Source organism: Antechinus flavipes, chromosome 1 (genome assembly GCF_016432865.1).
Source record: "Antechinus flavipes isolate AdamAnt ecotype Samford, QLD, Australia chromosome 1, AdamAnt_v2, whole genome shotgun sequence".
Taxonomy (NCBI): Eukaryota; Metazoa; Chordata; class Mammalia; order Dasyuromorphia; family Dasyuridae; genus Antechinus; species Antechinus flavipes.
Window position 1 is genome coordinate 128314140 of NC_067398.1, and position 144179 is coordinate 128458318.

Sequence of the window (144179 nt, forward strand, 5' to 3'; positions counted from 1 at the left end):
TAGTTCAGAGTCTGGAGTTTATTTTGGCCTTTTAAAGCTATTGGCCTTATGAGATCTTTGAAAAGAAAGACTTCAGGAAAGGACAGTCTTACTGGATGAAAGAGGAGTGCAGCCTAATGCAGGGATGGTGGGGACAATCTAGCAATAGTCTTGTGGCCACAGCACAGACCATTACCTGGTATACTTGCATACTACCTAATTAGGACTGTAGCACAGCAGATCAGTGGTGGAGCATCCAATACCAAAACCGAAGATAAATTGTTCACTGTGGAAACCAGGCAATAATAGACAAGACTAGATTGGGTTACTCTTCAATGCTGTAACAAGTTACCAAACATCAGAGGCTATTGCATTCATAGCTAAAGATCAAAATACTTCCAAACTTAAAGAAACCCAAAAAGCTTGGGACAATATCCCTTGTGCCCTAAGAGCAGAATTCAACTTTAAATAAAGCTATGGAATAGGCCAAAAAAAGACAGAAAGAAGAGAAAGAAAAAAAGAAAGAAAATGAACAAGAAACAAAAAAGAAATTTGACCATAGAAAGCTATTATGGTGACAGAGAAGAGCAAAATACCAACTCAAAAGAAAACAAAATGCCTGCATAAGAAACCTCAAAGTGGGATATTAATTGGTCTCAAGTCCAAAGAGTCTTCTTGAATGAGCTCATAAAAGATTTAAAAAGTCAAATATGAGATAGAAGAAAAAATGGAAAAAGAAATGTGAGAGTCAACAGCTTGAAAAAGAAATGACAATGACTGAAAATACAAAAGGTTACTGAAGAAAATCACACATTAAAAACTAGAATTGGGCAAATAGAAGCTAATGACTTTATGAGACATCAAGAATTAGTCAAACTTTTAAAAAATGAAAAAAAAATAGGAGAAAATGTTAAATATCTCATTGGAAAAACAACTGACCTGGAAATAGATCCAGGAGAGATAATTTAAGAATTATTGGACTACCTAAAAGCCACAACTAAAATAAAGAGCCTGGAGGCCTCTTTCAAGAAATCATCAGAGAAGACTACCTAATATCCTAGAACCAGAAGAGAAAATTGTCTTTGAAAGAATCCATTAATTACCTCATGAGACAGAACCCAAAAAGAGAACTTTAAAAAATACTGTTACTAAATTCCAGAATTATAAGGTCAAAGAGAAAATTCTAAGCTTCCAGAAATAAACAATTCAATATTGAAGAACGACAATCAGGACTACCCAGGATTTAATAGTTTCTACACTAACGGATCAAAGGTCCTGGAATATAATATTCTGGTGGGTAAAGGAGATTGGATACAAGCAAGAATCAACTACCCAGTAAGACTGAACATAATCCTTCCAGGAGAATAGATGAATCTTCAATGATGTAGGAGACTTTCAATCATTTCTAATGAAAAGACAAGAATTAAACAGAAAATTTGATTTTCAAATATAAGACTTAAGAGAAGCATAAAAAGGTAAAAAGGAAAGAAAAAAAATAGTTAAAGATTAAACTGTTTGCATCCTTACATGGGAAGATGACACTTGTAACTCTTGAGAAGTGTATCTTTATTAAGACAGTTATAAGGGGTACACATAGACAGAGGGTATGGGTATAAATTGATGCTGATGGGATGATGTTAAAAAATACATTAAGGGATAGAAAAAGAATTGTACTGGGAGAAGAGGCAAGGGGAGGTAAAATGGGGTAAATTAAATCACATGAAGAGGTACAAAAGACCTATCATGGTAGAAGGAAAGAAGAGAGGGAAATGAGCATTAACTTAACCTCAATGGATTTGGCTCAAAGAGGGAATGACATTCACACTCAGTTGGTTGTAAAAATTTATCAAACCCAGTAGGGAAGTTGGAGGAGAAAGGGGGAAAAATGGATAAGCTGGATATAAAATAGGGCAGAAATAGTAGGAGAAAGGGATAAGAGAAGGGAGGAGAAATGATAGAAAGGAGGGTAGATTGAGGGACACAGTGGTCAGAAACAAAACACTGCTGAGGAGGGACAAGGTGAAAAAAGAGAACAAAGGTATAACTAGGGAAGAAATTAGGATAGAGGAAAATACATAACTGGTAATCATAACTGTGAATATGAATGGGATGAACTTTTCCATAAAATGGAAGCAGATAGCAAAGTGGATCAAAAATTAGAATCCTATATTTTACAAGAAACACATTTGAAACAGATACACACAGAGTAAGGGTAAAAGGTTGGAGCAGAATATATGCTTCAGGTGAAATAAAAAAAAAAATCAGGAGTAGCAATCCTGATCTCAGACAAATCAAAAGCAAAAATAGATCTAGTTAAAAGAGATAAAGAAATAAACTACATCTTGCTACAAAGTAAAGACAACATAGTATTAATAGTAAAAATATACGCACCAAGTTTTATAATATTCAAATTCTTAGAGGAGAAAAAAAGTCAGTTAAAGGAAGAAATAGAAAGCAAAACTATATTAGTGGGGGACATCAATCTTCCCATTTTAGAATTAGATAAATCTAACCCAAAATAAACAAGAGAGAAATTGAGGAGGTGAATATAATTTTAGAAAATTTAGATATGATTGAGAAAATTGAATGGGGATAGAAAGGAATATATCTTTTCTTAGTAGTACATGGCCCCTACACAAAAATTGGCCATGTATTAGGCATAAAACTTCACAGTCAAAAGCAGACAGAAATATTGAATGCCTTTTCAAATCATGATTCAGACATAGCAATGATTTTGCATGTATAACCTATTTCAGATTTCTTGCCGTCTTAAGGAGGAAGGGAGATAAGAAAGAAAAGCAGAAAAAAATTTTGGAATTCAAAAATCTTATAAAAATAAATGTTGAAAACTATTTTTGTATGTAATTGGAAAAATATAATACTATTAAAATTAAAAAAATAATATTTACTCTGTGAATTGACAGATTGAGATTTAGGGATTGGAATGCTTCTATACATGGGATGTTTCTCCCACCTGAGATAAAACTTCCCCAAGCAAAATAGTTAATGATCCTGATGGTGAAAAATCCAGGTTAGTACAGATACATTTGGCATGGGGTTGAATTTGAGCAAGAAGAGAATTATTTTTAACCCTCTCATAAAATCTAGCAGCAGTGAAAAGGAGGAGAAGAAAAAGGAGCCAATCCCCATCTCATAGGCTCTTCAGATTTATGGTTTAGCTGATAGATTCAGCTCTAGATTTAAATAAGGAGAGATTACCAGTTTCCCCTGAAAATTTAAAATTATTTAAGAGTATTTTGAATAAGCCTGCTGACTTTCATTCTACTGCTGATCAAATTGAAATGTTCACATACCATCTCCCAAATACCACTCTCCAATCTTATTGATGTCTTTAGTAGACAGTCAATGATATAATATACAATTGAGTTATTGTTGCTGTTTAAATTCTTCTCACTTCATTCAGCATCAGCTCATGCAGGTTTTCCAAAGTTTCCCTGTAGCTGTCTTTTATGTCACTTCTTGTCACAGTGATGTTCCATTATATTAAAATATCATAGTTGTCTGAGCTGTTTCTAAGTTGACAGGTATTTCTTGGTTTCTTCCTTTCTCCTCCTCCCACCATAGGGATTGCTGCTATGGATATTTTTTGTATACATGGATCCTTTTCCTTTTATTTGATCTCTTTATATATGCTTAACATAATCACAATGAAAACTTACTGAGATTCCCTGTGGTTTTTTTCTATCTGAACAGCTTTTAGTAGCAATTTAATTGCTTTGATCTGCTTTTAGTAACTAAATTCAGTGTTCTCATTTCTGTGGGTCTCTTTTCACTTTGTATCAAAGGATGTACAGTATCCTTGTCCTCTCCCTTTTAAATATCAGTCAAAATATCTAAATTCTGCTTGCTGCTCATAAATATTTAATATGAATAAAACCCTTCCCTTCCCTTCTTTAAGTATGACATTCACAAATTAAATAACAAAATTGCAACAAAGTTTAAAGGTATATTTCCCTCATTTGTTAAATGAGGAAGTTGGACTAGGTTAAATCCTATGAGTCTATCCATTTATATGAAAAGAACAGTTGATATTATGCTGTGTTTTAATTTCCTTAGGCTTTGCCCAAATTAAAAGAAGTCGTCAAGAAATTTCATAGAATGTTCACTCCGAAAGAAAAAGAGGTATCTACTGGCACCTAGGCAAAGTATGTGATTTCCTCTAGGCTAGATTTGATGCCTGTGAACACACATGCACATTACATTTCAGAACTCTGACATAGTTTCCTAAGCATTTAACTCCTCCTCAAGTGGAAAAACAACTACCCTATTCCCGCCCTTTATACATAGCTCTCCCCTCCTCCCTCTTTAATATCCGATTACTGATTCAGTTGTGATTTTCCTCGAAAGCTTGGGAATTAAGTTAAATTAGAAAAGTCCAGTTATTTTATACTCTTCTTTAGTCTGGAGAAGAACCAAATAGGAAATCCTAGTTTGTAATTAAGTTTTTCAAGGACAGAAGTCAGTCAAGCTAACTTCAACTCAGACTGCATCGGTGGTTGGCACGCGACTTGATTGACAAGAACTGGTAGAAGGAAACTGTTGTGAGGGGCGGGGGATTGGGAAGGAGAGAGACAAAGAGGATTTTGCTGATATAAAACGTTATAACCAGTCTAGGGTGGGAGGGAGGTTGTTCCTTTCAAGAAGAAGCATTGGCTAAAGAGGGTTATTTTCCTTGGGTTTCTCTTTTCCCTAGCTAGAAGGGCAAAGAAGGAAGAGAGAAAAACTGGGGGCCCGGGAAGAGTGGGGTGGGGAAGGGGGTGGGGGTAACCAGCAGAGCGTCACGTGGCAGTTCTCAGAGAACTGGGCTGCTCCAGGGTTTCTACTGTACTGTTCTTCCGGGTTGAAGGTGCAAACCCTGGCTGGGTTCGGAACCTCCTGCTTGCCATCGCCGGGTCCCCTCCCGGGCAGGCTCTCTCCCTCCAAGTAAAGGTCAGTTTTGCGGCGGTGGTTTCAGATTTGCTGCAGGTGCAGGCAGTATGGCCCGTGGGCAGGAGGCGTGGAGCAGCTGTTCGGGTTGAAGCCACGGGAAAGGAGCTCGTCCCATTTCTTTGCTCTGGGAAAGAAATTAATCTCGTTGCAAAAGGGGGCGGGGTGGTTAGAATCCGATAAAATGTTATTTGTTGGAACTGGAACTCCGAAGCCAGTTCTGTTGCTACCGGGGAAGGGGTTTGTCCAGAAACAGTGCTGGAGTGGGGGTGATGATAGTTCAGAAGCAATGTATGGTTGCGGGTGACGGCAGGGGAGGATGATGAGAGCTAAGAGCTAAATTCTGCAGACTTATGAGTCAAGTATGTCATTAACGGAACTAAACGATGGAAAGCGGTAGGGATAGGGAAAGGGAGACGAGAGACAGAAAAAGAGGTACAGAGACAGAGAGACACGCGAGAGAGACAGACTGACAGAAGCAGAGGGACAGCGACTGAGGCAGAGACAAAGAGGCTCCAAATGTTGAGTGCCCGGGCTTTGTACGCTTTATGGCTGGTCGGCGGTATTCTTAAAAGGATCGTACATTTACTTCAAAGGCCCAGCTCTTCTCCACTGTTAGAATGGACCTTAATAGCTGACCTTAGTTTTACAAATAATGAAACTAAGGTCCAGTTAATGACTTGCCCAGGGTCATACCGGTAATACGTGGCAGAGCAGGAATTTGAACTGAGATTCTTCCAAATTCAGCCCTCTTTCTGCTATACCAGCTTAATTGCTAGAGGGAAGAATTCTAGTAGAGCTAAGGCAAAGGACATGATTTTAGCACCTCCAATTGCATAGGTTGAGGGCATGTGTGCTCCAAAAGTGAGATCTGCCTTACATCGTATGCTTAACTCGTGGAGGAGTCCGAAGGAGGGGACCCGAATTGTCTGTCCATTTAAAGGAAGGTTACATTCCCCCTGATAAAGGAGGGACAGGAGCAGGAGGATGCCATCTGCATGCCACTAATTTAAACTCCTAGATAGAAATGACTATTATGTAGCATCAACCAATCGGCGTCTAGGGGGAGATTAAAAATAGCGGTTTCTTTCAGCTGTCTACGTGGTGGGAATTTTGGAGAGCACCTTGGAAGTCCGTCGTGGGAGGGACTAGCGGAGGCGGGTGGCCTTGGACTTGGTGGTCTATTTGGGGCCAACTCTCCGACAAGAGCTAATGTTTGTTAGGCAGTCATGCCTTCGTTGGTATGTTTGGCATTGACCACATGATCACTTTTTTAGCTTGTCCTTTATTTGCCCTCTTTGCAAGAGGCATTCACACATAAAGTTCTGAAAGTGACTGATTGGAGTCCTGGAGCAACCCATATTCAGTGTTAAGAGTATTAGTCCCTCCCCTTTGTTCGAAGCTAGCGAGACTACTTCTGGTTCTCCACTTTTTTTCCTCTGTAAACTTTAACTTTTTTTTTTACTGTTTGTTTTGACGATTAGTTTTGCCCTTAATCTCGACCTTCCCACCACCTGAACCTTTTGTGTCTCTTTGTGTGTGTTCCCTTTTCCGATAAGTCAGTTTTCAGTTAAGATTAAGCCAGACATTATTTACAAAAGAATTTTACCTGAATTTATTAGGAAATATGTTCTGTAGTTGTACTTATTCAATCATTTTTCCATTCCACCAGCAGTTCTACTCCCACCCACCCCCAATAACAAATTAATTGGGCAAAGGACTTTTTTTTTAGAGCCTGTAGGGGACAAAATAAGTTGTGATTTTTCTAATGGAACAGACTAGTAAGAGGCATGATGGGCAAAAGGAGGAATGTGAAAGTGAAGTGAGAGAGCTACAGAGTGATTGTAGAGTTCAGAAAAGGAAATTCTTCTTGGAATGGTGTAAAATAGTCATGAAGGAATGAGGGACATAACAGTTCAATGTAGTACTTCAACATTTTCCAAATCTTTTACTTTCCATTCTTGACTTGAAATTGGACGCTAAAAGATGGATAGGGAACTGGACAGGTGGAGGGAGGAGGATAGAAGGACATTCCAAACATTGGGAACATTGTGAGCAGTTAAGGAGGCAGAAAGTTAGGCCTGTTTGGAGAACAGCTTTAGCTGGAGGGAATAGAAGACAGGATCAGAAAAATAGTTTGGAGCCAGTTTGTAGGTTATTGTGTAGGCAAAAGAGAAACACTGGAAGTTTTCTAATAGTTCTGATATGGTTTTGAGAATATATAATGGTATTTTTATAATATCAATAGCAGCTTCATAAAATCATCTTATGAATAACAGTAATTATGTATACCTACATATATATGTATATTTAATTCAGACTTGTGATTTCATTGGCATAGGAAACCTCTATTACTAATCTAGATCATCAAATCATCAAGCATTTATTATTGCCTATTATTTGCTAAGTGTTGGTGATGTAAAGAAAGGCATAAAACCAGGTCTGCTCTCTAGGAACTTACATTTTAATGGGGACAACATGTAAGCATATAGAATACATACGATGAGTTTGAGGTAATTTATAAAGGAAAGGTACTGGAATTAAGGGCTTTGGAAAAGGCTTTTTGTAGAATGTGGGATTTTAGCTGGAACTTGAAGGAAGCCAGGTAGGAGAGTAGGTAAAGATGAGAAGGGAAAGAAGTGTGGCCATGAGCACAATCAGTAAATTTGAGGAATGTTATATTTGAGAAACAACAAGGAGACTATCACTAGATAACAAAGTATTTGAATAAGGTATAAAAAAACTGGAAATTTTTGAAAGGGTTTAAAGTTATGAAGGGTTTTAAAAGCCAGAGTGCTTTTTATTTGCTCCTGGATATAATAGGGAGCCAACTTCTTGGATGGAAGTGGGGAGGGGAGGGAAAAGGTGACATAGCCAGACCCATAATTTATTTATTTATTTGTTTGTTTGTTTGTTTATTTGTTTATTTTTATTTTTCCAATTATATGTAAAGATAGTCTTCAACATTCATTTTTTCAAGATTTTGAGTTCCAATTTTTTCTTCCTCCCTCCCATACCTCCCCTCCAAGACAGCAAGCAATTTGATATGGATTATACATGCACGATCATTTAAACTTGCTTCCATATTAGTCATGTTGTGAAAGAAAAATTGGAACAAAAGGAAAAAACTGTGAGAAGGAAAAAACAAACAAAACAAAACAGAGAAAAAGGTGAAAATAGTATGCTTCCGTCTGCATTCAGTCTCCTTGTTCTGTTTCTAGATGCACATGGCTGGGCATTTTCATCCCAGCTGGCCTGTGATTTAGAAAGATCATTTTGCTGAAACGGAGGATGGATTGTTGAGGTGATCAGCAACTATTCTGCAATTTACATGCAATCTTAGTTACCTCTGGCATTGAGAAAATAAGTGACTTTCCTTGAGTTATCCAGACTTGTGAGACTTTAAAACCAGTCATTTTGAATGCGAGGCCTACTTTCTATCCACTACTACAAATTGCAACATTACTTTTGTAGTAATATGTAGGATAAACTGAAGAATGGAGAGACTCAATAAAAGGAAATTGTGAAGTTGTCCTGGTTAAATGTAATGAAGCCCTTAATTAGGCTTCTTGCTATGGGAATAAAGAGGAGAGAGCACATGGAATTGTAAAAATTCCTTTGTTTATCTGTGTACAGGGTTTTCCCCCATAACAAAATATAATTTTTTGTAACTGGCCTATTTTATGTTTCTTGTATGAGACATCCCACATCTCATTTCTGTGCTATTGTCTCTCAGGATCTATTTCTCTACCTTCCCAACTCTTAAAATCCATAGCTTCTTTCAAAGCTCAATTGGAGAACCACTTCATTACCTTTTCTGGTTCTTCTCACCTCTAGTTGTTAGGACACTCACCCCCAGATTATTTTGTACTCTTTTTGTGTATATATATACTTTTCTAACTTATTAATATACATTGTACATTACCTCTAGCCTCACAGTACAGTGTAAATTCCTTGAGAATTGGTGACCTTTTTAATCTTTGTTGCTCTTCCAGATAGTTTGGAGGCTGGATCATAGTAGACACTTGATAAATGTTTTTGTCAGTGAGTACAAAGTACTGGGTTAGAGGTTATAAGAAAACAATGGTGAACACGACATGATTCATACATAAAGAAGCTTACTGTATATATATATATAGTAATAGGAAAAAGACATTTTCATAAAAAACAGTATAACAAACTACATGATATATATCAGAAACTCCTGAAAATTTAGGGAGGGGAGAGAGAGAGAGAGAGGGAGGGAGAGAGGGAGGGAGGAAGGGAGAGAGGAAGAGAGAGAGAGAGAGAGTGAGAGAGAGAGAGAAAGAATATGAATAAGAATGAATTTTGAAAAGGCTAAGGTGTTGACCCACTCTTTTTAAAGTCCTTCTTAGAAGCTCCATACTACAGCGTGGAATTTTTAAAATGTGAAATGCATACCCTTGGCATTGTAGTCCTTGGCAGGCTCTCTGTTAAGGAAACTCTGGGGCAGTGGCAAATCTCAAGGGTTTTGCTTGAATTTATTGAATAGAGAATGACATAACTTTGGAGATCAAATAGAGGATGACTGGATTGGGGAGAGACTTGTGGCAGATAGACCAATCTGTATGTTCTTGTAGTCCTCCAAGTATGAATCCATGAGGGCCTGTATCACAGTGGTGGCACAATTAGGGGAAGAAAGGGGATGTATTTGAGAGTTACTGCAAAGATGAAATCTACAGGCCTTGATAGCAGATATGATATAGTGAATAAGAGATAGTGAGAAATGGAAGATGATATCTAGATTGGGAGACTGGGATGATTTGGATGCTCTTGGCATTAGTAAACAAGTTTGAATAGGGAAAAGGTTTAGGGAAAAAATAGTGAATTCAGTTCTGAACATGTTTAAGATGTCTCTTGGATGTCCAGTTGGAAATGTCTGAAAGGAAGTTAGAGATGTAAGCTATTAGGGCTGCTTAAGAAGATTTGAGATGCCATTTAAATATGAGAGTTGATAAAATGACTAAGAGAAGTAGTGTCTGGAAGAGTAGAAGAAGGCCTGCACAGAGCCCTGTGGGATGCCCACCTAGCAAAAGAGACTAAGAAATTCTTGATGATTCAGTGTCAAAGAGGTATCTGGGGAAATATCTCAGAGATTGTGTTTGGCCAAGTGCTATTTAACCTTTTTATCAATGCCTTGGGTAGGTATGGAGTGCTTATCAAATTTGTAGACAATAAAATGTTTCTAGGGCTAGTTAACATGGTGAAGTACAATGCCTGGAGCCACATGATCTTGAGAGGCTAGTAGGGGTGGGAAACCTTTTTTTCTGCCAAGGGTCATTTGCATATTTGTAACATACAACAAGGGCCTTACAGAATTAACAATTTATAGAACTCAAAGTAGTGAGAGGTTATTCTATCTAGCTTTCAAGTCATTATCATCTGTGATTGCCTTAGGAAATTTCAAAGGCCTTATATATAGCTGGCCAGGTAAAATATTCCCACCCCAAAGAACTTTCAGGAACAACTCCATTGTATTGTCTTCATCACACCTAATATGGATATTGTAGTTATTTTTGGAGATCAAAATTTAAGCAAGACATGCATAACCTCTAGAGTATACCGAGGACTTACTGGGATGGTGAAAAATCTTGAGGCCATGTCACATGAGGACTGATTGAAGGAACTTGTAATGCTAGTCTGGATAAGAGAAGACAAAAAGGAATATGATAGCTGTCTGCAGGTATCTGTCTAAAAGAATTCTGAGGATTATCACAAAGAAGAAGGGTTAGATTTATTCTCTGAACTCAGAGGGCAAAGCCAAGAACTGAGGATAGAATTTGCAGAGAGATTAATTTAGGTTTGATGTGTAGAATGGTGAGCTCCCTTTCTACTGAGAAGTTCTGGCCCATCAGGTACATCGATGTTTTATAAAACATCAAATAATTATGAAGATAATGTGGTTCAGATTGCAAGTATGACATCAGCACAATGAATATATTGTCAATTTCCTTAGTCCGAACATGACATAGGATGAATTAAGAATTTCTTTAGCAGCAGTGGTAAAGTTGAATTGGCAAAAAGCATTTATGATAAAATAGCAAGTGTATATGCTTGGCTCAGAATTTATCAAAGATACTAATTTGTACTTCAGTGGACTCTCCAGGACAGTGACACAAAAAGATGTAGAAGATATATGGTCAATATTTGGATGCAATATGAATGCCTGTGTAGTTGTGAATCAGAAAACAAGTTTGTCCACTAGGTTGCATTTAATGGTTTGACAAACAATCTGACAGTAGAAGAGTCTATTACCAGTTTTAAATCTCTCTTCCTTTCCTCCAAACCCATTACAATAAAACTTGTAGCTAATACTAATCAGAATTAAAATGGGATGCTACTCTCCCAGATGTGTCACTCATTATTTAGGCAATTTGGAGAACTATTTCACTATGAGGCACAAATATTCTGCTTCTCCTTAATGGATGTAGATCACATGGCTGGACTTCTGTGTAAGTGTCCCAAGAAATGCATCTTCTGGTTATTGTATCTTCATCTATAATCTAGGTTTAATGCCAGGAAAAAGGTCCTAATAGAATTGTGCAGAATTGGAATGGGCTGCTTTGAGAAGTAGTTGGATCATACTGCTTGGTGTAGAGACTATACTATTACTTTTGGAAGAAGTAATACCTTTTGTGTATAGATTTGATTAGATAGCTGTTGAGAGCCCTTCCAATTCTCCACCTGTAAATTTGGGATCTATTTGATTACCTTTACAACTCTGTGAAATAGGTACTACAGGTGTTAACCATTTTACAAATTAGGAAAGTGAGACTCAGGTAAAATTACTTCTGGTCAAAACCAAATGTTTGAAAATTAGTATTCTTATTTATTTCACCATGCTGTCTCTCTGAACATTCATTCTATTGAACAAAGCTGGCAGAAGGGCAGGTAATGGAGAAGACATTCTTTGGGTGGTGTCTACAATCTTTCCTGAAACACTGTGGTGCTTAAACAAACCTTTTTCAGGTGGGTGAGTGAGCTAAGACACTGTTTAATTAATATTTCTCTGAGAGAAGGAGCTGTTTTTTTAAGCTTATTCAATTAAGTGTTGTTTTATTTAGTAATTTGTAGATAGCCAGGCTCTCCTTTCTCTTTTACCTTCTAAAGAGTGGGAAAGAAGAGATAAACAAATCCAGGGTGTTAGTAGTTATTTTATACTGTCCTTGGAAACCTCCTTAGGTCATTTGGGAGTGTAGTGGGCAAAGGTGCCCCAATGATACCACTCTCTTCCCTATAAATCCAGGTATTCTTTGGAAAAGTTGTGGGATTAGATTGTAGAGAATGCATTTATAGTATCTAATTAAGCCTAATTAATTATAAGTATCTAAATAAGCTAGTTCTTAAGAACTAGCATTTGAGATTTTTATTTTTATAATTAAGATTTAAATTAAGATTGCAACTTTTTTTTTTTTTTTTTTTTTTTTTTTTACTGTTTCACTATTTCAACTTCAAGAGTATCCTAATGAAAATGGGAGAAAGGAATATGAAGGCTTTCAAAGGATATTTTCTATAGAATAGTATGTCTTTATGATCCTACAACCTGAATGAAGAGTGTAGAGTCTAAAGCTCCTCTTGATAAAAAAGTCTCAGATGAACTAAATGTAGCCCTGAAGGGTATTGTCAGGTAAAATGATTCTCATGTGTATGTAAATAATTTTTCTCTTTCTTTTTCTGAACTGTGGAAGTAATTTTGTTCTATGATCTGAATATTTACATGAGGGAAATTAAATTGAAATTTACAAGAGAAATTAAATATGGAAACATTCACCATTGTCATTAAACATCCCTAATATATGGTCAAATAAAAGGATTTGTCTGTTGAATGAATTTCTTCAAATATTTGAAGATGACATCGTACAGCATGTTAGCAATTGTGACCCATGTTTAATAGTGTGAATGAGAGAGTGTTGAATTTGGGATCAGGAATAATGGCAGAATTCAGACTTCTGACTTTAGACAATAGTTGTTACCCTGGATAGACCACATAATTTCTCTGTTACCTTATTTGTAAACTGGGGATAATAAGGGTACCTCTCATTAAGATTAATTGAGGTAATATATGTAAAGCACTTTGCAAACTTTAAAGTGTTGTTTAAACACTAACAATTACTACATCATCTAAACTGTGTATCACCAGAACAGGAGTTAGGCTCGTCATGTCACAAGACTGGGAGACAATTCTGTCCAATAATTTGTAACCTTGAGATAATAAGAGAGCAAGATCACATTCTTCATTAAGAAAGAATTATCAATGCTGGGTGCTGAGGATAAGAAAACACCAAAACAACTGGTCCTCTCTGTAAAGGAACTTATGTATTGTTGATTAGAAACATTGTATATCCATAGAGGAAAATACAAAATATATATTAAGTAGTTTCTGAGAGAAGTGCCCTCAGCTATGGGGTCAGGATGGCCTGCCTGTAAGTGGAGGTTGTTTTTGGGCTTGATCCCTGAAGGAATCTAGGGAATGGAGATCTTTGAATAAATTGAGTAAGTTTCAGTGGGAAATGTTTGGGAAAATTTGGACTATGATTAGATAGGATTAGAAAGGGAACGGTACACCTGCAAAAGTATTCTTGAATGAGTTAAATAGACTTTGCTGAACAACTTTGGGAATTGTACTACAATGTTGCTGTATATTGTGTTCTGGAGTTTCCAACAACTGACTTATAGACCATGTTTTAGCATATATCTGGTTTTAAAGTAGGAGGCTTGCTGTTGATAAATACAACAATTTTTTTTTTGTCTATTTTTGAGACTTCAGAAGCAAAAAAAAAAAAAATGATTTTTCCCCTTCTTTCCCTTTCTTTATTGGACTCATATGCAGTACATTGGAGGGGATCACTACATTAAGACCATCATGGCAAGCATACTGAAAACAGTGGTGACGAGCTATTCAAGTCCTCTACTCATTAATTTGGGATCATTTAAGGTGCTACCTGGGAAAACAGAAGTTTTACGAACTTTTCACACCCATCAGACCCTATGGTGTAAAGCTCCTGTAAAACCAGGTAAAGTTTTAAGTTTTATGTGAATCAAAATGTGAAGTAATTTTAGAAGATTCCTAAAGAGAATCAAATATTGTATGAACCAAAGAATAATAATGTACTATCATCAGTCATTTCTGGTTCTGTGTTAATTATCTTTAGATACTGAGAAAGGGGTTATCTTATCAACTGGTTTTCTTTTGCCAGTGGAGAAGATCCCTTGCAGAAAAATGGAGATAATTTTCATAACTGATATAGAATGTTAACATGTGTTCGTGTTAACATGTTACATAACATGTAAATGTGTGTGTACATGTCTCTATAGACATTTGAGTTCCTTCCTCCAACTGGAGTATAACAGAAATCTGAATGTTTTCCTAACCCTTCTCCTATAGGTCTTCTGAAGATAAGAATATTTATTGCCCAGTTTGCTTGAAATTGCTTACTAGTTTAAGAGCTTGGCAAAAAGTTGGTGGTTTGATTTTTCCCAAGCTTCTGAAGATTCTAATTTTTTTCCAGATCTTCTTTAAAGAAATTCCTTGATCTGTTGACCACAAGGAATTCCATCCTGACTCAATATTTTGTAGTTTTCTTTCCCCAGCTTCTTCATGAATGAGGAAATGATTCCAGAATGCACCAGGGGACCTTTGGTTTAAATAATTCCTTTGATAAAGAGATGATTCTCTTTGTCAAAGGAATAATCACAACTCCTTGTTACTGCTTCTATGATTTGGCCAAACACAGTCTAATATGAATCTACTAGAAACATTGTCTAGAGAGTAGAGATTGGACTAGGAGAAAACCATGTTATTGAGTAGATGACTGATTCAAAGTTGAAAAGTAATAAATTAGAAGGTTTGGCACACTAACTCCAAATGAAGAAAGTAGTCTCTCATTCTTTTGTATTACTGAGTCTAATCACTGGGGTTCTCTAGCAGCATTAGTCTCATTAACTTAGAGCAGGACTTCTTAAACTGAAGTACAGGGGCCCCTTGGAATCTCTGAATAGATTTCATAGGGTCTGCAAACTTAGATGGAAAAAAAAGTTACATCTTTATTTCAATATAATTTGTTTCCTTTATAATCTTATGCAAGATATAATTTATGCATAAAAATTATTCTGAGAAATACATCCACAGGCTACATCAGGGATCTGTGACACATAAAAAAAAATTATCCTCAGACCTAGGAATCTTTGATCTGAACAACATTGTGTCTTAGTAGTGTGGATTAAATAAAAGTCACACATATGCAAACATACATTTTGAGGATATTTTAGTATAAATAATATTTATTGGAAAATTTGTGTGCATGAGAAATTTTAGCTTCAATTCAAAATTCTTAATAAGCATAAATCTTTAGATATAAAAGAGATCTTTTCTAGAATTTTGCTGCTGTTTGGGCAAAATCAGTCTAACAACATTTTTATTGCATAACAAAATGACAAAAAGTATTTCTTAACTTTGATCCATTGTAAATCATTCCTTCTTTGGTAATATAGGATTGAGGTCCTTTCGTATATCCCTAATAGCAACTTGAAATTGTCATGTGGTAATGGTTAGTTGGAAAGTTGGCACGTGAGAGTTTTCTGGCACTTGAGAAAGACTACTAAATAGACCATTTACATTTTTCAGTTTAATTAATTCAGTTTTATTTTCATTATTTAGTCAGAAAAAATAAGTCTTTTGCAAGTGGTGAAAATTTTTTGTGTACTTTGAACAAGAAAATAGCCTTTCTCCATAACAGAAATCTGTTAGTCAATCAATCTTCTTTGTTTTTATTGACCCAAATGTGTTTTTTCTCTTTGTGTGTTATAGGAATTCCATATAAACAGTTGACTGTGGGGGTCCCCAAGGAAATTTTCCAAAATGAGAAGAGGGTAGCTTTATCACCAGCTGGTGTTCAGGCTTTGGTTAAACAGGGTTTTAATGTGGTGGTGGAATCAGGTGCAGGTGAAGCCTCCAAGTTTTCTGATGATCACTACAGATCTGCGGGAGCTGTAATCCAAGGGACACAGGAAGTATTAGGATCTGACTTGGTTGTCAAAGTAATTGCCTTTTTTTGTTTGTTTTCCTCTTTATTCCTCTGTATGCTAAAATAGCTTTATAAATGTGCTTTATTTGATGTGAAAACTTGTAATGTCTTTTAATGTAAATAAGTGGTTTATTGCTGTGAATTTCAAATTCTTATGTAACTTTTATCAAATGTAAAGAATGGAAAGGGAAACTTCTGTGATATGGAAAATGAGGGTTTTTTTTTTAATGGCTAGGGAAATTTTGCATGCCATCAGGTTCTATCTTTCTCAAATATTTAGAACAAGTATTTGTGATTTTGGAATTAAAAAAAAATGGTACAGATTGAAGCCTGGATCTTGCTGTCCCATAATCTTTTAATAACTAAAAGACATCATGATTTAAAGTGTGACAGGTGCTATTTGTAGGGAATAGTTATGCCAAAGAAAGTAACAACAGATTGAATAACTGTTTATATTGTTAATATGTTAGTAAGTTGCATAATCCCCAGATTTTAGAGGTGGCAAGTCAGTCTAATTACTTCACATTACCAAATGAGCAATCTGAGCTGATCACCTATTAAAAATTGATAGAATAGCAAATTTCTCTAACAAGCTTAAAAAAAAGATTAGGGAGATAAAAATCATTTTCCTCATTGGAATACTTGTAGGTTTATGATATTTCTTAGAAATTGTCTAAAGTTTTAAAGCAAAATATAGTAAGGTCATAATTACTAATAAAGCCAGTAAGAAAAGTTTAAAATTTCTGATTTTTGGTGATGCCCTAGTTAAAATTTAAAAAAATTTATGTTGGGGACAGCTAGGTGGCACGGTGGATAGAGCTCCAACTCTGAAGTTAGGAGCACATCAAGTCAAATGTGGTCTTAGACACTTCACATTTCCTAGTTGTGTGACCCTAGGCAAGTCACTTAACCCCATTTGCCTCAGCACAAATACACACACACACACACACACACACACACACACACACACACACACACATATACACACACACACACATTTGAATTCCAAGCACCAGTTTAAAAGTTTAAAATTTAGAGTATTTATGTTTTTCCAATTATTAAGGGTCAAGAATTAAATCTGACATTTTAGTGATATGGGAAATTCTCTCTATTTATGCAGGCTGGCACCTTCTCTGCACATTATAGTCTTTAGAGAGTTGCCCAAGCTAGTGTAGCAAATACTAATTGAAGCAGATCCCTTCAGGCTATAATATAGACTAAGAAAACTACAGATTCACAATATGTATTATATTTTTCTTTGTTTTGTTGAACATTTCCCAATTTTAATCTTTTTTGTGTTACATAAGAATTTGTAATTTCTGTTAACACTGAATTCTGCTAGTTCTTCAATGTGGTTTTAGGCCTCTTGGAAATATAGGTGAAGAGAATTTTTCAACTTTCAAATTTCACCAAAAAAGTAAAAATTTAACAATAATAATAGCTAGCATTTACATAACACTTAGTGTCTTTAGACACTGTGCTGAGTGCTTTACCATTAATCTTGTCTGATCTTCATAGAAGTTCTGGGAAGAAGGGGTAATTATTATCCACATTTTACAATTGTGGAAACTGAAACAGTGAAGAGCTAGCAGAATTCAGTGTTACCAGAAATTGTGATTATGTCTTTATCCTTACCCTTTAATTATGTCCTTATTGCTATTTTTTGTGAAATATGAAAAAGATATCTATATATTTATATCTATATATATCTATTTACATGTTGTGGTTTTTAATCTTAAAACTGTTAATCTTTTTCTTCAGGTTAGAGCTCCCATGCTAAACCCTGTATTAGGCACCCATGAGGCTGACCTTTTAAAGAAATCTGGCACACTGATTAGTTTTATCTACCCAGCTCAAAATCCAGACTTGCTGAAAAAACTTTCTGAAAGAAAAACTACAGTTCTGGCAATGGACCAGGTTCCAAGAGTCACCATTGCTCAGGGATATGATGCTCTTAGCTCGATGGCCAACATTGCTGGGTAGGATAAATATTTATTTTAAGATTAAAAATAATTCAGTGTAAATTATAGCAGAGCAGTATTATAAAAGCATTTTCATTATAATTCCAATCTTATGTGTTTGATTTTTCTATAAAGTTGTTTCTGATTTTTGGCTTTTTGAAAACAATTTAAGAGTTTGTCTTGTTTCATTTTATCTTAGTAGATAAGTGATTATATATCTGTATCTGTATCTATCTATATCTTCCTTTGTTTAGTTTGTTAAAGAAATGACATTTTCATTTCTTCTATAGTTACCTTTCAGTTTGTTTTCATTAATGGATGAATATAAATGATCTGAATAGGTATTAATAATTATTTGAAATTTATTATATGTATACATATACAATTTCTGAAGATTTGCTTCCTTAATGATGTTTCACTTAATTAACAAATCAAATGGTATTTCTTGAGTTTTTGTTTTGTGCTGGGGATGGTGCTTTATCAACTGGGGTTGGGTGTCAGGGGGAGGACCAGGCTGAGGGAAAAGCCCATAAGTGGGTTAAATCTACCAATAATTAAAGGTTAACTTGAGGTTCTGTTTTTAGATAAACTTTAAAATGTCTTATGTAAATAAAATATGGAATCATTCTGGTTTTTACTGTAGCAATAGTAGCATGTGCTGGTATTTGTGTAGTACTTCAAAGTTTTTGGAAGTAATATTGCTTATTTTATATTTTGTATGCTTTCTCCCAGTTACAAAGCAGTTGTACTAGCAGCAAATCATTTTGGACGTTTTTTCACTGGCCAGATTACAGCAGCCGGAAAAGTTCCTCCAGCTAAGGTAATAAATAAGAACTCATTAATCACTAGAAAAGATGGTTTCTCTGGTTTTGAGGAAAAATTTCCTTAATTTAAGCTTACCTAATATCATAAAAGCATGAGTATTTTTGAACTACTGTACTCAATGTCCATTATATAGAATTTCCTTTACAGGATTCTTTAATAATTTCCCACTAATATATTCCTCTACCTCTCAATATATCTCTAGAGACATGGTAGGCCTTACACTTTGAGTAGATAAGTTTTTGCCAAGTGTGATGGAATACATGTAATGGTATACACCTATAATGTTCTTCTGTTGGGGAGGCTGAGGTTAATGGATCTCTTGAGCTCAGGAATTCTGAGCTATATTAGGGCTAAAGTTAATTGTTTACAGTAGATCTGATCCCAATATGAAAGCCTCTGGGAGTAAGGGGCCCACCAGTCTGCATAAGGAGGGATAAATAAATCAAGATCAGAAAGGAGGTCAGAACTTCTCATGCTGATCTCTATATAGCCCCCTGTACTTCTAACCTTGGAAAGATAGGGAGACCCAGTGTACATCCCCACTACTGCCCCTTAAAATGGATAACTAAGCTTGCTTTGAGACTGAAAATTGCAAAATTTTCTTTGTTCCATTTTATATCCCCCTGGTTTCTTTTATTGTGTTTCCCTGCCTCTAGTCTCTCCTTTATACTAATCATTCTTTACATCAATGTCAAAGTAATCATCTTAATGCAAAGATCCAGCAGTGACCTAGCATAGATGATTGTGTGCAATTTTAATTTATCCAATGAGCAGTTGAATACCAGGACTGATCAGTCATGACTTTGGCATCATTGTGAAGGATGGTGTGTATAAAGAAGAATCAATTAGGCTTCTACAGTTGTTCAAAGTGAGGAGAGGGTAATGAAGATCTAAACTAGGTTTCAGGCAGTGTGAATGGAGTGGAGTAGAAGGGAGAGAAGTTGAGAGCTACTTTGAAGGTAGAAATGCCAGGAAAAATACTATTGATCACTTAACTAGATTGTATGGGAAGGGATGAAAAAGAGGAAAGGAGACGGAAGTGGTTATAATCAGCACTGACAGATGCTAAGAGAAATATGGAAGAAGTGCTGAGAAGAGTTCACCAGTTTTGTCAGGTTGATATCTATCTATGACCTTGGGAAGAACAGCCTAGAGTTAGTGAATATGGATTGCTGAAATTTGGAAGAGAAAGATAGTATGATAGACTGAAGGGATAGAAGGGTCAAAGAAAGCCTTTTTTCCCCTTCCTTAAGGATAAAGAAATGAATATATTGGTAGGTAAAAGGGAAAGAATCAGCAGAGGGGAACATAAAGGGGAAAAGAAAGTGGGAAGAAAGTGAGATCCTAGAGGAAATTGGGGGTGGTGTTTCAAAGGATCAAGCCCAAAGGTTGGTGTTGGCAAGAAGGAGGTGTCATTTTATATTTTATGACTGGAGGATAGGAAAAGAAGGAGGGAAAAGAGAAATTAAAAGGCATTGAGGAAGCAGAATTTTTTTTTTTTTTGAGGAAGCAGAATGTTAAAGGAATTCAATATCAGATGATCTGAGCCTTTTCAGGAAAATATGAGATCAGGCCATATGAGAGAAAGAAAGAAAGAGCGAAAGAGGCCAGAAGAGAGAAATGTAGTGCTGAAGAAAGAAAAGAGAAATTCTTCACCAGTTATTGCAGATACTAAAAGAGAAAACACAAAATCAGTGTGAAGTTGCTGTGTGCTCTTTAAGAGTAACATAATATAATATAGTCTGTTACTACATGAGAGATGAGTAAAAGGATTGCCATGTATTAGTGATGGGCCAGTTAAGGTTTGATATCATCAATCTGAAAGGGACTGAGGTAATATTATTCCATAGTTTTTTCAAGCAGCTTCATAGATCAGGAATAGGAACAGAGATGATGACAGAGGGCAAGCTTGGATTAGATATTAATAAATCAGGAACATAGAAAAAGAATGAGTTTGAAAATATAGGAAAGCATCCATAAAATGGCTAACCATTGATTCAAAACTGAAGGGAGACCAGTGAAGCTATAATAAAAGTAATAGGCTGGGGGAGCAGGGAGAAATTAAGCTATTGAAGGTCAGTGTATCTATTATGATTATGGTTATAATTATGATTATTTTAAGACTGGGACTTCCTTATCTCACTTGGGTTGGAAGTATAGCTGCCACTTGTGTATCTGATTCTAATACATAGACATAGAAGCGTTAACCTGTTCTACATTTTCTACCCTGGGCCAGTTTATTCCTTATTAGGCAGTCTGGTGGCTCGCCATTATGGGGAGCTCACCATATAAATGCTAGATTTACTGTGGACAACTTAATGTGGCTTTAGCTCTATTGTATCTTAGAATGATCAAAGAAAGTTACCAAGTTCCTTTTCCTCAAGAGCATGGATTGAAGGTGTGTACTACCGTACCTGCCATCATATGTCTTTTCTTTTTTTAATAAGACTATTTAAAAAAATTTTTTTATTATAAGATATTTTCATTCTTTCTTTTTCAAAAGTTTTCTACTGATATCTTGTTTTTACATTCCTTAAAATTCCCTGTATAAGCCTTCTCCTTCTTCCCAGGGAATAATTTCATATAAAAACAAATTTTTTTTTTTAAAATAAGAACAATAAAAAGAAGAGGAAAAAATCAATATGACTAATTAACACATAATGAACTCTGAAAACGTAAATTATGTTTCACTTCATTGATCTCCATTTCTGTAAAGGAGTAGAAGTTGTTAGCTACATCTTTTCTTTGAGGCTATGCTTGTTCTTTTATATATGTGTGTGTATATATATACATACATGTATACACACACACACACACACACACACAAATATATGTGTATATATATATATTTTTTTCACTAGTAACTGGGAATTTCCAGTTCTAGAATTCTATGATTCTGAATTATCATCTAGTCCATGTAATTGTTAGGTGCGTATACTTGCAAAGGATCATGATTTTGTTTATAGCATCATCCCTAAATTTATGGGAGGACATAGGATGAGACACAAATTGATGAAACAGGTTTGTAATTATTCAGCATTTGCTAAAGGTATGGGGATTATTTAACTTGGAAATAAAAAATTGAAAATGTGATCATCTAATAATGGTGATTAGTTCTATTTTTTCCACTGAGACCAAAACAATATTAAAAGTGTTTAGCCTGAAGCATGAAGGATTTAAATAAGATGCAAAAAAGAATTTCTCAACAGAGAAGAAAGTTAGATATTCAGGTTACCCAAAAAAATCCTTAAGCATGAATTCCTTCACAAATAGGAATAATTCTCTTCTGTTGAGAAGATAAGTGTAGTCCTTTCTACAATCAGAGAATTAACCCGATAATCTTTCTAGATTTTGTTTCTGTATTGGAGATCAATGAGTCAATTTTGCAGCTGCTGGAGCCCCTACTTCCTTTGTTAGTTCTGGATGCTATTGCCCAGGATGACTGGAAATGAGGAAGTTATTGACATTTGTGGGTTGTTGTATGTTTACAAGCATCATTAATTCTGTGAATACCAGATAATTCCTGAGGAACATTGTGTTGCCTTTAATTGCACTATTTATGGGCAGCATACCTGCCAGGCTTTCTTTCCAGCAGTACTCAGGAAATTCATTTCTAAGGTTCATGGAACATGAAACAAGTTCTTCCTTGTTTCTAGGAGAATAGGTAGGTTCTTCTATCAAAGGAATTATAAGTTCTTGGGATCTCTTGAATTATACTCCTAAATAGTGAACCAGTTGCCATTACTTTAAACTTTAGGGGCATATTTAGTTTAGTAGTGAAGTAATGCTGTCACTTTATGTTTGAATAAGCAATGAGGAGACACCTCACTAAAGTTATGCTTTTCTTGAATGTCTTAATATTCCTTGAATTTACAGGAACTAGTTGGCTCAGTGGATAGATCACTGGGCATGGATTCAGGAAGACTCATTTTGAGTTCAAATCTGGTCTCAGACACCTATGTTCTGTGTGATCCTGGGCAAGTCATTTGGCCTTGTTTGCCTCGGTTCTGTTTGCCTGAAGAATGAAATGGCAAACCACTTCAATATCTTTGCCAAGAATAATTCAAATTGGGTCATGAAAATATATCGAACAACAATAAAATTCCCTGAATTTAGGAGATGTTGGAATTTGAGAAGAGATAGCTAAAATGTCTGCAATTGAGGTTTTTGTGGAAATGGCTTTTATAAAGTAAGAACAATTTACTGATTTTTAGATATTGTATCATATTGATATTGCATTAGTTTGTTAATTGAAATGCTAATTGTTAGATTGAATGGAGACAAGTGATTGGTTAAACAGTTTCTATTTTGAAAACCTGTTTAAAGAAAAAAAGTTGATTTTACTACCTCCTGAGAATAGCCAAGCTAATGCAGTCCATTTACCAGCTAATAATCTTTCAAACATTTTTGATAATGAATTTTGTTTTTTAAAATAACAGATTACACTTCCTAATCTAGATTCTTATCATTGGTGGTGGAGTTGCTGGGCTTGCATCTGCTGGAGCAGCTAAGGCTATGGGGGCAATTGTTCGAGGTTTTGATACCAGGTGAGTATTTCATTCATGAATTCTATTAAGAGGACAATTTTTTTCCCCATTTAACTATTAGAATACCTTATTTTTGTAATCTGATTGCCTAGGAAATTAAAAAATTTTCTTCTTTATGAAGTAGCAAATTGAAAACTTTTCCCTCCCAAACTTCTTATACTCAAATAGATTTGGGTTCCCATAAATTTTGTAGTTCCCTTCAATAATTCACATTGTAACCCGTCCCACCTGTCTATCCTGTGTTACAGATGTTTGTATCTTCACAAAAATTCACCACAGAGGGTCCACTCAAATGTGTGGATAATCATCTTCATTTTTTCCTTACATTGCAAGAACAGCTTGTGCGTGTATATATGTATCTATATGTATATATATATACACACACACATAATTTTATTATATGTTAGAAAATAAATACAACTATCTAAAGGTTTTTAGAAAGTAAATGTTACTACCTAAGTTTAAAAAAAATTTCTCCTGAAAAAAATAAGCAATTTCAATAAAGACAAACAATATACATTATTAGTAATTGAAATACAAAAAGAACCACCCCTCTCCTATTCTTCTTCAAACCTTATACCTTATAAAGCTGCTGATATTATGTAGATTGATAATGGTACCAGGGTTGCATGGAATCTCAAAATTTCAGAGTTAAAAGGAAGTCCAGTGACAAATTCTAATCCTCAGCTCCCCAAAAGAAGATCTTTTCCAACAAAACTGAAAAGTGGTAATCTAGACTTTTCAGGAGTTGTAGGTTACTCAGTGTCACATGGGCTGTGACAAGTTGTTAGTAGCATAAGAAGATTGACACTCATGACTTCTGGTTCTTAAGCTAATATAATTTCCAATAACTAACAATATTAGGCTAATCTTAAAACTTTTTTCCCCTCCATGCTAAATTTCCCTAGCGCCATCAAATAATCTTCAGTTATGTACATTGTCTCTCCCAGTTAGAAAATAAGCTAGGGCAGAGGCTGTCTTGCTTTTTTATTTTTGTCCCCAGAACTTAACAAAATACATTATAGATAGTAAATGTTTATAACCAAGTTTCTGTTTGTTCATTCTTCTGCTGATGTGGCTTAAAGTCCTGCTGCCATTTTATTCACCCTGCTGGTCATACTCTGGTGTGTCAGTACCTTAAAAACTGCTCCCACATCTGAATATAGTATTCCAGGATGTGATTTGACCAGGGTGATAGAGTAAAATGATGTCCATCTCTCATTCATTAAATATGGGGCAATTCCACAAGAGAAAAGCAGTTTGTAAACTTTAAGGCACCATATAAATGTTGGCAATAATTATCATCTCCTTTGTGGTGCAAATTATATTTCATTTAATGTGCCAGAGATTGCATTGGCTTTTTTTTTTTTTGTCAGTTACTTAATACTTTTGTCTGATATTGACCTTGAGTCAGCTTTCTAAGTCTTTGTCATGTCAACAGGCATCTAGTCACAACTTCCTTATTTCATTGTAGTGCATTTGATATTTTTAACCTAAATGGAGGACTTTATACTTGTCCTTATTAAATTTCATTTTGTTAGATGTGTCCCCATCATTCAGGTCTGTAGTGTGTTCTCTTTGTATTCAGATCTTTTTATTTACCCTGTCTCCTCTCTGTCTCATTTCTACTTCTTTGGTAGCAGACAGTTACACATCACCTAGGATATAAATATATTTTTTAATTTAAAATTTATTTATTTATAATTTAAATATAAAAGAAAAAGAAAAAAGAAAAGAAAAAAAACATTGCCATGTGCACAGCAGAACAAAAGAGAAGATTCAAAATATGACACAATAAATTTCTATTTCAGGAAAGCCCATACATTATGTTTAGAGTTGTCAATCTTTGCTTCTTTGTAGGTTTTCTTTTGTTTTCTGATATGCACTTTTTGTTTCTTTTTCCCCCTCTTTCTACCTCTCCACTTCCCCTAAGAAGGCTACAATTAAATGCAGATATACATACACATATATATGTATATTTTACGTGTACATACATAGACACATAAATATCTATAATCATACACATATATATATACAAATATATTCATATACATCTCTGTAAGACTGTAGTATGCTTGTTTGTCCTCTTTCTTTGAAAACAGGTTATATTTTTCATAAATTCAGGTCTTTACATATTTTTCTAAATCCACCAACTCATCATTTTCTACACCTTAAACTATCTAGTTATTTTAAATGGTCTAAAACAATATTGATTAATATGGTTGACATAGAGTAGTTTCCCTATTTTTCTCTTTTGACTAAATCTATTTTAGTCTTAACTTTGAGATCAGTGATTTACTACCTTTGCTTCTTGTTTCTAATAAATTCTCCTGATCATTATTATGTTTGTGTGGTTCAGACAACATTTAATAAAAAAAGCTGGAGAGATCTCTAGAAGCAAAGCAAAGTTTATTATAGGTTCTCACGAAAATCTGGCAGACAATGGAAGGGAGGAAGCACTGTAGGGGGCAGGGTCAACACTTTTAATCCCTAATGCAAATTCCCCTCCCACCACTGACCCTCATCCTTATTGGTTGAGGATCTTACATTCTAAACGCGGGAACTACCCAAGAAATTGAACTTGACCAATAAGTACATAGTTGCCCATATTTGACTGAAATAGGGAGGATAGCAGGGAGAAAGCTTAAGTATGCCCTTAGGAGGATAGCAAGAAGGTAACTTAAGTATGCCCTTGACTTAATGCTTAAAGTCCTTCAGACCTATTCAAACTTTGAAATAGATGAAGCCTTACTCGATTTTTACAACTGTCTGGAATGATTTCACCTCATCTTCTTCATGTTTATGAATATTTCTTATTTTTCCTATCTCTGCTTTATTTTTCCTTGCTACCTTGTTTTGTTATTACTTAATCTATCCCCTTAGCTCAAAGGATTTCTCCCTTATTCTCTGCCCTTACCCTTTCCTTCCCACTTATTCCAATTAATCTATATACCTTACCCCATTCTGTTAAGTTACACACCTTTCTATAACCTTATCCTTTTACCTTATCCAACCTTATTTGTTTATAAATTTAGAAGACTTTTATATCATTCTAGATACATATGTACTGTTCCCTCCAACTCCATTCCCATGTGAGTGGGGTTCCAGAACTACCAGCCCTCCTTCCCCATCAAATTTTTCTGTATCATTTTTTCTTGTACCTTGTTCATATAACATAATTATTCTTTTAAACTTTTTCTACAATTTTGCTTTTTAGCATCATACTCAGTTTTACTCCTTTCTTTCAAACTAACTACTTAATACTGACAATCTTAGCCATGTTGTTTACAAATTTCCACATATAAAGTCTAAATAATTTGTCCTTGTTGAGTCCCTTGAAATTTGTCTTTAATGTTTACCTTTGATGTGGGAAAGATTCCTATCTTTGATTCCCAAACTCCTTTAGTTAATGTAATTACCTTTTGACTTACAAATCCTGGTCTCTTTGAATTCCAGTAAAAGATCCGGACCTGTCCCAGCCCCACCCGGATCTGAGCCAACTTGGGGGCTACACCCAAAAGCCCCTCTGGCTAAATGGGAGATGCTGGGACCCCCTCTTTGCAGAGATTCCACACATGCTAGCCATGTGAGGACCCTCTGTCCACTGGATCCTCTGTCTGGTGCCCCCCTTATCTCTACCTTCACCTGTCTCCTTACTTCCAAATCTCTTTTATCAATCTAGCTCTCGGGCCAATAAATGCCTTTATTGGGGACTTGGGCCGCTACTAGACCTCATTTACCGCCTGTATCCTTACACTGAATCCAAGGGGCTGCAGGGGAGCTATGTTTGACTCCTTGTACCCCAAACTTGCCACTAGACCACAACTAAACCCTAATTTCATTTAGGTACCCCAAATCCAGACCTCAACACCTTATATTTCTCTTAGATCTTCTTTGTCAAATTTTCTATCAAGTTCAGATTTTTGACCACAACCCTAGTTTTTTGCTTTTTGATTATACAGTGTTCCAAGACCTGTGGAATGTAGCCACTGCTAGATTTTGTGTGATTTTAATTGTGGCTGTAACATATTTGAATTGTTTTTCCTTGTTGCGCATAATATTTTTTCCTTGACTTGTGGACTTCAGAATTTGATTATAATATTCCTGTAGATTTTTCTCCTATGGTGATTATGTATTATTTCTATTTCTGTTTTTTCTTCTTGTTCTCACACTTCAGGACAATTTTCTTTTCTTTCTTTCTTTCTTTCTTTTTTTTTTTTTTTGAAAGTTCACAGTTTATCTTTCATATTCATATTTAAGTAGATGGTTTATAAGGTCAACATTACATATTTTACTTTTAAATGCCCAATACATTCTAAATTGCATATTGTCCATAACAGAAACATGTTCAAAGGGACAAAAGTAAAAACTGTTATTCTCAGAAGGACAATTTTCTTTACTTATTTCTTGTATTACTATATCAAAAAATTTTTTTCTTACCATAACTTTCAGGTAGTCTGATTGTTATGTTTTCTCTTTTTAATCCGTTCTCCAGATCAGTTGTTTTTCTTGTGAGATACTTCACATGTTCCTATCTTTTCATTCTTTATATTTTGTTTTTATTTATTTTTTGGTTTCATAACTTTATTGGCTTCCTGGCCTTATTCTTATTTTCAAGGAGTCATTTTCTGCCTTAAGACCTTGGATCTTCTTTTCTAGTTGGTTGACTTTCTTTTCATAATTTTGTTTTTCTTGGATTTTTTTTTTTTTTTGTTGTTGTTTTTCTTCAATTTCATTTGATTTTTAGTGTTTTTTTTTTTTTTTTTTTTTTTTTTTTGAGTACTGTGAATTCTTTTGGGCAGATGATCGTTTAACTTTACTCTTTAGAGTAAGAGAGGCTTTTTTTTTTTTTTTTTTTTGCTTCAGTATCTTTCTCTGAAGATGAATCTATCTTCCCTATTCCCAAAGAAACTTTCAATGGTTTGTTCTTTCTCCTATGCTTGCTTATTTTTTTAATTTTCAATTTTTATTTATAGCAAATTGTTGATATAATCACTTCTAGTCCTGAAGTATGGGGGATGGTGCCTCTGGCCTTCCTGTGGCTTGAATCCCCAAACCAAGAACTCTACCTTCCTTTAAGTGCCCATAGCCAGCAGCATCCTGTCTCATTGCTTCTGCCCTTACTGGGCATGTGCAGGTTCCTTCTTGCCCAGGGCCATGACTGGGCAGCCTAGCTGGATCTGCAGTTTCTTGTTAAAAGAAGTTCCCTAAATCTTCCCTGACTGAGGCACCAACTCCCCACATTGGGAGGTGAAAATTCTTGTGGCTGTAGTCCAGGCTACAGCCCAGCCAGCCTCCTCACCCAGCTAGCCCCAAGGCTCGCTCACTCAGGCCTCTTTGCTTGCTGTTTAAATGGAGCTAGCTTAGAGGTGTTCTGCCTTGATATCTTTCTTCCTATCTTCTCTGATAGTTTCTCTGTTCTTCCTCCCCTCTTATTTGTTTTTAACTGCTCTTTGTTTGCCCTGAAGCTCTTTTTTTGTCTCCTGTGGTAAAGAAATCTGGAGAGTTTGGAATTTTTTTTGCCTATCCCATCACATTCCCAGAATCTTCTCTTTGTAACTGTTAAACATGAAAAGCTCACTTAAGAAATTTTCTATTTGTAGGCACTGGGTTTTATAAAGCACTTGGACTTAAAATAATGTTGATATTTTGTTCAAATCATTGAAAAATTGGATATATATTCAGATGAGACTTTGGATACTTGTGGCATTTTATTTGAGACAGGATAGGCAAGAAGTAGAGTTGGAGAGAATATCAGTCTCATAACTAGAAATTTTGCATAAAAGGTAGTTTGGACCCAGTTCCTCTGATTGTGATTGTTAGCAGCAGTATTGTGGCTAATAAAAAAAATCAGCTAGCTGAAGTGACAAGCCATTTTTAAAGTAAATAGGGTTAAAATCAGATATAACTGAAATTATGCTTATCCTATTTGCTTTTTACAGCTTATCTTTAATATTTTATATGTATTACTGATAGAAATTTTCTCCAGAACCTCCACATTAAAGTTTTCTTCAAAATAAAGAATAAAGTTTTGAAAAGGCTTATTACTGTGTTTATTCTAATTTTATTCTAATAATCATTCAGACAAAAATTTATATTACATGTAATGATTTAATTATGAACACTGGTGTGTAACATGTGCTTTAAAGCTTACAAAGCACTTTATGTACATTATTTCATTTGATTTTTATAACAACCCTGTAAGGTGGATCCTACAGGTATTATTACTGTATTTATCCCCATATTATAGATAAGGAAATGAAGGTTCAGAGCATTTAGATTATTTGCCCATGGTCATATAAGTAGAATATCAGTGGTGAGATTCAAGCTTAGATGTTTCTGATTTCCAACACATTATGTCCCATTGCTACATAGGAGATAGTAGTATCAAAATCCTAATGAGTATTTTGACTTAATAATGATTTTGAACTTTGGATAGTACAAGGCTATTGATAACAAAAGCTTGAATTCCTATATTTAGTTATTTTCATTGTTTTGAAGAGGTTCCAGCATCCATAATGTAAATGTTAATCATTTATTAATTTTTAAAAATTGTTTTTATAGTCAAATTTTATCTTCAAATTCTTATAGATTTCTAGTGGAGCAAAGATTGCTTTTTTAGGAATGGCAAATAGAATATACAATTGATGCAAAAATGACATGAGCATTGAATAATGGCAGTCAGTCCACTTTGTTAACTTCATATTGGGGCTAATTGTCTAACAACAAGATTTATTTATTGCTAAAACTTTCAAATCGCTTTTTACAAATCATCTCATTTACATCTCACAACAACCCTGTGAGGCAGGTATTGCATGTATTATTGCCCGCATTTTACAGATGAAGAAACAGATTCAGATTATGTCTATGGCAGCATCAGAGGTAGGCTTTGAATTCATGACTTCCTATGTCCAAATCCAGCACCCTGTCATAAGAATGTATTGGAAGATTGTTAACATAAGATGATTTGGGACAAAGCTCTACTATAATATTAAATATTATACTTATGCCAGTTAAGAAATGTAAGGAACTGAAAGTTCATTGCATAGTGACATAAGTTCAAAAGGTGGGACTTATTCAAAAGAAAGGAGAGTTTTATCTAACACTTAATATTGTTATTGGCTAATGTTTATATTGTAATATTTTGACTAGACTGGTCTGAGGGAGAAAAGTGAAGCAGTGATATATATATCATAAGATATTTTAAGAGATTATATACTTGCAGGAATTTTTCATTTTAGTAGAGACTTGATTAAGAGATTTGGAAGTTTTTTCTTCTTTTTATATGATTTTTAGTAGCTCACCATTCATAAATAAATTGTCTTAAGAGTTTTTATTTGAATACCTAATTCAGTGAAATAATGGAGGACCAGATTAATTTATGTATATAATAAATACATATATTTAATAGTAAGAAAATAAGAAGAACCCTAAGTAAGAGGAACATTGACAGAAGAAAAATCTGCTAGAAGGAGTTCCGAGGTATATTGAATTTGGTCTTTATTGTCTGAATGAGGCATGAGTCTTGCCTACAACCTTCCTGCTATCTGTTCAGCCAGCTCCTCATTGAAGGCTTCTAGATAGATAGATAGATAAAGAACTTTGCTGCCTTCTAAGGAAGCCCTTTACATTTTGGAAACTGATACTTGGCAGTTCTTCCTTAAATTAAGTGAAATGTATCTCCCTGTATTTTCTACTTATTCCTTCTATTTCTTTCCTTTTGGTGTCAAACAGAATACTTTGAATCTCTCTTTTTTACATGGTAACTAATCAGTAATCACCCTGAACCTATTTTCTTTTATGAAGTGTCAAATGATGTCATTCCTTACTACTTAAGTTTGTTATGAGAAAGAACTGTATAAACCTCAAAGTGCTATATAAATGAGGCATTATTCTTTCTATATTTAAGGGTATGGATTGTGTTTCCTCAAATCTCACCTTATCAAAGCTTAAGTTCTTTAGTTCTCATATGGCAAGATTTTGAGTTCCTTCATTATCTTGGTTGTTCTTGGCTGGATGTACTCCTAAAATTTTACTCCCATAAGTGGCATAATATTGATCTAATCTAGGCAGAGCAGTAGCAGGATTCTTTAAGCAGGATTTGAATAGTTTTTTGGGCTACTGTCCCACATTGTTAATTCACATTGAACCTGTAGTCTTATAGCTGTCAAAGAAATCTTGGTTTGGGTCAGATGTTTTTCTTATTATCAACAAAAATTCATTGTGCAAAACTATTTTTATTTTCTGGCACATATTTTAAACGTATAGTAATTATCACTCTTCTTTTGGAGAGTTATGAAGGATATTCAATCTGACTGTGTGTATATATATATAACACAATTGGTTGTTCTTGAAGAGGTTAAAAAAATGACATCATTATGTTAGAGTCAAGTTACAGTGTGTCTGATTGTGACTAATAAGACTAAATATGATTTCAGAATTCTCTACCACAGATAGGGCATAAATAGTCCATGTGAACATTTTGCATATCTCTTGTTTGTTTTGAGCTACTTTAATTACTTTGCTGTTAGAGAGTACAGCACTTTTTCTGATGAGGGCTCATCATGCTGGGGGGGGTCTTGTACCAGGGGGTCTTGTGCTAGTGTGTGTTATATCCCATAATCAGTTTCAAAGTCCATTTTTTAAACATTTGTTTTTAAAACTTTGATTTCCATATTCTCTCTTTTTCTCCCCCACCCTCCCCAATCTGAGTGAAGTTAGGTAAAACATTTCCATAAAAGGCATGTTGTGAAAGAAAATATAGATCTTCACCTCTCACAAAAACGAACAAACAAACAAAACAACCCTCAAGGAAAATAAAGTTAAAAAAAAAAGGTATATTCAGTCTATATTCAGACACAATCTGTTCTTTCTCTGGGTATGGATAGCATTTTCATCACAGGTCCTTCAGAGTTGTCTTAGATCATATTCCAAAATTCTTAAGACTTTGAGAGTGTCCCTTGTATTGCTTTTTCTGACCATCATGTGAACATTTGTCTTGTATGAGTTCTCCATAAAATAGTCTTTTTGGCAAATGTATATTTGGCCCAACAGAGTTGAATTCTCTGCATTAGATTTTGAATGCTTGGCAATTTAGTTCAAATTTAGTAGGGGCAGCTAAGTAGTGCAGAGGTTAGAGCACCATCCTTGAAGACAGGAGGACCTGAGTTCAAATATGGCCTCAGACACGTAACACTTCTTAGCTATGTCACTTAAACCCAATTGCCTCAGCAAAAAATAAATTTTTAAAAAAAGAAAGGACCTTAGTATCTTGTATCTTATCCTGCCAAGTGACCTTCAGAATCTTCCTAAGCAATTCAAATGGAAGCAATTCAGTTTCCTGGCATGGTGCTGGCATACTGTTTAGGTTTCACAGACATACGGCAATGAGATGAGCACCAAATCTTTAGTTTGGTTGTCCGTTTGATACCTTCTCTCTCCCACACTTTCCTTCGGAGCCTCCCAAACACTGAGCTAGCTCTGGCAGTGTGTGTGTGCATTATTGCATTATTATTGCATTATTTCTGTGCACATCCTTGGAAAGTGTATTGGCAAGATAAGTGAACTTATCTACAGCATTCAAAACACCCTCATTTGCTGTAATCAATGGTTCCACATGTGGGTGGTGTGGGGGTAGCTGATGGAGCCCTTGTGTTTTGTTGGTGTTATTTATTAGGCCAAAATTAGCATGTAGCAGAGAATTGATCCATACTTTGTAGCATCTTGGCTTCAGAGGCTGCATTGAGTATACAATCATTCGCAAACAAAAACTCATGTGCCAACTTCCTTCACTTTAGTCTTGACTTGTTGAAGAATTTACCATCAGTGTGGTAAATGACCTTGTGCTAGTTGTCATCATTGAAGGTGTTTGACAATATGGTTGAAAACATCATGCTAAAAAGCATGGAGACTTCAGTGACGACTGAGAAAGTGTGAGCCCATTGTCCATTATTCAGAATTCGGCAAGCATGCTGTCATGAAATGAACTTTTCTTGGCAATCAAATTTTGACAATTTTCCATAAGCCCTCATGACTGATGGTATCAAACGCCTTAGATCTACAAATATTGTGTACGAGACTTCTGTTCTGTTCCTGACATTTCTCCTGGAATTGTTGGGCAGCAAACATCAATCTGACTATTTCTCAGCCTTTTCTGAAGTCCCACTGCCTCTCAGGTAGATGGCCCATCTTCCAGGAAAAGGTTCAGTCTATTAAGGAGGACTTTGGCAAGAATCTTGCCAGCAGTGATTAAGAGAGAGACTTCACCCACCCCCACGACTGTCACAGGACAATCTATTTCCATTGTCTTTATGGAAATGGACAGTGGAGGTTTCCTTGAACTCTTAGGGTATAACCCTCCTCTTGCCATATAAATAGGAAATTTCAGTCAGCTTATATAGGGCAGGGGACCCCCCCCCCATCTTGTAACTTTCATCTGGAACAAAAACAGTACCAGGTGCTTTACCACACAAAAGGAACCTAATGGCATCCAAAACCTCTTCTTTAATTGAAACTTCAGCTAGGGAGATATTGAATTCAATCTAAAGTAAATGATCAATGGCTTCAGCTTTGCTTGTTGATGGTCTGCTGAGAATATACTGGAAGTGTTCAGCCCATTTATCTAGCATTTTGTCCCTGTCACTAATCAATGTATTTCCATCAGTACTGAGTAATTGAGATACACTATAGATCTCTGGTCTTTAAGGCATCAAAAAAGCACTTTGGATTGTTATTATCTCAGCATAAAATTGAATTTCATCTATTTTTCTTACTGAGCAAGAATCCCGTATCTCTCCAACTTTGGTTGTCCTTTACTTTTGATGGAGTTAAATGTTTTCTTCTAAGAAATGGATGAACTCTCTTGCTGGTACACCCTATAGAGTGCTCATTTTTCATTTAACAGCTTCTGAATTTCTCCATCATTTTTGTCAAGCCACTTTTGATGTTTCCAAGTGACCATGTGAACAAATGCAGTGCTGTATATCAAATCTCTGAAAGCTGCCCACTCCTTTTCTGCTCTATTGTTGTAAGCTGTGTCTTGACTCAGCTTTCCCTCAAAGTTAGCAATAAATTTTTCCTGCTTAAAGAAGCCCTCTAATCTCTTAATATCGATTCTTCTGGTCTTTTTGCCTTGGGGCTGCCATTTTTGTTGAATGCTAATATTTAGCTTGGAAAAATAAATCTATGATCAGACCAGCACTCTGTACCACATATTACTTTCCTCACTTTCATGTCTTGTCTAGATCTTCTCCTTAGAATTACGTAGTCTATTAAATGCCAACATTTGCTGAGAAGATGCATTCATAAAGTTTTATTGAGTTTAGGTAAATAGAAGGCAGTGTTGTTGATGAGAAGGTAGTGAGATGAACAAGTCTCCACTAGTTTCCAACTCCATTCCTCTCAAGGACTCCCTGTTATGTTTGGTAATCTGAGCCTACTTTAACATTAAAGTTATCCAGATCTATAAACATTTCCACTTTGGGCACATTGATGATAAGGGTCTCTAGATCTGACTCACTTAAATCCACTTTACACACCAATGAAAAGACATCACCCATACTATTTGAACTTCTCTACCTTTCTCAACAGGCAAGTAATGAAGCAGCAGGTGCACATACACTGGGAGCTATAGTCACAGTGTTGCACACAGGTGGCCCAGGCCATACAATCATTTTCTCATTAGAAGCAGCAGTAGGATTCAGCACCTACCTTGGTGACTGAGCAGCTTTTTACGAATTGCATTGCTTACTTTCTGGTGTGAGCAGGGAGCTTAGAAAGGGTGCCCTAAAAATTGTCTGCTTACCCAACCTTGGCTTGATTACTGAATCAGGCAGAGATCCCACTCTGTGGTTGAAACACAAAAATGTGTACAAAAACTTCTGCAAAGATGATTCACTCACTATTGATACATGGAATATACACACACTTATAGCTACCACAAAATCCACTGGTAGACCTGAAAAGTGAAAACTCTTGTTATAAGAGAACTCAGCAGGTAAGGCATCCCAAATAGCTGCTCCAAGTGAAACAAAGCTGGCAAATGAAGACCAGCTTGCTGAAGTAGGAACTGGAATACATATCTTTCTGGAGTGACTGTGGTGAAAGGGGAATTCTGTGAAGGTAGGATAGGTTTTAAAATCAAAACTAATCTAGTCAGCAAGCTTGTATGCCTATCAAAAGGAGTGAATGATGGGCTTATGATAATGTGAGATATCTTTCAAAATGTCTTGAATGCTTACTTTTCTTTGACCACAAAAAGTTTGTATTTGGTTTTCTTCTTAGAGCTGCAGCTTTGGAACAGTTTAAGTCTCTTGGGGCAGAACCTTTGGAAGTGGACTTGAAAGAATCAGGAGAGGGACAAGGAGGATATGCCAAAGAAATGTCCAAAGAATTCATTGAAGCAGAAATGAAACTTTTTGCCCAGCAGTGTAAAGAAGTTGATATTCTCATCAGCACAGCCCTTATTCCAGGTAATTCATTTGTATAATTATATTTTTTTTCCTTTTCATGAATCTTTTTTTTCATGTATGATCTTTTGTTCATGACAAGCTTCTGGTGATATTATGATTTCGAACTGGCCAGGAATCACAGATTCCTGAAAGATGATTTTGAAATTTCCTTAGGGATGAGAAAAAGTCTGGATACCATAAAACTTATTTCTAAAATGAAGGTTAGGTGATTTTTCAAGAAATTTGTGAAAATGTAAATTTGGTTCTTTTGATTTTTCAAAAAAGTATCTTCTGGACAGTAAGTATACACCTGATATTTATATGAATGTATGTTTTAGGTGTATACACATTTACAAAAACTTTTATAGACTTATAGATATACATACATACATACATCTGTGTGTGGAGGTGGTGGGGTGGGTGTGTGGATGTATTTAATAGAGCAGTGATGATGCTACCATGAATCACAAAATAAGAAATCAGTGTTGCTGTTGTTCAGGCTGACTCTTGGCTAAAGGAGAAATGTCATGGATGGAGCCAGGGAAAAGCTTCCATATAGTTTGTCACTCATCTTATTTGCCTTAAATCTTCAGATAATTACATACTTTAAAAAAATTTCTATTTATTTATTAAAATTTTATTGATGATTTTTGTGTTTTATATCACATTCATTTCTGAATATATCCTGCTTCCCTATTCAGTAAGTAATTACAACATGTATAGATGAATAGGACCTTTTCTTATAAGAAGAAAAGCTATTTTCTGGTTAATAAAAAATAAAATGATCTGAAAGTGGGGATGTCTTTCATGTCTGGTGACCTCAAGATATGGCTTATTTTATATTAGCTATTTATAAGGAGAATTTCTGTTTTTGAAGGAAATGGAGGGAAAGAAGAATGAGAATTTTAGAGGAGATTTTATTTTGAATTTAGTAGATGGAAAGAGGAAGATTTACTTTACCCCAGAAGAAAATTAGGATGAGAGTGCTTTTTCTTTTATGGCTTAGAACCGTGGTTATCGAGTGGTGGCACAATGGGAGTGAATTTTGCCAGATGTGCTGCAAAATTTTGAATTTTGAATGCATATTATTGCATATTGCAAAAGAAAGTATAAAAAATTTTTGTTTATTATAAATTTTATTTATCCATCATATGTAGTATGGTAAGTCTAGATTCACAAAACAAATGTATTAACCTCAAAGCAAGTTAGCTCTTGAAGTTGCAAAGAACTCAACAAAAGCAGCTGTTTTATTGAAGGGGAAGTATTCATGCAAAACTTTTCCAACTCTCCCATAAATGTTCATGTGTTGCTATTCTAACTATAGTATAAACCAAAAAGTTTGAGATTTACCTGCCAATTTGTAAATATGAAAAGAAAGTGAAACTCCAAAGGAAGAGCTGCTTTTTAATTACTTGTTTGACTTTGGAGAAGCTACTTGACCTCAAATGGCTTCAATTTCTACATCTCTAATAATGAGATGGTTAGGCTAGGTGACTTTTAAACGTTTTTCCTGATCTAGCTTTATGCCTAGAGTGTGTGTAGAGGTGTCTAACACTTCTAAGGTAGCTTTCATTTAAGATCAATCTTATTTGGGAAAAAGGTTGAGTCCTTCTTAGATTTCATGCTTCCTTATTTTCCATTTTGTGGGTGAGTTCAAACCATTCACATCTTAAAATATCTTGAAAACTTGCTTGCCTTTGACTATGATTGAGTTGTATTTGATTTTCTTTTTAGAGCTATGGCTTTGAAGCAATTTACATTTCTTGGGGTTATAAATATTATGATTATAATTGTTAATTGTGTTTCTCTAAGACATTCTCTCATACCTTCTTTCTGTTTGCTTCCTATCTTCTCTTTATAAAAAAAGGTTATGAATGAATAGTAACATGATTAACACTAGTAATCTGGAACTAAATAGGGTTTTATCTTATGCCTCTGCCTTTTTTTCTTCACCCAGCCCAGATCATAATCACTGGTTCATATGCCTTATCTCTTTTTTTAATTTTCAAAAAGTAATTTTGCTTGTAATTTTTCTCTAGCTAATTGTACTTTTCCTCTCTTAATTCTCTACTGATTTTAATATATTTAATACATTTCTATGCCAAACTCTCTATGCATTTGTTTTCAAGACTCCTTTGCCTAATTCTGATGAGTAAAGATAATGAGAGACTTTCTTTCCTTACCCTCTCCTCTATATTTGCATTGTCTTCTTTTCATATGCCATAATTATGAGAAAAAATAAGATTCTTCTCTTCCCCTTCCCCCGTTTTTCTTTCCTTTTTCTGAAATCAACAAAATGAACTAAAACCATCCTCCAGTCCTATAATTGTCTATCTTTAATCTGAGAGATCTGAGTCCAGATGTGGTTAGCTATGTGACTTTAGGCAAGTTGTTTAAACTTGGTTTGCTTTTGTTTCTTTGTCTGTAAAAAGGAAATAAGAATAGCACCTATTTTCTAGGCTTGTGAGGATCTAATGAGGTAATTTTTTTTGTTTATAATCAATATTTTATTATTAATATTTTATTGTTTCAGAGCACTTAGCATAATATCTATCATGTAATAATCACTATAAATGGTACTTTTTTACTTTCAACATTTTCTTCATATCTCTAGCTTGAGTTTCTGGATTGGGGATTTATGTCATACCAGACTTCAACCTCTTTCAGATTGGATGGAGTGTCCCTGTTTGGTCTTGATGCTGTTGCTGCAGTTCTAGATTGTTGGCCTGGACCAGGTTACCAATATTACTGTGCTATAAAAAATTTCCCCTTGGCTATGCTGCAATTCTGGTTTTTGCTTCTACCTCCCCCCTTTTAAGAACAGTTTGAGTTTATAGTCTCAGCCCTGCCTCCTTCCCTTTGCACTATCTCCATTTTGGAATTGACTCTACATGCTGTCCTGATAGATATTAGATTGTACTGATCTTAGGGTTCCTCTAAAGTTCCCTCATTGCCTAAGTGCTGAGCTGATCCTATCTTTTATTGTGACACTGAGAGTAAAGCTTAGTTCAAGGCTTTTAGAGAGGTATTTGTATCTTATTATGAACTTAATATCCATGAGCATTTCAGTGTGCAAAAAAAAAGATTGAATATAAAAAAATCATGAACTTCTATTATGTAGTGCTTTTGTTTTTGTGTTTTTGTTTTTGTTTTTTTTTTTAGGAGAAAAGTCACAAGCTTAAAAAATGTGACAAAAATATATCCTTTTATGAATTTTTTTTATTTTCTTCTAAAAATTCTCTCTCCCTTTCCCTCTCTTTTTTTTCCCTCCCTTCTTCTTTCCCTCCCTTCCTCTCCTTCTCTTTCTTCCCTCCCTCCTTCTCCAAATTAAACCCTTGTAGCAAATAAATATAGTACTGAGCCTCTTTTGTGTATAAGGTTGTTGTATTCTTTGGAGACAGGGTGGCTAGTTGGGAGAGGGAGCTGGCCTTTTTCATGTGGCCAAAAAGGCAGCTCTGTAGATCTTGCAGTGATAGTCATCAAACCATTAGCATTCCAGGGTCTCTTTCTTAGCATAAATGTTAGCTAAATAATGGAAGAGGGGCAATCTGTAACATTTTTCTCTATAAAAAGAGAATGCTGATCTCCTCCTGCATCCAGGCAGGAAAGATAACAACAAAGGAAGAGATCCCTTACCATAGTTACAGCTTGACTTTGGTGAAGCACTGTGACATTGAGAAAGAAAGAGCGATGATCTTTCATCTGACAATGCTTTTATTACTAGTGGAACTTTAGTTAGTTCTTGCCTTTCCTGTGAATTTTAACAAATATGTTGAATGTCTTTATTCAGCAGCATGGAGCCAGGAGGGGGAGCTAAAAGTCTATAAAGAGAGCCCATCCATATTCTAGTGAAGAAGTTTGCACATTAAATGAATCTTTGACAATTCTACTGCTCTGAAGAATCTGATAATTTGGACATATATAACTGTATTGGTGTTAATATTAAAGGTTAAAAGTAATTGCCTGGAATGTTATAATATAACATAGATTGTAGACTAAAGGAAAATAGCTTTAATTTTTGAGATATTATTTAATTTTAACTTTTATTAATTTGAATGACAGGACTCTTCCCCATTCACCTTACTTTGGATTAGTCAGTTTTCCTATAGAGTACATAAACCATACCTATAGTATATGATCATTAGAGGGACTTAAAGATATGAATGTCATTATTCTTCCAGTTGTGTAAATCCCAGCATATCCATAGTTGTACAATTATTGTTCTTGGCTTATCTTTAAATCCTGTAGAGATCTCAACATGTTGGAATCTTTTTCTGTGTTTCTGAATATTCTCTAGATATCAGCTTGGTACTTCATCTGTTTACCTGTTATATCTTGTTCTTTCTATGTACTTTTCCCACTATATATTTCCTGGATGCCTCTTACTTCCTCAAGTCATCATCTGGTTCCTACTTAAATCTCCACATCTCTCAATTGGCCTTTAGGTTAACCTGTGTTTTTGATTTGTTAGAGATTGTAGACCTCCATGATTTGTAGTCATGTAGTATTACTAAAGGAATACTTTTGTTAGATGAGTTTTTGTTTCAGGGAGCACTATAAAATTTCTCTTAGGCAATTTAGCTTGTTGTTTTGCTTCTGTTTAATTCTGGGCTCTTTAGTTCATTTTCTCTCAGTAGTGCTTGTTCAAGGTACATACAGATATTTATTGACTGACCAACTCAGTGAGCTCTCCTTCAAATTGCACATCATTGCAAATAGCTTTGGCCTTCTTTTGACTGTAAGGACTGAAGTTCCTTTGATAGAGTAAAAGTAATTATTTTTTCATTTTCCCCCCTTTCTATCATCATCATTATTATTAAGCCTATCTCTTTTTAAAAGATATTCTTGATATATTATTTTTATATCCCTCATTTCTTAATGAATCCATCTTCCCCACTCTATTGAGATATTCATTGAAACAAAAAATAAAACAAAAAAGAAGAAAAAAGTTATTCACCAAAACCCAGCAATATATCAACTGAGAATTACAGTGTGATATATGCAGTAATTCATGTATATAATCTTCCACCTTTGCCAAAAAGGGAGGATGATGTGTTGCTTTTTTTTTTTTTTTTTTTTTTTTTTTTTTAGCTTTTCTCTAGGGCCAGACACTTTGGTCAGTTTAATTATGTTGCATTTGGTTTGTTTCTCTCCTTGTCTTTGTCCCTGGCTCTCTCTCTAACCCTCTCCCTTACCCTTTCTCTTTACATTTCTATCTTTCTTTCCATTAACATTGCTATATAGTTACAGTGTTTATAATTTTCCTATTTCTGATAGCTTCATTCTGCCTCAGTTTACATAAGTCTTCCCAAAACAGATCTCCTGAGCTGTGACTGATCTCATTGAGAAGTCTAGTATTCTAGGTCTTAATGACTCAGCAGTATGTCATCTGTATACAGAAGCATCTGGAGAACTTCACTCTTCATATAGAATCATAGTATGTCTTCCGTGATAATGGGTGAACATCCTTCTCAATATGCCTCCCTGTTTAATAGCTATCTTAATGCTGACAATTATCGTTGTCTTTTTTTCTGACAAAGATTCTTATGTGATCTTTATATGTACAAGGGAGTCAACCTTTTGGAGGAAAGCCTGTAACTCTCTATTTTGTTCTATGTATCAAATGATTTAATATAATCAAAGAAAAGCCAGGTTTATCATTGAAGCAAAAATTCATCTTTTTAACACCAATATTTTTTCCTGTGATGTTGTTTGGCTTTAAATCATGGAATATCAGAGGCTTTAAAGAATCAGATGATTCTAGGCTAATGTATAGATTTGTGGTGGGTCTAACTAAACTATAGTTTAATATAGTTCAATGATTGTGCACTTGAAAAGACATTAAAGATATAAAAAGCAGTTGTTCAAGTCATGTAGAAAGAGTGAATGTTACTACAAAGACAACTAGTATGTTCCTTTTGTGCCATTTCAATGTTAAGACACTCAAAGAAATACACCCACATATTAGGCTGACCTCCTGTGATGTATAAGAGTCATACAGAAAATAAGGCAGTTGTCTATGTATTTCTGGAGAAAGTATGGACACTAGCAAGATGGAGATTTTATACTATAGCAGAAAGTAATTGAATTTGGAGTCACAGCAGAATGCTTTCTTTGTAATCTTGGCTCAATCAAACACTACTTCTTGGGACCTTGAGGAAGAAATTTAGGTGACTTTTAGATCTTTATTTATCTTTAAAATGAAGGGAGTGGACCACATGACCTTTGAGATTCTTTCAACCTCCAAATCTGTATCTGGAAGAGAATCCCTGCTAATTTAGAAAATTGTGCTGTCTATGGCCCGGATTTCTTCACAGTGTACTTGGCTGCTCTTTCCCTTTCTATCTTCATTTTTAGTGCTATTTCCCCTTGTTCATATAGCACAATGGGGACTTGGGACTAGAGTCTAAATATACTAATTTACTGTCATCAAAAATGATAATTATTTGTTATACAAATGCTGACAGCTGTTTTGTTTTTCATTTGTCCTTTTTTTCAGTTTCATCTGAAAATGCTGTTGAAACAATATGTCTCAGTTTGGCTTCATGTGAAGTGACCTTATGTTTCTTTCCCTCCTGCGCTGCTTTTTATAATTTTGGGAGATAATACCACTTGCAGTCTTCCACCATTGGTTTCTCTAACATTTTGCAAGTGAAGAGAATTGTATATAGTTTATTCTCTGTGCTGCTGCTGCTCCTTTCTTCTTTTTGCTGCACTTTCTCTTTCTTTTTGTGCTTTGTTGTGAATTTTTCCTTTACCTCTCCCTTTACTTTGGCTTTTCCTCTATCCCCCTAGGCTTTCAGTTGTATTTGGGAAACTCGGGGGATCACAAAACTTTGTTTAGTTCTGATAGTAAATAAAATGTTGGGCTAATATCCCTGTGTTAGCACAACCAGATATTCCTAAGGATTATTTGTTTAGGAGGAAAGTGAACTAATCTACTTACATCTTTAAAATATGTTAAGTACCCTTATATCAGTGTGATTTAGCACTTTCTGTAGATTATGTGGCAAATGACACTTTCTATAAAGTAGCAGGGATTATTTATTTTTGCTTCATTTGTTCAAAGATTTTTGTACCATCTGAGCTCTTCTTTTTTCTCTTGCATGAGACAGTAATTTCTTCAGTGTTTTCTTTTTGAAAAAAAATTTTGATTTTTGTCATATTAATAAATATGAATAAAAATGTAATATTACTTTACATAAAGTTTAGGGATTTTGACAATAATACTGAAGTCACAGTTTTAAAAATCTTCCCTATTTCTTTTCATTAGTTATTTCCTATGACCATAGTAACACTTTAAAGTATTTGATCAGGGCAGGAATAGGAGAATTAGTGTTCCAGGTTTTGAGATTTTATGGATTTATGATCAGTGGAAAGAATATTGACCTTATGGTAAACCGATCTGCATTTGAAGACTAGTCTTCAGGGGCCAGTGACTTGAATTTGTTGAGGGCAGGGAGATGTTTTCCTACTATTTTCTCACTCACTTAGAGTTTCTGATATTCTTCCGATTCTGATTATAGTTCTTTTTGGAGTACATCTTGCTCACACAGTAGACTTATACCTTCCTTGTTCTTCCTTTGCTTCCAGTATAATTTAAACACTCCTTCTTTCTCCCTTTTTTTCACTTTTTGCTTAGCTTGCTCTGGTAGTAAGCTTTCTTGATGCTTTTAGAAGGTCAAATTGTCATTCTTTTGTATTCTTGTTATCTACCCTTTCTTTCATCTTTTCTTTAAAAGTAAGAGTTTATCAATATACTAACTTTCTATTTAGATGTACCTTTTTCTTCAGGGAGATAATTTTTGATTACATCTTTGGAATCTTTAAGCCAATTATCTCATTTCTTTTTTTAATTTATTGTAATTTATTCTTCTAATATTCAGGCTATACCTAGAAATACTCTTTCTCATATTATGAATTTTAAGATGAAATAATCAATCTTTCTCCCAGAGTTTCTTTGATTTCTGTGTTCCCAATCAGCACTACCTTATAAGTCAGCTTCAGGCAATCTTGCTTTTCTTCATCATCTGAAATAATGAGAATATTCAACAATGCATGTCCATAATTTTTCATATGGTCTTCCTTTAACATACACCTCCAGTAAATTTCTGATAGAAGTTCCCTTCACAATTTTCAAAAAAAATTTAATAGTATTTTATTTTCTCAAGTAAATGTAAAGATATTTTTCAGCATTCACCTTTGCAAAATCTTGTATTCCAAATTTTTCTCCTCCCCCCCCCCCCCCATTCAAGATAGCAAGTAATTTGATGCAGGTTAAACATGTGTTTCTAAACATATTTCCATATTAATCATGCTGTACAAGAAAAATCACATGAAAAGGGAGAAAAATACAGGAAAGAAAAACAACAACAAAAAAGGTCAAAATACTATGCTTCAATCCACATTCAGTTTTCATATTTGTTTCTTTGGATGAGAATGACACTTTCTATCCCAAATCTATTGGAATTGCCTTGAATCACTGCAATTGTTGAAAAAAGCCAAGTTCATCACAGTTGATCATCACATAATTTTGTTGTTACTGTGTACAATATTCTCTTGGTTCTGCTCACTTCATTTACTATGTAAATTTTTCCAGAGTTTTTTGAAATCAATCTGTTCATCATTTCTTTTAGAACAGTAATAGTCTGTGACATTCATATATCGTAACTTATTCAACCATTCCCTACCTGATGGACATCCACTCAATTTCCAGTTCCTTACCACTATGGAAAGAGCTGCTGCATATATTTTTGAACATGTGGGTTCTTTCCCCTCTTTTATGATCTTTTGGGATACAGACCCAGAAGAAACACTGGTAGAACAAAGGGGATTGCACAGTTTTGTAGCCCTTTTGGCATAATTCTAAATTGCTCTCCAAAATGATTGGACCATTTCATAGCTAAACCAAGAATCCATTAAATTACACTTTTCATACTAGCTTTGTTATTGGTTAGAAACTTGCTATTCAGTTCTTCTACATAAATATATATATATGTGTGTCTATATATATATATATTTTTTTTACAGAGTATAATTTTTATCTACTACTTCCTTTAAGTTGTAATTTACCACAAATTAGCATATATTCCTGATGTAAAAAAAGATATTTATCTATGTTTTTAAAAAAATTATTGTATTGAAAATTAGTTATTGCCCATTCTTAACTTTTCTGAATTTTCCATGTGAATCACACACACACACACACATACACGCACACACTCACTTAGGGGATTTGGGGAGGATATACCAAACTTAACATTAATGTTCGTCTAATTGTCTTGAACAGAAATAAAGTGCTAATTAGGATTTGTTTCAAGTCCTTCTATTCCAATGTGAATTTTTAGTAGTTGAGTATTTCTTGCTTTTGAAGTCTCAGGGGAAATAAATTGGTCTTTCAACCACTTATAAATTGTTAGCGGCTGATTAGACAAGTGTTTTCTAGTTTTGAAATTTTTTTTTAAAAATCAAATCAAATCAAGTTGTTCTTTGGAAGAGTTTGTTAGTTATTCTCTTTTTATTAGATTTATTATTATTATTAGAGAACCAGTATTTGAAATTCTTCAGCTGTTTTTGAAATAAAACTACTATTTAGCCTTTGGACACAGCTCTTTCATCCTATACCACAGTAGTATAAATTGGAATGTCAAAAAATGAAGTTTCCCTATCCAGCCCTCATCCCTCTGGTTCCTTTTTTCTTTCCAAGCAAGAAAGTGAATGGCTTGTCCAAATACTCAGAGGCATCAAGTAGTCCAGTGAGGTTCTGATCTAGATGTTGTCAAATAGAGTGAAATAAATTTGCAAAGGCAGTTAATAACCAGATTTTAAAGCCATGTAAATAGAAATTTGAAGGATAGTATGTTTAACAGGCACTAGAGAGCCATTGGAAGTTTAGGAGTAGGGGAGTGACATAACCAGAATAGTCATTAGGAAAATTAATTTGGTACCTTTAGGAAATTGTTACAGTAGTGGGGAATGTAGGACTGTGACATTGTGAGTAGAAAGAGGTCATTAGGGCCATTCACTGCAGCAATTAGAAAAATGGCTCTCTATATGAGTTCAAGGAAATTTAAAAGAGAGGACCTGATTAGTTTCTGCTACCTTTTAAACTTCTACATTTGTTGGCAAATCCTCTCCTTCTTCCCCTTCTCCCCCCAAACCTCCATATAGGATTATCAGGTAGCCCTAAGTTCAGATAGAGAGGGAAAATTGGGAAAGCCCACATACATGATTTATGTGTACAAAAGAAATTTATCAGTGGCTATTTTTACAACCTTCTGGAGATAGGAAGGGGGTTTCTAATCATAAATTCAGATTAGGGTAATACTTTTTTGGGTCCCTTTTAGTTTTCTCTTTTGTATAGGAAAAGTCCCATTTCTGATATATATTAAGAAATTCTTCCTCCTTTTGGGAATTGATTCCAGTATAGTAAATGATGAGGATAAATGTTTTAGCTATTATTTTTACTTCCAGATCTATGATCTATGAAGCAGGATTATTATTAGTTTTGAGCCTTTTTGGCAAAATTTGGCAATTTTTGAGTATTTTGGCAATATTTTTAACATTCAAGGACCATACAAAATTATCAATTTAAGAACTCAAGAAGTGAGAGATTATGATACCTAGCTTTTAGCTCATCATCTCCTATTTCAGAGCCATATACTGCTGTAGGGCCAATCCATCCTTGATTTAGGACAATGTGGATATAGGTTTAAAATGTTCCCCACTCTAGTCAAGGCTGACTAACAAGGAAGACCTGAAGGATCTTCTCTGATGTGAGGTACTTTGAGGCCATTTTTTTTTTTCATCCAGATGAAGTTATCTGTGAATTTTTAATTGAGGGAAATTAAAAACAAGCAACTCAAAATAGGTAGATATCCAGAGTGGTAGTCACATTCTATATTGCTTGACCAGTGCCAGGAGGATAGCATTTGTCCTCTCTTTATGAGGATCAGAGGCCTTATGGAGGTGCTTTTATTATCATCTTTCCTTTTTTGGGCCTTTCTGTAAACTGAAATTCTATATAGGAATGAAGGATATCTTAACTGGAGCAAAGGGCTTAATTACTGATATTACTTAATATATAAGTGTGTACTCATTATGTGTATATATGTATTTATTCCAGCGAGAAACAATATTCACATTTCTTAAAGGAAAGATAGCATTTAGATTTAATTCTAGGAAGCAGACATGTCCTTGTACAAATCATAGGATGATAAGAACAGGACTAGTGACTAGTTCACTTATTTGATTTGAGAACTCCCCAGTGAAGAAATTCCCTCTACCAGTTGAGGACAGAACCTTCCATTCAGGTTATAGGTGATAGATCCTCCCCTATAGCATGGAGAGGTTAAGTAACAGTCACACAGACAGCATGAGAAGTCAGAAGCAGGACTTAAACTTAGGCTTTCGTGGTGCTGAAACCTTTTCTTTATCTACTGTGCCATGATGCCTTTCCAAGAAAGAGCCATAGGTCCCATAGACTAGATACTATGAAATGAATAGGAGATGAAAAATGGAAGGTATGTTATGAGCATGTTCAACAGGACTTGGCAAATAATTGGATATGGGGTGTGTGAGGAAGAGGGAAGAGTCTAAAAGGACTTGAGTTTCAGTAGAGAAAGTGAAGAAGGAATGAAAGGCAAGTTTAAAGAAGAAGAGGATGAGTTCAGTTTTGGACAACTTAAGTTTGAGGGGCTGGCAAGACATTTAAAGGAAATTATTAAATAAGCAGTTGGGAATGTAGAATTGAAGTTTACAGGAGATACAAGTATTTGGGAATTAGTGACATAAGTTATTCAGGCGTTTCAGTTGTGTCTGACTCTTTGTGATCCTATAAGGGGTTTCCTTGGCAAAGATACTGGACTGGTTTATGATTTCTTTCTCCAGATCATTTTTACAGAAAACGAAACTGAGGTAAATAGGATTAAGTGATTTGCTCAAGGTCACAAAGCTAGTAAGTGTCTGAGGCAGGATTTGACCTCAGGAAAATGAGTCTTCCTGACTCTAGGCCCAGCACTCTTACCTACTGTACCACTTCCCTGACCAACAGTGACACAAGAGGGGATGAGTATTAATGAATTAAATTGAGTCAAGTTCAGTTTAATTCACTTAGCTTTTCTGGGTCTTACAATTGTTTTTATTTATTTATTTATTTGTCTATTTTATCATAAGTTTTTATTGATAGAACCCATGCAAGGGTAATTTTTTACAACATTATCCCTTGCACTCGCTTCTGTTCTGATTTTCCCCCTCCCTCCCTCCACCCCTTCCCCTAGATGGCAAGCAGTCCTATATATGTTAGATATGTCACAGTATATCCTAGATACAATATATGTTTGTAGAACCGAACAGTTCTCTTGTTGCATAGGGAGAATTGGATTCAGAAGGTAAAAACAACTCGGAAAGAAAAACAAAAATACAAATAGTTTACATTCATTTCCCAGTGTTCTTTCTTTGAGTGTAGCTGCTTCTGTCCATCATTTATCAATTGAAACTGAGTTAGGTCTCTTTGTCAAAGAAATCCACTTCCATCAGAATACATCCTCATACAATATCGCTGTTGAAGTATATAATGATCTCCTGGTTCTGCTCATTTCACTTAGCATCAGTTCATGAAGGTCTCTCCAAGCCTCTCTGTATTCATCCTGCTGGTCATTTCTTACAGAACAATAATATTCCATAACATTCATATACCACAATTTACTCAACCATTCTCCAATTGATGGGCATCCATTCATTTTCCAGTTTCTAGCCACTACAAACAGGGCTGCCACAAACATTTTGGCACACACAGGATTCTTTCCCTTTTTTAGTATCTCTTTGGGATATAAGCCTAGAAGTAGCACTGCTGGATCAAAGGGTATGCACAGTTTGATAACTTTTGGGGCATAATTCCAGATTGCTCTCCAGAATGGTTGGATTCATTTGCAACTCCACCAACAATGCATCAGTGTCCCAGTTTTCCTGCATCCCCTCCAACATTCATCATTATTTTTTCCTGTCATCTTAGTCAATCTGACAGGTGTGTAGTAGTATCTCAGAGTTGTCTTAATTTGCATTTCTCTGATCAATAATGATTTGGAACACTCTTTCATATGAGTGGTAATAGTTTCAATTTCATCATCTGAAAATTGTCTGTTCATATCCTTTGACCATTTATCAATTGGAGAATGGCTTGATTTCTTATAAATTTGAGTCAATTCTCTATATATTTTGGAAATGAGGCCTTTATCAGAACCTTTAACTATGAAGATGTTTTCCCAGTTTGTTGCTTCCCTTCTAATCTTGTTTGCATTAGTTTTGTTTGTACAAAGGCTTTTTAATTTGATATAATCAAAATTTTCTATTTTGTGATCAGTAATGGTCTCTAGTTCATCTTTGGTCACAAATTTCTTTCTCCTCCATAAGTCTGAGAGATAAACTATCCTATGTTCCTCTAATTTATTTATAATCTCGTTCTTTATAACTAGGTCATGGACCCATTTTGATCTTATCTTGGTGTACGGTGTTAAGTGTGGGTCCATGCCTAATTTCTACCATACTAATTTCCAGTTATCTCTGGGTCTTACAATTAAAAGAACATTGTTTCTAGAATTAGGGTCTGGCCTTATATATCACTTATAATGCTTACTACCTTTGTGACCTTGGGCCTCTAAAAATTCCTGTATTTAACAGAGACAAAGAAAAGAAATATTCTTTTCCTTGTTTTTTTAAAAAGAGCTTTTTGGTTCTACCTTGTACTTTAATTTCCTACTTTATATTTACTGTTTGTTTGATGGAGCTGGAGTTTATATCCATGTATTCTAGATATAAATTCACTGTTCTTTTCAAGTGGGTATAAGTCTGTAAGACCTCAAAATGCAAAGGACTAATGTGCCTGTGGTAGAGCCTTTCAAGTTCTTATTGCTTCTCTTTTGATCCAACTCATGAACCATGTATCCAGCATCTCTGACAAATGACCAGTTAGTATCTGCTTATAGACTTCCTGAGATGAGGAATTCACAACTCTGAGGTAACCTATTATGTTTTTCAATAGATGATGGGAAAATTTTGATTTCATTTTTCTTTTTTGAGGAGTGGTAATGGAGAGTATACTTTCATTGATGTATACAATTCTTAGTGATTAGACACCTTTTACTAAGGTAGAGAGCAACTGAATGCTTTTCCTCCTCTTTATCTTCTGATTCAAATCCCACTTAAAATCCTATTTTCTATAGGAAGCTCTTTTCAATTTGCATTAATTCTAATGCCTTTCCTCTGTTAAATATTTCCAATTTATTTTACATGTAGCTTGTTTTTATGTAATTTGGATGTTGTCTCCCTCATTGGATTATGAGCTCCTTGAGAATTGGGACTATTTTTTGCCTTTCTTTGTGTCCCCAAAGCTTAGCTCAGGCACTTAATAACTTAGTTATTTTTATTATCAGTATATTGACTGACTGCAAAATTTATGTATCTTAAAAGAGTTGTCTGAAACACTGAGAGATTAAATGATTTGTTGTGGGTCATAAAGCCATTATGTGTCAGAGGTAATATGAATTCAGATCCTACTGATTCTGAGTCAGATTTCTTTCTATATCATACCAGACTGTCTCTCGGAATTTTTTATTCATTGTGCTTTGCTTTCTTCTTGAGTCAAAAAGGATACATCAGATGCTATTTACTATAGCATTTGCTATTTACTATAGCTGTTTGCTATTTTAAGTGTTTAAAACCTTCTGGCTGGAGATATACATAAATTTGATATTTATCTTCATAGAGATGCTAGGTGCTACTGAGTAAATGAAATTCTCAGAATGGTGGTGGGATAGAGAACAGTGATATGGAGAAGGTGAGAAGGGAGTGAGAAGGAGACAACTATTCAGAGAGACTAGAGAAGCATTTTGAAAGAGTATGCAAAAGATTTTGGAATTTATGGAACCTGAGTAGTTTGGTTCTACCATCAGAGACTATTAAGAATGAAAGGTTCAAGATACACAAAATCATAACAAAGAATTAAAAATAGATATTTACCAATTGAAGACTGGATAAGTACATTGTAGTACTTAAATGAAATAGAATACAATTGTGCCATAAGAAATAAATGATTATTAAGAATTCAGAAGCATGGAAAAACTTGTATAAACTGATACAAAATGAAGGTCGCAGAACCAGGAAAAATGATATATACTTACTACAATAATGAAAATGGAAAGAACCAAAAATCCCACCCAAAATGAGTGCTGTGTCATTAGAATGCCTATTGGCAATGTGTAATTCTTGGTGAAGATTACTGCAGTATATTCTGAGACTCAGTTGCTGTATTGATTAATTTTGCTGATCTGAATTCCTTCCCTTACTCTTTTTTATTCTTTATTATAAAGAATGATTTTCTGTTGGGAAGGGAGTAAGAGAAATATATATTTGGAAATGAAAGTGATATTCAAATATTCTTTTACAAAGGAAAGCTTTGTAAATTGTGCCAAATGTTGAAATTCAAAAAAGACAATTGGATTTGGCTCTTAGGATATTAATACTAATCTTTGAACAGTTTCCTTAGGAATCATGGAGGTAGAAGCATTTTTGTAATGGGTTCAGAGAGTGGTTAGTGAAGGTAATGATTGTAGTCTGTTTTTTTTTTTTTTTTTTTAACTTTGGCATTGAATGAGAAGAGAAGGAAGAGATTGAAAGCTCAAGAGAACAGAAGGGTCATAGAAATGCAATTTTAACTTTTCAGTTTGAACATATTTGTAGGCTAAAGGGCTAGTTGAGAAGAGGAATAGTTGATAGAGTAAGATTCTAGTGATTAGAATTAAAAGCATTGGCTCCTTGATAAAAGCATTGGCTCCCTTGACACAGTAGTACAAGAAAAAAGGAAAATGAGTGAGAACACAGAATTTTTTAGATCTGGAGGAGGGAAGCTGAAGAACCTTATAACAGCTGGCCTTTTTCTCAATAAGAGGTGAGGTAATCCACTATGAACATGAAGGGGCTCAAGGAATTGAGCAAAGAGACGAAAGTTTGAAACCATCATGGAGGGAAATGTGAAAAGGAAATGAGATGGATAGCAAGATTTCTGAGCTCCAGGGAGACCTTTGCTGAGAATCTTGCTGATAGGATTCATTTATTCTGGAAGCAGATACCACAGGTTTTGTAATTTTTCTCCAACATATTTTGGCCAGCAGGAATTGGAACAGAGGAGGTCAATGGTGAATTTGACCAGAATGGTGGGAAGGAATGATGAAAGTCAAAAGGATTGAAGAATTCAAGTGGGAAAAATACATTGAAGTTTTTTTCTTTTTTTTTATTATATGTTTTTATTTACAAGATATATATGCATAGGTAAATTTTCAGCATTGACAATTGCAAAACCCTTTGTTCCAACTTTTCCCTTCCTTCTTCGCATCCCTTCCCCCACATGGCAGGCTGACCAATACATGTTAAATATGTTAAAGTATAAATTAAATACAATATATACATTGAAATTATTGATCATTTTAAGATTGTGTAGGGAGGGAAGTGAAGTAACATCCGTTGTGTGATAAATTGGAAAAGTGGACTGAAGTAATATACATCGGAGAGATTCTCAGCTTTTATGGCTTCATAGGATTTGGAGCTAGAAGAGATTTCAGAGATGATGCAGTCTATTGTTCTCTTTTTACAATTGAAGTATCAGAGGAGCAGAAGAGGCTAAGTGATTTATCCAAAATTTACCCAATGGCAAACCTTACTCAGAACCCAGATCTTTTGAGCTACAGCATTTCATTGTTTTTTCCTTGCTGTTTTCTTACCTTTCTACAAGTGTTGTATGGCATATATCTGCTTATTTTAATTCGTTTATTTAGATTATTAGAAAGATGTGAGTTTTTCGATTTGATAATTATAGCTCCTATTTTATAGCCCTGCAAAATTTTACCACGTGATTTCCTCCCAGCAAACCTCTCATTATATCGCCATTTTACCGATGAGGAACCTGAGACTGAGAGCTAGCATTGAAATCCACATCTCTGACCTTAAGCCCAAGTCACTTTCCTTCGTACCACATTGCCTATAGATTATTGGAAATACCCAGTGATTTAGGATCAGTGCCCTATGTCCAAAATTATGGTGTCAACATACAAGAGGATATTGCCATAATCATTAGAAGAATTTTTCGCCTAGGTTGCCTGGTTTTTAATGTACGTAGTTTGCACTCTTTTCTTTATGGTTTTATTTTTTTCCTAGGTAAAAAAGCTCCAATTTTGTTTACAAAAGACATGATTGAATCAATGAAGGAAGGCTCAGTTGTTGTAGATTTAGCAGCTGAAGCAGGAGGAAACTTTGAAACTACTAAGCCAGGAGAACTTTATGTCCATAAGGTACTGTTAACAATAGTAATGGTTGCAGTAATGATGCATTTTGCTGATGCAGTGTGTCTGTGTTTAGGAACCAAAATATAGCTTATAAAAATATCACTACAAGTATTTATTAAGCATTTTTTATGTACTTTAATAATTGTCATTATAAGGGATGCAAAGAAAAAAATGAAACCATTCCTGCCCTCAAAGAGCTTGTTTTAGACTTGGGTTTGTATATGAGGCTGGGGAGGGGGCTGAAACACATGTATAAAAGATACATGAATATAAAATACATGCAAAGTAATTTGCAAGAGGTGTAGTTAGATTGAGGCTTAGCAAACTCAGTGGTCTGCCCTATCTGGTAATTTTTTTCTTTAAAGGGATTTTAAAAAAATCACATTGATGTAATGTATTTATAGGCAAAAATTGTATATTATAAAAACACTTAAATATGTAGGAGTTAGCTATAATTATAAAATACCATTAGACAGTGAAATTACTTAAGGGCAGAGACTTTTCTTTGGCTCCCTTAGCATTTAGCTCAGTATCTGGCACAAAATAGGAGCTTAACAAATATTTATTTGACTGAATGAAATTAAAGCTATGCTATCTTTTAAAATTTGGTGATGAGCTTTATTAATTCTAATTTTTTTTTCCTAGGGAGTTACTCACATAGGCTACACAGACCTTCCTAGTCGAATGGCTACCCAGGCCAGTACGCTGTATTCAAACAATATTATCAAACTTCTAAAGGCAGTCAGCCCTGACAAAGATAATTTCTATTATGAGGTGAATGATGACTTTGATTTTGGCACAATGGGCCATGTTATTAGAGGGACTGTGGTAATGAAGGTAAGTAAGCCTTTTAATTCAGCCTATTAATTTCTTATGTCATGTGGATTATCTTTTATGGATTTCTGTTTAAGACAAAATATTACTTTAGGTTTTGTGGATGTGTTGTAACAAAAATTTATTAGTGTTTAAAAAATAGCTTTTTAGCAAAACAGAAAAAGATCCAGCATCATGACTGTTTAAAAACATTTTTGTTATTCTGATATTTATTTAATTTTCTAATTTCTGTTAGGATGGCAAGATAATTTTCCCAGCACCAACACCAAAAAATATTCCTCAGGGAGCCCCTGTGAAACCAAAGACAGTAGCTGAGCTTGAAGCTGAGAAAGCAGCTAGTGTTACCCCATTCCGCAAGACTTTGACTACAGCATCTGCGTACACAGCAGGTAAGGGATAGTATATTTGCCTCTCCTGTTCCCTACACTCATACCTCCCCCATTGAGAATTATTTAATTTGAGCTTCATAAATAATACATAGATACCAAAATTATTTATAAATCTTCCAAAAGCCTTATATTGTTGATTAAATTTTATTGGCAATTGGGTACTTATAAAATAATTTTCCCTTAGAGTAGGAGTTTTTAACCTGGGACCTCTGAACTTAAAAAAAAAAATTGATGACTTTTTGTTCGTTATCCAATTTATGCCATTTTATTCAATGAAAAATCTGATTTTGAAAATGATTAAAATCCTTTGCTCTAGAGGAAGAACTTTATGAAATTCTTTAGTTAGTTAAAGGATTTTGGCTTTTTTGAAGTTGCAGAATGATAATATATGAAAATACATATTGAATCTATGAAGATAAATCACTCATTTCTTTTTTTTTTGGTGGGTATAAAACCAACCAACTATGATTGTCTACAGAGTTGGGTATCATTGGGGAATCCAAGTGTTTGTCTGAAGAATAAGACCTGGGATACAGGTATAGCTGTCATGTATTTAACATGTTAAATGTTAGCCTCATTAAGGACCTTTTAATTCTTATCCTGCTTTACAACTTACTAGTCATTATTTGTTTCTAACTGTGAGTTAGTTATAGCTTTAAAATGTGGTTATAGATAGTAACACATGCTTACTTGCTAAACTTGTTACCCTTGAAATTTTTAATATAGGGAATGATTGTAGATAGGCTTTTAGTTCTTTGGTCACAAATTTCCCTTTTAACTTAAATTTCTGCCTGGCCAAAAGTAGAAGCATAATTATCAACAATTAATAGACAAATTTAACTTTTGTATTATTAGATGCTTTAAAGTTCGCTAGCAGATCTTGGGATCATCCATCTATCCATCCATCCGTCTATTCATCATTTATTTATTGCCACGCTAAATAAGCCACTAACCATCTATAAAGGCACCTTAGCCTCTGTAAAATCCCAACTTTATGGCTCCTAATTATGAATGGATGGACCATCATTAGCATTTATCATTTCATTTAAATATGCTGGTTAGTTTTATTTATTTTTTTTTGGTTCATTTAACTTTGTGGCATTTTGTCTATATAGTGAAGTATCTCTTCCAAAACCTTTTGAGATTACTGAAATACAAATTAGATTTTCTTGTCTGGGACTTCATTTACTTTTTTTTTTTGAGTCATGATCAGTGTATTTAAATAAACATTAAGGTAGTGAATTCCTGCTTTAGAAAAGAAGGCCTTTATTGGATTTCTTTATCCTTATGAACTAGTGTGCATCTTATCCTAATTTGCATATTTTAATGAATTTAAACAATTGATCAGGAGCTGACTAAATTGCATTTCTCAAAATGGGGAACTTTAAAAAAAAATCTCCATTTTTTAGGTAACCCAGGTATGAGAATCTTATTGTTTTCTTAGTTTACCTTTTATATTTCATAACATTTTAAGTAGTTTACAGTGAAATGACTTCCTTGATCTTCATATTAATCTTGTGAAACAGACAGCACAGGAATTATTATTTTCATTTTACAGATGAAGAGTCCTAAGGATTAGTGAAATTATAGGCATGCTGAAGGCCATATAGCCAATAGAGTTGGGATAGAAAGATAGTCTTCTGATTTTCATGTCCTGCGGGCTGTTACTTATATTGACTTTTTGTTTACTATCTGAATATGAGAGCCATCCATCTTTTTAATGTACTTTTCTTTTGTTCTTTCAAAAAGATCAAAGAAGCAGCATAATAGAAACCATTATAAAAACCTGCCTGAGAGGAAAATATTCAGTTTACTCCAGTGTAATGATTAGGAAGAAAAATGTCACTTCGTTTGTGTGAAACATGAACACATTAGAAAAAAAAAATCTTGGCTAACCTATAAAATTTAAGTATTGCTTATCTATTATTAAGTGGTTTTGCAAATAGTTAAGTAGCCAGACATTTTGAAATAGTGTATCAGTAGAAATAGTACAAGAATATTACACATGCTTCTGCCTTATAAAATAGTAGATTTAGAACTGGAAGGAGATTATTGAGCCCATCTCTCTCCTAGGGCCATAGGTTGAGTTGGAATGGCTCTCAGAGGATGTCTAGTCCAGTCTTTTCATTTTATTGATGAGACAACTGAGATCAAGTTAAGTGACTTAGCCAAGGTTACATGACCATTACGAAAGAGAGCTGGGATTTGAACCCAGTTTCTCTGAATGGGAGCTTTCCTAAATACTCTAGTTGCTTCATCTGTAGAATGACATTTCCCTTCAAGAAGATTTCTCTGTTAAGAAAGTTGAGTTCTCTTGCTATCATTCTCCCTCTTCTTCCCTTCCTCACTTACCACTAGGTAACCCTGGTCTTCTGTGGAGGAATAGCCTCACATATGTTTGTTATTAAGAAAGGCGATAATTAAAGATGTATGTTCAAAACTGACTGTATTCTTCTGCACATTCTTAATTTAATTTGTGTTTTTTTTTCTTTTTAAAATCACATTTGCTGACTTGGTGCTGAAGCTGGTGCTCATGGCCCTGGCCAACAGAACAATCCAGCTTCAGGAGCAATTGCAACACTTTGGCTCCCTGGGCTGGTGGACACCATATGTTTTAGGGAGGTGCCGGAGTGAATGAAATCCTTCCTACTCCTTTTAACCTTCTTCCCTCACTCAGCCAAATTTTAGAGTGGCATAAATTTGGCTTTTTAAAAGCTATATCCTTGCCAAACCAAAAAATGCCTTGGTGCATTGTATACAGGCCTGTGATTTGGGGAATAAGAAGATTTGTTTAACAGCTAGATGGCCCTGTCTATGTTTAATAGTCAGAGAATAGTCAGAGAGTGAGTGGGAGAGAGTCAGAAGAAAATGTGTAAGTTATTGCTGAAATGATTCATAAATATTACCATCTTTGAAATTTTCTCCTTTTTTCAGATTGTTAAGGAGCTGGATTTTGACCATAAGTATCTCAGGCTCTTTTTCTTTTTAAAAATTAAATCCACTATTTTGTTTTATTGATGATAAATATTTTTACTTCCTAGTCTTTTCCAAGTATTTCCCATTCCCCTGGTTTGTCTTCCCATATTTGCAAATTAAAAAGAAGTTATACAAAACTAACCAACATAAACGTCTGAGTCAGCACAAGTGACATTTTAGTACTCCCATTTCTGTGCCTCCATTGGTCTCCTGTTATTAACTGTTGAATTTTTGCTTTTCATTATTTAAATAAACAAAAATTTACTATCGGTTGTCAGGGAAGATAAATGTACTTTGAAAGCATTGACTATGCTATATTTCTTCTTTAATGTGATTATTAACTTTCTTAGTTCATACTTGTAATAACTTTTTTTTTTTTTTTTTTTTTTTTAATGTTGTCTTTCTCTAGGTCTAACTGGTGTACTTGGTTTGGGCATTGTAGCTCCCAATTCAGCTTTTTCTCAGATGGTGACAACTTTTGGATTAGCTGGCATTGTGGGCTACCACACAGTTTGGGGTGTCACTCCTGCTCTCCACTCACCTCTGATGTCTGTAACTAATGCTATCTCAGGTATGGGAGTTTTTAATCTTAAGTTTTCTTCCAGGTTAGTTAGTTTTTTTTTTTTTTTTTAAGATTTCAATCTAATAATACTTGTACTTTAATAGCATGCTTAAAGCTTATGTGAGTATATTAAAAGGATTGTTTCAGAAAATTTTGGTGTCTTAGGTAGTGTGCTCTGCTTCCTGGTAGAAATTAAATACCATTTTGGGGAATTTGATGATGTGAACTATTTTAAAGTTTTTGTTGTGGATGTTACAAATTTTGGCATTGTAATGTGTTTGTGCCAAACTACTTGGCAAAGTCTGAAAATGTCTAGGGATCAATTGGTACGTAATAAAATTAGCATTGATTAGTGTCTAATATATTTTAGGAGTGGGAGATACTGATGTATAGATTAAATAGTTCCTGCCCTCAAGGAGTTTCCATTCTCTTTGAGGGGATGGGATTAGATATGTTGATCTACAAAAAACTGTATTGCATTAAAAATGTATCAAGTGTGAAAATCATATTGAATAGCATAACTTAAAGTGAGTGGAAATATTCAGTATTCTTAGAAAAGGGGCCTGATGAGCAACTCATGGGGTTCTTAATGTTTCCCGAGACTAAGAATAGTTTTAGCAATGTAACATTTGACATAGGTGGACCATGTCAGGTTATAGTAAGATATAAGTTCCTTATTGACTGGGATCTTTTATGTCAATCCCACTGGAAAGCTGCACAGAATGGCAGAAGACTGAATCCCAGAATCCCAGGGTGGGAAAAGGCCTCATAGATCATTTGGTCCAAGACTCAGAGCAAGAATCTCTGTTATGATAAAAGGGCTGAGTTTATGTTGTTTCTCTGCCCCATAATAGGCATATGATCTTGGAAAAGTCACTTTTTTTTCCTTGGCTTTAGTTTCTCATCTGTGAAATGCGTATGATAATAATTACATTATCTACCTCACAGAGTTGAGTTGAAGAAAATGGTTGTAAGCCTTAAAGCATTACTAAAATGTAATTAGTTTTTATTACATTTGTATCCCACAAAGGGCCCAAGATTGCCTTGCATATAGTAGGTGCTTAGTAGATGTTTGTTTCCTTAATGGAAAGTAGCTAGGAAACAGCTCTTTTAATAGGTCTATATGCTGTCTTACAAAAGAAAATTTGAAGCATATAGCTTTCCTTATTTGAAACTCTGAAAAATTAATAACCAGAATGCCTTCAGACTGTCCTGCTTAAAGTGAATTTGGGATTCCTTGGGTCATTTTTCATGGTTTATGTTAAATCTCAGAGGGAAATTAGTCACAGCTTTAAAAACAATGTTTTTGTACCTTTGCATATCTAAATATTTTTTTCTTCCCCACTAAATAAAAACTATTGTTCAGATATTTTATATTCATCTTGTAAAAAACCTCCATGTTCATTTTCTATGTCACAGATGTCATCTATAAGACATGTTATTTCGTTTTTAAATCATCACACAAATTACAAAATATGGAGATGAAATCAGTGTTCTGGCTTAACTAGAAACAGCTGGGTAACACTGGGTACAGCACTGGTCTTGGAGTCAGGATGATTTGAGTTCAAATATAGCCTCAGATACTAACTGTATGACTCTGAGCAAGTCACTTGATCTCTGTCTACCTCTATTTCCTCAACTATAAAATAAGTAATATAACCTCATATATTTCCTAAGATTGTTGTGAGGATAAAGTACTATTTAAGTACTTGGCAAAGTGCTTGACATATAGTAGGATACTTAATAAATACTTATTTTCTTCTTCCCTCCCTTTTTCCTTCCTTCCCTTCTTTTATTTCCTTCCTCCTTTCCTCCCTCCCTTTTTCTTCTCTTCCTCTCTTCCTTCCTTTCTTCCTCCTTTCTTCTCTCCTTTTCTTTCTTCCCCCCTTCCTCTCTTCCTTTCTTCCTCCCCTCCCTGCCTTCCTCCCTCTCTCCCTTCCTTCCTTCTTTCTTCTCTCTTTCCCTCCCTCCCTTCCTCTCTCCATACATCCTTCCTGTTCTGTCTCTCCCTTACCCCCTATCCCTCCCTCTCTTCTCTCCTCCCTCTCCCTCCTTCTTTCCTTCTCCTTCCTCCTTTCTTTCTTCTCCCTCCCCTTCCCTCCTTTCTTTCTTCTTCCTCCCCCCATTCCTCCCTCCCTTTCTCTCCCTCTCTCCTTCCCTTTCTCTCTCGCCCTGCCTTCCTTCCCTCTCTCCCCCTCTCCCTTCTTTCTCCCCTCCCTCTCCTTCCTTCCCTCTCTCTTCCTCCACACTCTTCTTTCCTCCTCTCCCTCTCCCTCCTTCCTTTCCTCCCCCTCTATCTCTAAACCTCCCTCCTTTCCTCTGCCTATCTCTTCCTTCCCTCTTTCTCTTGCTCCTCCCTCCTCCTCTTCCTCTTCCTCCACACTTCCTCTTTCTCTTCCCTTCTGTCTCCCTCCTTCCTTCCTTCCCTCTCCATCTCTCTCCTTCCATTTCTCTCTCTCTCTCTCTCTCTCTCTTTCTCCCCCTTTCTCCTCTCTCTCCCTCCACATTCCTCTTTCTTCCCCTCCCTCCTTCTTTCCCTCTCTATCTCTATCCCTCCCTCCATTTCTTTCTTTCTTTCTCTCTCCCCTCTTCCTCCTCTCCTTCTCCCTCCTCCCTTCCCTCTCCCCCCACACTTCCACTTTCCCCTCGCTTCTCTCTTCCTCTTTCCTTCCCTCCCTCCCTCTCTATCTTCCTCCCTCCTTCTGTTCCTTCCTCCCTCCCTTCTTCCCTTCCCCTTCCTGTTTTTCTTCCCTGTGACAGATTTTTTCTAATCATAAAAGTACATCTTCACTTCAATGAATATTTATTAACCATATATTATGTGGTTAGGTGCTGAGGATACAAAGATAAATGATTTAGCCCTAATTGGAAGAATATTGGTGGGATTTGGGGGATCTTGGCATTCTTCTAATGCAATTTCTAGTTGTTCATTTGGTCAACAAGCTTTTATTAAGTATCTATTGTGTTCTTACTGTTCAAAGGGCAGGTCCATTTTATGGGTGGAAGACATTTGATTCAGATTGAGGTTGTGACTTGTGCAAACTTAAAAAACTAGTAAGAGAAGAAGCTGGGCTTTCAAATTCAACAAACATCAATGAGTCACCTGCTGGTATAGCTCTTGCTGCCTTAAATTTGAGTCTAGGTATTGACTCCTAGACCAGGACCTTTTCTATATTCCCATTCCAATCCTGGAAAAATGTTGCATAGCCAGGCAATCTTAAATTATTATCTATACAATTTTTATGAAATAGTAATTAGAGTTTTGTTGCCTTTTTAAAAAATTGGAGCATTTTTTTCTGTACTTACTACACATGATTGAAGTGAGAAGGGAGCATTGTTTTGATTTGGGAATTTCTTTATCTGTCATTTTACGCTGTTTATTCTTCCTTCCTAGGTTTGACCGCAGTTGGAGGGTTGGCACTAATGGGAGGACACATCTATCCTTCTAATACACCTCAGGGTCTTGCTGCACTTGCTGCTTTCATATCTTCTATCAATATTGCAGGTACCTGGGTTCTCCTGTTGATGATACAGCACCTGTGAAACTCCAGCTCCCTTGTTCATTTACTGTTACGATTAGAACGTAAAAAAAATACAAAGTATTGTCAGCTATACAGGAATTCAATTGAGAATTAAGAAATTTTGTCCTCAAGTCATGAAACCCCTTTAAAAGGAATGTCATACTCATCTGTTTTTTTTTAAACTATATTTCTTGGAAGTTCCCATAATTAAAAAGAATTTCTTGCCATGGATAAACTGGAAAATTATTTTAGATATAGATCTGAATTGAATTGGCTCAGACATATCATTATAGTATCTATAAATAGGCTTAGGAATTTTTCTGAAACTGTACTTATCAATCTATTAATATCAGTGATTGTTCTTGAAAATAAAAAATCTGGCATGACTTAGAGTTTTCTCCGCACTGTTTAAAGAACTTTAATATACTGTGGTGCCATTGGAAAAAATACTGATTTTGGGGTCACAAGTTGTTGTTCAGTTGTTTTTCAATCGTGTTAAATTCTTTTGACCCCATTTGGAATTTTTTTGGGAAAGGTATTGGAGTGATTTGCCATTTCCTTCTCCAGCTCGTTTTACAGATGAGGAAACTGAGGCAAAAAGGGTTAAATGAATTGTCTAGGTTCACAGAGCTAATAAATGTTTGAGGCTGGATTTGAACTCTGGTCTTCTCAACTCTAAAAGTGGTATTTAAATCCTGGGTCTGCTATTTGCTACCTCTTTGAGTTTGTTAAGATGTTGAACCTCTCTTTAGTTCTCACATGTAAAATGAAGGAGTTGGATCACATGACCTAATTTAGAAGGTAACTTTAGATCTACGATGCTATGAACTCGACATGTTTTTGATTGTTTTATCAGAATTAATTATAATATTGTTTAATAGGCAGAACAGCAAATTAGAAATAGATTCATGACCTTTGAGCTTTTGTGTTTTCCTTCTATTTGAAATATTATTTTTAGTCATGTGGAAATAATTGGTTCTATACTCTGATAACATTTTTTCTAATTGAACTTGCTTCCTATACAATATACTTCTTCATATTTTATAGTTATAAAACAGATTAAATGACTTGTAGGTTATAAAGTTTCCTTTAAAATAGAAATAGCATTATGACTATTTAAGTAGTTTCTTCTTCATTGAAATAATTTCTTTAATTTTGAAATTTCATTTACTCTAATTAGGTGGTTTCCTGGTGACCCAAAGAATGTTGGACATGTTCAAACGTCCAACTGATCCCCCTGAATATAATTACTTGTATCTGCTCCCAGCTGGTACATTTGTTGGGGGTTATTTAGCTTCACTCTATGGTGGTTACAACATTGAACAGGTAAGAGACCGATTCACTTTTTTTTTTTTTTTTTTTTTTTAGCAATTTTCATATATATACATATATATGTATATGTATTTCCAATTAAACCTTATGTCTGAGAGTATGTGACCATCTGTTGAACCAATCAAAGCAGTGAAGCTGGAGGTATTTGGATAGAGTAGAAAGAACAATGAGGCTGAGTCACAGAACTATTCTTGGCCTTGCCATTAATTAGTTGTGTAATGGGATAATCCACTTATCTTTTCTGGTCTAACTTTCCCCATTTGTAAATGGAGCATGATAGTTTTGTTGCTTGGTCATTTCAGTTGTGCCTTACTCTTTCTTTGCAAAGTCACTAGAATGGTTTGCCATTTTCTTCTTAGCTCATTTTATAAATGAGGAAATTGAGGCAAACAGGATGGTCTTAAGGCTAATAAGTATCTGAGGCCAGATTTGAACTTGGGGCTTTCTGACTCTAGGCCTCTAGATGGCACCCTATCTACTGTGTTACATAGTTGCCCTTCTAGTATGATAGTACCCTTCTGCCAAGTCAACTTACCTCCTTTGCAGCATTATTATTATTATTATTATTTTTAATAATAATATCTTTTTATTTTTCAAAATACATGCAAAGATAGTTTTCAACATTCACCCTTGAAAAAAACCTTGTGTTCCACATTTTTCTCCTACTTTCCTCTTTTCCCTCCTCTAGATAGCAAATAATCTAATATAGGTTAAATGTGTAATTTTCTAAATGTATTTCCATGCTGTATTTATCATGCTGTACAAGACAAATCATATCAAAAGAGGAAAAAAATGAGAAAGAAAAAAACTAATAAATAACAACAACAACAAAAAGCTGGAAATACTATGTTGTGATCCACATTCAATTCCTATAATCCTCTCTCTGGATGTAGTTGGCTCTCTCCATCACAAGACTTTTGAAATTGGCTTGATTTGCTCATTGTTGAAAAGAGCTATGGCCAACACAGTTGATCATCACAAAATCCTGTTGCTGGGTATAATGTTCTCTTGGTTCTACTCACTTCACTCAGCATCAGTTCATGCATGTCTCTCCAGGCCTTTTTGAAATTAGCGTTTTGCAGGATTATTGTGAGAGAAGATTAAAATAGATGAATGATGGGTTTTTTTTTTAAAGATTGTTCTTTGCAGGTATATTTATTGTTTTTCAAATGCCAGACTTTTGAATTAAAATAATCTTTTCTGTTCTTTACCAAACGAGCCATTTCTCTTAACAATTTGATCATTCAGTTTGATGATCATTTCTTATGGGACTATTATAATACCATTATGTTGTGACTAATATAATACTATCCTTGCTACTCTGGCTGCTAGAAAAAGATAGTTGTCATCATCATCAACATCATCTTCTTCATCATCATCATCATTATCCTGCTAGCATTTATAAAGTAATTTACAAATATTATTTTACTTTGTCCTCATAACCACCCTGGGAGGTAGGTGTTGTTGTTATTTTCATCTTGCAGATGAGAAAACTGAGACAGAGAGAAGTTACATAATTTTCTCAGGGTTACACATCTAATCAGTATCTGATTCCAAATTTGAACTCAGTTCTTGTTGACTTTAGGCCCAGTGGTCTGTCCAGTGTATCACCTAGTTTATGTTAGAGTACTGATGTCTATTTTAAAGTAAGTTCTTTTTTATAGTAATGGTTTCATAAGAAAACTAATATGGATCCAGAATTAGGTACATCATGAGTATATTTAAATTAAGTTCTTAAATCTACTGTTAATCTTCACATATTTTATATGTACTATATTTATGTTCATATTGTTTTCCTCATAAAATATAAATTTTTGGCATTATATGTATGGCATGTCATATTTTTTGACATTGTTTTTACAGATTTTTTTCTCTTTCTCATTTTAAAAAAGGATATAGGGACTATTTTTGAGTTCTTTTTGTATTGATAGATTAAATAGTCAAGCCAGAACTTGAATTGAGGTTAAGTTCGAAATTGGAATCTGTCAATACTTAAAATTTTTCTTGAGCTTAAAAAGATAGAAGGAAGGTCTTGGGGGAAAAATACGACTCTGAATTTTATACCTTCTTCCAGGGTGGAAGCATGATGAAATTTTATGGCACATTTAAAATGGTGTCATTGTGAATGGAAAGCAATCATTCATTATAAAGGTTTTTTTGATGACTATTGAATATACAATTCTTATTTGGGCTTGGCAACTTATATGAAACTTTTAAGCTGTGACCTTCAGAGAAATCAGCTCAGTACATAGACATGGTATCATTTTATTTAATATTCTTTTAGAGCCACAAAGGTACTCAAGATTGGTGTAACTCCTTTAAGTGAACCTAGAGAAACCATATTGTTTTAAAAACCTAGTATTTTATGTATTGTTTTAAGTGTTTATATTCTCACTTTTATTGATATAAATTTTAATATTGTAAAAACAGTGTGTATAAATAGAGGGCAATGAATAGAAACTGGCTTTCATGTTGAGCACCTGGGTTTAAATGTAGGCCCTGTCACTGTTTGTATGAGCTTAGTTAATGATAATATCTGTGTGCTCATTTCCTTATATTTAAAATAATTGGTTTGGACTGGATCAAAGGCAACAAATGTGTTGCTGAATCAGATTGAAATGTAATTTGATAATACTTAACATAATAAACATAAATAAAATAAAACATTGATAGTGTTAATATATGGTTTTTCTAAGTCAATATATGACCCTTAGTTATACTTTCCATATGGTTTAGTGGATTTCCTCTTTTTGTGGGTTTGACATGACTGGGCAAGAAGACCTTTAAGGTCCATTCCAGAGCTAAATTTATGGTATTCTGATTGTTTTTCTACATCAACAGACTTCTTCAAATAAATCATCGGAATTGAGTTGAATTGCTAGGCTTTCTTTATATCAAATAAAATTTTTTGTTTTTTATATATTTAATTTGTATTTTATTTTCTTAATTATATGTAAACAAAAAATTTTAACATTCTTTTAAAATAAATTTTGAGTTTAGAATTCTCTCCTTTCCTTCAGCCCCACCTACTTAGAAGGCAAGCAATTTGATACAGAGATTATATTTGTGCAGTCATGCAAAACATTTCCATATTAGCCTTGTTGCAAAAGAAAATTCAGACAAAAAAAAAAGCAATAATCCAAGAGTAATAAAGTAAAAACGATGCTCTCACCTCTGTTTAGATTGCGTCACTTCTCTCTTTTGGAGGTAGATAGCATTTTTAATTATAAGTTTTTCAGAATTGTCTTAGCTCAGTATATTAGTGAGAATAGCTAAGTCATTTATAGTAAGTGATCATTGTTCAATATTGTTGTTGTACTGTGTACAATGTTCTCCTGATTCTGATTATTTCACTTTGCATTAGTTCATGTAAGTCTTTCCTTCTGAGGGCATCCCACTTATCATTACTTTTTTTTTTCTTTCTTTGCTTCTTTTTTCTTTTCTTTCTTTCTTTCTTTCTTCTTCTTCTTCTTCTTTTTTTTTTATCCTGAGGCAATTAGGGTTAAGTTACTTGCCCAGAGTCACACAGCCAGGAAGTGTTAAGTGCCTGAGGTCAGATTTGAAGTTAGGTCCCCCTGACTTCAGGGCTGGTGCTCTATGTTAGCTAACTATCTCACTTACCATTTCTTATAGCACAATAGTATTCTATTGCAATCATCTACCAAAGCTTGTTCAGCCTTTCCTCAACTGATGAACATCTCCTCAATTTTCAATTTTTGCCATCACTAAAATTGCTGCTATAAATATTTTTGTACATATAGGTCCTTTTCCTTTTTGTTTAACTTTGGATCAGTTCACAAATACACCAACAGTGCATTAGTGTTCCAATTTTCCCACATCCTCTCCAACATGTTATCATTTTCCTTTTCTTTCGTTTTAGCCAAGGTTTGAGGTGGTACCTCAGAATTATTGTAATTTGTATTTCTCTAATCAATAGTGATTTGGAGCATTTTTTTCCCTGTGACTATAGATAGCTTTGATTTCTTCATCTCAAAACTGCTTGTTCAAATCCTTTGACCATTTATCAATTGGGGAATGACTCATTATTATAAATTTGAATCAGTTCTTTATAAATCTGAGAAATGAATCCTTTTTCAGAGAAACTTGCTATAAAGTTTTTTTCTTCCAATTTTCTGCTTGCCTTCTAATTTTGGCTATTTGGGTAAAACCTTTTTAATTTGATTTATCAAAACTATCCATTTACACCTTGTAGTGCTCTTTTTCTCCTTGTTTGGTCATAAGTTCTTATCTTTTCCACAAATCTGACACCTAAGTAAAATATTCTTTATCATGTTTTACAAAGTAGTTTAATAAAAGTTCATTATAAAATAATAATCTGCTCTTTCTAGTACTTTCTACTTCTTTCCCCATTGAATGATTAAAAACCCCCAAAGATAAAAAACTTGGTAAAACAATTTCCACATTAGCTATGTCTGAAAACATATATCTCTTTCTGCATGTAATATCCATCATCTCTATCAGGAGGTAAATGATGTGTTTCATTTTTATTCTTTTGGACTTGTAGCTCATCTTTGCATTGATTAGCATTCTAAATCGAAGTTAATTTTTTTCTATAATGCTGTTTTCATTCATTTCATTCTCTTAATTCTACTCATTTCACTTTGCGTCATTTCATAAAGGACTTCTCTAAAATAAAGATCTGTCTCTGAAATGATCCATTTCATCACTTCTTGTGCATATATTCTGTTACATTGTGGTAAAGTTAAAAAATTTGTTAACCTATTCCCAAATAAGAGGACTTTCCCCTTAGTTTTCCAATTTTAGCTACCATCAAAAGAGCTGCTATAAATATTTTTACACTTAAAGATCCTTGTAGTATTTTTCTTAAAGGAATTTCTCGTTTTTCTTTATTATATTCTGCCCAAAATAAGAATAGAACCCTACTATATTGTTTTTGTCCTTTTCTGATTATGTTGAGTATCTCACAAAAGTCTGCCTATTGCATTTCTTCCCAAAGGCAATAATGAACAATTGTACTTTTACTAGATAATCTGATTATTGGATATTTTATGTAACAATTCTTCTAGCATTTGCTTTTCCTTCCTTACCCTAACCACCATATATTCTTTATCTAGAGAAATCTGAGCTATTATTTTCAGGTGTTCTTGAAAAATAGTATTCTGTTGGGCAGCTAGGTGGTACAGTGGATAGAGCACCAGCCCTGAAGTCTGGAGGACCCGAATTTAAATCTAGCCTCAGATATTTAACACTTCCTAGCTGGATGACCCTGGGCAAATCATTTAACCCCAATTGCCTCCGCAAAAAAAGGAAAAGAAAAAAAGAAATAGTATTATGTTATCTGTATCTTTGTGTATATACATTATTCAAATTTTTGTTTCTCTATGCTTAGTGTACTGAAGATCAGAAGTACATGACACATATTTGCCTTGTAAAATAAATATTCTCTTAAAAGTACATTTTTTTTGGGGGAAATTGAATACTTTATAGGATTTGTATACTTCTTTTTAGTAACCATTGGGTGGCACATTGGACAATGTGCTGGGTCTAGAATCAGGAAGACTTGAATTCAAATTTGGCTTCAGATACTTAAAAACTATGTATGAGGCAAATCACTTGTGGCACTTACATCCTAGGGTGGTTGTGAGGGACAAATGAAATGTCAGTAAAATGCTTATTATTGCACTTAATAATTGGTTTTATCCTCTCTTTCTCCCTTTCCTCTTTCCTTCTTTATTGTTTCTTCTCTCTCCCTTTCCATCTTTCTTTTCCTTCCTATACTTAACAAATAGGACAATAATTGTCCTATTTAACAATTGGGGAGGGGGACTCCTTAGAGTACTTTCTCAATCATCTTGGTTAAAATTATAATCTGGCCTTGGAGACTCATGACTTCACAAGAGCAATTCTCTCTTTTCAAATAATAATAATAATAATAATATATATACATATAATTTCTGATATTATAATCTTTTTCTCCTTCCTTTTAAAAGATGATGTATCTGGGCTCAGGTCTGTGTTGTGTTGGTGCCCTGGCTGGTCTTTCCACACAAGGAACTGCTCGTCTTGGAAATGCCTTGGGCATGATTGGTGTTGCTGGAGGTTTGGCAGCCACTCTGGGAAGTCTTAATCCCAATCCAGAATTGTTAGCTCAGATGTCTGGGGCAATGACTCTGGGTGGAACCATTGGTAAGAAATCAGATATAAAAATTAAGGAGATCACAACTCTTAAAATGAGAATCATTAAGAGGGTTTTTCTCTTCCTCCCTCCCTCCCTCCCTTCCTCCCTTCCTTCCTTCCCTCCTTTCCTTCTTTCCTTCCTTCCTTCCTTCTTTCCTTCCTTCCTTTCTTCCTTCTTTCCTTCCTTCCTTCCGTCCTTCCTTCCTTCCTTCCTTCCTTCCTTCCTTCCTTCCTTCCTTCCTCTTTTTTTAAGTATAACATTATATTTATACTTGGGTAGAGAGATACCAGATGTGAGCTTTATGTTTTTAGCTTGTTATAGTATTTCTTAGGTCTGTGTGTTTTTGGATTTTGCCTTTGCTAGGAAGCCTATAATAGCCAACATCCCAAAGTCCTATGGTTACTGAGTACTTCTAGACCTCTGAAGGCACATTTCATCCCTGCCTCATGCTACTATTTGACCCCTTGAGAGAACATTTAAAATTATTGGTCTAGAAAATTCCCAGGGCACATTGCCTTCTGTCATCTTCCCCAGGGTCCATGAAAAAACAGGGAAGTACTATATCTGTCAAGAAAAATGTATACTCCTTTCTTCTGCCTAAGGAATTGATTATAGAATAAAGTGTTGCAGTAATTGACTAATTATACCAAGCTTAAATGTTTTTCTCTTGCAAAAATACATCCAAGATGAAAATTAACGTCTAGCTGTAAGTTGGCATTAATTTTAAAGTGCTATTTTAATGTATTTGTTCCTGTATAATCATTTTTAAAAACAAATCTAGATATTACTATATTTATCCAATATACACCTTCAGTTTTTTTTTTTTTTTGTAGGACCACACATTGTTTTATTCATATCACTGCATATACTACTTGCTGGGGATTACATTTTTCTTTTTGCCACAGGAGTGCTTTTGGCCCTGATATGCGGGATATTCACAAACTCTTGAAGGACAACTGAAGGAAAATTGCCTGCTTGAATAGGCAATCACATGGGAGAGGTTAGAAAATCTGGTCCAGTGTAAAAGTTTGATTATCATGAATTCCAATAGTATTACGATTGCATAAACCAGTTGATATTCTCTCTCACCTCTTTGCCTATTTCTAGCTGTGCATTTCTTTCCAAAATACCCATATTACTATCCTATCATCCCTAACCTAGTAATTGAAGTCCTTGTAGACTCAGTCTGTTTGTTTTTTGGTGGGTTATAATAGGAGCTGAACAGGGATTTAGAGGATAGTACAGAATCATAGAAAGTGGGGAAAGAGAAATGGTGATTTTCCAGATTATGCTAGAAAGAGATAAGAATTGAAGGGAAAAAGATGAAAAGTACATTGAAATTGAGAAATGATATGGCAAAAAGACCTATGGATAAAAGAGTTATTGTGACCTGGATTCTGTTTCCCACGTGGTATACTGAGAAATGTGTGCAAGAGTGTAGAAGAGCTAGAGACTTTCTGGGAAGATGGCAGAGTAGATCATAAATTTCCAGACTCTCTAAATTTCCTCCACAGAGCCAATCTACCTTAATATCTTTGGAATCCCTGTAGAAAGTATCTCATTTACTATAGGATACTTAGTAAATAATTGTTGATTATCATAATAATGAGTAACTTTAATTACTTTTTGTTTCAGTTGCATATTGTTCTAGTTTGAAAGTTGGCAAGCTTTATTTTTGAATATTCTCTTTGTCTTTGGGCCTTCACAGGTTTGACAATTGCTAAGCGTATCCAGATTTCTGATTTACCTCAGTTAGTTGCTGCTTTCCACAGTCTGGTAGGTTTGGCAGCTGTGTTTACTTGTATAGCAGAATACATGGTTGAGTATCCACATTTTGCAGTGGATCCAGCAGCAAATCTCACCAAAATTGTGGCATATCTAGGAACTTATATTGGTGGTGTGACTTTTAGCGGCTCACTCATTGCCTATGGAAAACTGCAGGGTAAGTTATGAAGTTGGAGGTGAATGCATTTGTTTGCCTTTTTTTTTTTTTTTGTTTTTTTTTTTTTTTGTTCCAAGTTCTTTAGAACTTGTTTAAAGTTTTGAAAGTATTCTAATAAATTTTCTAAAAAATATTAAAGGAGCATTAGTTATTTAATACACAACTACATTTTCATCTTAGAAAATAGCCTATATTCATTCATTATCATGTCTCATAAATACTTGAAAGAGTCTATAAAAAGCATAAGCAAAGAGACTGAAGTCCCAAAACTTGCTTGAATTCATAGATTTTTAAATATCAAGGTTATTTGTCTCATATTGTGAAGACTTAAAAAAAAACCCCAAAAGTATTACAGTCCTTAATTAGAGAGCTCTTAGTCCATTAAGGACCAAAGTTGGCATTTGCACTTTGATATGTTCCTGAAGGATAGTGTGGGTGGCAACAGAAAGAACATTTTGGAATCTTTGTGTGATTGCTGGCACTATATGTTCTCTAAAAAAACTAAACAAAAAACTTCTACTATAATATTGTCAACATGGCAGCATTTGGAACTCCTAAATTCAATCATGAGAATAATAGAAATAGGGAATAAATCACATAGACTGTTTTTAGTGTTGTCTCAAAAAGGCAAACTCTCTAGAGATGCTATTTAAATGTCTTTCCAAAATTTACAATTAAAAAAATCCTTTCTTGCCTTTCCATAATTTGTTCATTCAACTTTAGTTTGAAACTTCCACAAAACTTAAAAATCACAAAAGAACCTCAAGCCTGAAACTTTCTTATTCTCTTACTGAGTCTTTAGCAACAATTAAGCAACAAAGACTCTCCCTTGGGCTCCACTGATATAATCAGGGATGCTCATGCACTAGGAAAGACTCATTTAAAGATGCAGTATTGAAGTTTTTAAATAAACAAAACCACACTTAACTAGTAATGTGTTGTTCATACCAGAGTAAAATCACTTTTTAAGATTCCAAAACAGTATTACAAAGGGTAAAGAAATGGTTGTGTTTCTGATCAAAGTAGGAGGAAGAAAAAACAGTTAAGTTAAACCAGACTCTGAATTTTCTCTGCCCCCATCAAAGTTCATTATGAGAAAGTACTTGAATTCCTTCTGTGTTTCAGTATCCTGTGTCATAGAGTCAATGTTCTGAATTTCCTTATATTAGTTTTACTTTTTTTTTTTTTTTTTAAGGGGAAAATAGTCTTAGCAAAGTTTCTAGATTCTGAAAAATACATGTTTGTTTCCAGGAATACTGAAATCTGCCCCTCTCCTCCTTCCTGGAAGGCATTTACTCAATCTAGGCTTGTTGACTACTAGTGCAGGTGGAATAATTCCATATATGCTTGATCCAAGCTACACTATGGGAATTACTTGTCTGGGTTCTGTGTCTGCTTTGTCAGCCATCATGGTAAGTAAATGAGGAATAGAATAAGACCATTGAAATTATTCATAAAACTATATTCTACTTATGTTTTATCTGTTAAATTTTCCTGATTGGGCTAATTCAGAATTGTTCATCTTGTTTTGTGCCTTCATCATTTCTAAAGATGTATAATGTTGTCCTTGACCTCTTATGAACTTGTAGGTATTGTAGAGTCTTTTTGAATCATTGTATTGAGCCAGTAATGGGCCTTTTCTATCTTGTGAAGTCTTTCTAATTGATTTATTGAGGTTATATTAAATAAACCTAAGTGCTTCCCAAGTAAAGAACTGTCATATGCTTTTGAGATCTTATATTAGAGCAGGAGGGATTAATTTGAAATAGATATCCTGACTGAGCTTCTTGGTATCCTCTGTACTTTACACAGTGTTTGGCACAGTGATACTTAATGCCTTTTTATTGATTGACTGAGTGGTTATATAACATGAAGCATTTATTACACATTGTATTTTCAACTATCAGCTAAATGTATTTTATTTTATTAAAATGTATTATTGTTTGTTTTTTTTTTCACATTGCTGTTCTGATGTCTTTTGTATCATAAAAGGAATTTGGTAGGATTCCTTCTTTGCTTATTTTTCAAATAGTTTATATAGTATTGGGATTAATTGTGCTTTATATATGCTTGTGAGTTCATTCTGATGTACTTTCCTTTTAATTATTGATTTTATTGTATAAATTATCCTTCCAGTTCTGCTTACTTTACTTTTCATCACTTCATATACGATTTTCCTAGACTTCTCTGAATTATTTGGGTTTATGGTTGTAATGTTCCATTAGATAATATATATTGTTTTCCAGACATTCCCCAATTAACAGGTATTCACCTTACCAATAACTACAAAAAGTGGTGCTGAAAATATTTTTGTATGCATAGGGTTTTCCCTTTATCCTTTATCTCTTTGTGATATGTCTAGTTGTGGCATTACGGTCAAGGAGTTGGAGTTCAGTGACTTTTATAAAGGAAGTAAATTTCCATAATAATTCTAAAGTTGAAGCCATTACTATAATGCATTTAAGATCCAGGAAAGAATTCAACAATTGCATTGTTTTTCTTTAGTTCTGTTTTTGGTTTCTTTGTTTTTGTTTTGTTTTGTTTTGTTTTTGGACTTAATTGAAGCTCCAAGAAGGAAAATCATTGTGATGTCATTAATGGAGATTCAGTTTCTTGTGAAATCTTTCTAATTGATTTGCTCTGAGGTTAACTTAAGTGTTTCTCCAATAAAGAACTATCAGATACTTCAAAGATCTTATATTTGATATCTTACATTTGAAAAGAGATGAATTCTAAAAGAATTGCCTGAGTATAAGTTTCTTGACATAAGGAACTATCTTTTGCTTTTCTTTGTCTCCCAGCTTTTAGCATAGACACCTAGCTCATAGTAGATATTTAGTAAATTTTTTTTTGATTTATTGATTGCTTACCATGAAACATCTAAGAAAAGCATCTATAAAAGAAGGAAAGCACCCTGAATAGTCCAACTATTCCATTTAATCTTTATAAGGTACTTCTTAGGATATTATGAACTATAAAAAAAAACCAAACTTTTTTTTTTGCATACTCTGAAGCTCCTAGAAGGCAGGATCTATTTTTCACATTTGAATTTATATTGTATGGAATAAAGACCTGTCCTTAGAGCCAGGAGAACCTGAATTTAAGTCTTACCTTCAACACATACATACTGGTAGAGTGATCCTGGGCAAATCATTTAATCTTTGTTCTAGACAACTCTCTAAGACTATATATAACACTATTAGATTAGGAGTTTCCTTATCTGGAAGTTGCAAATCACAATGAAATCACAAGGCCAGTCCCTATCTCTTTGTATCCTTATTATCTGTCAGACTATCTTGCACATACTTAATTCTTAATAAGTGCTAGATTGTTGGATTTATTGCTTGGGAGAAGGGCTAATAAGATTGTGTGGAGTATTTAAATCTGTGTCATAAGAGTAACAGTGTCATATGCGGATGTTTCGTTTGGAAAAGAGAGAACCAGGGAAGGTAGCATAGAACATGTGTAGCTGTCTTCAAGCATTTAGTGTCCATTTCTGAATGATTTTAATAATTCATGTATGATTTTAAAATGTCATAATTTGCTATCTTGGTTAGCATATTTAAATCATAACTTTTTTTTTGCTATTATTTTATATGAGATTATAATTGGCACCTCTGTTCTTTTTTGAATTCACTTGAGACACGCATGTTAAATTTTGCTCCAGTGTCCCAAAATACTTCAAGATTTTAATGGTAACTCCCTTTAATCATAATGATCTCAAAAAATGTCTACCTCTTAAAAGTCTAAATAAATTTTAATTCCTTAGAAACATAATTATCTATTCATACTGGAAGATATTGTTTATACTTTATAGAAACTCTAGTCAGATTTTAGAAAAGTCAGACTTTAAAATAGATACTACAGCTCTGATTTGAGGTATACCTGAGCTATAGGAAAAGATTCAAGGGATTACAATAGTTTTTGATTAGTTAGATTTGTGACCTATATTCAGACTAGTAAAGTTCATCTACCTGTATGCTGTTGTTAAGTAAGTTGTTTAAAAATCTTATATTGCTTCTTGCCTACTAACTTGTTTTTGCTTTTCCTTTATCAGGGTGTGACTTTAACAGCTGCTATTGGTGGTGCTGACATGCCTGTAGTTATTACTGTATTGAACAGCTACTCAGGATGGGCCCTGTGTGCTGAAGGTTTCCTTCTTAACAACAACTTGCTCACTATTGTGGGTGCTCTGATCGGCTCCTCTGGTGCTATCCTTTCCTACATCATGTGTGTGGTAAGCAAGAAAACAAGTTTTTGGGGAAAGATATTAAAGTGACATTGAGAATTTGCAGTGAAAAATCAGAATATTTGTTGTTTTTTTTTTTTTTTTTTTAGTGGAAAATCAGTTTTACTTTTAAATGTTTTACAAAAATTTTAATTGAGGTCAAGACTGATCTCAAAGAATCAATATACATATTTTGAAAATTTGGTTTTCTTTTGTGATTTTATTTCTTGATGACAAAGGCATTATAAGTCACTGAATAAAACTGAATTGTTTTCTGAAGTAAATTTTATTGCCCAAGAAGGATCTCATGTCACTGATTAAGAAATAGCGATTTTAGTTTTACAAGTAATTCAGAAAGGAATATGACATCCTTGTTTCTTCAATTCTCAGTATGAAATATATTTTGGCAGTTCATTTTTTTTCTTTTAATTTAAATGAAAATTTCTTTGTAATATTTTTGGGAGGATATGTTATAGAATACGTAAAGATTTCGTTGTAATTTTGACCATATTATAAAATAATTTCAGGATTTTGACACCTTACAAAGTTTTGTAGAACACATATGACTTTTCTGATTTTGATGGTTGGGTTAGGAATTTCATATTTTTAATATCAACACTATTATGTTACTTGATATTTCTTTATATTTATATGAAACCTTATGAGGAAGAAATTTCTAATGTTATTTTGTATTTTTTAAGTTAAAAAATTCTTTGAAAATGGATGTGATCATATAAATTAAAACTTTAGATTGGTCTTGCTTCTTTGAAAAAATCCTGATGGCCAGCAGGGGGCAGAAGATTTGCATTATTAATACAATGGACTTACACACATTTTAAAAGTTAACTGTTTTTGATCTAACTGCTAATACACTAATTTTTTGTAGCCTCATAGCCCTATCTGTACTAGTCTCTGTGCTTCCTGTCTTGCTATCTCTTGGAAAAAAGTCTTCCCTATGATCTTTATATTTGTTAATGACATTTCTGACACACCTCTGTTGGATCTCTTCTTCTCTCTTTTTTTTTTTTTTTGGGTTGAAATTCTTTTTAATTTGGGATGTAACTGACATCCTTATCCTGTAGAATAATGATAAGGAATCTTTATCACAGCTCCTCCCTTCCTCCCCTCCCCCCCAAATCAATCTCAATCTCTCTCTCTCTCTCTCTTTCTCTCTCTCTCTCTCTCTCTCTCTCTCTCTCTCTCTCTCTCTCTCTCTCTCTCGGTATGTATGTATGTATTTATATGCATATATAGATTTCCCCCCAGGTGTTTCTTGACATCTTTCTCCCCTCTTCTTCATTTAATTCCCATATTTCTATATTTTGTGTTTTCTTTCAACTACTAAGTCTTCAGATTTCCTATTAGCATTCAATATACCTGTTTATTGTACTAAGTATCCTGTTTGAACACTTATGGGAGAATATAAATGTAACAGCTCAGCTCACTCCAATATTCTATTTCTGGTAGCATTACCAATTTGTGATAATTTGTTTCTAAATTAAAGTATATTTTAATTCTTAAGGTAAAATTTCTGTTTCCTGTTCAGTTTAACTTAATTGTGTTACTTTTTAATTGATTTTCTTTGATTTTTATTTCATATTTTTAGGTGTAAGAAATTGACCTTGCTAAGAAGGTGCTTAGAAACACATGGGAAGGAAATTGGCTGTTCAGTCAGGAAACCACAATAAAGGCACAATTTTTATAAGTAATTGTTTAAAAAAGCTTACACCAAGACAAAAGTACTTGGGAAGAACAGGCATATGTTGCTTTAAGCAAACCAGATATAGGAAAAATTAAGATTATCTAAAATATTAAAAAAAAATCTTATATGAGGAGCAGCTAAGTGGCGTAGTAGATAGAGTCCCAGCCCTGAAGTCAGGAGGACCTGAGTTCAAATCTGGCCTCAGATACTTTATACTTCCTAATTGTGAGACCCTGGGAAAGTCACTTAACCCTAATTGCCTCAGCAAAAAAAAAAAAAAAAAAAAAAAAAAGAAAAAGAAAAGAAAAGGAAAAAAAAAAACATCTTCTGTGGGACACACACACACACACACACACACACACACACTCACACTCACTCTCATTCTCTCTCTCTCTCTCTTTACACAAATTTGAATTAGAAAAACTCATCTTCTCAATGCTGGCCAAGGTTCTGGCTTTGACTCTTCTTGGTAGGTGGTTGGCAGTGGAAGTGGTGGCAGGACAGGTGCAGACCTGGGGCCCTTTGTTCTAGCTGTAGGCCCCTAGGTAGTAAAGCCTCTGTCTATAGGCACCTCAGAGCTGTAGGGCGGCTGAGGATACCATAGAGCCCCATGAGGAGTCTGCAGAATGGTCCTTCAATGAGAGTGTATATGGGAGACTAGGTCTCTGTCTTGCCTGAGCAGGAAGTACAGTGACCCTCCGGGGCCCAATCCCATTGCTGATTGGTTTGGAAGCATTAATGGGCTCTTTTTCTGGCCTAGACTGGCTAATCCTTTCTTAGGCAGCCCGAAAGGTTCCCGCTTTTAAGGCTCACATGTTGGTTCTTAGTGTGGACACTTGAGCAGCTTTAGCTATAGTGCTTCTCAGAACTAACAAGCATAAGCAATTTGCCAGCCTTAGACTCTCCCATGAGCAGGGAGTACAGAAGGGCATTACCATGTTTGCCTCAGATATATATTGAGTGTTTATTTTACAAAGAGAAGCTTATAAAAATTCACTGTGTGATTCCTTTATCAAGATTCCAGAGTGGATTTAAGATGTGACTCAGTTTATAAAAAATTGATTCATGCACAACCAGTCTGGAACATTTCTGTAGACTTAGAGGGATAGAGAAAGAGAGAAAGAGGGGGAAGAAGGCAAAGGGAGGAAGGGAAAGAGAGAAAATATGGATTCATTGACAAAGAGAAGTGTGATATGGTAGAAAGAATATTGGGATTGGAGTCAGGAGACCTAGACTTAATTTGGAATCGTTAATACTTAACCCTTAATTTGTAATTGTAATTATAGGGAAGTCAGTCTCTGTGAGCCTCAGTTTCCTCATCTCTAAAATGAGGATGATAATATTTGTAATCTCTATCTTCTATTGTTGTTGTGAGGAAAAGTGCTTTTTAAGCCTTCATTCTTTGTATAATTCTAAGTTATTATGCCTTCTCTTTTTTTCATTTAGGCTTTATGGTGAAAGAGTAACACAAAGGTGCAGAGAATGTGTTTTTGCACCTACAGAATTGTATATCAAATGAAGAGCAGATTCTCAGTGATCTGGTTATTTCATTATAAGATCCAGGGAAAATTTGTGAGTGGAATAAAAAGGACATGATTTTTAAACTTCTGGAAGGCAGGAACTATTTCTTCTTTTTATCTTCAGAATCTCGTATGGAATAGGCACTTCATAAATGAATGGAAGTGAAGGAGCTGAGGATAGTCACTAGAGCCAGGGGGCTGGACAAGGGATAGCCTTCTTTTTCTTTTCCTTCAGCTTCGCTTGATCCTGCCTTTGCTTTTTGTGTCCCTGAAGAACCTATCCGCCATAACCATGGGGCAAAGCATAAAAAGATCTGGGTGATGATCTTAGTCAGCACCCGTTAAGTAAGAGACAACAGCTTCATTTTCCTTCTTTGCAAAGTGCTACTTTTTAAGGTCAGTATCCACACGAGTTGGTCAAAGGAAGATTTTTTCCAAAATGTTACCACATCTTGAAGTTGTCTAGAGGACTTGGTCTATACTTTCTCATTATATACCATTTGTTGACATGGTCAAAAAGGCAGCAAATGAAGCATTTTGTCAGCTAAAGCAGATTTTATGCATGAGAAGAATGTTTTAGTATTAATTAATTAACACTTAGAAAATGTTAAGAAAAGGATGCTCATGCATGGCATTATTGCTCCATGGAGCAATAGCAATGGTTATTGCTCTGGCTGAGAGTATTGTAAGACTTTCTTTTGTTTTCAGATTCATTTCTAATAAAATGTATTTGGATTTATATGAATTAAGAGATTCTTAATGAAGTATGATTTTTATAATAGGTTTAAATCACTTGAAAGGATCTTTTTGTAGTCATATAAATCCTTTTGTCTTTCTGAGAAGCTAAGGACTCTTCAGTATTTAGTTCAGTGGTCACAGGAGATCACTTAAGTGAAAAAAATCACTTAATCATTTAAGGGTTTATAAAGAATCTATTGAAAAACTTATTACAGTGTTGCAATGGTAAATTCACAGAATTGAGAAACAATTCAATTTTTAAGAGACCGCATGAAACCAGTCTAACAGGGTTTTAATTGTGAATACACATTAACAAGTGAACTTGATTGTTAAACCGCTGTGGAGTTTTTTTTTTTCCCCATTTCTTTCTCTTCCTCAAATACAGCTAGACATAAAGAACACTTTGTTAATTAAATATCTATAGAAGTCTCATTTCTTTTCCTTCAAATGCATTCAATTTTTTAAAGAAAAATAGCTCATTTTTAGTAAGATTAAATTAGTTTTTTCCTTTCATAATACTGAATTGGAGTTAACTCCAAATCAGATTATTCTATCCTACAGTAGCGAAAGAGCCTTTTTTTTTTTTAAACACGAATTGTTTCCTAAAATGTTCCCCAAAATTTACGAGAAAATACATACTTAACTCTTAAAACCCCCCACAAACTTGTATCAGAAATAGCTAGTCTGAAATCGCACTCTTTGCGGCACTCTAAACACATCCTGTGCTATCTATATTGTCTCATCTTTCTATCTCTTATACTGTTTCTTGTATATGGAATGTCACTGGGCTCATTCCAGATCTGTTCCTGTTGAAAAGCTCCTCTCTTTCCCTGATTCAAAGCTACTATATCAGGTCCTTCAGTCTCAAATTGAATTTGGTTTGCACCTTTCTAAACTATAAAGCATTTATTGAACATAATTATAGTATTTTACATCACAGGTTTTTATATTCCCCTATGCCTGATTTTGAACTTTGCATCTCTCTTATGCCTTAGCATGGTGTTTTATATATCATAATCCCAAATAAACAAAATTGTTGAACTGTCTTTAAACCACTCCTCAGGATTAAAAACAAATTGTTTACCTATTTTATTGATTTAAGTATAGTCACAAAAAGGACTTCCAAGAATGTCCCTAAACAATTAAAAGTGGAATAGGTTAGAATTCTTAAATATATTCTATTTAGGTTTTCACCTGGGATTTAGTTTTAAAAGGATGAATTGAAGATTTGAATCTTAGTGGTCCTTTGTAATAATTAACCAACCTTAAATAACATTTAAAAAATTTTTAAAGTGAACCCTTGAGTATTTAAAAATACCTTTATAGGCATTCCAAATTTTAGAGTGTCATAATCTCAAAGAAATTTGCTAGAATTTTGGAATGCGTATTTGTCTGGTGAACTCACTTTGATTCAAACAGTAAATTGACCTTGGAAAATTAGAGGTCAAATACTGACTGTGACTTGTACTAATTATGTGACTGTGGACATTGTGGCTAGTGTAATCTCTAGTGTCTGAAGAAACTCTCTAAGAGTATGAAGTTATAGATGAGTTGTCAGTTTGCATCAGTGGAGAGAGTTTCTACACTAGAAATGACCTTAGCTAAAAAATTCACAACCTCCCAACTACAACTACTCCTGGCCATGTTCTGATGTGGGGGTCATAAGTTTAGAGCTGGAAGAGGTCTTAGAACCCATCAAGCCCAACAATGTTGTTTTACAAATAAGGAAAATGAGGAACAAATATTTGAAGTCATTTTGGCAAAATAACTAAGTTTTTAAATATCAAAGCTGAGATTTAAACCCCAAATCCTCTGGTTTCAAAGCCAATTGTACCATGCAGAATCTATCAGCTTTGGTATTGGTGCTGCATGTTCTCAGGTTGCTTTTAATAATTTGGCTTGTGTCTCCTTTTCTTACTTTTATATTCTTATCCCACTTTAGTCTTTTTTTTTATCAAGACTTCCTAAACAAAATAAAATATTATGCTAGCCTTTAGATAGAAAGCTGTCTTTTTTTTTTTTTTTTGCCACTTCTATGCTTGCATTATAAACTACCAGAATTTTTTTCTTAAGAGGAAGAACCTTTTTACATTCTGAAGCTCTAAAATTAGCTGTAAAGCAGCAAGAAGATGTCAGTAGCAAAGTAGAATGGGAGAAATTTTAGAATTATTTGTAAAAAGTTAGCAACTGAGTTGTAGTACTGTAGTACCTTCACATAGGACCGGTAGACTTTATTGTGTATAATTTGTCTTTAGTTAAGTATTTTAAATCACATGTACATCTGTCTTTCAAAAACATTTAAATATTTATAGGCATTTTATGATATATTTTGCATAGTGTTCTAGTTAAATAATTTTTGTGCTGCATGTTTTGATGGTTGAAAATATATTGTACTGAAAGTATATATAGGCTTAACATAAAAAACCCTATAATGAACGAGCCTCAGAAAATGAGAAGGCTATACTTCCTCTTGTTAACGACAGGGGGCAGCATTACTCCAGTGAAACAGTTTGGGCCAGTTCGCTTTCCCCCAGTTCCATTGCCTCCACTTTGCTGCTCCCAGCAGTTCCTATGAAGGCTTTATAGGGAGTCACTTTGTAAAATTCCCATTTCCTGTGATTCCTTGCTATCATTGTTTCACACTGCTGGAGGATCTGTACATAGGTCAGGCAGACCATGTCTAATCAGGATTAAGACAGTTAATGGGTGTTATCTGAGCTGGAAATTTTTCATAAAGCTGTTTGCATCTTATCTTTTATTGAAGCACGCATGGAAAAAGCATATCTGTTTGATGGTGATAATCTTAACAGGTGAGAGTAAAGTAGATTAAAACTGCTTGCTTCTGTCTTCTGAGGAATTAAGTTTTTTAAGTTGAATAAGCAGTTTTTTCAGTTTTATTTGTTGTTTACTCTGAAACTCCAATGGTTTTAAATTCTAGGCCATGAATCGTTCCCTCACTAATGTAATCCTTGGAGGCTATGGCACAGCTTCGACAGCTGGTGGGAAACCTATGGAAATTTTTGGCACTCACACTGAAATTAATTTGGATAATGCTATCGACATGATAAAAGAAGCCAAGAGCATCATCATTACTCCAGGTAAAAAACAAACAAAAAAAGAACCAGTTGATAATTTCTTTTGAAGAGTTCTTTAAAGTGAAGGATTTTCTTTTCTTTTTGATAATTTGAAGATATTAAAATAAAAAAAATGAAGAATTCGCTTCTGAAGGATAGCACTCAAGTTTTGAGAGTTGCATGGAGACTAATACAAATGCCCCTTTAGGTTCCCAGTGAAAAACTTAACCTTATTTGTTCTTCTTCATTTCCTTTATTTATCCCATAAGTTTTCTTAGCCTGAACAATCTGCCTCTAAGTGGTAAACATCAGCCTTTTGTGGTCTTGCCATTCTTGACTAGAATGATGGTATGGAAATTTCATATAACTGAATTTTTATTTTTAAAAATGACAGAATTTGCCAAAACCAAATCAAAACAAAAATAACAACCAAAAAACCCGAACAAAATAACACTTTATTTCAGTATCTTAAAAATACATAATTTTGGCCTATCTATTCCTAAGTACTGTTAGAAGCTCAATTCAGTCAATTAGTCTGCCAATAAATATTTGTTAAATGCTACAGTGTACCATAAAGGTAGTTGAGTGAATTGTACACAGTCAAATAGATAGTGTTAATGGCTTTGGATTTGAAATAAAAAGTCTTCCAGACTTCAGATCTAGCATTCATTCTGCTTTGTCTCTTCAAGAAAGTTCTATGGGTTGCTCACTGGAAACTTCTCTAGTTGATTTGTTCTGAATTGGTGGTTTCACAGAAACTGTAATTTAAAAAATCCCCACGAATCAGGAATTGATATGGTACAGTCCAAAGAATATGAAATCCCAAACAGGAGATGTTCTCTTTTCTGTGCTAATGCTTAGCTGCTATGTAACCATAAGTCAATTATGTAACTCTTTTGAGATTTCAGCAACTTTACCAACATAATGTTTTTCAGACTGTATTTTGTGGACTCTTGTGATCCTACAAAGTAATTCAAGTAATCATAATCAGAAGATTGAGTGAGATGATATTTGTAGCACAGTACTTGGCACATGCCAGGATACTTAATTAATGCTTATTCTTTTCCCTTAATAGTAGGAAAAAACATTCAACAATTCCTTTTGCTTAAGTTTCTTGAGAATAGGAATTGTTTCATTTTTCATAATCGAATTCCCCAGCACCTTGCACAGTACTTAGCACATAATAAGTGCTTGTAGATTGCTGTCTGTTTTGTTCATGCTCAACGTTTACTTGGTAGTAAAATCATTGGAGTTTGTTTCTTACTGGTTTTGAATTAGTCATTTTATTTTTTCTTTTCAAATATAATTAATTGACCAATTTAATATTTTCTCCCAGTTACATTAAAAATTTTTTTTTGCATTTGTTTTACAACTTTTGAATTCCAGAGAGTTAAATATTGTACTATCCAATAATAAATGAGGAACTATCAGTGAATGAATGACTATGTGTAAAATAGTAGTTGTCTACCAATTTTTACTTAATAAAGTTTTTTTTTTTGTGGCAACACCAATTATGAGATTTTGAATAAAACTCTAAGTACAGGAAAAACAAGCAGTAGGAACAGATTTTCAACTTGGGCTTATTTTTAATCATCCTGATGCACAGGGGTGTGTGTGTGTGTGTGTGTGTGTGTGTGTGTGTGTGATGTTACCAGATTTTAATAAATAGTTCCATAGTCCTGACAAATTTACAAAAGGATTAATTAGCAAATTCTAGTTTAAAAACAAAGCTCTCAAATTTCTTAAGTGAAAATGTGATGAATGAGAAACTTCCAAAAATACTAGCTTATTCAATTCAACAGGCATTTCTTATGTAAGTAAAAGAGAAAATGAAAATTGTTTTGAAACTTCTTACAAAGAAAGCCATAAACTTCTTTCTTACAAAGAAAGCCATACTATATAACATCATTCCTGTTATAATAACACTCATGTTTAATAAAAAATCATATTCTCAGTTTTTTATAATGTTAATAGTTTCAGAATAAAATTGTTCTGAAAATATAAGATTTTAAAAAACCAGCATCATTATTTGATGAGTAATGTTAAAAAATGGGATGTTTTTATCTTTTTTTTTTTTTTTTGCCAGAGTTTTATCTTTTGGGGTTTTAGCACTTCACAGAATTTGGAAATTATTGAATTAGCTTTCTAAGAGATTGTTTTATTTCATAGGATAAACTCTCATCTACTTCCTTAATACATTGAAAGAACCTTTCATCAATATGTATATTCTCTCCATTGACATAACTACTGTGATCAAAGTAATTTGTCATCTAGTTGCCCATCTGTTTATAACAATTTCACAATTTAGTGAGACTGAATCTTGAGTGACAGATAGGTACTCTCTTGCAGTATCCATGAATGAAGACCTTTTGGTTTTAAGGCTCTACTAGAGATAACATTGGATCACTATAGTTTCCAAACTATGATGAGACTTCTGAATAGGATTTTAAATCTCCAAAAAGCACTTATATATCATTGTTATGACATATGTGATAGTACTTTGAAACAATTTTTTTTTGTGGTATTTCCAGTATCTTATTAACATATGAGTTTAATAAGCACTTAAAGATTTTTCTAAAATGAAATTTATTTTATTTTTTTAGTAATGGTGTTTTATCACTTGTGTACTGATTATCTAAAAATGGGAATGGTACAATCAAATGTTGGTTTCTACGTTAGCAGTTCCAAGTTATAACCCCCCTTTTAGGTTAAAATCTGAAAAAGACAAAGCTAATCATTTCTAAATAGGCCTGGCATTCATTATTCTTTGTTCAGGTTAAATAATTTTGGGTTTGGAAAGCAAAATGGGCAATTAGATCTCACAAAATTATAAGGGCAACTAAACTTAAGATATCTGAGATTAAAGTAATTGTTATATACACTCTTAAATGTTATAAATATTTCTTACAGGCTATGGTTTGTGTGCAGCTAAAGCCCAATACCCGATAGCTGATTTGGTAAAGATGCTTACTGAACAAGGGAAAAAGGTCAGGTAAGTGATTTTTTGAGATCAGGAAATAGTTGTAAGGAAATTTTTTTTTTTTTTTAATGTAACACCTCTATCTCTGTCTATCCAGCAATCTGTGTAGAATTGTAAAAAAAGGAAGAGATGGCTTTTGTTCTTTTTGAGTGTAAGTGGGATAGTTGGAAAATCTTGATACAAAATAGCCATGAGACTTAACCTCTTAATGCTCTTCATTTAGGTAACTCCTAAGTTGTAGAATAGGTTCTGACATGCTGATAAAAGATATTCCCTTCTCTAGGGAGTTTCTTGTACCAAAGAAATTAAGATCCAATACCTATATCCCCTGTCCTCTTTAAGATTACATTTAGGTATGATCCCAAAGAAGTTGAGCATACAATTAAAAATCCATTTAATTAAATGCTTCTATGATTTTTACTATTCATAATATTGACTGTTTATTGCTAGTAGTACAAATATAAACATTATGTCAATTTAAAAAAAGAAATGCTTCATCATACCTAATGGCAGTAGAATTGTTTCTAAAAATTGAGATTTTTTTTTTTGTTTGAAGTTTTTTTTTTTTTTTTTTTTCAGGGAGAGGTAGGAAAATAAAGAATGATGGGACTTGTAGACCAAGTTATTTTACATTATTTCAAGCTAGAAATAACACAAAAAATAAAAGCATAATCATGTGCAAAAGTGTTAGACCTTACCAGACTCTATTTTAATTGTGAAAAAGGCTGACTTGACATATTCACAAATACATAGACTGTATCTCCACATTTATAGAAAGATACATGTGTATCTGCCAGGAAATCTGGGTAAGGTAAATGCCGTAACTTGGAATCTGGATGAAATATCCATTAAAAAACAAAAACAAAAAAAAAAAAAACAGCAAAAAAACCCAAGAAAACTTGAGTTGAGGGGATTTATAAGGGCTCTTGCACCCTGTGATGCAATTTGACTCTATCTTTGAAATATTTCTAGAATTCAGCCCCTTTTCTCTAATTTCCATTGATAACATCCTAGGACAGGCCTTTATTTCTTAATCAGCAATTGCCTCTTAATATGTCTCCTCATTTTAAATTATCCATCAAAACACTGCTGCCAAACTAATCTTTTTTGTTGTATTCCTTATAATCTGCTAAAATTGCACTCAATAGAGATCCTTTATATTGATGGAGGTATGTATATCAGCAAGCAGTTATCAGTGACTTCTTGGTTGATTCTCTTTAGCAGTAATATAATAGATTTTTTCTTTGATATCTTCTTCCTTAGATTATCTTGAGAATCAGTTTTTCTGTTTCCTCAAAATTGTATCACATTCACATAGATCTCTGTACACAAAGTCCAGTTCTGCTTCTTTTTCACATTTTTGTTTACCTTAATGACATTTTAACCTTCTTCAAAAGCACATCTGGGACTGTAATTTTTAGTTCAGATATGCTAACCCCATAGAGCATGATAGTGAAAAGAGTTTGTTATAAATATCTTTTCAGATTTTTTCCATCTTTCATCTGTTTATCTCCTCTTTTTAGTTTCATCCTTAAATACCCCTCAGATGACTTGATTTAGCTGAGTCTTTTGCCAAGATTCTTTAAACAAGTTTTTCTCTCCACTATTTCTTGTTATTTTATGATACACTACTGCTTATTATTTCCCATAATTTTTTTTCAGCGGGTTTTATAAATGAGATTACATTATAAACTGGTGCTGATTTTGGGTGTAGTGTTTCTACTTGTCAACTAAAACTAATGATTCCTAAATCAGTTTTTAGACTCTCTGAGTCTCTTCCTCATATCAGATCAAGTAAAAGACATTGACATCAACAATAATTTTTTCATTAGTATTATTGTTAATATTAATGTTTTTTACTTGATCTTTTCCCCACATTTGCACATCAATGGCTTATTTAAATAGGTCAAGTTGAAGGTTAATTGCTGCCATATCTTGATCTATAGAAGCAACATAATGGTTATATATACAAGTTGACCTTGTACTTAGGAAGACTATGGTTTTCATCCTGTCCTTGACATAATTTTTGCTTGTACGATGCTGAGCAAATCACTTAATGCCAACTCCCTAGACAGCTTTCTATGATTATTGAGTTATAGTATTTGTAGAGAAAATTTCCTTATCAGGAGTAAAATCAAAGGCCCAGAGCAAAAAAGAATGTTTTTTCCTCCTCAGTTTTGTTTTTCTAGATTTGTATTAATTTCAGTCTTTGCTTTAACAAGTTGGTAGTCTGGTGGCTGATTCAGAAATGTATTTTCTAATTAATAATGAATGACTTCCTATCAGTTAAAATAGAATTTATATATAATTTTTCTGATATTATTTGATGTGTACTATGTTCAGTACCTTTTATTTCTTTTCTTTAAAAAAATTTCAAGGCATACATGCCTGAAAGTTTCTATGCCTTGACATATGACATATCTATGTTCTTTCTTCATTTCTTTCTTAATCCTTCCTTCCCTCCTTCCTTCCCTCCTTCTCTGCCTGTCTCCCTACTTCCCTTTCTCCCTCCCTTCCTTCCTCTCTTCCTTCCTCCTTCCCCAGTACTTTATCCATTGTGCCATCTATATATCTCTATATATCTCTCTCTTTAAAAAAAAATATATTTTATTTTTCCAAATACATATATAAATAGTTTTCAGCATCCATTTTTCCTCAGCAATTAGGATTAAGTGACTTGCCCCTGGTCACATAGCTAGGAAGTGTTAAGTGTCTGAACTTAGATTTGAACTCAGGTCCTCCTGACTTCAGGGCTGATGTTCTATCCACTGCACCACCTAGCTGCCCCTCAACATCCATTTTTTATAAAATTTCGTGTACCTAGAAATAAAAAAGATTAGTAAAGAAACTTTTATTTTCTTAAAAAAGAAAATATTGGATCAGATGGCTCAGAGGACAAAGCACTCCTCCCTCCCTCATTTCATTCCTGTTCCTATGACAGCAAGCAATCTGATATAGGTTAAACATATTCAGTTCTTTTAAACATATTTCCATATTTGTCATGTTGTATAAGAAAAATCAGATCAAAAGGGAAAAAAATGAGAAACAACCAAAGAAAAAAGGTTAAAATGCTATGGTTTCATCCATATTTAGTTTCTATAATTCTCTTTCTATTATAGATTGCATTTTCCATCCCAAGTCTATTGGAATTGTCTTGACATTGTTAAAAAAGAGCCTTCATAATTGATTCTCACATAATTACTGTTGCTATGTACAATGTTCTCCTAATTCTGCTCACTTCACTCAGCATAAGTGTCGTATAAGTCTTTCCGGGCTTTTCTGAAATCAACCTGTTAATCATTTCTAATAGAACAGTAATATTCAATTACATCCATATATCACAATATAATCAGCCATTTCCCAAGTGATGAGCATCTACTCAGTTTCCAATTCTACAAAAAGGGCTACTACAAACATTTTTGCACATGTGGATCCTTTTCCTTTTTTATGATCTCTTTGGGATTCAGACCCACTAGAGATACTGTTGGATCAAAGGGTATGTACAGCCCTGTAGCCTTTTGCTGTTCCTTTATCTCATTTCTTAATTCTACACTATATATAATTATATATATATCCCAATATTTCTGTGATGCAGGTAGCTGGAATACTATCTCATCTAACTGTTAGATGTTAAGATACACAGGGATAGTTAACTTCCATATTTTTATGTGAGGTAACCTTTCCAGTAAAGGAACACTATTATATAAGGTATAAAACTTTGCTTTTCTTTATATTATTTCAGTTAATGATTCTTCTGATTATTAAGAAATTGACAAACCTAGAAATAAAAAAGATTAGTAAAGAAACTTTTATTTTCTTAAAAAAGAAAATATTGGATCAGATGGCTCAGAGGACAAAGCACCAGCCCTGAAATCAGAAGGACCTGAGTTCAAATCTTGCCTCGGACATTTAACATGTACTAGCTGTGTGACCTTGTACAAGTCACTTAAGCTTGTGTTACCCCTTCCCCCCAAGGAAGTCTCATTCTTCAGTTCGTGTGGTTAAATGCTGAATTCAATCATAGAGTTTGAATGTTATTGAGGTTAAATGGGCAATCATACTAAATCAAAATCATATTTGAAAAATACTTTCTTGCAGTCTTAGAAAGAAGGTTTTTGTTTATGCAGCATACATCTTTTTTTCTCTTATTACCAGCCTAAAGTGAAGTGCTAGGGGAAAAAAATTAATATGTTATTGGTCTTTAATTGGATGGATAGATTAAAAGTTAGAGAATGTTAAGAAAATATTGAGCCAATTTGAGAGAGGGTGGGAAGATAATGGCAGAAAAAGTGGGACTGACAAGAGTGGTTTGGGAGGAATTGAGTTCATGTGGAGAGAAGAGGCATTTAAGAATAAAGGGAATTGTAGGGAGCCTTTATTTTTGATGGAAATTTAGGTTTTATTTATAGAAAAGTAGGCAATATTAGGAAAAGATTTTGAGAAAATAATATCAATTACTGTTTTAAACTAATTTCTCTGGTATTGTATGGAACAATTAATTATTTGAAAGGGGAAAAAAGTTCTTGTGGGGATACTTGGTATTTTCTTGACTTTAAATTTGTTTTTCCCACTTGTCATTCAAATAACAATTAGTCAACTATTAGTTTGATTCTTGGTATTTTATACACATTTTAGGACATTCTTTGGTTTAAAGCATTTGTTTTCTAGGATAGAAAAAAAGTTGTTTGTTGTAGATAAGTAGCTCATTTTTCATCTCTGAGACAGATAAAAGAAGAAATAAGTGATTTTTATGCTTTTCATTTATGCATTTATTTCTTCTTCTTCTTCTTTTTTTTTTTTTTTGCTATAGTATGTTTGGGCTGTCAACATGGCCTGTAACAGATTTATGTAAATGTTGTAGCTGAATTCCGTAAGGCCTTCTCCTTGCTAATGTGGTGACAGTGCATCATCATGTTTTTAGTTGGTTTTTCTTCATAGCTTCTGTGTGGGAGTTTTCCATTTAAAAGAATCATCAGAGATATGATTAAAAAAAAAAGTTTACTTAGTAGATTATCCTTGAATGAAAGAGACTCAGATGATCTTTAGGAAATTATGAATATATACATACATATATATATATATATATATATATATATATATATATATATATGCATCAGTATTTTTTTTTTTTGAATGGGAAGGATGTCTGAACAAGAGATGACTGCAACAGTTACCTCGTGTTTTAATGAAATAAATCTGTATTTACAGTTTGCGGTAATTTGGTCCTTTCATCACTTTGTGGAGCTCCCACGGTGTTCATTGAGTACAGCTGCTGGGCCCTCTGGTTTCAGGAGGTCTGCTGTGCTTCAGGACCCCAGCATGCCCAACATCCAGATGTAATGACACACTTGCACACATCCGTTGTGGAAGAATGCCAGCATGGACATACGATTGTCATCAATTCGTTATGCCCAGACTATGCCAAGAAAAATTGCATCTGTCACACAGTCTTTCTTGCTTCATGGCTTATGATTGATTTAGAGACACTGTTATTTTCCTTTATTTTAGCCCTAGCCATAACATGCTAGCAAAGAGCTGAGATTATATAATATGGCACATGATATTTTATGACTAAAGCTTATTTTAGAAAGCCAAGAGGGTTCAGGAGCTCAGATTTTCTTTGGTAGCTGAACAGCATTACCTCACAGCTGCCTAAGAAGCCCCTGTGGCCTGTCTTATGCTTAGACTTTAAGAGAGCTTGGTAAGAAATGTGCTTATGCTGCAGGACCAGTGGACATTTTTCCCTTTACTTTTACACTCTAAACATATTGAACTCTAGTACATTTATTTTTGAGCCAGACAAATCATGCCCAATGAATGGATGTTTGATGGAAACAGCTGTTAGTATTATTATTATTATTTAGCTCTTAAAGAACACACTTCAATGACACTTAATTTATTTTTAATGATGCTATTTTCTCAGGTAATAAACATTTGTTTTCCCTGTCTATTGTCCTGCCTTATAACAAAACTGCATAGTCATGCAAACAAAGTCTGATCAAAGAAGATTTTATCTTTTTTCAACAAAAAATATTTGTTTTACTGGGCATATTTATCACCTCTCTATTAGGAAATAGGCAACATTCTTCATCAATTGTTCTTTGGAGTCATAGTGATCATTGCACTGAGTGTAGTTCTTAAGTCTTTCAAACTTTGCTAATATTTAAAATGTTACAATTTAGGATGTTCTACTAATTCTGCTCACTTCTCTTTCCATCATTTCATATAAATCTTCCCAGGTTTTTCCAAAACCATTATCAAAGGGCTAATATTTGAAAGTTAATTAATTTTCAAGGTGTTTTTCTAATATAGAGGGTGTTGTTTAAAGTAATAAAAATGAGTCCTAGTGAGATCACACATTGGAAGTTCTGAGTTGTTGAGAAAAGAGCTGAGTGTTATTTGAAGTTTTTGCTTTCCTCTATGCTTCAAAGATCTGTGATTTGATTGATATGACTACTTCCTTTGGAGACCCCCTAACTTCTTTGTTGAGTTCTGGCCAAAAATCTTCATTACCAGGTAGCAATATCTCTAGTGTTTCTCTTGCTATTTCTATCTCCACAATACCTTGCATCCATCTTCTTCTCACTAGTCACATAAATACCATGTTAGTTTAGGCCTTCTTCAATTGTCACCTGAATTATTGCATCTTAGTCAGTTAGATTTACCTTGTCTCCTACAAGAATCCATTCTCTGCACAGCTGCTAAGTAATTTTTCTAGAGCAGTGATGTGAACCATGTTGCTACATTACTCAGTCAACTTCACTCCCTCCTTAATGTTTAAGAATAACTTATAGACCTTTTAGTTTGGTTTTTAAAACCCTTCACAATTGGCCTCAAGGCTCATTATAAATGAATTCCCTACCTACATTCTATAGTTAGTCCATCTCCCTTCTTTGGTGTTGGTTCTTCTTCATTTCTGAAATGTACTTTCTTCACTTCCTGCCACATAGAATCTCTTATCTTCTTTTAACATTCATTTCAACCATCACCTTCTATAGCCTTTCCTGATTTCCCCAATTTTTAGCACCTTTCTTCCCTTAACTACCTTTTATTTGTTTTGCCTTTATTCTGCTTTTATCTATATAGGTGCTTGTCTCTTCTGAGAGCATGTAATCTTATTGATAGCAGATACCATTTTTTTTGGTTTTGTTTTATCCCTACTGCCTAATATAGTATTTAGCACATAGTATGTATTTAATAAATGCTTGCCTCAATGGTGACTCTTTCTCACTTATTGCAGTTAGTTTTTAGACAGAATTGTCCATCTTTGGACTTGTGCTTAAAACCTTTCTGATAGGACCTCTTTGAGCTTCAACTTTGTTAAAGTTGCCTTTTAGAATTTAGGATTCTAAGTGTGGGTTGCATCCATTCCTTGAAAGCATTGATTGGAACAGTACTTGAACCTAGGTTATAGCTTATAGTTTATATAAGGCTTTATGACTGGATTAAGGGCCCAGCCTGTGATATTATTTGTATAGGAATGTTAGTCTAAATGAAGAGTGAAGATTAGGAGCTTTCAGTTACCCAGTAGTGCAAGTGGAAAGAAAAATCTGCAGTGTATTTCTGGGTAATGGTATGCCAGATAAAGAGGACCATATAAGGTAAGGGATATCATTTGTACTGGAAGTAGTTTGTCTTGTGAAGAGATGTTGGGTGGGCCCTGCAATAAAGATGACAGTAAGTAGATCATGAACCACCTGATCTCAGACTGTATTTTACAGCATTCAAGCAGATTATGAAGAACTCACATCATGTTTTTGAGAGTTATGTTTGTATTAAGTCACTCTGTGGTTTGGCCCTTTTTGATTTGGATAGGTTAAGAATTGCCTTGTGATTCCAAATGATAGCATTAAAGAAGCAGCAGCATAAATTTAATAACCATTTATTTTAGCATGTCTACAAAACTTATTGTTCATTTATTTCAGTTGTGTACAACTCTTTGTGAACTCATTACATTTTTTTTTTTTTGACAAAAATACAGGAATGGCTGGCCATTTTCTTCTGTCTTATTTTATAGATCTGAAGAAATTGGGAGTTGAGTGACTTGCCCAACATCAGACAGCTGTTAATTGTTGGAGGCCAGATTTGAACTCAGAAAGATGAGTTGACTGATTCCAGACTTGGCACTGTATTCTACAAAGCTAGTTTTTGGCAAAAACTAGATAATCAATTAGATATTACTTTTACATTTGTGAAAGAATTTAGTTACTAGTGCCAAATAATTCCTCAGGGAGTTTCTGCATTCCTTTGTATATATACTGCAATTTCACCCCTAAATTTATCATTTCTTCTGTGTTTGCCATGGAAAATTATGGACAACCATACTGTTAATATGGTTTGTCAAACCATTGAACCCTCAAAGAAATTAGGAACTGAAAATTATAGAAAATGTTCATTTTTATTCTGATCCACATCCAACCCATTATGTATAGTTGCTAGAAAATATTTAATTTGTGACGTATTTTGTTCATCATCATCAGCAGTTGTTTCGTTTGCGTTGCGTTCTGTATGTTGGGGATACATACGGTCTAATGCAGATGATTGGTGGCATGAATAATGGCTGAGAAATCTTGTCATGCTGAGAGACTCAGCTTAACTGTTGCCACTTGCCTGACAGGAATTTGGCTTTGTTACTTTCTTCTTCTTGGCTAAAGTTTAGCTGACATTCATCAAGTCAATCTTGCTATAATTTACTCCTTGAATTTGGGACAGCACTTAAATACTTTGGGATTCACTTCCTCCTCTGCAAAATGAGATAATGGGAGCCATATAATTGATATAAATTTTCTACTACTCCAAATTGGAATAATAATAATAAGTTCCTTTTCTTGGCAATTAATGATATATGTAGCTATTCCAGTCATTAGGAGTAGCCTTGAAATTGGTAAAATGAATCTCAACACTGGAGTCTGGTTATTTTTAGTTCTTTTAGTATGGGGTATTTTTGTATTTTTTCTGAGCCTTATTTTCTTCAGTACAGTTCTTATAAATAGCATAAAATATAAATAAAATTCTGCCTCTCAGTCCATGTGCAAAATGTTGTATGTCTTGGTTACAATAATAATTTTATTTTGTGGTACCTACTAGCCATAGCATTTGAAGAGCCATTATCTGTAAATTTTTCTGAATCAATATATGTCAGGATGTGGCATCCTGGAATATTAATTAAATGAGATAATGTATATAAAATGTTTTGTTGGTCATGTAAACTGCTTATCTTTTTAATAATTACTAACTAATACTCTCATGTAAGATTATTATTCCAAGTTTTCTCATACATTTCTTAATATAGTTAGTATATAGTTACATTAAGTTTATGTTATTTAGACATGAAAACAGTGTTTAGTCATCAAGCTTTGTTTTGAGACTTAGAAAATCACCTTTCATCACAGAATCATAAAGTGGGTGTAAACTTCACACACCATCTTCTACTATCCTTGACTTTGCCAAGAATTTTCTCTGCAACATAAGTAACTATTGACAATCCAGCTTTTTAATGAAGACTTCCAGTGGGGAGGGAGAGGCTGGTGTGAGTTATAGAAAGTCTTTCTACCTGAGGGAGCCCATTCCATCCTTTAATTAGGAAACGTCATTATTATTACAGATTTTGAACTTAAACTGTAACCACTTTCCTCAAACAGAATCTATATTGACACGTGTTTATTTGTATCTATGTGTGTGTGTGTATAATCATAGGGCATTCTTTCTTAAAAACATGTTACTGATGATTTTTCTTTTTAAATGCTCACAATGTATTAGGTACATATATACACAGTAGCAGATGTGGGAAGTGGCTTTCTGGAAGCTATACCTTAAGTTTGCTTATGGAACAGACTTATCTTTTAGTTCCTATTTCCTATGATAATTTTTTCCTTCTTGCACTTTAGACATTACCTTGATAAACTATTTAGTTTTCATGAATTTACCCAATTTATAAAATTAGGGAAGGCTGTGAGCACCTTATCTTATTCTTGGTATCAGTTCTTAGAATCTGAGAATAATAGAACTATGGAGTTGTTCAGTTTTCTGAGTAAATGAACTCTGGGGGGAATGTTCAAGTAAATTAAATAACATCCCCCCCCTCTTTTTCAGTATCATAGATTTTAGTACCTCTTAATCTAGCGAGACTTTTACTTAAGCCATTGTAGAGAGATAGGTATCAGTTAAGGGTCTTTTGTGAAGTTGGTTCTATAACCTTTCATGAATCTATTTCAGAATTTAGAAGCTTTCTGCAAGCAATATCATTTCCTATTTTTCTTACTGTTTCTCATTTAAAAATTACCCCCATCCACCTTAGAATCTGGGGTCTTTAAACTTTAAAAAATTTGATAACAATTTTCTTTGTAATCCATTCTCTATTCTTAGCTGGTTCCTAATGTGTTGAATGTCTTTGGGATCTAGTTAAAAAAAGAAACTAAAGATTCTTTATTAAATGGGATACTGGACCAATTGAATTCTTATTTTAGAAGCCTTCTGAGTTGTGATTTTATAAGCATTTCTTTTCTCTTATGACACTAGTGCAGCAGCTCTAATTTTTGAAAAAAGAGACCCCTTTTATGTTTTGTTTCACTACTTTTGCTTAATGAATTTGTTGGATGATTAGAGTTATTGCTTATTTGGGAATTATGTCAGGAACTGGCATTGGGATGGTAGAACTCTGAAAAGTTACATTTAGTCATCCTTCAAAATACAATTTGATTTTGAATAGTTTAGCTTAGTAAAGAATAGATTAACCATTGAGGAAGAAAAAAATTTACACAATGATTAAAGAGATATATTCTCTTAAAGTTGTATTCTAAGAAGAGTTTATATTCTGCTTTTTTCCTTAAATATTGGTGCTTTTGTGAATTTTCTTTTTTAATTTTTAATGTGTTTATATTAGGAAGAAGCTGCTAAAAAGAGAAAGCATTTCAAAAACTTTAAAAATGTTATCCATAATTTTTGTCTATGTTTCTGAATTAATGCCCTGAAGACTATAGTTCCTTCTTTTGATAAACTAGTGAGGTATGTCTAGATATTTCTGTGATGCAAGAAGAAAATATAGTTTATTTTAATAGTCATGGTAGTATCCATGAGATGAATGTTTTATTCCATTAAATAGCTAGGCATTTCCAAGAACAGTTGCTTCTGTGAAGCACACTCAGTAGTACATATTATACCCATGACCCATGCTGACAAAAAGTCAAGTAGCTGTGTCTTCTTCTGGAATATGTGGAGTCTGAAGTGTAGTATAAGGTTATAATAAAACTGTGTTAAAAGAAAAATTTATGAGGAAAAGTCATTATCTTCTCTGATGTTTTTGCATTACTCTGCTCTCAGATTTTACCTTAACTACATTCATGGGTTCTTTTTCTATTTATTTATTAATCTATTTGTAGCGTTATTTGTGTATCTATTATTTAATTTGTTTCTTCATTTATTTGTCTCTCTGTTTATTACTTGTTTTTTGGTTAGCTGATCTAAAAAGCTGAAGAGATTAGGTCCTTAGTGAGAGATTATTTTATTCATACAATTTATTTTTCTTTTTCCTTTAAAATTTTTTGTTAATATCTTTGTCTTTACATTGAAATAATTTCTTATTTCTATCCCCATCTTGACATCCATTGAATTCTTCTTTCAATAAAGAAATATAATTGAGCACATACATGATATAGTGACAATATTTGTCAATGTATGCAATATTGTATTTTAGTAGTCTAATCTCAATCTCTGCTGTGAGGAAGTATGTGTTTTCTGAGGATTGTCATTTCCCCCAATTAATTTGAAAGATACATATCTATGCAAATATGTTGTTGGAAGCTGAGTAATTATTCCCATATTTAATTTTCCTGGTTGACTATTTGTATTTTCCAAATATTCTATTGAAACTGTGGTTGTCATATTTTTTAATGAGAGAAATGGTATAAAGAATTTACGTTTTCCTGGGTGGTTATTAAGGTGACCAGAGTAAATGGTAATTTGTGCATATTCAACTCAATCAACTGAACAAAGTCATTGTTTGTTGCCACAAATATATTCAAAAATCTAGAAATAATAATTTGTTGATCATTGAATTTGATGCATTAAGAGTTCTTGATTGTGATCAAACTTAGAAATCATAACAGTGCTATCTCTTGGCTTAGATGATACTTTGAATGGAATTAAAGGCTTACAGTCTTTGGCATCATGAATTGGAGAGCTACTTTGATATAGCAGGAGCATGGAACTTGGGAGCAGAAGACCTGGATTCAATCTTGTCACTGTTATGGTGACTCTAAGAAAATAATTTAATGTCTTTGTGCTTCACTTGCCTCAGTTATAAAATGAGATATTTCTGATGTAAAGGGAAGTACTTTGTAAACTGCTAAGTAAATTTGAGCTCTGGTTATTAATAATTATCATTGTCATTTATAATTACATACTGAATATTCCTTTTTAGAGGTAGAAATTTAGCCTGGGAAATGTTGAAAAATTAGAATAAAATGTTTTTTATTTATTGTAAAAATATTAGTCACTATGAATGTGACAGATAAGTATTTTTTTAAAAATGTGAAGATATGGGCAGTTTTTATATTATAAAAGGCACAATGAAAATATCTGCAAAATGCTTTTAGGTAATCAATTTAAAGAAATTGTGAGAATCATTTGTTTCAGCAAACCAAATTTTGTACTGCCAAAAAATCCCCATACTTCTGTGTTTTTACTTTTTTTTTGTGGATATGAACAAATTTACGGTAATTATTAGTTGGATATAGTTTCTAATAATTATTTTCTTTGTAACAAAATATATTTTATCACACTTAGTGAAAGCTGCTTTTAAGTATTTGGTTAAGTACTCTTACTTTTAAATACAGTCCCCTTCTTATCGCACTGGTGAAAACTAAGAGCTTGGTAGCTTTTCCATATCAAAATTCTGGATGATCTTCATATGCTGATGTAACATAATAATGTTGGGAAATCAGCTTTGGCCATCATTTCCTGGAAATTGCTGGTCTTGGCCAACCAGTGTCTGAAATAATTTATTTTAATACATATTTTGGGGAGTAGCCAGTTGCTTTGGCCAGAATTGATAGTTTCTTATGATTACAAATAGTAATTGACTCACTAGAATGTCTGTTTATATGTATGTGTTTTTGTATGTGTACTGTTGTTTTTTCCAAACTGGCATACTCCTTTAATACTGCCTAATGTCTCAACAACTTTAATGCTTTGAAATCTAGCAGTATAATGTATTAGGCAAACACGATCCAAATCTAAAGTTGATCAGTCCATTGGACTTCTAAGGGATAATATACTAACTAGCTTGACTTTTTTATTTCTTTCTCATTAATTACAGAACAAAACCAAAATTACATATTTATACAATTTGAAGTTAAATGTCTTAAAAGATTTACTAGTAAAAAATTTTTTTTACAGTGGTTTTCTGATTTATTTCCTAATGACCTCAGCTAAAGTACATGTGATCAAAAGATACATGGTATAATTTAAAATACAAAAAGGATTTATTAAAAACTCTGTATTTTAAAGGTATTTAAGACATACATTGGAGAATTATGAATCAAAAGTTAATTATGTTAATCATTCAGTTAAAAGTGAACCCTGTCATGGAGAAAATGATAATTCACAGTACCCTGGAATCTTACAACTTGGTCCTTCATTCTTAAAGAGGATCCTATCATCAGGGAGGTGATGCCATGACAGGCGAGGGAATTGAATTTAAGTGAGGGCAAGGACTTAAATGGGCAAAGTCACCAGTCTTGCTGTCTCTTTTGGAGTCTTCTGGGTCCAGTGGCAAGATATAGATTAGAATAACTGGCAATAGCCCTGGATGCAATAGCTTTTTAAGTGAGGTCTTTAATAGGTTTCAGCTTGACTGAAGCAATGTCCAATAGGTGATTAAGGCAAGGCAAAAAATGAAGCAGAGAAAGTCCTCTTTTACATAGTCAAAAAAAAAAATCAATTTGGGTAAGGATTCTAGGTCGTAACCTAGCTTGTCCTTTGATCATTAGACTGTTCTACAGTCTGATGTAGTTGTAAGAGCATAAGGAAAGGCAGCATAGTATAGTAAAAATGGTACTATTTCAGTGTAATAATTTAGTTCAATCTTGCTAACCAGTTGTGTGATCATGTAAATAATAATCCATCAAAGCTTCATTGGCTTCATCTTCAGAATGATGAAGTTATACTAGTTGCTCTCCAAGACCAACTCTATATCTTTAAATCCTTGATAAATTCTCATCCAACCTTTGCTCAGTTAAGTTCACTTTTAAAATCCTCTTTTTCAGTCCATCTTCTTGCCCTTGGAAGCAGTCTATCTAAAACTAATTTTAATGACCGTCTTTCTAACTTAATTTCAAGAAAGTTTTCAATAAGTCACCCTAACATATTCAAACTGTACTTTTTATATTGAAATTATTTTTTATATCTAATATCTAGGAAGTATTTGTTTATTCTATATAAAACATACTTGCAAACCATTATTATGTTATTTTTATTCATTCTTTTAGTTAAATTATCTCAGCTTCTTTTTATTTTTATAAATCATCAAAGATCCTTTTTCAAATTAATACTTTTTTTTATAAAACATAACTTCCATTATTTCAGACCTGTAATTCTACCAAAATGGCATTGCTCCTACTTTGATTTTGATATTTATAGGCATCTCTGACTTTTACAAATTCTTTCTTTACTGATATAGATTGTAACCCCTCCATGACTTTTCCTTCTATTCAGTTCTTATACCTGTATTTCCATAAACCCATGTAGTTCAATCCAATGTACTGGAAGTTATCTTCTAGTTATTTTTGTGTGTCTAGGGATGAGATGAGGGTTTTCAGTGTAGTTTTTGGAATATTTTTCCTTTTTCTATTATTCTAGCTATGTAGGCTAACCCACTTCTTTTTTTAGTTGTTTCCATGTTAATATCTCTGTCATTACTCTTCTCATGCTCAAATTATTGCGATAATAGGCTGAACTTACTTAGGTCCATGTTCATTGTGTACTTTTGCATTGTCCTTTTGATTATTTGTAATTTTGATCTTTTGAGATTATGGTGTCTAATGATTTATAGTCATGTAAACATCATCAGGATAATATTGTGTTAAAAGAACTTTGAGGAAGTGATTTTAGGATCATTTAAAAACACTACACATTTTCACAGATGTGATTCAATCTGAGCTTTTGCCTTTTCAATTCTTGGCCCAGGTATTTATCCACTTATAGTGTTGTATGTATTGTAGAGTATGAACACATGCTTATAATATAAATATAAGAAAGAGCAAAGAAACAAAACTTTATGCTAATATTCTTAATGACTATCAACGCCCAAATAATATACATTATCAAAGAAGCAATATAACAACACCTTTATGATTAAAAGGTACTGGGAGCATGAATGTAGGACTTTACATATTTACACTTGCATATATGTTTTTAAAAGTGTATATACACACATAAACATATTGATAAACTCAATGGTCTGCTTTATAACTACATGGCACAGTTTGGTCAATTTGTATTTTTTCATATACTTTTTCAAGTATTGATAGTTACACTACTCAAGAGTCCATGAATTTGTATTTTAAACTGTTTTGATAACTTATTTCACTATAATTGATTTCCTTTATAATTCTATCACAAATGAAATTATATATATCTAAAATTCTAAAGTAATGGTTCCCAAAATTTTTGTCTCAGACTTCACACATTTAAAAATTATTGAGGGCGCTAAAGAGCTTTTGTTCATGTGGGCTATATCTATCGATATTTATCAAATTAGAAGTTAAATCTGATAAATTAAAAAAATATTGTTTTATGAATCATTTAAAATAAAAGTAACAAACTCATTAGGTAACAGAAATGACAAATAAAAAAAAACCTTATATTTTCCAAAACAAGAAAAATTTAGAGAAAAGAGGAACATTGTTTTACATGTTTTTGCATATCTCTTTCATGTCTGGCTTGTTGGATTCTCATGTGTGAATCTGAATTTGATCTATTCTTTTATGTTATTTCTGTTAAAATATTTGAAGAAAACCTCTCCTCACAAAGATATGTAGTTCAAAAAAAAGGAATATGTTAATAGGAAAATAACACCTTAGTAATATATCATGAGAATTGCTTTGACCTAGAGATTCACCAAAAGGGTTTCAGGAACTCTTAACTCAAAGAATCCATAGATCATTCTTTAAGAACTGCTGTTCTGAAGTATATAAAACATGTACATATACATGAAGGACAATCTTTCTGATTAAGTTTGGTCTCTTTGGCATCAGTGGTTGGAGTATAGACTTGCATTACTATAATGTTGAACCGTTTTCTTGGATTCAAACAGTTATTCTGATTTTTGAGATTATCCCCAGCACCCTTTTCTCACCTTTTTATTGACTGTGAGGACTACTCCATTTTTCCCATGGGATTTTTTGTCTACAGTAGTAAAGTAATGACCACATGAATTAAATTCACTAGTTTCTGCTCATTTACATTCACTGACACCCAAAATATTTATGTTTAATTTTTGTCTCCTATTTTAACACATCTAGTTTACCTTGGTTCATAGATCTTACAGTACAAGTTCCTATGCAGTATTGATTTTTGCAGCACTAGATTTTCCTTTTTTTCCAGATATATCTACAGCTGAATTTTTTTTTTCAGCTTTAGCCGAGTCACTTCATTAGTCCTGGAGCTACTTGCAGTTATCCTCTCTTTGCCAGTAGCGGGCTCATCTTCTGATGTTCTATTTTAAATCATTTTAATGCTGCCCAGGGGCTTTTCTTGGCAATGATATTAGTGTGGTTTGCCATTTTCTTCTCCAATGGATCACTTTTTAATTCTTTCTTTATTCCTGATTTTCTTAGAAAAGATCTCTAGTATTTCTAGTTTTAGATGTTTACTAAGGAAAATTCCATTTCTTACTTTACTTTTTAAGTGCTTTTAGAAAAAATAGAAATGAGTGCTGTATTTTGTCCAAACCTTTTTTTGGACATTTACTGATATAATGTGATTTTTATTGTTTTTATTCTTAACATTTTCTATCATTAATTTTTCTAATATTGAACTAGTCCTATATTCATGTTCTCAGTACCTTCTAGTCATATTTAAATGTGTTGTTATATTGCTTCTTTGATAATGTATAATATTTTTGGATTGCTAGTCATTAAGAATATTAGCATAAAGTTTTATTTCTTTGCTTTGTCTCTCCTATATATTGTAAGGAGGATTTTTCTAGGATCATTTTCTCTCTTTTTGCAAACAGCTTATTTAAAATTCATTTTTTTCTTTGAATATTCAATATAATTCCCTTATAAATCCATCTGGTTTTTTTTTTTAATTTCAGGAGTTAATTTATGGCTTGCTCATTTTTTTTCTCCTGAGATTGAGTGATTCATATTCTCTTTCCTATTATGATTATCAGGACATCTTATATTTTTATAAATATTCTACTATTTTATTTATTTATAATGTTATTACCATATAATTAAACTAAAAGTTTTAAAATAATTCCTTTATTTTCTCATTATTTCTTGTGAATTATTTTTCACTTTGAGATTGATGATTTTGTTCTAATATTTCTTTTTCTCTCGTGGAGTCATTTAATTTTGAGTGGTCTATTTTGATTTGAAGGGATTTCATTATTTGGTAATGTATTTTACCTTTTATTCTAAGACATGTTTTCCCCCTATTTTAAACTATTTTTTTACCCAAAGCTCTTGTTATAATTTCACTTTTTAATCTTTTTCTTCACTTATTCTAGGTAATGATATATTCTTTAAGGCTAAACCAATTTTTTTCTCTTTAAGGTTCCACTTCCAGTTGCTATAGATTTACTTTTAGCTTTTGAGTTTATTGCTTGGATTTCTTTCACTTCAATATTTCTTCATAGGATTTGGTGTTGTCTTCTGTTTTCTTATTTATCTAACTTTGGTTCCTGGTTTGAGATTTTGGGTCAGGGCCAGGCTTCTCCCCTCTCACACTCCTGGATGGAATCAGGGCTTATTTGTTTCTGACCTTAAATTCCTCTTACTGGTTTCTACCTTCCTGGCATTTCTGTGCTCAAAATACTAAATTCTCTGGAATATCTTTGCTTATGGACATCCATCAACCCCTGCACTTTTCATATCAAAGTTCTGATGGCTCTTGACCCCAAGTTTCCAGTCAGAGCACTGTCAGTTTCTGATCCCTCTTTGCTATCTTTGGAAATTTCCCCTTCTAAGCAATATAGAAACCTCTGGGAAGAGATCATTGCAGAGTTAACATGAACCTCTAGTGTCTCTAGTCGAAATGCTAACAGGCTTTTGACTTGACTACCTGTTCTTATAATGGCTTTCTTGGTTAAGTGATCCAGCAGGATCCTGCCTCTTCAATTCTGGGTTTGTTGAGGAAACTTTTTGTTTTTCCTTTGGTTTCTTGATAGCTTTTCAATTTAATGCTCTTTTAAAAGTTTTTGTCTAGTAAATCTGGGAGAGCTAAGATTTCATATGACATTTCATGCTACCATCTTAACTAGAATTAAGGATCACTTACTGTGATAGAAGATGCTTCTATTGGACTTTAAAAACAAGTTATTTCATGAATGCAGTTTTTCTGAAAGGAACACTAGGATTAAACTGGGAGCTGAACCCCAGGTTCCCATCTGTATGGCGATTCTTTTATTGGGGAGAGGGGAAGAGGCATTTGGGGTTAAGTGACTTGTCCAGAATCATGTAGCTGGTGTTGTATCTGAGGCTGGATTTGAACTCAGGTCCTCCTGACTACAAGGCTGGTGCTCTATCCACTGTGACATCTAGCTGTCCCTATATGGCTATTCTTAATACTTGGATGAGTAGTTAGTTTTCTGGGATGATTTAGGGACTTTTGGGTAGAGGGTGAGATGAACAAGGACTTTTTATGATTTTTAATAATAATGTTTAATCACATTGCTGAGTTTGGTTCTCCCATTGACTCTCTTGATTATAGACTGGTTACTTATTGTAGATAATCCAGAATTTATAACCTAGCAGTATTTGATTTTTTGTTTCCTCTGCTTTCAGTGGCCAAAAAGAAAGTTTTTGGAACAATGGAAATAAATAGTAATCTCTCTTTGATTCAGTTTACTTGTTTCTAATTGGCATTGTAAAGTAATGCTGAACTATCTCAAAAAATTTTTATGGGAAATGGAAAGACTATAAAATGAGGTGCTGTGGATGTGTGAAAGACTATGTGAACAGTTTTGTCTATAGTTGCTGTGCTCATTTGAAAATATCCATTCCTTTTGTTAGCATTAGATTGCACACTGTATCTTTTTCTATAAAGATTATCTAACTTAGCATGATATTCAGAACACTTTTGGGGGCTAGGGTAGCTAGCTATTTAATTCTATTTTGAAACATTTAAAACATGTAGATAATTTGACTTTTAATTTTTCCTATCTTTTCCTTTTCCATCCTCAATTATAACTTTCTGTTTAATCAATGTGCTAGAGTAGATTAGATTATTAATACTTTTCTATTTCTAAACCTCATATTTATTACAAAGTAGAGGTTGGTAAAAACAGGTAAAATCTGGTAAGTGTTGATAATGCTAAGATTATGTTAGAACTTTTTAGGTAGTTGTGAAATCAAAGAGGCTCAATTTTCACTACCTTATGCTAAAGCTATAAACGTTGTACTGTACTAGAGATTTAAGGGTAATAGCATGTGCATGATAAAGCAGTTTTTTCCTCAGACTCCAGCTCACATCCCAGAATATTTCTATTTATCTAATATCAGAAGTTATTCCAAAATGTTTTAAAATAGAATTAAATTTAATCATTCATCATAGTTGAAAAAATCGATGTATATCAATTTGTGGATAGGGATATATTGTCAATATTCTGAAGATAATTATTTTCTTAACATACTTTCCTTTAAATGTCAGCTACTACCTTCATATTAAAAGATTTTTCAACTGAATTTAAACTCTCCCATTTGATTGCCTTAGCTTCCTTCACATCCCAACTAAGATCTTACCTTCTACAAGAAACCTCCCAGAATTTTTTTTTTTTAAATCAAATAGTGAATTCTTATCCCAGAAGCTGGTGGAGTCTTTGGGCTTATTAAACAATAAATTACTATAGTCACTCTTTTCTTTGTGCCTAACATACTCCATTGATCCACTACTCTATTTCTTATCCAGTGCCAAATGGTTTTGATGACTGCCACTTTATAATACAGTTTTTGGTTTGGTATGGCTAGGTTACCTTCCTTTGCATTTTTTTCATTAGTACCCTATATATTCTTAACATTTTGTCTTTCAGATGAATTTTGTTATTATTTTTCTAGCTCTATAAAATAATTTTTTGGCAGTTTCATTGGTATAACTCGGAATAAGTAGATTTATTTAGATAGAAACATCATTTTCCTCATATTAGTTCGTTTACCCATGAACAATTGATATTTTCCCATTTTTATTTGTATGAAGTGTTTTGTAATTGTGTTTTTATATAGGTACTAGGTTTGTCCTGGCAAGTAGACTTCCAAATATTTTATATTGCCTATGGTTATTTTAAATGGAATTTCTCTTTCTATCTCTTCTACTGGGTGATATATAGAAATGCTGATTATTTACGTGGGTTTATTTTCTATCCTGCAACTTTGCTAATTCTTTCACCTAGTTTTTTAGTTAATTCTCTCAGATTCTTTAAGTATACCATCATATCTTCAAAGAGAGATAGTTTTGTTTCTCCATTGCCTGTTATAATTCCTTCAATTTCCTTTTCTTCTCTTATTGCTAAAGCTAAATTTTTAGTATAGTATTGAATAATAGGCATCCTTCTTTCATCCTGATCTCACTGGAAATGCATCTGACTTATCCCCATTACTTGTAATGCTTGTTGATGATTTTAGATAGATGTTAGCATTTTAAAGAAAATTCCATTTATTCCTATGCTCTCTATTTTTTAAATAGTAATGGATGTTTTATTTTGTCAAAAGTTTTTTCTGCATCCATTGATAATTATATGATTTCTGTTAGTTTTGTTATTGATATGATCAATTATATTGGTAGTTTTCCTAATATTGAACCATCCCTGCATTCCTGGCATAAATCCCACTTGGTTTGAGTGTATTGTCCTGGTGATAAATTGCTATAATCTCTTTGCTAATGTTTTAATATTTTATATTCATGCTAATATTTTATTTAAATTGTTTGCATCAATACTCATTAGGAAATTGGTCTCTAATTTTTTCTCTTTATTGCTCTTCCTGGTTTAGCTATCAGCACTGTATTTATGTCATAAAAGGAATTTGGCAGGATCCCTTCTTCACCTATTTTTTCAAAAAAGTTTCTATAGCATTATAATTAATTGTTCTTCAAATGTTTACTGGAATTCACTTGTAAATCCATTTGTCCCTGGAAATTTTTTCTTAGAAGTTCATTGATAGTTTGTTCAATTTTTTTTCCTAAACTGGAATTATTTAAGTATCTTAGTTCATCTTCTGTTAATCTAGGCAATTTATATTTTTGTAACTATTAATCCATTTCAATTAGATTATCAGATTTATTGGCATATAGTTGGGCAAAATAGCTCCTCGTTATTGTTTTAATTTTCTCTTCATTGGTAATGAATTCATCCTTTTCATTTTTAATACAGATAATTTGATTTTCTTCTTTTTTTCTAATCAAATTAATCAAAGGTTTATCTATTTCATTGGGTTTTTGTCTTTAAACCGATTCTCAGTTTTATTTATTAATTCAATAGTTTTCTTACTTGGAGTTTCTTTTCTTTTATTTTTTGTGAGGCAATTGGGATTAAGTGACTTGCCCAAGGTCACATAGCTAGAAAGAGTTAAGTGTCTGACGCCAGATTTGAACACAGGGCCTCCTGACTTCAGGACTGGTGCTCTATTTACTGTGCCACCTAGCTGCTCCATAATTGAAGATTTTTAATTTGTTCTTTTTCTAGCTTTTTTAGTTGCATGTCCACTTCATTGATCTCCTCTTTCTCTATTTTATTCATTAAGCATTTAGAGATATAACATTTTCCCTTAAAACTGCTTTGGCTACATCCCATAAGTTTTGGTATGTGTCTAATTATTGTCAATCCCTTGGATGAAATTATTGATTGTTTTTATGGTTTGTTGTTTGACCACTCATTCTTTAGGATTAAATTTGGTCTATCTTTTTATGTCCTTCTATTACACATAATTTTTATTACATCATGATATGAAAAATATTTTTGCCTTTCTGCATTTGATTGGAGGGGGTTTATGTCCTACCCTATGTTTGGGTATATGCCATGAACTGCTAAGAAAAAGGTATATTCCTTTTTCAGTTTTTTCCAGAGATCTGTCATATTTGACTTTTTTTCCCTGAGGCAATTGGGGGTTAAGTGACTTGCCCAGGATCACACAGCCAAGAAGTGTTAAGTATCTGTGGCCAGATTTGAACTCAGGTCCTCCTGACTTCAGGGCTGGTGCTCTATCTACTGTACCACCTAGCTGCTCCCATATCTAACTTTTTAAAAGTTCTACTTACCTGTTCAGTTTTTTTCTTGTTTATTTTATGGTTAGATTTATCTAGTTCTAAGCGTAGATTGAGAATCTCAGTAGTATAGTTTTGCTGTTTATTTGTTCCTGTAATTCATTTAACTTCTCTAGGAATTTGGATGTTATACCACTTGGTACATATGTGTTTAATATTAATATTACTTCATTGTCTCTGATATCCTTTAGAAAGAAGTAATTTCCTTCCTAATATCTTTAATTAGATCTATTTTTTGCCTTTGAGCTCAGGATTGCTACCCCTCTTTTTAAAAATTTCAGTCAAAGCATAATGTGTTTTGCTCCAGTCTTTTACCTGTATTCTTTTTCTCCCTGCTTCAAATGTGTTTTTTTTTTTTTTGTTAAACAAAATATTGTAAGATTCTAGCTTTTAATTCACTCTGCTATCTGCTTTTTATTTTATGGGAGAGTTCACCTCATTCATATTCAGTTATCATTATTGTGTATTTACCTCCATCCCATTTTCCTCCCTTTATAATTTTCTCTTCTTTTACCCTATCCCTATTTATCAGTGTTTTGCTTCTGAATCCCTTTTATCACTACCACCCTCACTTTTCTTTCCTCCTTTACATTCTTACTTGTTTCTAGGATAAGATAAATTTCTATACCCAACTAATTGTACATGTTATTCCTTCTTTGTGCCAAATCTAATGAGAACAATGTTCAAACAATGATCTTCAGCTCCCCTTTCCCCTTCTATTGTAATAGGCCTTTTGTGTCTGGTTTACCCTGTTCTTCCTTTCTCTTTTCTCCAAGTACAATTTTTTTTACCCCTTAATTTTTTTCATATCATCACATCAAAGTCAACTTTTATCCAACTCCCTCTGTTTATGTATACTCTTTCCAACTTCCATAATAGACATAGTTGTCAAGAGTTACAATCTTCCTCGTATGGCTATAAACAGTTTAATTGTATTGAATAACAAGTTCCCCTCCCCCCTTTCCTTTTTACCTTTTTATGCTTCTCATGAGTCTTGTATTTAAAGATCAAACTTTTGTTTACGTCTGGTCTTTTCATCAGGAAAGTTTGCAAGTCCCCTGTTTCATAGAATGTCCATCTTTTCCCCTGAAAGATTATGCTCAGTTTTGCTGGGTCATTGATTCTTGGTTATTAATTCAAGCTCTTTTGCTTTCTGGAATATCATATTCCAAACACTCTGATCCTTTAATATAGAAGCTGCTAAATAAGTCCTGGATAACCCTAACTGTAGCTCCTTGGTGTTTGATTTGTTTCTTTCTGGCTGCCTGCAGTATTGATAATTTCTTGAAAGATATTGTCTAGGTTCTTTTTTTAGGTTGTGACTTTTAGGAAACCAAATAATTCTTAAATTTTCTCTCCTAGATCTATTTTCCAAGTCCAATGAGGTATTTTATATTTTCTCTTGTTTTTTTCATTGCTGTGATTTGTATCGATTCTTAATGTCTTATAGAGTCATTACCTTCCACTTGCCTAATTGCAATTTCTAATGAATTATTTTCTTCAGTGAGCTTTTTTTTTAACCTCTTTTTTAGTTTGGCCTAATTTTACTTTTAAAAGAGTTATTTTCTTCAATGGATTCCCTCCTCCCCTCCCCATTTTGCCAATTCTATTTTTTAAGGAGTCGTTTTCTTCAGTCAATTTTTGTACTTCTTTTTCGTTGTTGTTGATTTTCTTTTCATAATTTGCCTGCATGACTCATTTCTTTCCTTGTTTTTTCTTCTACATCTCTTACTTGATTTTTAAAATCCTTTTTGAGCTTTTCAAGAGAACTTTTTGACCTTGAGACCAATTCATATTCCCCTTTGAGGCTTCACATGCAGACATTTTGTTATTGCTGTTCTCTTCTGAATTTATGTTAATCTTCCCTGTCACCATAATAATTTTTTATGGTCGGGGCTTTTTTTCCCTCTATTTTTTAAAAAGTTGAGCTCTGCTCCTAGGGCACTGAAGACACTGTCACGTGCTTCTTTTGCTGAAAGATAGGTGCCTGAAAGCTTGCCTACTGCCTTGGGTTGGCCCAGCCTCCTCTATGTCACGACCTGTTGAGCTAGGACTGAGGACTGGAAATAATGGACTCCTACTAGATTACTTTTCTTAGCCTTAGTTTCCTCATTTGTCAGAATGTAATTCTGACAGGTAATATTACCTGTAGTACTTGTCTCATAAGTTTGTTGTGAAGAACAACAGAGATGATCTATGTAAAGAGCTTTGCAAACTTCATTCAAAGCTCATTATTAATGTACAATTTTGTAGCATTAAAAAGCACATAAATAAAAAGCAATATTAAAAACTCCACGTAGAAAAGCTAAGATGGATACTCGGAGGTCAATTTTGGAATAATCCAAGACAAAACTTTCCAAGCATTATTTGTTAAATAATGTAATAAGAGCTATTGTGGAAAGCAGTGAGATTTTTTTCCGCTGGGAGGACAACTTGAAGGTTGATGAGATTTCAAGAATTGTCTACCAATTAAGCTAAGCATTCTTTGAATTCATTTGCTTGGTAGAGATAGACTGTTTAGATAATATAGAGTCTGTTAATTTGTAGCTCCTAGGAAAAAGATAGGATAGGTTGATAGAACTCTATTACAGAATAATATTGGAGAAATATAGTAGAGGGGTTCTAAGTTTTAGGTGAGGTCCTAGATGGAACAGCTAATGTATTGACTTGTAGGTGTATAATAGATACATAATAAGTGTTTGTGAATTGAATTATGGCTGAATCAGAGGATAGGAGTTCAGATGTGAACTTTGATGTTTACATCCTGTGCACCTTAAGCAAAAAAACAAACAAACAAAAAAAACACTTTGTTTCCATGAGCCTGTTTTTCTGTCTCAGAAAAAAGGGGATTGAATTAGATAGAAAGACCCTCAGAGGCTATCTATATATATATTTCCATTACTATTATCCTGTTAACCTATGTTTAGGAGATAGTAAATAACTAATATGCAGGGAAAATGATATGAAACATGACTAGAATGGGATGATGGCTTCAGATTGTGGAAGATACTAAAACCAGGATACAGGGTTGTAACTTTACTCTTAACTAATACGGAATCATGTTTATGCTGCTAGGTTTATTTAGAAGGAGGATTAGACATAGTATGCCTTTTCTGAAAGGTTTCCAGCCCTTAATAGAGATGGTTTTGATCAATATCATGTTTCTAGATTTTAATTTCTGTTTGGTCTATTCTAGGGCTCAGGGAGTCTGCTATTTGGGTTAGATTTACAATTTCTTCTTCCAGGCTATGTTTTCTTCTTTCAGATTTTTTTCTTTTTCTTTCTTGCTTCATTTCTTCTGGGTATTTATATAGTCCTTATAGATAATCTATGTCCCTTTGAATCTCTGCTTAGTCTTGTTATAGCGTTATTGTCTCTTTCTTTGTGAGGAATCTTAAAATTTGCAATTATTTTTGGTTGGTGTCTTTTTTTTGGTCCATTCATTTCTTCAGCTTTAGTTCCTATATTGTGGCTTTTTGCCGGGGCCAGGCTCTATCAGATTCTGTACTTTTGCATGTGATGATTATTTCTAATTGGTCTCAACCTGGATCTCCTAGGTTCTTCTGCTAACTTCCACTTCTTAAAATTCAGATCCCCTGAATTTTTTAAATTCAGAGCTCTGGATCTTTTTGTCCCTCTGTGGCATTTCAGGATAGAATGGTAGGTTCTTGTAGTTCACCCATGTTGTTCCAACATTTCTCCCTCCCTTTTATACACGAAGCTTCAGAATTCAATGTCAAATCAACATTTCCTTATTTGTAGGTTAATTGCTTCATGGAAACTTTCTTGTCCTCAAAGCTTTTAGTTGGTCTTGTGTTACTATCAGCTGATTTTTGCTCAGGGAAGTAAACTCATCTTTATATTAGTCAAAGTCAAACAATTAGGAAGAAAAACCTACTGCAAAAATTTATTTGTGCAAGCCACAAACCAATAAAGTTTTTGTGCTGTTCACTGGTAAGAATTTTCTGTGCTACTACTGCCTTTCATTAGCATTAAAAAAATAGAAAAAAAGACTTTGGACATGACTGGTTGTTAGTATTAAATCAAATAATGTCAGTGAAAAGGCTTTGGAAAGTTTTTTAAAGTGCTTTACTCGTGTATGGCAGCATTATTATTTATTTTTATTATCGAAGATTCATTGTGCTTATAACATATGCTTCAAAGGAAGCTCTCAAAGCCACACGTGTATTTTTCTGAGGGAAGTTATAGTTTGTATATACTTAGATATTGAATGTCCAAACTTGAATGTTTGTGAACTGCCCATATATCTGGACTAATTGTATTTCTGCCTGTACAAATCAGATAGTAAACATGCAGAAATATAGAAGCCAAGAACAATGTGTGCAGATTTGGAGGTGATGTTGGGGTCCCTTTGCAAATTTTGGCCCATAGAGTAAGGCCAGCTGTTCATTTGTTTCATGACTAGGTTTGGAATCCATCCAGTTGCAGGCCGAATGCCTGGTCAGCTGAATGTACTTCTAGCTGAAGCTGGGGTCCCATATGATATTGTGTTAGAAATGGATGAGATCAATCATGATTTCCCAGGTAAGAAGAGGTGGAGAAGTAGCTTTAAAAACTGTGTTTTAATGAAATTATACTGAAGTGAGACAAAAGCAAGACCACGAGAATGATGAAATATTTGTTACTCAGAAAAAGACAATATTGTATAAAATTCAACTAATTTTTTGTACGTTGGTGTTTTGGGGGGAAGACAACAAAAGATTAGCAAGTCTACTTAACACTTGTCAATCTGAAATTTCCTTGTCTACCCTTTATACCAATTTGTATTTTGCAGGATGAGTTTATAAGTAGAATATAATTTTATGAGTCTTAGTGCTAATCTATTACTGCTATTGATTAATTTCTGGATGGTTTACTATTTTTGTGTTATGTGTAGCATTGCTGAGATTAAACTAGTTTGCTCTTCTGAGAACTTAGTAAATAAAGCATCTTGAATATAGAAGGAGGAGGAGGCAGAATGTATTTTAGTGACACTCTAGAATTGTTTTTATATTTTAGCACTTAAAGATATTTTCATCTAGCTACTGTAGGAATTAATTTATTTGAATGTCCATATCCACAAAGTTTTACTTTAACCAAAAATGACATTGAAAGTAAAGAAAATGGTCAGAAAATGGACTTAATTGTGGATATAATTATAATGCATGATTAGTAATTATTTCAGTAACCCTAATTTGTTTGTTGTAAATTTAAAAATGAGATGATAACCTCATCAAAAATAATGCAACTGAAATATTTTTTGATATTGTGTAGATGAAGCTTGTCATTGAAAAGACAGATACTGTAGATTGTTAAAGGAAGAGTTAAAAAGATGTACTTAAATTTTTTAAATCTTCATTTTCTTTCTTTTCTTTTATCATGTAGATACTGATTTAGTCCTTGTAATTGGTGCAAATGACACTGTTAATTCAGCAGCTCAAGAAGATCCCAACTCTATTATTGCTGGGATGCCAGTTTTAGAAGTCTGGAAATCAAAACAGGTAAAGTTTCAGATACCTATTTTTAAAAATATTTTATTTTATTTTATTTAATAATAACTTTATATTGACAGAATCCATGCCAGGGTAATTTTTTTTACAACATTATCCCTTGCACTCATTTCTGTTCCTATTTTTCTCCTCCCTCCCTCCACCCCCTCCCCTAGATGGCAAGCAGTCCTATATATGTTAGATATGTTGCAGTATATCAGATACCTATTTTAAAGAAAGTTTTAACTTACATTTTAAGCACCAAATTGCCTTCTGTTTCATTCTACAAAATAGTAGGTGCCTAGATCTGCTATCTTAGTTAGTTACAGCAAAGGTGTTAAACATTGCTTGTGGTAGGCTGCATATAACTCACAATACTGCCACAAGTGTTGTCTGAACCAGATAAGGAGGAATATTTATCAAAATAAATAAAAATGCAATAAAACATAGATAGTTCTAAGTCAATATAAATTCCCTTAGGGAGGGATCCTTATGTACATTTTAGTGGCCCCAGTTTCTATTTGAATTTGATATTATTGAGTTAGAGCATAGTGTTATTATGAAATTGGGGTTTGGGTTTTTAATTTCCTTATGGATTTCATTCTGTTTCATGGTTATAAATTTAACTCAGGTATATGTCTCTGGCTGTGAATATAACTGAACGAGAATGCAAATTGAACTGTGTAAATTCAGTACCTCAGCAGGAAAAATAATTTATACCATTTGACTGTAACTGAATGAAATCCAGATTGAGCTTAGTGTAAGTAACTAAAAACAACTGAATTATTTTGTGATAGCAAATCAGTAATATCACCTTCATATATGAAGGATAGAATGTATTTTCATCTGTTATTTACAAGAGAGTTTGAATGTCATTGATATACATTGTCTTACAGAAAGGTAAAAATTCTAAAAATGAGCTACTTTTTAATGAATTTAATTTTACTTAGACACATTATTTCTGAGCAGCTCAATGAAGACAGCTTGTAGGAAATTCAAGACACTTAGTAAACAGGTGTTTCTCTTTTTCCCACTCCAAATGTGATTCTGATGGCAATAGACATAATTTTTGTAAATGGGAGAAAAAAAGTTTTAATTTATGTTCTTGTAGCCCAAATTAAAATAAAACAAATGGAAACAGTGTACTTTTGATTTGGAATAATATTCACCTTCACTTTGAGCTCATGGCGATAGAGTTAGTCTCAGAGACAAGAAGACATTGGGTTCAAGCGTCACTTCTGATACAAAAAAGCTTGGTGACCTTTGGCTAGTTACTTTAACTTTCAATCTCCTAGGGACTCTTAAGAATTCTAAATTGCAAAGAAAGTGCTGACCTGCATCAATAGAGGATGTTTCCATATCCAGGAATTCTGTTTTAGTAAAATCACAGATCTGAATCCTAGCCATCCCCTATCCCTTTCATAGATGTGGTGTATTTAGGAACTAGGTTACTGTTTGTGTTAAGTAAATATAGATGATGTGAATCCTTGCATATCTGTGTTCAAAGTTTATTGCATTATCAATTTATAATTGCGTGTCTCCTGGGGATGGAGGAGAGCAGTATAACTTTCAACAGTACTGTGTGTGTTATATGTGAAAAGATTTTTCAGTATCTACTTTCTAAGGAATTATATGTCCAAAAGCTACAGAAAGTTTGTTTATTTTTTCTAAAAAGTGACAATAGTAACCATTTTTATCCAGATTGGCCCACTAGACTTGCATTATGTCATATGTATGTGGTTATTGTGTAATCCCCATAGCATATGAAATTAGAGTTCATCTTCCTTGTTCTTTTTATTTTGTTGAAATATAGTGCTGGAGTAATGGTCTCTTTTTTTTTTTCTTTTTGAGAGATTGAGTCTACCCTTAGAAGTCTTTTGTACTGGAAAATTTTGACATTTTGATATATAGTAACTAAAAGGTTGAATTAGAAATCCTACACTAATTTTCCTCTTAAATATATTCAAAATTTTTAAATAGAAACTCATGTACTCTTTAGTCCTCATTTATTTTGATGTCCTGACGTTAAAGAAATGAATGATTCATGTTATTAAAATAATAAAAAACTTGTGTTTCAGGTAATTGTTATGAAGAGATCTCTGGGAGTTGGCTATGCTGCAGTGGACAATCCAATATTCTACAAACCCAATACTTCAATGCTTTTGGGGGATGCCAAGAAGACCTGTGATGCTTTACAGGCAAAAATTAGGGAATCCTACCAGAAGTAGATAATCTGTAGCTATTGTCTTCAACTAAAAGAAAAGAAGAAAATCTGTATATTATGTCTTTGAGAAAGACAAGACTCTGAAAAATATGAAGAGGACAGATTCCATTCTAATGTAATGAACTGTCACAGTTTTTAAAAGGAGTATTGAAGATATTATATCTTTCTGTGCATGTCTTTGATATGATGAGTCAGAAGCATTTTACAAAAAGACAATATCATTTTAGGTGAAATTCAGTTGAGCAATTTTTCCTCCCTTCACTATTCGTAGCCAACAATTTTTCAAAAAGGAAAAATATGATATTTTAGCAACATTTAGCATTAGACTAAGAATAGGTCTTGATGTAAACATTGTATTTACCTTTATTTTTCCAAATTTTTTGTTAATCAAAGCTTTATCTACTCTTGAGTTGTCCCCTTAAGCTATATCCAACTTTTCATTTTTTCAGTCTGTTGTTTCAAAACCTGAGTTTTGGGATTATTTTTGTATAATGTACTCTTAATAGCTCAACTAAACTCTGAAATTCTGGAAAACATTAAAGTTATTGGCATTCATGTGTTTCACTGGAAGCTATGTGTTGAGCCATGATGAAATATACCAATTTAAAATCTGTTTCGCTTTTAAAATTTAACTCCCTTTATGATATTATAATAACTCTTTGAGTTCATATGGTAAGTTTAGTTGAGTACTCAATTTATATTGTGTAGGGCTGTTTTATTTTTATTAAGTGCACTTGAATGGAATTCAAATATTTGACTAATAAAATGAATTTATCATGTTTGCATAATGATGTAGCAACTGTTTCTGGTGACAAAGGCTAAATACAGATAGTTTTACTTGTGTTAGAAAGCATTAACATCTGGGGAAGACATGCTACTATGAAGTAAATGAAATGAATCCATCTTAACTGTTTATAAAACTAATTTTTCAAATCATTGTGTCGAGTTTTTGTGTGATGACATTTGAAAAAAAAGAACACTTTTTTCACTACCTCTGTATTTATTCAAATACAAGTTAAAAGAAACTGACCCTCCCTTTATGAAGCAGAAATGTAGATTGTTGGTTGATCTTGTATGCTATGCTAAAAGCTTCATATATTTTTGACTTTGTGGAAAAAGTGTACACAAAGACTAAAAAACATTTATATAAATTTTGGGATTTATTTTCCTCTACAGAATTCAGCTATCTTCTTTTGTCAATAACAGATATGGTATATAAAATCACGATGAAACCAAAAAAAATCTTTTCATCATGTCATTTTGAAAGATTTATTTATTAGGTAAACAGCTTATGTTTCTATGTGCTTCATTAAGCTTAGTGTTTTCTATGAATAGGAAGGTATCATTTCCTTTATATTTTAAGTAACAAATGCAATAGGCTAGTGGATCACAATTTGCTTTTAACTTCAGTACTACATTTTATCATGAAAGATTTATTTGAAAGATTAAACAGTATTTCTTTCCTGATACTATTTCAGTGTGGTAGGGAGGTATAAATGGGAGAGTAGAGACATTTATTCTTTGGAGATAGCTGCTTAAAATAAGATTACACTGAAAGCAGCCAAATTATACCTTAAATTATTATTTTTGTTGCCATTTATAGTAGTCCTTTTTTTTTTTTAAAACAAATCTCCTCTTCCACCAGAAATTTCCAATGATCTCACACTTTTGCTACTTGATAATAAGCCTTTGTCATACGGTCCTGTTAAATGAAATGAAAATTAAACTCAAAGTGGTTCTATTTGATAGATTTATTTTCTAGTTTATTCTCTTATTAGTCTTTTTAACTTAACATTACAAATTATAGTAAATTTTAAATGCCAAACTCATTTTGTTTCCACATAAGAATATCCACATTAGTGAATATTCTTTTTTACCCTCTATATTGTTAAATTTTGTAGTAGTAAAGCATTTGAGTACCTCTATTGTTCACTATATATTTTTGCTTCTGAGGCACACATGATGCATAGCTTCTCTTTGCTTTCATATTCTAATATTCATGTAGTCTTTAGCTTCTAGTATCCACGGGGCCTTTGTGGTTTTCTTTTCTTCTGGAGTGGATTATTTGTTTTGAAATCAATCACCTTGCTAAATAGCCCTCCAAATGTTTTAATAAATGATGCCTAAAATGTTTTGTGGATTTGACTATTTTTTTCCTTCATGAATCTCTATAGTCTCTCTGCTACAATATGAAACTCCTTTGCTAACATTAGCAATTTCTTCTCTTTGTACAACAGATAGGAAAATTGGATTAGGACATGGTGGTTAATTGACTTAGAGCCTTCAAGAATGTAATACAAATCAAAGCAGAGACTTTGATTTTATATGTGGATAATTTTACATATGGAATCACTTATACAAATCATCTAATAGGAAGTTTTAAGCTAAAACTCAATCTGTCCAACCCCATGAATGTCCTCTTTATAGTTAATTTATCAAAACTCTTATAGTATGTTATCAATAAACAACTTTTCCAACTCTTCAGGCAACAAAGTCGATGCATTAAAGCATATTAATTTTGAGAAGATAAATAGGGCAGCTCTGTTGTAAATCTAGGAAGAGTGCTTCAAATATTTAATTTGTAGGCCTTGCCAGTATTGGGGAAACTTCCAACAAGTGTGATTAGTCTAGAATGGTAGCAATTTGTATAACCTAGCTGCTCTTGAGGTTTTCCAAAGGAAAGAAGTATTAGGTTAATTAGCAAAGGAAAAATCCCTCCAAGGAAAGCTTTTTATAGCCTTCCTTTAATAAAGAGGCAGAAACTCACATTTGCATTTAAGAAACATTCAAAATCTCAGTGTTCAATCTGTTATCTTTTAAGAAACATCCAGAATGACCATTTATGAAGAAAAGTTTTATATGGGGCAAAAGAACTGAACTTTCAGAGTTGAACTCCTTTACCCCCTATATCTAGAGGATCATAAATGGATCACAAAAGTGCATTTTATTTTCTCTGATGCTGGAAATGAAAACTTTTCAATGGGAAAGAAAATTACTTTCGTAATACAGGGGTAAGGAAGCCAATATTTTAAAGCATAATAAAATGCTCACTGATTGATTGAGTTATTAAGCAACATTTAAATAAAGAATTAGAATTTTAGAATTAAAAGGGACTTCAGGTGTCATTCTGTTCAATTTTTTGCTTAAAAGCAGGAAATATCTGTAATACCCTGATAGGTGGTCTTCCTTTATTTAAATACTTCTGGGGACAAAGGACTTTTTTTTTTTCAGAGACAACACATTCTATTCTGGAATGAGTTCATTCCTCTAGTGAGTTAATTAATATCTTTGATCCTACAATGTCTACAATGTCTGAAACCAGCATCTAATCTTTCACTCACATGCTAGTTCTTCACATTTTTGAAGATGGGAATTATGCGTCCTCTAAATATTTTTTAGGTTAATCGTCCCCAGTTTTGGCAGTTGATCTTATGGCATAGTTTTAAGTCCTTTCACTCTCCTGGTGGCCTTCCTCAGGACCTATTATAGCCTTTAAATGCAAAAGAATAGTGTGTGAGAGGACTCAGTTTTCTTTTGCTAGATACTGGTGATCCCTTAGCCTGATATTGTATTAGGCTTTTCTTTAGTATCTCAAAGGAAAACTATAGAATTTTTGCTCTGTTCTAGGTTGAAAGAGATCAATATCTGAAGATCTGGAGGGAAGGGAGAATGAAAAAAATGCTAGCATAATTGAAGTAGATTATTTCTTTGGGAAGTAGTGAAGAACCTAGAATTCTTCAGATCTCTATAGAGTTGAGGCAGCAGGTAATGGACAGATTACATGAAAAAGAGCACTAAATTTAGAATCAGGAAAACTGGATTTGAGTTGTTACACTTGATTGTGTGACCTGTTGTAAGTACCTTAATCTCTTTGCACTTCATATTCTCCATCTATAAAATAGGATCCAGAGCACTTACCTTACAATGTTGTTAGGATCAAATGAATTATGTAGAAAACCTTGCAAATCTCAAACTGTTACATAAATGTGTGCTATTATCATAGGAAGATTAATCTGTAGGTAGAGTTTGGATTAATATGGGGAAATATAATAAAAATAGGGAGACAAGTAATTTAGGTATGGGTGATGAGGACCTGGTTAAGGATCAAGGAAATAGAAAAGAGAAAACTCTTCTCACCCACCCTCTGCTAGTTGGTGATTTTATCAACTCATTTGGGTTCAATTTGTAACATAGGTAGCATTTACACCTATACAGGATGTCCCAAAAATCTCAGTGTCATTTTAAAATTATTAGATTTTTAAAAGGCACTAAGATTTTTGGGATACATTCTATTTCCAATTCTAACATCGGTCCTCCGTTTAGTGCCACATCTGTGTCACATGTATCTTGGTATTGTATTTCATACTCAGTATATCCAAAACTGCCCCTCCCATGTCTCACAAACCTGCCCTTTCTATTTCCATTGATAGCAGGATTATCCTTTGAGTAACTTTTTGATAATTCTCACATCAGTTAAGTAAATCAATAAAAACCTTCTAGCATCTAACCCCTTCACACCACTCACAGTAACATAACCTTTCACCTAGATTATTATAGTATTCTTTTAATTAATTTTCCTATTTTTGCACTAGATGGCACAGTATAGAATCCTGGGCTTTCCTCAAGAAGATCCAAGTTTGTATGTGATCTTAGTCACTTACTAAATGCATGACTATGTGAAAGTCACTTAATCTCTCTCTGTCTCTGTCTCTCTGTTTCTCTGTTTCTCTCTTTTTTTTCCTGAGGCAATTAGGATTAAGTGATTCTCCAGAACACACAGCTAGGAAGTATTAAGTGTCTGAGGTCAAATTTGAACTCAGGTCCTTCTGACTTAAGGGCTGGTGCTCTATCCACTGCATCACCTAGCTGTTCCCAGTTAATCTCTTTTTGCTTTAGTTCTCTCATTTGTAAAATGAGGATAATAAAAGCACTTAAATTCCAGGGTTGTGAGGACCAAATGAAATAACTGTGAAATGCTTAACATGATGCCTGGCATATAGTTATTGCTATATAAATATTATTATTATTATTATTATTATTATTATTATTATTATTATTATTATCTGCCTACTTCAATCCAAACTTTACAAAACTGCTAACATAGTCTTCCTAATTTATAGAACTAACCATGTCATCCCCTTACCCAAAAATCTTCTGTGGTTCTTTTCTGCTTATAGCAGAAAATTCAAATTCCTTAACATAATATTTAAGATATTCTACAAAAGACTTAAATCTACATTTCTAATTTTATTTCATGCCATTCCCTTTCACACATTCTACTAAGAATTAGGCAAACTATACTATTTATTAGCTTTTCCCTAAACTTGACTTGACATTTACCATCATTATATGTTCATGTAGGCTATCATCCAGATTTGGAATATATCTTCTCAATAACCTCACTATCTTGCCCATTTTTTTTAACCCTCAACTCATAAGTCACCTTTGTGAAACATTACTTTATTCACTCCTTCTCTTTACTAGCTATAAGTGGTTTTTCCTAAACATTTCCTAAAACACCTTGTCTGGATCTCTACTTTTCTTCTTCTCGCTCTTTCTCTCTCTCCCCCTTCCCCATTATACCTTACCTTATATTCTATCAAGGGTATGCTGAAGCCAAGTTCCAGTCACTAAAAACTTAAGTTTTTAGTATGAGCTTTTATACTTTAGCAATCACCAAAAGTACAAATCAAGGCTTGATTTATTGCTTTGTTGGTTGCTTAGATTTAAAATAGAGAGATATTAATAATGCAGATTATAATTAAAAGTATGTCATGGATACATTTTTAAAAGGAGAGATCCAATTGTTAAATTTTACCAGCACACTTATTACTTATTTGTGTATGTTGAATTCCTGTTCCCCATTTATTGATCCCCACTTCCACCCCAGGAGGAGGATGTTAGCATGGTCAATTTGATAATCTTTATATTCCCATGGTTTGCTCAATGCTTTATAGATGGTACATGCTTAAATGTATGCTAAATTGAATTGTTCTAGAGAGGATGGATACCTTCATCCAAAAGAGATAAGAGTAAAAGAAAGAAAAACCCCAGAGAATTATAGGAAATAATATTAGATATGGGAATTTTTTCCAGTTAGCTTCACTATCCAGGTGGCATTCCTGATGTTCCCAAAGTCTAATGCCTCAGAAACTTCTTCGGACTGGAAACTCACCACCTCTAGATTTCACACATCAGTGGTACTTCTCATTCCTGTGTCCTCTTCTTTTGATTGATTGGTTCATCCCAGAACCTCCTTTTAAAAAGGAGGCACCAGTCAGTAATGTTTTCATCTCTCTCTAGAATGCACCCTTGACTCTCTTGGACTTTCTCTACAACTAGAGAATTGATTATAGCTAGTAATCAATGAGTTGATTGGATTCAGAGGTGATTTAATTCTCTTTCCTCCTTGAAGGAAGAGAAAGGAAATTCTAAATGTAGCATATACAAAGAGAAGCTGTCATTGTAATGGTCTGATTTGCCTGACTGTTGATCTTTATTATAAAAGAGAATTATAGTTGTGGAAAAGGGAAGAAGAGCATATTTGGACATGATTGTGATGAAAAAACAACCCATAACAAAAAAGGAAGTAAATAACTTGTTGCTAGGCAGAGAATTAAAAAAGAAAGAAATGACCAGGATTAAGTTTTTCACAAGAATAAAAAAGGTTTTATGGTCCAGTTATATTCACCATGAGTTTAATATGTAATAGGTGATCCTGGTAGTGGTAGTGTGTAATCTGTAATTCAGATCTTTCCTAGAGTTTCTTTTCTGTCAAAAGCTTAGCAATTAATCATTTCTTCATTTGCTTTTGGTAATTAATTTCATCTGTCAAAAGGAGGAATAACCAATGAGGGGAACTACAATCCTAGAACTGATTCTGATCAAAAAGGATTGGTTGCTGAAGTGTTAGAAATGATGGGAACCTTCAGGAAAAATAATCACTGCATCTTAAAAGTTATTATAGAGAAAAGGAAAGCTATCATTGTCTGGAGTTCACTTTAGATTTTTGGAAGAGCAGATTTAAACACTCTAAGAGAAAGAATAATGCCATAAACTAAAAATGGTTGTCACATCAATACTACTATAGCTTATGGAAAAGGTATAACATTTGATTGCCTTATAAATTAATTCACCATCATCCCTTGGGATTTGTCAGACCCAACTTACCTTTTCTAGCCATGATTCCCCAACTTGTGTTATGTCTTTTAATACATAAGCTTCTTGAAGGCATGGACAACCATACCTTTGGAGAAAGGTATATCTATATCTATATATCTATATATCCCTAATGCTTACCATAGTACTTGGAACATAGCATTCAATAAATGTTTTCATTCATTCATTCATTCATGTGGAGTTACTCAATCTAAGAGGAATGTGTAGTTTTTAAGGATTAATCCTAAAACCACAAAGATCAATAGTTCTTTGAGAAGGAAAAAGGGAGGTGTTTATAGAAATCAATGTGGATACACAGGAATCTCAGTCTATTGAATTAAAAAACAAATACACAAATTATAGAAGCAAGACAGCAAATGAAGTGAACACAAAACCAAGACATGCATATCTAGTTAAATGTCATACAATAAAAAATGGGAATATTCAGTTTGAAAGGGCTGTAGAAGAATAAATACCCAATATACTGTTGGTGGTGCTATGAATTGGAAAAAAACAGTCTGAAAAGTATTTTTTGACTGTTCTAGTTTATTTTATTTTAAAATATTTAATAATTTTATTTTCTCCAGTTACATGTAAAACATTATTTTTACATTTTTTAAGAAAAATCTTTGAGTTCCAAATTCTATCTCTTTCTCCTCACTCCTACCCCACCATTAAAAAGGCACATGTGAAGTTATGCAAAACATTTCTATAAAATCAATATTGTGGGAGAAAAACAGATCTTGCTCCCTCCAAGAAAAATTCTTAAGAAATATAAAGTAAAAAAAGAGAATACTTCAATTTACAAGTAGACACAATTGGTTCATTCTCTGGGTATGAATAACATTTTTCATCATAATTTCTTTAGAGTAGTCATAGATCATTGTATTGTTGAGAATAGTAAAGTTATTCATAGCTGATCATTCCACAACATTGATATTACTTTGTACACAATTCAGGAGGGCTTTTTAGATTTTTCTGAGAGCATCCTGCTCATCTTTTCCCAATAATATTTCATCATAATCACTTACCATGAATTATTCAGCTATTCCCCAATTGATGGGTATCCATTCAATTTCTAATTCTTTGCCCTGAGGAGAGAGTTGCTATAAATATTTTTATACATCTAGGTTCTTCTCATTTAATCTTTTGGGATTTATACCTAGTAGTGATATTGTTAGGTCAAAGGATATGCAAGATTTTATAGCATATTTCATATATTTTGGTTATTTTGGTATATTTCATATATTTATCAATTAGGGAATAGCTCTTATTTTACTTTATTTTGTAAATTTGATTCTGTTCCCTATACATTTGAGAAATGGTGCTTTCATTTGAGAAACTTGCTTCAAAATTCTTTTCCCAATTACTATTGCTAACTGTATTTCCTTCGCTTTTTCTATTCTCTCCCTCTTTTTCTCCTTTCATTCTGACCATCCTCAAAGTGTTTTGGTACTTGACCATTCCTTCCTTCAATATTCCCTCTTTTCTATCACCCTCCTCATTTTCCATATAACCTTCCCCTCTACTTTTCTGCAGGGTAGATAGATTTATATACCCATATTGGATGTGTATGTTATTTCCTCTATGAGCCAATTCTGGTGAGAGTAAGGTTCACACATTACTCTTCTGCTCCTTCCCTCCCCCTCTTAACCTCCACTATAAAAGTTTTATCTTGCCTCTTTTATTGCAGATAATTTATGCCATCTCTGGAAAGTAATTTGAAGTTATGTTTAAAAAGATAACTGAAGAACATTTTACTCAGATCCTACTACTAAGGATACATCCCCAAAGAGGTCAAAGAGAGAAAGGTTTCAAATATATCAATAAATCTACAGCAGCATTATTTTTATAATAGCAAAGACCTAGAAATAAACTAGATGGCCATTAGTTGAAAAATGGTTAAGCAAAATGTGCTACATGAATGTAAGGGAATATTACTGTATTGTAAGAAATGATGAATACAGAAAATTGCGAGAAGATTTATTTGACTGGTTGCAAAGTAAAGTAAGCAGAATGAAGAAAACCATTATATTTTGACTATAAAGATGTAAGCAAACACTAGAAACAGAGTTTTGAACTTAAGATGACTGTGCTTAGCACTAAAGAAATTAGGAAATGTTCCTGATGGATCCAACCATTTTGGAGAGCAATTCAGAATTAGGCCCAAAGAGTTATCAAACTGTGCATACCCTTCAGTTCAGTAGTGTTTTTACTGGGCTTTTATGCCTGAGAGATCTTAAAGGAGGAAAAGAGACCCATATGTACAAAAATGTTTGTGGCAGCCCTTTTTGTAATGGCAAGAAACTAGAAACTGAGTGGATGTTTATCAATTGGAGAATGGCTGAATAAGTTATGGCATATAAATGTTATGGAATATTATTGTTCTATAAGAAATGATCAGCAGGATGATTTCAGAGAGGGCTGGAGAGAATGACATGAACTGATGCTGCATGAAACGAGCTAAGTGAAATAACCAGGAGATCATTGTACACAGAAACAAGAAGATTATATGATGATCAATTCTGATGGATGTGTCTCTCTTCAACAATGAGATGATTCAGATCAATTCCAATGGTTTTGGGATGAAGAGAGCCATCTATATTCAGAGAGAGAAGTGTGGGAACTGAGTGTGGTTCACAACATAGCATTTTCACTCTTTTTGTTGTTGTTTGCTTGCATTTATTTTCTTTCTCATTTTTTATGGTTTGATTTGATTTTTCTTGTGCAGCAAGATAATTGCATAAATATGTATATATATTGGATTTAACATATATTTCTACCAGGCTTAACATATATTAGACTACTTGCCCTCTGAGGGAGGGGGTAAGGGAAGTAAAGTTGGAACACAAGGTTCTGCAAGGGTTAATTTTGAAGAATTATTCATGCATATGTTTTGAAAAATAAAAAGCTTTAATAAAGAAAAAAATGTTCCTGCTTCCTTTTAAAAAAATCAGATATGAGGGACTAAAGTTGGGTAATATTACATATCCTGTAAGACTTAGTTGATATCTTTCTTAATTTTACTCAAGTTTCTTACCTCTGTCTTGCTCATGATGACTACATAACTAGGAAAGGAATAGATTTGGAAAAAATAAAGATGATATAGAAAACAAATGAGATCCATGAAAATAAAGTGTGGCATATGCAAAAATGTTTGTAGCAGTTCTTTTTGTAGTGCCAAGGAATTGGAAATTGAGTGGATTCCCATCATCTGGAGAAAGGCTGAGTAAATTATGGCATATGAATCAATGGAATATTATTGTTCTGTAAGAAGTGATGAGCAGGCTGATTTAAAAAAAGCCTGGAAACTGATGCTTAGTGAAGTGAACATAACCAGGAGAACAATGTATGCCATAACAGTGAGATTATATAATGATCAACTATGATGGTTGTGTTTCTGAGCAATGTAGTGGTTAAAGGCAATTCTAGTAGACTTGTGATGGAAAATGTTATCTGCACCCAGAGAGAGAACTATGGAGACTGAATGTAGATTAAAGTATAATTTTTTTTTGTTTGTTTGTTTTGTTGCTTTGGTTTTTTCACTTTTAGCCTGAATTTTTTGCATAACATAACATATATAGAAATATATTTTTTAATAGCTTTTTATTTACAAGTTATATGTATGGGTAATTTTACAGCATTGACAATTGCCAAACCTTTTGTTCCAATTTTTCCCCTCTTTCCCCTCACCCCCTCCCCTAGATGGCAGGATGACCAGTAGATGTTAAATATATTAAAGTATAAATTAGATACACAATAAGTATACATGACCAAACCGTTTTTTTGCTGTACAAAAAGAATCAGACTGAAATATTGTACAATTAGCCTGTGAAGGAAATCCAAAATGCAGGCAGGCAAGAATATAGGGATTGGGAATTCAATGTAATGGTTCTTAGTCATTTCCCAGAGTTCTTTCGCTGGGTGTAGCTGGTGCAGTTCATTACTGCTCCTTTGGAACTGATTTGGTTCATCTCATTGCTGAGGATGGCCACATCCATCAGAATTGATCATTGTATAGTATTGTTGTTGAAGTATATAATGATCTCCTGGCCTTGCTCGTTTCATTCAGCATAAGTTCGTGTAAGTCTCTCCAGGCCTTTCTGAAATCATCCTGTTGGTCACTTCTTACAGAACAATAATATTCCATAATATTCATATACTACAATTTACTCAACCATTCTTCAATTGATGGACATCCACTCAGTTTCCAGTTTCTTCCCACTACAAACAAGGCTGCCACAAACATTCGTGCACATACAGGTCCCTTTCCCTTCTTTAAGATCTCTTTGAGATATAAGCCCAGTAGTAATACTGCTGAATCAAAGGTATGCACAGTTTGATAACTTTTTGAGCATAGTTCCAAATTGCTCTCCAGAATGGCTGGATGTATTCACAATTCCACCAACAATGTAACAGTGTCCCTGTTTTCCCACATCCCCTCTAACATTCATCATTATCTTTTCTGGTCCTCCTAGCCAATCTGACGGGTGTGTAGTGATATCTCAGAATTGTCTTAATTTGTCGAAGTGTATAATGATCTCCTGATTCTGTTCATATCACTTAGCATCAGTTCATGTAAGTCTCGCCAGTCCTCTCCGTATTCATCCTGCTGGTCATTCCTTACAGAACAATAATATTCCATAACATTCATATACCACAATTTACTCAACCATTCTCCAATTGATGGGCATCCATTCATTTTCCAGCTTCTAGCCACTACAAACAGGGCTGCCACAAACATTTTGGCACGTACAGGTCCCTTTCCCTTCTTTAGTATCTCTTTTGGGTATAAGCCCAGTAGAAACACTGCTGGATCAAAGGGTATGCACAGTTTGATAACTTTTTGAGCATAGTTCCAAATTGCTCTCCAGAATGGCTGGATGTGTTCACAATTCCACCAACAATGTATCAGTGTCCCTGTTTTCCCACATCCCTTCCAACATTCCGCATTATTTTTCCCTGTCATTCTAGCAAGTCTGACAGGTATGTAGTGGTATTTCAGAGTTGTCTTAATTTGCATTTCTCTGATTAATAATGACTTGGAGCATCTTTTCATATGGCTAGAAAGAGTTTCAATTTCTTCGTCTGAGAATTGTCTATTCATATCCTTTGACTATTTATCAATTGGAGAATGGCTTGATTTCTTATAAATCAGAGTCAATTCTTATAGAAATACATTTAAAAAGATTGTGCATATTTAACCTGTATCAGATTGCTTGCTGCCTTGGGAAGATGTGAAGCAAAGGAGAGAGGGAAAACATTTGGAACAAAGTCTTAAAAAGAGAATGTTGAAAATCTTTTATCTATTTGGAAACATAAAATATTGAGAAAAAAATAAAGTGTGGAATATTCCTATAGGAATGATTCTGTGGCCACTAATTCTCTTTCCCCCATTTATTTATTTATTTTTAATAAAGTGGAGAAGAGTAAGCTAAAGAGGAACATGAAATATTTTCTTTCTTTTCTTTTTTTTTTTTTTTTTTTTTAACAATTATAACTTTTTATTGATAGAACCCATGCCTGGGTAATTTTTTACAACATTATCCCTTGCACTCACTTCTGTTCTGACTTTTCTCCTCCCTCTCTCTACCCCCTACCCCAGATGGCAAGCAGTCCTATACATGTTAAATATGTCACAGTATATCCTAGATACAATATATATGTACACAAGAAGAATTGGATTCAGAAGTTAAAAATAACTCGGGAAGAAAAACAAAAATGCAAGCAATTTACATTCCTTTCCCAGTGTTCTTTCTTTGGGTGTAGCTGCTTCTGTCCATCCTTGATCAATTGAAACTGAGTTAGATCTTTGTTGAGGAAATCCACTTCCATCAGAATACATCTTCATGCAGTATCATTGTTGAAATATATAATGATCTCCTGGTTCTGCTCATCTCACTCAGCATCAGTTCATGTAAGTCTCTCCAAGCCTCTCTGTATTCATCTTGCTGGTCATTTCTTACAGAACAATTATATTCCATAACATTCATATACCACAATTTACCCAACCATTTTCCAATTGATGAGCATCCATGACATGAAATATTTTCAAGTCTTTGAAGGCTTGTTATATAGAGATGCTATTAGATTTCTTTTGCAGGATCCCAGAGGGCAGCTTGGAGTATAATGAGTAGAAAAGTTACATCATATTTAGGTTTTGTCATGAAAAACTTCCTAATAATTGTAATAATACACAAGCACAAGGAGACAGCCCCCTAATAATTGGGCTGTAGAAAAAGAGATTGGTTGCCTCAAGAGGTAGTGTGGCAAATTCTCTAGTAGAGATCTTCTAGGACAAGCTGCCTATCCACTTGTTGGGAATGGTATTGGGAATGGTACAGAGTAGTTTTGTTTGGGGTGGATTTATGAGGTTGTTTTTGAGATCCTTTTCAACTCTGGGCTTTTGCAATTTTGTGAATAGTTCTTTTTTTCTTATAGCACTTACAGCACTCTTACAGCACTGTGTTAGGACACAGTTTTTTTTTTCAAGTTTATGAAGTGCTTTTTAAACAAACAAACAAAAAAAGACATTTCCCACCCCTTTTATACCTTAAAAATTATTTTTTAAAGACAGGAGTGTACAGGGTGCCCCTTCTGGGCACAGTGGGGGAAGGTACCCCGGACCCGTTTCCATTTGGCCTTCCCTGGGATGGAAAACTTCAAACAGCAGCAATGGCTCAGGGGTGGCTGGGGCGGCAAGTGGGGGTCCAGGGCAGCGTAACGCCCCTCAGAGAATGTTTTCAGAAAATAAATGAAATATCGCGAAGGCTTTGGGGGGGGAGAACTCCCGAGTTCTCTTCACATGGAGGCCTTCCTATAAGCAGTAACACCAAACTAATAAGAAACAAATGAAAATTTGGTATGTAGTGATCAAATTAGTCAATTTGGAATTAAAGGACCTCAGTTTAACTCACAGATCTGCTACTAATTTTACCTGTGTGATCTTGAGCAGGTCACATCTCTGTGTCCTTTGATTAATCCCCCTGAATTGGAGTTAAGTGTATCTGTTGCAGGAGGAGAGGATTGATGTAGACAAACTGTTGTGGCTAAAATATTGATCTTAGGGAGATTGGAGTGCTTCTCCTGTTATAGCCTGAAGAACCATTTTCCTCTTGTTGGCCTTTGAGGGAGTAGTTGAAAAAAGTAGAACTGTACTTGAAGAACCACATTTAATATTTCCCATTGGTGTGGAGAGGGGCATAATGTACTTGAGACATAGGGCAGTTAGAGAAAGAGTGGGGAGAAAATGCATTTAAATATAGCACCATGATGAAGACAGAGAATAAAGGGAAAAGTATTCTCTTGAACTGTTTGGTTATGGTGGTATAGAAATATAAAGGTCAATAGTGAGTCTTGGAATTATGGTTCTGGAAGATTTTAAATGCAACGTGGACAAAAGAAAAATGCTAGAGGGGGAGGAGATATGATAGCAGTGTCATTTTGTGCTGGCATGTTTTTCTTTTTGTTACACATTATATTTGGGGTAAAATTAATTTAAAAAATCAGCCCTCTATTAAAAATGGGCTATGGAGTAATTTTTGCCACAAAAAATAGATGCCCCATTATTTAAGTCATTTGAAACCTAACTGGATCAAGCACAAGGAGACAGATGATAAGGCATAATCATTTACTGGTCTCTGGAGATCAGCTAAATGACCTAAGAAATCTGTTCCAATTAACTTTGCTGAGTTGTAGAGTTGTTTTTGTGAAAGGCTATTTTTTTTCCTCCTATGAGGAACACAATGTACTCTATCATCTAATTTCTATTAGTTCATCTCCAGGGCTTTTGTATTAAATCTATCGCCAACACTCGAAAAGAAACATTAATTCATATTTGGAACTCCTCCTAAATAAAAAAACCAAAGGTCAAAAGATAATTTTCAAGAGCCACTAATCCTATCTTGCTAAGATCAGGCATTAGACATTATATTGTACTTTATTTTACTTACTGTATCAGAGAAACAAAGATATTTTTCTAGAAACTATTTTTACCTATATTGGAAACACAACTGATCTCATTTTGTCATTGAGAAAATAGAAAAGTAAAGATCAACCAATCAGCCAGTCAACAAGTAATTAATTAAAGCCCCTTTATCACCAGGCATTATGCTAGATTTGGGGATACAAAGAAAAGAGTGAAAGTCTTTTTCCTCAAGGAGATTATAGTTTAGCCAAATGAATAACATAATACACTTATATAGATGCATAAAAATCATACACAAAGCAGTTACAAGCAAATTTTTGGTGGGGCCAGGGAAGGCCTTAGTGACAAAATGGTACTTGAGGTCATCTTGTGAATCAGAGGCAGATGCAGGAAAATGATTTTTCCTATTAATGACAACCTATTTGAATAAACTTCATAGTTTTGTTCTTAATACACATATTTCCTTTTCCCTTAGAGTTGTGTATCTTTGGAAATTGGGAGGAAGGGAAGATTATAGAGAGAAAATAAAGAGTTCTGTCATTATGTTATTGGAGAAAAGAACAAAACATCCTGCTTGTTTTATCCTATATAGACCAATGGTCTCCAAATTTTTATTTATTAATTTTTTTCTTTTCTATACAGACCAAAGTGAGTAAAAGACTCATAAGATTAAGTTAGCAAATAAATAAACCATTGTATTACTTGTACAAGAAAAGACAGTTTAGTAAAACCCTTTGCACTGGATCTGCGCTGACAACAAATCACAATATTTAGATCTCCTGACCAGAGAGCCTGACTGTGGCTTTATTTAATTTCTTTTCTATTTATTTATTTATTTTTAGATCTAGTGACTGGTTCCTCCTAGAGGTGTTCTTCTCTAAAAAATGGTTATAACTGAGGAAATAACATCCCAGCTAACACTTGACTTTAGAACTTTTGGTCTATAATATCACCATCAAACTATAAAGAAACATACATTTCTCAGGATTGCTGATGACCTTTGCTTAGTGGAAAGCATAAGATATTGTTGAGTTGTTTTTCATTCATGTCATTCTCTTTGTGACCCCATTTGGCATTTCCTTGGCAAAGATACAGGATATTTGACTATTTCCTTCTCCAGCTTCTATTATGAGGAAACTGAGGCAAATAGACTTGTCCAGGATCAAATAGCTTGTAAGTATTTGAGGCCAGATTTGAACTTATGAAGAAGATGAGTCTTCCTGATTCCAAGACAGGCACTCTTATTTACTGTGCTACCTAATACCCCCAAAGCATAAGGTAGAAATCAGGAATTCTACATCTAGGTAAGTACATGTTCCCACTACCAAGTGCTTCTGAGTTGGAGGAGGGAGAGAAATGTAAGAAATCTCTGCTCTAACCGTTGCTGGAAATCCAAGGGAGATTAGGCAGGAGATAGGTCCTCAAAAATTATTTCTTCAGGTCTTCTCAGAGACTAGAGAATGTTCCTCTACAATATGTTCTATTGTCAATTATCTTTAACACAATCTTTTAATTATGTCAATTCTAAGGGAACAATCAGGGATTATTCCAACAAAGTACCTGGGTCTCAACATGAAGTTGGAATTCATGACCAGTTTAGCATAAAATTCTCCTTTATGACAAATGTCCATATCTTATAATTTCAATAAGGGAATTTTAAGAGCTCAATTGATTAGGAGTTTTCTGATTAATCCCCTCAACTCCAATACACAATTCTAAAATCTATCTATTGAACCATATTATAATTTCCAAACGCTAGTACTATATCACTATATATCACCCACTATCTTCTGGATGTCCTCTGGATATCTCAAACTCAGAATGTGCAAAACAGGACTTGTAATAGTTCCCTCCAAACTTTGCTTTCCTCCAAAATTCTTTCAAGGATGACACAACTTCTCTAGTCACCAAGCTTTGCAACCTCAGAATTCCTGACTTTTTCCCACCCTCATCCTCATATTTAATCAGTTGCCATGCCTTTTTTTTTCTACCTCTACATCTTTCCCATGTCTCCCTGTTCTGTAATTACATGGTCACTATTCAAGTTCATTCTATTGTCACCTCTTCCTTAGACTATTATACCAGTTTCCTACTTGGTGGTCTTGTTCTAAGTTCTTTTTTTTTCCTGTCATTCCAATGCATCTTTCCTACAATCACATCCTCAATATACTTAAAGTGCTGTTATGATCATGCCATACCCTAATTTAAGAATCTTCCCTCTTAAGGAATTTGTGGCCAAAGAAGAACTAGAGTACATTATGGAATGCAAAATGGATAATTTTGATTATATTAAGTTAAAAAGTTTTTGTACAAACAAAATCAATGTGGATAATGTTAGAAAGGAAGTAGTAAACTGGGAATAAATTTTTATATCCAAAGGTTCTGATGAAGGCCTCATTTCTAAAATATATTTTGGCTCAAATTTATAAGAATACAAGCCATTCTCCAATTTATAAATGGTCAATCGAGATGAACAATTTTCAGATGAAGAAATTAAAACCATTTCTAGTCATATTAAAAGGTGCTCTAAATCATTGATTAGAGAAATGCAAATTAAGACAACTCTGAGATACTACTATATACCTCTCAGATTAAAGTGACACAAAAAGATAATGATGAATGTTAGAAGGGATATAGGAAAACTGGGACACTAATACATTATTGGTGGAATTGTGAACTGATTCAACCATTCTGAAGAGCAATATGGAACTATGCTCAAAGGGCTATCAAACTGTGCAAATCCTTTGATCCAGCAGTGTTTCTACTGGACCTGTATTCCAAAGAGACTATAAAAAAGGCAAAATGACCCACATGTGCAAAAAAAAATGTTTGTAGCAGTCCTTTTTGTGGTGGCAAGAAACTGGAAACTGAGTGGATGCCCATCAGTTGGGGAATGGCTAAATAAGTTATGAATATTATGAAATACTATTCTTCTATAAGAAAAGATCAGCAGGATGATTTCAGAAAGGTTTGGAAAGAAACTTATATAACTGATGCTAAATGAAATGGGTAGAACCAAGAGAACATTGTACACAGCAACAGCAAGATTATACTATGATTAATTCTGATGACGATGGCTCTTATCAATGGCAAGATGATTCAGGCCAGTTCTAATGATTTTGGAATGAAAAGAGTTATCTACACCCAGAGAGAGAATTGTGGGAACTAATTGATAACAACATAGTATTTTCACTTTTTGTTGTTTGCTTGCTTTTGTTTTCTTTCTCATTTTTTTTTCTTTTTGATCTGATTTTTTTTTTTTTGTGCAGCATGATATAATTGTGGAAATGTGTATAGAAAAATTGTACATGTTTAACAAAAATTGGATTACTTGCCATCTAGAGGAGGGGTTTGGAAGGAGAAAAAAATTTGGAATACAAGGTTTTATAAGGGCAGATGTTGAAAATTATGCCTATATTTTGAAAATAAACTTTAAAAAAAGAATCTTCCCTCTTTTCTTTAATGTATAGTACAAACTCAACTTGACATGTAAAATTCTTATGTGTCTGCCTACTTCTCCAGATATTTTATATTGCTCCCATTTATATAATATATATTCTAGTCATACTGGATTACTAGCTGTTTCCCAAACTTGGCATTTTATCACCTGCTTCTATGACTTTGTATAATCTTCTCCATCATGCCTAGAATACCCTCTCTTTCCCTTTCTTTCTTTCTTTCTTTTTTTCTTTCTTTCTTTCTTTCTTTCTTTCTTTCTTTCTTTCTTTCTTTCTTCCTTCCTTTCTTCCTTTCTTTCTTCCTTCTTCCTTCCTTCCTTCCTTCCTTCCTTCCTTCCTTTCTTTCTTTCTTTCTTTCTTTCTCTTTCTTTCTTTCTTTCTTTCTTTCTTTCTTTCTTTCTTTCTTTCTTTCTTTCTTTCTTTCTTTCTTTCTTTCTTTCTTTCTTTCTTTCCTTCTTCTTCTTCTTCTCTTCTTCTTCTTCTTCTTCTTCTTCTTCTTCTTCTTCTTCTTCTTCTTCTTCTTCCCCTTCTTCTTCTTCTTCCCCTTCTTCCCCTTCTTCCCCCTCTTCCCCTTTTTCCCTTTCTCCCCTTCTTCCCTTTCTTCCCCTTCTCCCCCTTCTTCTCCTTCTCCTTCTTCTCCTCCTTCTCCTTCTCCTCCTTCTCCTTCTCCTTCTTCTTCTTCTCCTCCTTCTCCTCCTCCTCCTCCTCCAGCATGTAGGTATCCTACAGCATGATGCTAGTTTCTTTTGTTTTACAATTTCATCTCTGTGTCTTCAGTATTCAGTACCTAGCACAGATTTTGTGCATGGTCTGCACTTCAAATGCTTGTTTAATTGAATTGAAAATGTGTATTCTAATGGTTTCTCTCACTTAACTCTCTATGCTTTAGCTTTTTCATCTGCAAAAGAGCTGACCAATTTTTTTTTGGAGAAGTAATTAATAGAAAGCTTCCCTCCCACATTTATAGCACCTTAAAAAGTACTTTCCCCTGGACAATTCTGTAAGGTAGGATATAAAAATATTATCCCTATTTTACATATGTGGAAAGAAGAAACAGTGAGGTAACTGCCTTGCCAAAGGTCATATGTATCAGATTCTGAAACCAGACTGCCTAACTCCAAGTCCAGTGCTTTTTTTCACTAACCATTCGTGACAATAAGAAATGTTATAGAATTACTATTGGCATTGGTGCTGTGCTCTAGGATAATAATGATATTAAGGGAGTCTATGTATGTATATATACATATGTGTATATGTGTTACATACATAAAAATTTTTTCCACATCCCCTCCAGCATTTGTCATTTTACTTTTGGGTTATATTAGCCAATCTGATGAGTGTGAGATGGTCTCTCATTAAATTGAATTGAAATAATTTTCTTGGAAACAGGCAGGGTCCTTCTCAGAAAGAACAGACAGACCATGTTGATGCTAAAAGCAGGACTCGATCATTTTCTTCCTTGTTGCTTGTATAGTTGTTTCTGTCATGTCTGACCTTTTATAACCCCATTTAGAGTTTTTTTGGGCAAAGATACTGGAGTGGTTTTCCATTTCTCTCTCCAGCTCATTTTACAGATGGAAAACTGGGGCTAACAGGGTTAAGTGATTTGCCCAGAGTCACACAGCTAGTAAATAACTGAGGCCAGATTTAAATTCAGGAAGAGAAGTCTCATTGACTCCAGGCCTGGCACTCTATCCACTTCACTGTCTTTTCTTCTTTATATTGTAGATAACCTTGGGAGAATGCTCATTGACTACTTTTAGGGTGATGAGGCAGAGGAGAGCTCAGAGACATCATGACACTTGAAGAAGAAATGAAGACATATGAAGAAAGAATTCTTTCCTTCCCATTTCAGTACTGGGCCTGGAGACAGGAAGATAAATATGAATTCAAAAAATACACACATATATACACAATTTATTTTAATTTATTTTTATAATTATTTTTATAAATGAAATTTTTGAATCAGAATTCTATCTCACTTTTTAGAGAAATGCTATCAAGAATGAATCTTGGAGTTTTAATACTTGGAATATATAAACTATATAACATGTAAAATATTTTAATGCTTCTCACAGGTTATCTATCATTCTTGATTCTGCTTAATTTCCCTTTCCTCACATTATTTGGAGCCAAGAAAAAAAGGTAATTCCCCACCATCCTAAAAATCCCTTCTAACCCTTATTCATTGTTACAGTATCAGGGAAGTCATGCCCATCTGTTTTTTGTCACAGATGGCCTAAGTTATCAATAAAGAATTGTCAATTGAAACCACATGTCAATTATTCACTCACCGGGACCAGTTCCCCCACCTTCTCAAGCCTTGGGTTTGTTTGCCTTGAGAGTCTATCTTAGGTCATAGGACCACCAGGAGGGAATCATGTCTATCTCTGTTGTGTCATTGTTGTGTTAGTGTTGCCTTTCAACACTTGGTGAATGCTAATGTGACCACCTTGAGGATATTCGTCATGATGGAAATCAAGAATAGCATGAATCACGGAAACCCCCAGGTAATCCTAAACCTAAACTAACAACATCCGCCCCTCTCTCTAGCAAACTTCTTTACTTTAGGGCTTCTAACGAGTATCAAAAGTTGGGTGGTTTAAGTTTCATTTCCTTTTCCTAATAGAGGGGCAGATGAGGCTAATTAATGGCACTCTGGCATCCTCAGAAATGATTGCTTCCTCTCAAGAGCTTAGGCTACTATGGGAGAGACTGCAACATTGTAGTCAGTTTGTCTTGTGGGATTGAAGAAAACTGAGTGGCAGTATTAAAGGAGTGTATTTTTGCAGGAAAGGCTAATGCAGTTTTGAGAAATTACAAAACCGCTTGTCCCTGCCTAAAATTAGCCAGATGGTCTAATAGTCAGAACTTTGGAAGATACGAAATTGAATATCATCTTAGACACTAGTTGTGTGACCCTAACATTACTATCCTAAACTGTAAAATGAAGATAATAATAGTAACTGCTCCCCAGGGTTCTTGTGAGGATCAGAGGAGATCAAAATTTGTAAAGTGTTTAGCCCAGTACCTGGTACATAAAAGGGAAGCCCAGTACCTGGCACATAAAAGGTACATAATAAAACCAACTTTCCTTTTCCTATCTTCCTATATTGTCTTTCACCCTCTCTTCTGTCCTGTCTTTCCTCTTTCTTTCCCACTTTCCCCCTTCTCTCCCTTTCTGCAGTTTCTCTTTCCTTTTTTTGTTCTTTTGAACCAATGACATTTTACCTCAGCACATATGGCAAAACAGAACATGGCAGATATTATTAGCAGACATAATCTGCAACTTTCTCTACAACAGGTAGTCTTAACCTTCTTATATGTCATAGACCCCTTTGTCTGCATGGTAAAACCACCAGTTTTTAAGATAATGCTTTAAAATTATTGCAGGGATTGGCAAATTTCAGTTAGAAGCTAGTAAAAATAAGAATATAATTTTTCCCACTCAAGTTCACAGACTCTTTTCATCCTCACCTATCCATCTATTCATGTTTGCTCCTCAGACAATACATTGCTTTCTTTCAAGTATTTAATACATCCATCCACACACACACGCACACGCACACGCACACACACACACACACACACACACACACACATTACTGCTATAAGCTATGAAAGCTTTGCATAAAGCAGAGACACAAAATTGAACTATATTTGGAGAGGTATTTGGTGTTCTCATTTTTTGGTGGTTGATAAATGACATGAGATTGTATCTAAAATATCATTGTCTCTAAGGTTCCTTCCATCTCTAAATTTTTGATCTTATGAATCCCAGGAAAGAAGCTAATCTTTATTCACCATTTATTCACTATTGAAGCATTTCAGCCACTAATAATGGATGTTTTCTGGTCCCACATCTTTCCAGTTAATAGAGAAGCCAGGATTTCAGTCACTTCTCTTGATGTAACCGTTTTATCATTTATTATATTTGTGCATCTCAAGCTTTCTTTTTCCACTGTAATCTAAATATTGTTTTCTTTATGTTGGACCCCTCATCACCATATAAATGGGAATTCTCCTCTTTTGAGAGTTCTTTCTCGCTTCTGATTTCTTTACTTTGCAATTCTCTATATTCATGTTTCTGATGAATGTTGAATTATTTGTTTTGTCCCCTGCACTGTTTTGATTCATTTTATTATCTTAACCTTTTGAATTTTACTTCTAAATCTGATTAAAGGGGTAGCTAGATGCACAGTGGATAGAGCACCAATCCTGAAATCTGGAGGACCTTAGTTTAAATCTGACCTGTCATTTAATTAGCTGTGTGATCCTGGGCAAGTTATTTAACGCTAATTGCCTCATCAAAAAATCCAAAACAAAACAAAATCAAATGTGATTAAAGGAATCTAGAATTTTGGATTTTTCTCCCTGTTTTCCAGATTTCTTTCTACATTTCTTTTTTTGTCATCTTTAATTAAGTAATGTGATATTTAAGTTACCAGTAGATAACTATTACCTAGCTTCTTAAGCTAGGTAAGATTTGCAATCTCATATAAAGGAGTTGCAAAAGCATGATTTATTATTTATTATCAATAAATGTTTGATTTGTATACCTATTTTATGTGCCAATGTGGTCATGTAAAAATTTCTTAGGAGAAAAGGGATCACAAATGGAAAAAGTTTAAGAAGTCTTGGTTTATTAAACTTATCAGATAAATATTAATTAAATCATTTGATGTTTTTCTGTAGAAAATCTACAGAATCCTCTGCAGTCACTTTCTGACATTGTATTTGATGCCTGGCCCTAAAGGTATTCCTCAATAGAATTATATTTCCTGTTCTGTTTATTCCCATGGTAATAACTATTGGGCATTCTACTTTTTGAACATTCTTTTGCAAATACTATAGAAGAATGCAGTTATTCCTGATAGTTCTAATAAACACTAGCTTTTTAGAATTGGTCTTTTAATTGGATTCCTGCCATCAAAGACAAAAAAAGACTTCTCAATATTTAATCTAAGCCTTCTCATCACTTTTTCAAAGTTATTTGAAGTTTTTTTTAGTGCTGTTTTTGTCATCTTTTTCATTATTGACTATAATTTCTGGAGTATACATTAAGGAAAGGTTTTCAGTGACTTTTAGAGTCTTCAGGTTTTTTCTATTTACAATTTAGCAAATCCTTGATTTGAAACCTTATTTCATTTAATCTAAATTTAGGATTGATGTTATTTTTTTATGATTACCCTTTACTAGTTGGCCATATTTTTTGGTCTGACTTCAAACCGAGGATACTATTGACAAAAAGCAGTATGAAACGCATGACTATAACTGGTAAGATCTGTTCCCAATTTGTTATTATATAGTACAGGCACATGATGAAAATTTTCATGTCTTCAGTCCATTCCATATATACTCCTGGTTTCACAGCTTTACTGGTCAGTACTATAGGTCTAGAAGCATTTCTAGCAGGTCTAATATAGTTATTTCTGATTTGTTCCCATGAATTTTGCCTTAAGAACATGAAAGAATACCACTTACTCCCATGTCCTTCATGTTAAACAAATTGTCATGATGGTTTTAAACCAGCCTGCAAAACCCATGCCACTCTATTAATTAGATTTATGAGAGTGCTTTTGCCACACTGGTTGGTATGCTAACCCAATTAATAGTATTGACAAACTCCAATTGGCTAATATTTCAGTGTGACTGCCAGATCTTCACAAATACTATGGAGGTCTCATAGTACACAGAGTCCTCATGGGACATCATTCCTGTTGGCAGTTCTTTGCTTCTCTAGTGTTCCTTCTCTCCCCTCATAAATGGTCATTCCCTTCAACTTGGAGGGGTTATTGTTATTCATATTCTGGGTCTTATCCAGCCCATTTCTAATTTCTCTGTTTTCTTGGATGGCATTTTAAAGGGGTCAGACTGATCCAAAGAAGTGTAGAAAACTGATGAAATGGGTGTAAATTAAGCATGTTTTCAGAATCATACGTTGTGCTCTGGAGTGGAAACTTATCTGTCATTAGGATCCCTGCTTCTCCAATAAGACCTTTTCATCTCTGGGATCACAGGACTTAGCGTCAGAAGGAACTTTTAAGATCCAACCCTCTCATTTTATAGGCAGGAAGACCAAGTATTTACTCTGTCAAAAGTCTCTGACCAAGGATGTAAAGGCATAACTAAGAAATTTTTCCTGTTAATATGGATTAAGTGTCTAAAATGTGCACAATGTGATGTGATAGAATTTGCATTCTGAAATGGGACATAATAGAGGCCTATAAAACACATTATTATATGAAATACCTAAGAGAGGTACAAATTACAATCCAATGCACAGAAGGAAAGATCAGCTGTTGTTATAGGTCAGCAAGTCCTGGGTTTGACTCCCACCTTTAATCTCACTTCTATTCATTTTTGTATAGACACAATTGATCTATATTTTATTATTTTATACTCCTTAAGTATTAATAATGAATCACTGTGAAACCATTCTTAGGCAAAGTTTTTCACCCACTTGTCATTGGTTTTTTTATTAGTGTTGTGTTTTGTATCTTAATTATACTTAGCTCATGTTCATATAAATTTTTTTTTTTTTTAGGATGAGCAGGGCAGATCTTTAATACACAGCATCCTGGTACATTATATTGATGTGCTATCTTCATTGAACTCTTTGTACTGGAAAAGATTTCTTCTTTCTGTGAAAGAAATCCTTGAATAAAATTGTGCACATGGAATAAACAAGTGACAAAAAAAGATATATTAAGTGCAAAAATAATCAACAATGTTACCCTGAAGAAGTCATGTTTCACTTTTGCTTCCTAACTGATAAAATGGGAATAATATTAATATTTATTTCATGGGGTGATTGTGACAATGAAACCATCAAATCATAAAGTAATTTATGTGATATATGTGAACTAACATTATATAAACAGTAATGAGTTCAAAATAATAGTATATAATGTTTCTAATCTTTTGATTTCATGTTTTTTCCTTCTCCTTGTCCATTTTGTTCCTCTTCCTTTCTCTGACTCTTCCATCCTTTTATCCTTTATGATATTCCCGGCTTTACATTTTTCCTTATATTTTTATCCTTTATGTTTTCCTTTTATTTTTCTCTTCCTTTATTGTAATTTGTTTGTTTCTTTTCTTTTTTTTTTCTCAGCTCCCAGGGCTTAGGTCTAGATCTTCTTTACACAGAAGGAACAGTAAAGTAGTGTTAGAATTTATTCAGGATCATTGAAATAGTCCAAGTTGAAAGTTGGAAGTTGGGGGTTATTCTGAAACCAAGAATATAGTGCACAAAAAACTCACTCCATTAAAAAAAAATTCCTAGAAGCAAGGAAACTACTAAGAGCTGACATACCTTCTAACACATATTTTCAAACCCCCATGCAATGACCACAAATGTTAATCTAATTAGATCCCACTCAATAATAGCTAAAAGCTCCTCATTCTTTTTTCATTAAATTGTTACAGGTCTGTTAGGAAAGAATTGCAATGAGTTTATCCATTTCACTGTTCTCAGAAATTTATTTTCATTAAAATCTGTGATAATTAATTTAAATCTTTTTTTTAATGGATTTGCTAATATGGTGGGGGGGGGGACTGAATTGGTTTGAACTTTAGTTTTCTTTTTTTCTTCTGAATTTGAAACAGAATTTTAATTTGAATGAATGACTCAGTGTAGGCAGTCCTCAACCAATCTACCAAATAAGCTGGGAGTAATTTAGATAGAAAAAAGAGCATCTAAGTTCACTCCAGCCTCTCTACCAAGTTGATTATCACTTTAATCTCTCCACCCATTGGGGAGCAATTGTCTTTTGTTCTCAATTTAGAATTTGGAGAGTGATTCTACTAGAAAGGAGCTTTCTCTCATGTGATTGCAGAGGTACCAGAAGCTTTTTCCAAATCAGAGTTTCCAGACTGTTCAATGTTCTTTTGAGGGAAATGGTCACCTCAAATTGTGAGAAGGAAGGGGGAAATGGAGAATACTAATAATTATGTTGTATGTTCAAGCAGTTTTGTTAGACAATTTGTCCAGGTTTTTCTATAGTATTCAATATTCTCAGGAAGGAGTACAAATAGGGCCACTCACTTGTGATTAATGTTACGCCAGTTCTCTTTTATTGTCCTGACTCAGTTTCCTTAATTATCCTGACTCAGTTTCCCTAAATTGTCCTGTCTCATTTTTCCTAATTGTTCTGCCTCAGTTTATAAGTATTCTGCTCAATACTACAAAACCACCCCTCCCTTTTAATCAGAATATTTGATTCTGATTTTAGACTATCAGAATGCCTCTCCCCATCCCAAGCTATCAGAGTATCAGATACTGTCTTATCAAGATGCCTCTCCCCATCTCCGGGGTGCCTCCCCCCATTATGTCATCCCTGCCTTTGGTGCCTTCCCTCCACCCTATCAGAGTCTCGTCCTGCTCTCAGCACCCTACCTTGATCTACTCCCTGTGTCTGAGTCACATGTATATAGGTCATTGAGAACTCACATTGTTTACTGGGTACTTGGAGTCTGATCCAGTCAATTGCTTTACTTTCCAATAAGTTATTGTAACTCTCTAACCTCTATCTTGCCTCAGTTTCTCCCGCATTACACTCTGAGATAAGGAAATAATGGAACTCAGCTGAGGACTAGAAAAAAGAAAAGTTCTCTCTCTCTCTCTCTCTCTCTCTCTCTCTCTCTCTCTCTCTCTCTCTCTCTCTCTGTTTCTTTTTCTCTCTGTCCGTTTCTCTGTCTGTCTAGTCTCTCTCTCCCCTCCTCCCTTAGGTATCACTTGTACATTATTTTAAGTAGGTGATACGGATTAATATCTTAGAACAAACATTCAGAATGAAAGCCAATAAATCTGAAATAAGCAGTAATGTCATTAGAGATTCAAATTCACAGAAGCTGAGTTTTGTAGAGATGTATATTTTTAGTATATATGGCACAGGGGAAAGAAATAATGAGTCCATGAGGCATAAACTGATGGATCTTACTTGTAGATTCTGTTTCTATAGACTAAGTAGAAGAGGAAAGCAGTTAGCAGTAATTCCATAGCATGACGATCTCCAAGTTGAGATGAGGAATATATAAAAAGTATGAGCCTCAGGAGTTGTAATTTTGTAACCAAGATAAAGGGGAATTCCTTCTCACTGGGAAATTTTTTGAAGGAAGAGGAATAGAAAGGAGGAAAATGATGTGGGAGTAGGAGTTGAAGATGGGGGTTGGTTGTTTCAAGAAAATATCTTCTAAATCTTGGTCATTTGATTTAGGGTGAAGAACTCCAAAATGATTTCTGCTAAATAACAATAATAGGTAGCCCAAGCCCAGATTCCCATATGCTATATTGAGATTTGGGAAAGTAGATTTCAGAAAATTGTAAAGAGGTAGCTCTGTTTAGGTAATATCAAATCATAGAACAAGAACCGAGTTAATATCAAGGCTGAGACTGAGAAGAATTTTATGGTAGGAGGAAATTAAAGTAAATAAACATAATCTTGTAATCAGTAAAGTAAAATCAGGTTTCTTATAATTCATAAAATTTTATATAATTTATATAAATTAGACATTACAATTTTTGTTTTCTATAAATAAAAGATTTTATAAACACAAATATTTTTTGTACAATTTTCATGCCATCTCTGTAGTCTCAAATATTCTTACCTGCCTAGTCACATTTGGAATATTTTATTTTCACTTTTTAGGAAAAACTTAGGTGTTATATGGACTTCAAAAGTCTTTTCCACAGAAGCTATAAATAATATTACTGTATCTTTAAGAGGAAATAGAACCATGGGAAGTCACAGTTTGATGTCATGTGTAAAATTGAGAAAAATGTCAATTTAAATGTCTTTCTGGAGAGATTGTTAATTAGGATAGTTAGAGGAAGTCTGAAGATAAAGAGGACTAGGAGATGTTTGTTCTGGATAGAATAGAGTTTAACTTTTATTTTTCAAGAAAACATGAAAAAAATCTGAAAAATGACGTTGACTTGCTATTCTGAGAGAGTTGAATGACAAGTGTCTTTCCAAAACCGAGAGGTTAGTATTCTCAATAATAATTAGAAATGACACTAGCCATGATTTTTCTTACAGCTTATACATTGGAAATAATTTTTCATTTCTCTGTTTTATTGTTCTATTTTAATAAATTGTATGGCTGGTAACTTTGATGTTTATTTATACCTATGAGATTAGATGTTTTAATAAATATGGTTACATGAAAATTTATGGAAGAAAGTAATTTTCTATTTTATTTTAGAAATAGTATTTAATAAACTGGGATTGAGTCTCAGAACTAATTAATGAGAGAGATGTTATAATTTTAATAATTTATGAGGCAGTATCAGATCATATCCCTTGTTTGACCTTAATCCTTGAGGAGAATTAATGTCTAATAATGTGTTCTAGGAAAGGTCTGGAGGGATTTAGAATTCCCATGAAATGAAAACTCAACAG

At 33.8% G+C, this 144179-nt stretch overlaps 1 protein-coding gene across 1 annotated transcript; it reads left to right on the forward strand.

Moving 5' to 3' along the window:
* Nucleotides 1-4778: 4778 nt before the first annotated feature.
* NNT (nicotinamide nucleotide transhydrogenase) lies at nt 4779-117362 on the forward strand. Its single transcript, XM_051990558.1, has 22 exons — nt 4779-4929; nt 13778-13961; nt 15755-15984; nt 17733-17950; nt 18665-18752; nt 23216-23304; nt 35587-35774; nt 52959-53092; nt 53732-53923; nt 54156-54309; nt 57695-57856; nt 61242-61352; nt 62549-62694; nt 68673-68868; nt 70569-70802; nt 72054-72214; nt 74860-75039; nt 81929-82088; nt 84975-85056; nt 111947-112065; nt 112906-113021; nt 115088-117362. Exons 2-22 carry the CDS (start codon nt 13811-13813, stop codon nt 115235-115237), a joined length of 3261 nt encoding a protein of 1086 aa, XP_051846518.1. The 5' UTR covers nt 4779-4929; nt 13778-13810; the 3' UTR covers nt 115238-117362.
* Nucleotides 117363-144179: the final 26817 nt, after the last annotated feature.

Coding starts and splice junctions, on each gene's coding strand:
- NNT (XM_051990558.1), top strand. CDS start 13,811: ATGGCAAGCATACTGAAAACAGTGGTGACGAGCTATTCAAGTCCTCTA. Junction 17,951..18,664: donor TCGATGGCCAACATTGCTGG/GTAGGATAAATA, acceptor GCTTTCTCCCAG/TTACAAAGCAGTTGTACTAG. Junction 82,089..84,974: donor GAGCATCATCATTACTCCAG/GTAAAAAACAAA, acceptor TATTTCTTACAG/GCTATGGTTTGTGTGCAGCT.